General features: G+C 44.5%; 1 protein-coding gene across 8 annotated transcripts; it reads right to left on the reverse strand.

Annotated features, from left to right (window-relative positions):
• Positions 1-23,764: 23,764 nt before the first annotated feature.
• Dmtn (transmembrane and coiled-coil domain 2 protein Dmtn) lies at positions 23,765-118,346 on the reverse strand. Of its 8 annotated transcripts, none has more exons than XM_075690554.1 (12): positions 118,295-118,346; positions 102,109-102,291; positions 79,019-79,244; positions 77,366-77,597; positions 69,986-70,051; positions 69,058-69,382; positions 53,329-53,367; positions 50,816-50,881; positions 46,558-46,623; positions 43,262-43,417; positions 42,722-42,906; positions 23,765-26,045 (listed from the first exon to the last, which is right to left on the reverse strand). In XM_075690554.1, exons 2-12 carry the CDS (start codon positions 102,271-102,273, stop codon positions 25,925-25,927), a joined length of 1,647 nt encoding a protein of 548 aa, XP_075546669.1. In that variant the 5' UTR covers positions 102,274-102,291; positions 118,295-118,346; the 3' UTR covers positions 23,765-25,924. The 8 variants fall into 8 exon arrangements, with proteins under 8 accessions (XP_075546669.1, XP_075546668.1, XP_075546670.1 ...); XM_075690553.1 differs by having other exon boundaries at positions 118,216-118,325; XM_075690555.1 differs by lacking the exon at positions 118,295-118,346 and adding an exon at positions 117,476-117,555.
• Between the last annotated feature and the right edge of the window lie 25,833 nt (positions 118,347-144,179).

The raw sequence follows: 144,179 nt of genomic DNA on the forward strand, positions 1-144,179 counted from the left end.
ATGGGCGTTGTACTGTGCCAACGGGAAAAGGGAGAAGTAGAACTCCCCGTCCTGTATGCTAGTCGTAAGCTGACCAGTCGTGAGCAGGCGTATAGCGCCACCGAGAAAGAGTGTGCATGTCTCGTGTGGGCCGTTCAGAAATTGTCATGCTATCTAGCCGGCTCGAGGTTTATCATTGAGACGGATCACTGCCCTCTCCAATGGCTGCAGACCATCTCTCCCAAAAATGGCCGCCTCCTGCGCTGGAGCCTCGCTTTACAACAATATTCCTTTGAGGTGCGTTACAAAAAGGGGAGTCTCAACGGTAACGCCGATGGCTTAAGTCGAAGCCCCTAACGTAGGAATCAGCCTCAACATTGTTGGTTACTGATGTTTTTCTTCCTGAGGCAGGATTTTTTTTAACATATTGCTTTTGTTTAGTGTTTCAAAGTGATGATATGCTTTCTAGTGCAATTTTCCAATTTGTGGACGCGTTCTGAGTGATGCTAGACTACTGTAAGGAACTAGGCAGTGGTATAAAAAGGGGAAAGAGCCTGGCAGGGCTTAGTGAGGGTTGTGCCGTGCTTGCTGACTGAGCGGTTGAGTTTCAGCGTAGTTCTAACGCTTGCCGGGAACGAGAACAAAAATGTGAACTCTCCCGAAGTCACTTTGCAGTGTCCCGTGCGAACCTGAACGAGAGAACGAGGCCTTCTCTGTGCGCTGCGCTCAAGAAACGTCGAGGGACGCCCGACTTCGGTTATGAGCATCATCGAGCGACATCCCTCCGGACAGCGGATGCAGTCCCCTGTCCATCGGGATCTCCTTCCCCCGGCGGGGCGGTCTGTTGCGTTTCGCCTGCGACACGCGGTTTTGCCGGCGCGACTGCGGCGGGGCGGCAGACATTTTGGCCCGTTCGGCGTCGCCGCAACGCTCCCCGCCAGGCGTTTCCAGGCGTTTCCAGGCATGTTCCGATGCCACGTGTCTTCATGTGCGTGTGTGAGTGTATGTGCCATTGTGCCCGGACCAGGCGATGCGACAGCAGGGGTCACCCTCTCCTTCCAGTCATTGTGCCCGAACCAGGCGGTGCGACAGCAGGGGTCACCCTCTCCTTCTAGTCATTGTGCCCGAACCAGGCGGTGCGACAGCAGGGGTCACCCTCTCCTTCCAGTCTTTGTGCCCGACCGGCGGCAGTGTGCGTCACCTTAGCCCATTGTACAATCACGTGCTCGTCTATTGAGGGGTTCCTTCTTGCCCTCAACTGCGAGAGTATAAAAACAGCTGCCCCCGGACGCCAAAAGGAGGGCTCCGATTTCTTCTGTTGAGTAAAGTGCTCTCCCGTCTCTCTACTTCGGTCAACCTGACCGCCAACTCTTTGCGATGTTAAAATAAACAAGTTGTTGTGTTGTTACCAGTCGACTCATGCTTTGCCGGGACCTTCGGATGCTTCCAGTTGTACCCCAGGCCGCCAGGCCAACGCTACCCTTGGGGCTTGCGACCCAGGTACAACCACGGGCGTCAGCGCCGAGTTCCCAACCGATCGCACCAGCGGTGCGACCACAACAACTCGTACCAGCGGTGCGATCCAACAACCGATGCCATCGGTGGGATCCAAACAGTAGGCAGCCGTGTGCTGACAAATTTTATTGTGCGTGGGTTAATTGCGTCATTGCGGCTTCCGCAATGAATTGCGCAGTGAAGCGCTCCGGAGCGTGTGTTGTACAAGTGGTGCAAAATTTAATCCACTGCCATTATGTAGCTACAACCGACAGAGAGATCAAACTTAACGAAAATACGGAACACACTATCGCAAATCTGTATGCGAAGTTATATACGCGTGAATCAAATACAGCCGTTGCAAAATAATTCTTAAGCAAGTATTCGGAAGTGCCATACGGCCGTTGCCGGATATTCCTCCCAGTTTCTCGGCATAACTCAACGCTACACCACATTTATATTTGCGTGAAATGGGGTTCATGCTAAGTTCAATGTGTGGCGAAATTGTAAGTAACGTTCCTCACCTGATTAGAAGTACTGCAAATAATTGCATAACTTTCGTCTTTTCTCTTAGTGTTGTATACGAGGCTCGTAGCAGGTTTCCCCGGCGTCCTCGGTGAACAAAGCACGTTGTTTATATTGGAGTTCGTAATTAAAGAAATTCATGGCGCAAACTAGACGAGGAAGAACACAACGACAGGACGGGCTATGTTCCTGTTTTTTGGCCTTGTCTAGTTTGCACGGTGAATGTCTTTTAATTATGGACCACCAACTAATTCAGACTAAGGTCTGGGTATCTTGTAACCGCTTCCAAAGAAAAAGAAACCGCCCTATCACGCCTGCCGAGCGTCGTAGCAAGTCAAAAAGGTATCAAAGTGTGGGTCTCAACGATACAAGCAATAATTAGTCATAGTGTAGGCAAAATTAATAGAACGGGCGCAATTAGCCCTAATAAAGTAAAAAAATTACCCACGATGCATTGTACCCCTGTAAAGGGTGCACCGCTGTACATAAAGACATATTGAGGCAAAGTCGCCTTACGGCGTCCTTTTGGGAAATGGAGCGAGTTCGCTTGTACTAAGCAGGGCTCGTGCGAGGCAATGGTGTCTGAAAGCTGGCTTCGACGGTTCCCACAAGATGTGTCAATTGGTCGCAGAGGAGGCAAAATTAACGGCACGTACTTAATCGGCATCAATATAGCAAAAAAAATTCATCGACGATTACGATACCCTCTGATACGAAATTTGAGCGCAGCTTTATACGTATTTTCATTTCGCGATATATTGAGGCATCGCGCCTGTCACCGCACCGACTGGCAGAGCCGCGACGCGCGGCGATATATTGAGCTTTTTCGCGAAGCAGTTTCCTATACAGAAACGAGATGGCGCTCTTGGCGGCACACCGCACGAAACGAAAGCGCATGAATGCGAAACCATTACCTCTTCTGCCTTGCTTCTGTGCGATCAGCTGTCGGAAATGCAACTGGGTTTTCGCTAACGCACTGGGCTCCATTCATGCTGCAAAATATGGAGCGGTGAAGTGAAGACGGCTGCGAAAATTGTGACTGGCATATTAAAGAATGGAACGAATATCTGTGTCCAAGTGCACGCACCGCTGCAGCCTAAGAGGAAGCTTTAGCTCGGGTGTTCCTATCTAAATAGATGTAAAAGGAGAATTCGTTTTTCTCGGCAAGCACTCCTCAAAATTTGACGAGGTTTGTTGCATTTAAAAGAAAAACTAGAATTCTAGTGACTGTAGGTTTCGAATTTTTGAGTTCTCGGTCGTCAATTTTTTATTAAATATTGTCAAAAACTGAAAATTTTCAAAATACTAAGCTATCAAGTTTACAACCCTGTAACTCAACAACAAAAAATGATAATACAATTCTGTCAATTGCATATAGTAGTACATCTAAAGCGGGCAAAATTGATATGTTACACATGAATATAACAAAAAATTTAGTAATATGGAAATACAGTTTTTGCAGAACCCTTGTAGCCAAAGTAACTAATTCACGTAAGATGTAAAATGACATATCGAATTTGTTCGCTTTAAATGATGTAATGGATGACGTTGACAGAACCACGATATCTGTTCTTGATGCAGGGCTGTGAATTTGTAAACTTCGTGCTTCTATTTTTTTCAAACTTTCAAATTTTTGAAAATCTTTTTAACAAAGTTCAAGCTCAAAATCGAAATTCGGCTTCCAATAGTCACTAGAACTTAACTATGTCTCTCAAATGCAACAAATTTCATTAAGATCGGTGCAGGAGTTATCTCAGAATAACGTTCTTGCGTTTTACATGTATTTGAATAGGCCGCGTCGAAGTTGGGCCCGCGCCAAAGCTTCCTCCTAAGGACTGCATGTGTTACCTGCTCTTCGCCATGCAAAGCTTCCCTCGAGGATTAAAAAAAAAAAAACACTCATCCACCAGAGTTGTAGCCCTGGTGAAAGCTAAAGCTTCCTCCTGAGGACTACATGTGTTACCGGCTCTTCGCCATGCAAAGCTTCCCTCGAGGATTAAAAAGAAAAAACACTCATCCACCAGCGTTGTAGCGCTGGTGGAAGCTAGAGCTTCCTCCTAAGGACTGCATGCGTTACCGGCTCTTCGTCATGCAGAGCTTCCCTCGAGGATTAAAAAAACACTCATCCACCAGCGTTGTAGCGCTGGTGGAAGCTAAAGCTTCCTTCTAAGGACTGCATATGTTACCGGCTCTTCGCCATGCAAAGCTTCCCTCGAGGATAAAAAAAACACTCATCACCAGCGTTGTAGCGCTGGTGGAAGCTAGAGCTTCCTCCTAAGGACTGCATGCGTTACCGGCTCTTCGTCATGCAGAGCTTCCCTCGAGGATTAAAAAAACACTCATCCACCAGCGTTGTAGCGCTGGTGGAAGCTAAAGCTTCCTCCTAAGGACTGCATATGTTACCGGCTCTTCGCCATGCAAAGCTTCCCTCGAGGATTTAAAAAAAGCATTCATCCACCAGCGTTGTAGCGCTGGTGGAAGCTAGAGCTTCCTCCTAAGGACTGCATGCGTTACCGGCTCTTCGTCATGCAGAGCTTCCCTCGAGGATTAAAAAAACACTCATCCACCAGCGTTGTAGCGCTGGTGGAAGCTAAAGCTTCCTCCTAAGGACTGCATATGTTACCGGCTCTTCGCCATGCAAAGCTTCCCTCGAGGATTTAAAAAAAACATTCATCCACCAGCGTTGTAGCGCTGGTGGAAGCTAAAGCTTCCTCCTAAGGACTGCATGTGTTACCGGCTCTTCGTCATGCAGAGCTTCCCTCGAGGATTAAAAAAACACTCATCCACCAGCGTTGTAGCGCTGGTGGAAGCTAAAGCTTCCTCCTAAGGACTGCATATGTTACCGGCTCTTCGCCATGCAAAGCTTCCCTCGAGGATTTAAAAAACATTCATCCACCAGCGTTGTAGCGCTGGTGGAAGCTAAAGCTTCCTCCTAAGGACTGCATATGTTACCGGCTCTTCGCCATGCAAAGCTTCCCTCGAGGATTTAAAAAAAGCATTCATCCACCAGCGTTGTAGCGCTGGTGGAAGCTAGAGCTTCCTCCTAAGGACTGCATGCGTTACCGGCTCTTCGTCATGCAGAGCTTCCCTCGAGGATTAAAAAAACACTCATCCACCAGCGTTGTAGCGCTGGTGGAAGCTAAAGCTTCCTCCTAAGGACTGCATATGTTACCGGCTCTTCGCCATGCAAAGCTTCCCTCGAGGATTTAAAAAAAACATTCATCCACCAGCGTTGTAGCGCTGGTGGAAGCTAAAGCTTCCTCCTAAGGACTGCATGTGTTACCGGCTCTTCGTCATGCAGAGCTTCCCTCGAGGATTAAAAAAACACTCATCCACCAGCGTTGTAGCGCTGGTGGAAGCTAAAGCTTCCTCCTAAGGACTGCATATGTTACCGGCTCTTCGCCATGCAAAGCTTCCCTCGAGGATTTAAAAAACATTCATCCACCAGCGTTGTAGCGCTGGTGGAAGCTAAAGCTTCCTCCTAAGGATTGCATGTGTTACCGGCTCTTCGCCATGCAAAGCTTCCCTCGAGGATAAAAAAAACACTCATCACCAGCGTTGTAGCGCTGGTGGAAGCTAGAGCTTCCTCCTAAGGACTGCATGCGTTACCGGCTCTTTGCCATGCCAAGCTTCCCTCGAGGATAAAAAAAACACTCATCCACCAGCGTTGTAGCGCTGGTGGAAGCTAGAGCTTCCTCCTAAGGACTGCATGTGTTACCGGCTCTTCGCCATGTAAAGCTTCCCTCGAGGATTAAAAAAAAAAAAAACACTCGCCACGAGATTAAACATGGCGGCGCCCGCAAGACCGCAGTGGAAAGGTTCAATATAGACCGGCCCCACAGTTGCCGCTTCCCGGCAACTGCAGCGTATGTAACCGTAATCTCTACCGGGAAACGCGTTAGTGCCGCTTCTTGGCATATAGTCAGTTTTTTGCACGTTATCTATGCACATCCACCCCAACTTACACGCAAATTTACGCCCGATCTATCGTCAACGTATCAAGTGAACGGCCGCAAACTTGAATCAATGCGCCAAAGCATGGGTGATGGCGACTACACCGACAGCACACTAATGTTCGAAGCTGAACGTTTCGTAGCGGTCCACACAGTAAGCGAACGACTATGGCGATAATACGCATTTGCTACAAGCTATTACGGCAGGCCTTGTGCCCAGCAAGAGCAAATCTATTGCTGTTGAGCACAGCCACGAGCGATCAGGCAGAAAATAAGTAATCAGATAGTGACCGCCCGGGGAACTTTACTGAGTCAGAAACATGACAAGCCACTGCTCAATATTATTTACTAAATAAAGAACGAATAGCTAAACACACTAATAGTGATCCAATTCATAAACGGAAAGTTAGGATAGCTTGGAATATAATTTTAGCCCCGATATATTACAAGCACCGTATTGCTTTATAGCCGTTTGGACAAAGCGCAACGAGCTCCCAAATCGCTTGCATCTTCTTTGAAGCTGTAGCCAAAGCTTCGCATGTCGTCCACCCAGTCCCAGTGTACGATATCCGCTGAAACAGAGGTTTGCAGAGTCGCACCGGCGTCATTCACATCCATTGTAAACACATATGAGACAAACGCAGCTGAGGCAAGCAATGGACGCGTCGCCACGTGATTAAACATGGCGGCGCCCACAAGACCGCAGTGAAAAGGTTCAATATAGGCCGGCCACACAGTTGCCGCTTCCCGGCTACTGCAGCATATACAACCGTAATCTATACCGGGAAACGCGTGCGGCGAACCTGGCCCTTGCGCCATAAAATCTTATATATTGTTGCAGGAAGAAAGCAGGCCCACGAGTATAAAATAATGTATATTTACAACAGAGGTATATGGCGTTCAGGCAACTGCCAGACTTCGTCTTCCTCTAGTGCAATTCAACTTCTTCCTTCTGTTCACCGTAACATCACCCTCCCGGTGGACTAGCTCCGTCCCGGTGCAAGTTATAGAGCCTCACTTAATGGAGGGACATACGGCTTGAGCCTGACGACGTGGACAACATCGCTAGTGACGTTGGGAGGCACTGAAGGCTGACCGACTGGGGCGATCTCGTATGTCACGTCGGACAGTTGGCGTAAGATCTGGTACGGACCAGAATGATACGAACGTAGTTTTTCCGACAAGCCGACGCGACGTGAAGGCGTCCAGAGAAGGACAAGGGAACCAGGTGAAAAATGGGAGTCTCGGTGCCGAAGGTCGTAGCGTCGCTTTTGAGAAGCTTGCAAGATTGTGAGGCGATGACGGGCGACTTCTCGGGCCTGGGCGGCTAAGTCAATAGCATCGCAAGCGTAACCAGTGCTGGGTGATTGTACTGCGGAAGGTAGCAACCTGTCAAAGGGCAAGGTGGGGTCGCGGCCATAGAACAGGTAAAATGGTGAAAATCCGGCAGTGTGATGACGGGACGAGTTGTATGCGAAAGTTATGTACGGTAAAGCGACGTCCTAGTCGCGGTGATCGTCGGAAACGTACGTGGCCAGCATTTCAGTTCGCTCGGTTACAAGGGACGCCGAGGCACGCCGACGCTCAACGCAGGAACAGGCGCCGAAGCGCTGCGCTCTAAAAAATTAACCACATTACCCATACCCTGCAGTTTTTCTGGAGTTGGCCCATTTGGCTTCTTGGTCAATAATAAAAAAAAAAAGGTCAACCAAGTGTCGACGCCAAAGAAGACAAGGTCGACGTATGCGCGTGAAACACAATACGAAATGAACATGAAAAAATACGAAGAGAAAGAATACCGAGATGTAATCAACGTTTAGGTAATCATCGAATCATTTGAAGCACGATTACCTCGACTTCGTTTTCTTTAATGTCGACACTTGGTTCGCGCTTTCTTTTAAGCTTAAAATTAGAAGCAGGTTATGGGTTATGTTAGGCGAAGTTCAAAGTGTGTGGATTAATTACGGCCTTAGGAGTAAACTAAGTATGCAAGCAAACCGGAGTGCTATAAGTTTTTTTTTTCAAATGCAACATTGAGCCCGCTGCTCTGAGAGCAGTGGACGCCACCGAGATCAAATTTAGCGACAATAGTGTGTGTATGTTGCTTGCATACTTAGTTTACTCCTAAGGCCGTAATTAATTCACACACTTCGAACTTCGTCTAACATAAGCCGTAACCTGCTTCTAATTTTAAGCAAAAAGAAAGCGCCAACCACACACACACGTGTGTGTGTGCTTGCGTGCGTGCGTGCGTGCGTGCGTGTGTGTGTGCGTGCGTGTGTGTGTGTGTTTGTGTGGGCGGGAGCATTGTGGCCAACGTTCTCGCCAAATAAAATGCGGGCAGATGAATTACTGCTTTTGTAAAAAATTCATTAATAAATGTTCGGAAGCGTTGTGTGCAGGGAGGGTTTCAAACGGGCTTGTCATGTATGTAATGTATGTATGTCATGTATGTCATACATTTTCATGTACGTGGTTAAATTATTTACAGAACGCTTAATTTCTTAATTCAACTGCTCGAAATAAACAGGTTCGTTGAAAATTGCGTCGGGATTCCGCAAAGTTGCACAAGCCTTCTGTTTTTTTTATTACTGTCATTGTAATGGTGCACCAGGTAATCGAAATTGATTGTGTCTCATTTAAAAGCTCAGCAGTTGATAGCATGTTCGTTTGCCTACGGCAGTACATGTATGTAAATGTCCTTATGAATGTATTGCATTCCAATATGCCGGTAAATGAGTGATGTAAATAATGCCAGTAGGCCTTTTTTTTCTACAACAGGTAGTTTCCATAAACATTCCCTGTGTTTTGAAATATAAAAAAAAAATCACATTCGCAGGTCGTCGTTCTCGAATATTCGTACTTGATTCGATTTGGAAATTTAACCATTCCTCTAGCAAGTAGATTTCCCCTGTGCTTCTTCATTCTGTAACAAATTCAAACAATTTTCACATCCTGGTATTCACATGTGAGAGTTTGTCATTACAATGCAGATTATAAAACATGCTTTATTAAAATCATGAAGGGAGCACTAGGAATTACTTCGCAGTTTGTTCTGAAACTCTGGGCTCTTCGGAGCATACACAGCCATGCATTATCATATAAAGTTGATAAAGGTAACCCCGTGGGCCAAATAAACATCTTCGTGTACTTTGGCGGCCAAACCACAGAAATGCCTATCTGCGGCGATGGTGGAGTGCAAAAAAAAAGAAAAAACAAGCACTTTTTTCTTTAGTTAGAATAGATGTGGCAGATGGTGCCAGTAATGTACCAAGTAGCTTACAATTAAACCCGTATTCAGATATAATCAGACGAGAGGACACAGGTGCTGCATTTATATACAGTACCAAACAATACCCACTGCAGATTGCCACGTCTAGAGAAAATGTTATTGCAAATGGTTGTGGTTTTGCCAGAAAAGTCTAGCGATGCAGCGGGCTCTACCATGTGACGTCCACAGTGGATGGCGTGAAATTTATCGCCTTGTTTCAATGTCGTGTTTTATCGTGCGTAGTCGACGACGTAAAGTATTCGAAAACTGTTCGCATGATTGAATAGTGACTATTCGATTTGGTCACAATAAACTCGCGAATAACAAACTGAACATATTGTTTTTTTTTATATTTTAAATGTAAAAGCGAAGCGGCACACAAGGAAATTTGTAGCCACGAATGAGGCGGAGTAATGAAAGTTGTGTATCTGATGAACTTTTTATATTGCTCAGACGCCGTAGTAGAAGTCTACATATATTGCGCTTATGGAGTTCTTTAACATTCGCATTGGTTTAACGGTCATATTCGATTCGAGGACTGAATCGATTCTTTACTCTTAAGGTTTCGAAATCCACACGATGTACGGTGCAGATAACGTACACCGCCCGCGGATGCGCAAAGGCGCAAGCTTGCGCGCACCGGCGAGTGTACGTGCTTTCTGGAAAGCACGGCATCTTGTTGTTCGCATCATGCTGTCGTGATGGAGCATGCACGTGGCCTGCGCGCTGGACGTCACCTGATCTGCTTTCGGTGCCAGGGCGAGCAGAGAAGGCAGAGGTAGCTTGATGCGCGCTTCTCTTTCAGTGCGCCCCATATTGGAAGTCAGGTGATCAGCCAAGTTGTATCGCGATGGCATTTATATGGACCCCCCAGGCGCATTTCTGCAATCGGCGTCGCCGTGAGGTTTCGTATAAAGTCCAAGGGCGATAAAATCGTCGCTGCGCGCCGTATGCTGTATGTGCGAGTGAAAACGTGCCAGGATGAGCCAGGGAACGCGGCTCAGTCTCGAGCGAGTCAGGAAGGCGGGCCAGAAGCGCGCCCTCTCCTGTCGCGTGCAAGGGCAACACCTCCTAAGTTCTCTAGAGGGTGTTGGCAAGGCACGGGTGTGATGCGAAGGGGGGAGGGGGGAGAGGGGCATTCTTCTCAGGCGGCTTCTGCGGGCCGTGCGTGTGGTCGCCGTATCTTGAAGGCGACCTTCGACGCGGCCATAGTGCGCGCCCGCGCGGGCCCCTCGTCCTCAAAGCGATCTGCCTTGTTCGCAGAGGGCGCGTAGTGTCGTTAACTTCGTATGCGCAGTGCTTTCAACGTTTCGTTCGCGTTGAAGCGAGAGATGCACGAACAATTAAATGACAGATGCTGCCGCGATTCCTCCCTCCAGCATTTTGACAGCGAGTTTCCGCGCTCATCGAGCGAAATGTGTTCATGTTTACCTGTGCGCGCATGACACCGTGTTCGTTAATTTAGTTAAAACATGTTGACGGGCTAGTTGATTTAAATCCATGATATAATGTGCAACCGCGACCGAACGAGGATGTAAAAAGGAACAAGACACATAGAGACAGCGCTGTCTCTGTGTGTCTGTTACTTTTTACAACTGTGGCTCAATTGAAACCGTGGAGCATATCCTGTTCGAGTCTCGAGCGTATGCCGACGAGCGTGCGTTCTATAAACATTGCATGCGTTCGATTACAAAGAGACCTTTGTCATTTGACGGTGTCTTAAGGCCTTTAGCCTACCTCACACAACAGAGGCGTGGAATGAAGTTTTTATTCAGATACTTAGAAAACATTGGTCAACTCGACAAACTTAGTTCTACTCTGTCACCCTCATGTACCCTTCACGCAGCGAATTCTGTCACCTCATTGTGGGACGGTGGATACAATGAAGGACTCTACCATAGCAAGCAGTTGCCCGTGAGTCAGAAAACTCAGTGCCCCCCCCCCCCATTTTTAACTTATTCATTTTTGCGCCTCTCTCCCCTCCTTCTCTCTCCAATTCCCTTCCCCACGCTGAGTAGCATGTCAGCGATGTCTGTACGCTGGCCAAAATATCTGCCTTTCATTAGAGGGTTCTCTCTCTTACTTTCTACTTACTCGGTCAGTCGCGCTTACACATTATATCATTGTTAATTTAGTTAGTAAGCGAGCGTTTACAAGTTCATACGACCGATAAATCTATCATCCTTACTTCGTACAGCTATCGGTGTTTAGCCTCTCGGGCGGAACTGCGACTTATTTGACGAGCAGAACAGACGAAATCGTGAAGGAAGCGGCTGCACGAAACGTTCGCTTTGGGACAACCACGTGCGCTCTTCGCTGCCAGCGCTTTTTTACACAAGCGTTGTGTCCACGAAGGCTCTGTCATATTAACAGGGACGGAAGCGGCCAAGGAAGTTTTGAAGCAACTCTGGGAGCAGCAAATTTGGCACTTTGGAGCAGGTTTAGAGCATGAATTGTACGCTTTGGAACAGTATGGAGCAGCTTAGCAAATAAAGGTGAAATACAGGCATATGAAGAGAACGTGTTCCTTATTCGACTTTGCAGAACACTACTAGGTTACGGCAGATTAGTTCTGCGGAAGCCAGCAAATTTTATGACAGCACCAAACTCATGTCATCCATCCGACTGTAGCATGAAGCTACAAAGGAAGCCCACACAGGCTTCTCAGAAACCAACGTTAAATTACACATCGAGTGTGCCAACTAAATGTGGCCAAGAAAAAATTACCTACGGCTTTCCGTGAAGAGCGCCCGCTCTATGCTGACAGACTTGTTTGAATGCTAGTCGAGTTTTTCTTTTTTTCATTGTGAACAAGCAATTAATATTTAGTTATAATGAACTAACATTTATTATCTTACTTATTCCATAAGGTGCCAATGCAAAGGTTGCGGAATACCCCGAGAAATGACAGATAACGGCGTATATTGCAACCTAGGCTTCGTGTGATCCTTTCTTCCGACGAAAAAAAATAAATATATAAAAGAGCCTGCGACGTGTTCCCGCACCAGTAATGTTAGTAATCTCAAATGTAAACGTCGCCATCAGTGCACTGTGTATATTACGAACGTGCAAACCTGGGTCACAGTATCGTAACGGTTCGCTTTCCGAACCGTTACAAGATCTCGCTACTTCGCATTCGATAGGGATTCAAGATGCGCGCCAAGAAACTGCTGACGCGGCGAGAAAGAAAGCACGGCCGCTCGTCCCCAGTGCCCCTACTTGACGAGGTTCGCGTAAAGATTGATGTAACCCTCGTTGCGCAGAACCGTAGTCACAGCGTGTGTGTTTTATTTTAAATTTATTTCGCGGACTTTCTTTCTAGACAAAAAAAGTCTTCACGAATCTTAGGTTGTTTTAACGCGATAACATTAAAGGGCCCCTCCCCAGGTCTGGCCATTTTGAGCTGTTGTGTCTGCTTAGTATTACAGCGCTGCGCGCCGCGGAAAGAGCCGAAATTTCAAGCCGAACGCCATTTGCCCTTCTCCCCGCGGGAGCCGCGCTACGATGACGTATACGTACTAGCGCGCCTACGTACATGTGTTTGTGCTGTGACATCACTCATCAGGGTGCCTAACAAGTTTACATTTCCAAATTCCCTGAGTTTTCCATGTTCTCCCTGAGTGCCTTTGCAAAATGACACAGAACATTGTTTAATGTCAAGACGGGCTGACACAATGTTGCCCGATGCTGCCACTTTCTAGTAACCATGATAAAAAAAACTTAATCCAGTTTAAATAATAATAAGTGCTGACTTTATTCAAAGGAAAACAGAAGGGAGGGGTGGGCCGTCCAGCGAGCCGAGGAAGCAGCCAAGGGCCAACAACCCTTGGCTGAAACCTAGGCGGGGTCCAGGCCCACCCCACCAAATCGCAGGGCACCGAATAAAGTTATTTGAATGAATGAATGAATGAATGAATGAATGGAGAGGTTACTATAATACACAACGAATCAAATATCTTAAAAAAAGTATGGTAAAGCCCATTGCAAATCGAGCCGAACATTTTCAAATACGCATAGAAAGAGATGCATGCAGAGCATACACAAGCGAATGTTTTCGAATATGAGCTGTTTCTATCAACTGATAGCAAGCTCACTTGTACGCGGCCGGAACTTTGGCACAAGTAAGATTCTTTCTCAGCAGCTGGAATGTCAACCTCAACTGTCCCGACATACTCTGAGCCCGCGCAAGATGCATGTGTTGCGTTTCATTACTTGAAAGAGCTTATTTTCGTTTGTATTAGTGACAATTGCACCTCGGCGTCAGCCAACACTTTTTGTTTTTTGAGCTCAAGCTCCTTCAAAGAAGCGGCGGCCCGCATCCTTTCCCGTTCATTCCTCAATGCGTCGGCCCTTTCTGTTCTCGTCTTCCTTCCACGGTGCGTTCGCCCCACGGACCATTTTAAGCATCCCCTTGGTCAGTTGTACAGTCAAAGCCCGATTTTTCGGACTCTCTAGGAGTCGCGAAAACGTCCGAAAAGTCTGGCAGTTCGAAAAAATGAATGCATGTCTTTTACTGATCTTAAACGCTCAAATTGACACAGGCACATACGAAAAAGCTCTGAAGGCCTGCCAGTACACTTAGTAGCCCTCATCAGGCATATCGTGCTCGTGCTGGAACAGGAGATGGCGGGTGCACGCGTGTATAAATAAGGAATACACACTGGGTCCCGTGACAATTCCTCCCTCCCACACTTGTTAAGCTTCACCGCAATACTTTGCGTATGCTTCACCGCGTTACAATACTGCACTGAGACGAAGCTTACCTTCGGAAACTGGCATAATTCAACGCGTCGTGCTTTCCAAGCTTCGAAGCCATTGGCGAGGATTCCAAAGGCTGAGCCGGATTCTAACAGCGGCGAATTGCTAACAGTGCCGAACGTCGAAGTTGCTAGGCCTAGCGTTGCCGCGGTGGTGGCTACGGCTGCCAGCGGATCTGCGTGCGAGAGCGCCGGTTCGACGCGGCGAGATAATCAAAACGGCGCCGGTGCTGCATTTGATTATTGCCGTTTGGGAACTGCGGTCACGGCAAAAAGTCGGGAAAATCGAACGGCGAAGGGTTCTTGTGCCCGCAATTTCACACGTTCTTATGCATTGACTCCACGGGGCACATGGTGGTGCCGCGAAGCAGTCAGAAATATCGGGCATGTCCCAAAAATCGGGCGTCCGGAAAATCGGTCGTTGGATGTACACTGGCAATTCCTCCAGACGACGACACGGCGTCAAAGACTATTTTTCGTTACGATTAGTCTCTGTTACTCGAGCCAGCATCAGTGGGACTTTCGTTCACTTTCAATTAAATTACAGCTAATTTTCTCTGGTATAAGCACAAATTCCCTGAGTACTTCCCCGAGTATTTCCAGACTATTCAAAATCCCTGAGAATCACGGTTTTCTCGCTTGGTAGACACCCTGCTCACAGTGACACGTGACTTCGAGAATCATCCAAGGCAACATTTTGTATAATACGTTGGTTCAATAAGCGAAGTAATGTTTAGAGAAGTAATAGAACACACAAACTTGAATGTCTGCGTGTTTTCGTTTTACTTCGCACCGCAGCCAGAGATATACTTCCGTTTCGTCTGCTTGTTCCCATCGCGCAGTCGCGCGCCCGCACACACCGAAACTGTCATTTTCTACCGTGCTCCACCGTGCGATCGTGCTCTGTGATACGCTTGTATCTACCTCAGTATTCGTGCAGCACTGACTTACACCGCTAGTCAGATGTTCTCGTGCACAGCGCGCAAAATCGTGCGCTGCACGAAACGGGACAAACTCAACAGTTCGTGTGCGGCACTGTCAGCGGAAGTGCGCCGCGCAGCAAGAAAGCGAGGAGAAAAAAAAATGAAGGCGGGGCGCATCATGACGTATGCGTCACGCGATCCTCAAGCTCCGGTATGGGAGAACGCAGGGAAGGAATTTCGGAAGGCTAGACGGGGCAAGTGGAGAGAGTCACTCTAGGCAATGGCGCTCGCCTCCTGAAGTTATGGGTTCGCGGCACTGAAGTATTTATATCTCGGCTATTAATGAACGTAATCGAAAAGTTTTGCGGCAGAACGCTCCCTAGAGGACACGTAACAAATTACAGCGCATAGCCGAAATTTGCTATGTAGCCTGATGAGGGGCCTTTTAAGGGCCCCGTGTCGCAGGAAAAACGGCGTCGGCATCCCGCGTCGACCATCGCTTTGGCGAAAATCATTCCGAAACACGCAGGAACTCAGTGTAGCGCAAGGAAATTGCTGAACTGAATTTCTCAAACTAAAATACGCCAGAAAAATCGTAAAGTTCGACTTACACACAACGTACAGACATGTAAGCGTCGGATTATAATTTGAATATACGAGAAAATATAATTATGTTATGCGGAAACTCACAAACCTCTCACAAACTCACAAACCCCACCCAAGAAGATCACGTTCTCGTGACGCCCGCGGCAAAAAGGACGTTCAACGTCCGCCGCCAAGGTCTGTGAGTGGTGGCGCTGGCTAACACTTCCGGGGTTCTACTAGTACACATAAATCCCCGAGAAAGTGGATGGGGAAACGGCGCCGCGATAACTCAAATACGAATGACATAATTTCTCAGTTCGAAATTTAATACACTGTGTTAATGTTTAGTGCCCCTCCGGACGATCACGATGCAAACGTTTTAGAGAGTTTTGTATCTTTGGCTAACACTTCCGGGGTTCTACTAGGACACATAAATACCCAAGAAAGTGGATGGGGAAACGACGCCGCGGTAGCTCAAATACGAATGACATAATTTCTCAGTTCGAAACTTACTACACTGTGTTGTTTAGTGCCCCTTCAGACGATCACGATGCAAAAGTTTTAGACAGTTTTGTATCTCTTGTAAAACCGTTACAGTATGATGACTGTGCAGTCATCAGTGGTAGCCTAGCTTAAGATCCAAGAAATTGAACTAGCTATTGATCAGCTGCCTTTGTCAAAAACACCCGGCCCCGATGGACTTCCAAGTGAATTTTACAAAGTTTTCAAATCAATTATAAGTCCCATATTATTGGACATTTTTATTACAAATTTAGAAGTCGACGCCCTTCCGCAATTTTTTTTTTTTTTTGCAAAACCCACACAATTTTAATTCCCAAAAGTTCAGATACAGAGAAACTGCATTCTGTTGAAAGCTACCGACCAATCACATTGTCAAAGGTGGATTACAAAATTTTCGCAAAAGTTTTATCTAATAGATTGCAATTTGCGATGTCAATTCTAATTGGTTCCCATCAGACGTGTGGAATTAGGGACCGAATTAGGGTTGATAAATTCGAAGACACCTTTGAGTTTGTTGATAAAAATCGGCTTGATTTAATTTTCGGCGGGGACATCAATATTAATATGATGAAAAACGATTCCCAAACTTTACAATTAGATATTTTACTGAAAATGAATGGTTTAGCGAATGTATTAGACTTGCCCACTAGAGTTACTGAACATTCATCATCTTTAATTGGTATTTTTTTCACAAATATCATCCCTGAAAAAGTTAAGGCGGGTGTATTTGCCTATGACCTCAGTGACCACTTGCCTATATTTATTTGCGCCAAAGGGCACATTCGAGAGAAGGTAACGCAGCCAATGCACCAGATGCAAAAAATAACCCCGCGCAATTTGTCTATATTTCGGGAACAAATAGAAAATGCCTGTTGGGATGATGTATATAAATCCAACGAAGCAAATGGGGCCTATGAAAAATTTCTTCACATTGTCAAATCGATATATGAATCTAGCTTTCTCTCAGTGCGCGTTAAGCCAAGCAAAAAAAATTCGGAAACCATGGATTAACTCTGAGCTTCTCAGACGAATCGCGCATAAAAATGTTCTCTATGGCAAGTTTATTTCAACTAAAGATATCGAATTATTCCGCCAATTTAAAGTGTGCCGTAATCGCCTCGATAAAGATATAAAAAAGGCTAGGCGAGAATATTTTGCAAATTTCCTTGCGGCAGCTGCTGGATGCTCTGAGATTATGTGGAAAAGGCTCAGCTCTGTATTAAGGCATCATCCACCTATCAGTAAACTTCTTAAATTAGATATTAATGGTATAGAATTATCTGGGAAGGGGCTTGCAGATACATTTAATACATATTTCGCAAGTGCAGGTAATACGCCTATGCTACCAAATGATCTTAGTAATATTCCGGTTAATAGCAACACTATTTTCCTTAAACCTGTAGATGAAAACGAAGTAAGCCACATAATTAAAAATCTAAACAGCAGCAGTGCGAAAAATATTGACGGGTTACAGATAAAACCTTTAAAATATGTTGTCGATATTCTGGCTCCATGCATTGCATACATTTTCAACCTTTGTCTCAGTCAAGCTATTTTTCCCAGTAAAATGCAAGAAGCACGCATTAGTGTTCTATATAAAAAAGGTGACAAAAATGACATGAGCAACTATCGTACAATATCAATTCTCCCTATGTTCTCGAAGGTACTTGAAAAAATAATTTTAAATCGGCTTATGGATTTTGAGCAAAAACAAACTTCTAAATGAATGCCAATTTGGCTTTAGCAAAGGCCTCAGCACGGAGTGTGTCTTACTTGCTCAGAAAGAGTTAATTTCAAGGGCAATTGATGAGGGAGAACTAGTTCTGGGGTTGTTTGTAGATTTTACAAAAGCATTTCATTGTGTTAATCATTCACTTCTTATTAGGAAACTCCTACGTTATGGTTACCGCGGGAAGGCTGCATCCCTCACCACATGTTATCTAGAACACCGCAAGCAAAGGGTCGGTATTAATGATGAACTCTCTAGTCCACTGCCCGTTTCTTGTGGCGTGCCACAAGGCAGTATTTTGGGCCCTTTCCTCTTTAATTTATATATTAATGATATCATTAGTATCAGTATCAAGGCAAACTATATAATTTACGCCGATGATTCTAGCATATTCCTGATAAGAAAGTCGGCGGATGAATTAGTTGAGGAAGCAAACTTAATTCTTCAAAAATTGCATGAATGGACATGTAAAAATTGTCTTAAAATAAACACAAACAAAACAAAAGGAATAATTTTTCAAAGCAAAAATAAAAGCGTAATAATTATTACGCCTATATTGCTAAATTCAACGCCTATCGATATAGTTCCGTACTTTAAAACTTTAGGTGTAATCTTTAAAGAAAACTTATCTTGGGATATGCACGTAAATTTCTTGGCGACAAAATTATCTCAAATAATCGGGCTTGTTTACCGTAACCGTCATATACTGCCAACAAAAATAATGATGCTGATTTTCAACACACTGTTTCTTTCTAGTATAAACTACTGTCACTTAGTTTGGGCTACTACCACACAGGGAAATTTGGAAAAACTTTATGTACTGCAAAAAAAAAATTCCTCCGAGTCGTAGAAAATGTTCCAAAATATGTTCATACACGTGAATTTTTTATAAAATACAATGTAATGCCAGTTGCCAGTATGTACGATTATCGACTCTGTAGAGCGTACAAACAAGAAATAAAAAATGGAGCCAGCTTTCTAAGAACACTAGCGGATTTAAAAATCAACATTACAGCATATACGACAATGTCCAGAGAGTTTTTGGAAAGTAGAAACCGTCAGAACGACATACGGACAACAAACTATTCGTAACAACCTGCCAAGGTTACTGAATAAATTAAACAACGAAACCACTGGATTGGAAAATACCTCTTTTAAAGCTCTGTATAGTTATTTCTGCCTGCACTAGATTGTTTCCCTGGCGTTCGCAAATTTTTCCTTATCGAAAACAACTAGTCCCATTGTATACCTTATATTCTTGGTTTTTTCATTTGTTAAGTTTGTATGAGAAATGTCATTGTTGCAGCTTGTGTTATGATTATATCTTTCTCACCCTCGTGTTTTTTTTTTTTTTTTTTGAACAGTTGCGATATCGTTGTGCCTATCATTGTTTTTTATCCTTATCGGTTAGAGATGTTTTTTACTATGACCTGTTAGAGCACATGTTTTTTTTTTCTTCATTTGCTTCGCATGGTTCGCGATGCTAAATATTGTGTAAAGGGCATTTGTAAACAATGATGTACTACCTTTGTGCTCGCTAACGCCGCGCAAACGCTAATGCGGGGGCCTGCGGCTTCGTCAAGCTGTCCATGCGGCAGCTTTTTCTGCATGCCCCTCGCACCATGTACTGATGCAAATAAACATCATTGTCATCAATTCAAACCAGCATACATATCGCCCGTACACTTCATTACTGTTACGGTTCCACTGAGCAGCTTGCAATGCTCCAGGTAGACCTTGCTAAAGCTTTGATCGTGTCAGTCACTCCTATTTATTTTCTCTTCTGGAGCATGCCAATGTTGGCTCCATTGTGCTTAAAGGCGTTAGACTTTGCTACACCTGTTGTACTACTCGTTTAGTTATTAATGGCCGACTCTTCAAACCCGTTTCTATTTGCTCATCAGTAAAACAAGGATGCCCGATATCCCCACTACTATTCGCCCTTTACCTGAAACCGCTATGCTTACGCGTAATTCAGTCGAGTTACATCCATGGCTTCAATATACTGGCTAATGAAGTAATAGTCTTAGCTTATGCAGATGATCTAGCATTCTTCTGCACGGATAAGCCCAGTGTTGAAAAGGTAGTATCGACAATAGAAGAATTTGGCAGCGTATCAGGAGCACGAATGAACTCCTCAAAAAGTTTAGACTTATGGATTGGCTCATGGTGCTATACACCAGAACAGTTTGCAGGTGTTGAGTGGACTGACGTCCCGCCAAAGTATCTTGGCGTGCCGCTAGACACATAAATTAAGCGCACACTATTGGAAAGAACGGGTTTCGGCCCTACAAAGTTACGCCCAGACATTCGTCCCACAACAACTTCCTATTTTTGGGAAAGCCGAAGCCTGCAATAAGTACTTGGCAACAAAAATTTACTATGCATTGCAAGTTATTCATTGTACTAGGCTATACATCCAACGCTTTCACCGTATATTTGCAACCTTCGTATGGTCTTCAACTTTCGAGCCCATGAGGCGAGACAATATTTTTAGGCCTGTTAGTGAAGGTGGGCTGGGCTTAGTACATCTTTATGTGCGGCAAATAGCGTCTCGTTTCTTCTTTTTTCGTGATACTTCGCATCCTATAATTCGGTCATACATGCAAGTCGCACTTGTTAATGGGTTACCTGATTTAGTTGTTTCTTCGCGTTTATGCCTGTGGGGGTTCATGCAAAAAGTTTACATGGCGGTTCGTTTCCTGACAGTTCGGTTTTCCACTGAATACTTGCACTCAGTGTCGCGCAAAACTTTGCACAAAGATTTACTGTCCATGCTATTTCCGCCTCCATTTTACCGATCACTATACATTAAATGGCCAGGCCACGATGTGCTAAAGCGAGTTCGCAAAATGTATTTATCCCCTTGCTGCAAAACATTCTTTTATAAACTTCATAGTTAAACCATACCGGTAAAAATATGGCTACAAAAAAAAAAAAAAAAAACGGTATCTTTGTCTCTTCTGTTAACTGTCGCCTTTGTGATGTACCAAAGACAATTGAACATTGTTTCATTAGCTGCACCGACGCCATCCTATTCTGGGATGTCCTCCAACGGACTTCAAAGAAAGACTGAGATTAACGCTCATACTGTGCGATACCTGCTGCCAACCTCTGATAATAATGCACCTTTCGATACGTTTTTTCTCATGGGAATGCACAGTTAGTGGAAAGCGTGAATGATGGACTGAAACGCCGAAACGGTGGTACCTACAAGGGTACATTTTATCCAAATGATCCTACACCTAAAACATGTTTATGATGGACTTGGTATACAACCGGACTGGCACCCTATTTTGGTGAAGTGCTTATCCTTACCACCCTGTAAAGTGAAACTAGCGTTTCTACTCACAGTATGAACGCTGCCTTTTCTGTGTGTGACTTTCATTGTGCTCTCCATTCTCCGACTATGCAGAACTGATGACTGTCGGGTTGACTGCTACTATAATAAATACCACGAAAGAAAGAAAAAAAAAAAAGCCGCGGTGGCTCAATTGGTAGAGCATCGCACGCGAAATGCGAAAGCTGTGGGTTCGGTTCCCACCTGCGACAAGTTGTTCTTTCATCCACTTTAATTTCCATTAATTTATCGTTTCCTTACTTCACTTATTAAGCACAAGTAATTTACCCTTTGTTGTCCTTGGTGTCAGTGTTTGTTGGCTTCTTATGACTAATAAAAATCGGGCCCCTCGGTTAACCCCTTTTCTTCCCGTTTAACCCCTTTTCTAGTGTTTCTACCATTCACGGACAGGCCACAGCATCCGATATTTGCACGCGCGAATCTCAGAGGCTATGGAACGGCGCACTCTGTTCCTTGCAACACCTCAAGATGCAAGATGGCACTTGTCGAGGGAGGTGTTGTACCAGCTCCCACACAAGAGGCCGCGTTTCTACCAGAAAGCTCACTTTCGTGCATAGCGGTCGCCGCCAGTGTTTCCCTGCAAGCCTTACAGTTGCACAAGCTGCAGTTGCCGGGAAGTGTGAGAAGCAGACAGGGATCTTTGAATGTCATTGCGTGCCACTCTTAAAGGCAAAGCTTAGGCATCCTCCAAATCTTTTAAATGTTGTTGACGGTCTTTTGTCTACGTCATCCACAACGTTTTCACTGACATCTCATCAATTAGGTAATATTATAAATTCAGCTAATTAAACGTCTTCATGCACAATGAATGAAAGATAATCGCAGTGGCTATCATAAACAGCACCCATCAAGTTACAGTAAATGCTGTTCGTGTAGTGCTCTCAGGTAATTCTTAATTCTTGGTGACCTTCAGTCAAGATCACAGAATACCACAGAGTAAATGCGAAGTGACGTACTGGTCATTGCACATCTGCAAATATTTCACATCGCCTGCAGAGAAAAAGCTCAAAGGTGTTTTTGAAAACGGTAAAGGAATAAAAATGTTCACTGGCTTTCCAGTCTGTATCCCCAACCAATATTTTTAATAAGCTCGATTATTCAGGCTTATTCACGGTTCTGCCACAGGAACCATGAAACGAATGTAAAATGGCAACCAATGCTTTGTGCACCAAACGATGGTTTATAAAAATTTTTGGACTCGATCTGTGTAAGTTACGCCGTGAACATCGTTGCCAGAAACGCAATTTCGGAGGTTTGTGGTTTCGCCAAGCGTTTAATTACCATCATAATTTAGCGGCTAAGTTTGACTAAATATCAAACCGTACATCCTTGGCTTGTGTTCTACAGTGGCAAGAGCCCGATTTTGTGTGGTGTGGCCTGGGAGAAAATATAGCCTGCGTGCAAATTTGAGTGATGATTGCAGTTGCCATTGGATATTTGTGACCAAGAAGTTTCATGAAAGCAAGCAGGTCATTTGTTGGCATGCTGCAATAGATTCAGAACATCACATGCACGGCGTTTTCCCATTAATCAATGCAGATGTACCAGTAGGGTGCAAAATCGAATGCTAAAATCTTGAAAGAAACTGATGAGCTACACACTGAGCAGAATGTTTAACCTTATTCATTCATCGTGGCTTTCCTTCCCGCCTGCCCCATGAAATGAGTGCCAGTTCAAATCATCTTTAGGTGGTCCGCATATATGCAAATGCGTAACAGCTTTATAAACCATTCATAATGCATTGTATAGCACAAAACGGTTTTCATTTTCTTGTGGCCTAGTCGCAATTATGCCAAAAAATACGCCCACTCCGAAGACGCCAATGCTGAAATGCATGTCTATGGCTGCGTGGCTGCCATTGAACACGCACATCCTGCTAAATTTGGCAACTTCATCCGAAATTAGTGTTTTGGCCCAAGTTGGCGCAGCTCGATAGTTTGGTGCAAGATGGCACAATTGGCCCAGCATTTCCATCCCTGTATTAATGCGTCTATGGGTGCGTGACATCACTCTTGTTTGATTAGTAAGTGAATGTTTATTGGAATATTTATTACTGATTAAATTATGAGCCTTCGTGTAATAGTCTAATACTCTACTGTCACAGTCAATGTTTTGCCTTTTAGGCCAAACAGTGATTTCTTTTTCCCCACATGAGGCATGACATTCGAGCCCGTGCCCAAAAAGAGTTCAACTTGTAACAGCCCTTCACCTTGTAACATTACTCTCGGCTAGGTTATCGACCGTGGAGTGTACACAAACAACTGCATGTAGTACAACCATTTGGCAACAGGTGCCTGTGGTGTAGTTTCCATTTAGTGCCTCAGTCTTCCCTTATGGCAGCGGCAGAATTTCATTACACTGAAATTGTTGATAAACACACTTTGTTAAATTGAGGCTAAATATACACGGTGTTCTATGGACCCCAAGTAACGCCCTTTTATTAATGATTTTAGCCCTTTTATTAATGATTGTAGTAATGACCTGCACTTTTGAAGTGCCTCATATGAGACGTACTTTCTATGTGAAGATGATAACCGTGTGGATGCGTACAGTGCAGAAGCATACGCCCAGAGATGAGATGAGGACTTCTTTGCTTCATAAGACTGTCAGCCACACAACCTAAAGCAAAATTACATGCACTTGTCCGAATACAAGTGAAAAAAAATCAAGTACACTTTCCTTTTTATTCAACCTTTGAAACACCTACTCAAGTGTTTGTGATTCATTAAACAATATTGCCAATGATATAATTTAGACACATCACATACTCAATATCTACATTCCCTGTGACAGCACCAACAAAAAAGACATCCGCCAATAACTTAATTTTCGATTTGACAGCATTTTAAATCATCAAAGACTAAGGTATAATAAACAGCCTAGGTCACTTCAGCATAACAATATCACTGTGACGCTGTTAAAAAGTGTTCACTTCATACAATCTCATTTTCCTCTTTGACAAGAGCGCGATACTTTGGTACTGCAGCAAAGCCAATATAGACATATCTATAAACTGCGAAACCACTTCAAAATGCACAAGCTCTCCACTAGTAGTACATTCTGCTTTGCGCAAGTGACAACTCTGCCGTGTAAAACATGCAGATCTAAGTGGAATTAAAATGCTTTTGTTTTGCTCACATGCAAATGACAAAGTAAAAATGCGGCAGCCATCAGGCCTTGCTTTTCAACTACATCTAAAAAAAAAACCGATGAAATGGATGCTGTCTCAAGACAGCAGCATACAGAATTTCCATGTTTCCAGGCATAAATCAAAGCAAGAGTCATGACAGACACCAACCTACGTGGTACGATCACCAGTCTGATCTGGAATGCATCGAATCCATTTGCCTACAATACAGGCCTCGCTGCAATGAAGACCAAGTGCAAGAAAAAGAACAAACAATGTGATTGCAGAGCAACACAGTCGTCACTATAACATGATGCCCTATAAAGCACGTTAATAATGGGCCAAGCATCCAAATGCGAAACACTTGCCCGGCCTATTGAGGACGAGGGAAAAACAAGAGGAAAGCAGCATCGTGGAAGAACTGCTTACACAATTGTCCCGAGGAAATTAGGCAACAGGCAGTTTGTGTTGAGTTTTCCAACGGGCCTGTTGGCGAGGTAAAATGTCATGCCTCAAACGGCAGGGCTCACGCAGTTGATGCCACAACTCCCAAAATCCCTTTGCTCACTTATCACAGAATATTTAAAAGAATGACTTACACATCGTACACACATGTACACCAGTCTACATGTAGTGTGTATACAACACGCTTACCGCCTTAAAAGCTTGACGTGACCAGCAATCCTACTTTGTCACACAAAGTTCAGGAAGCCGGTGCAGTAGCAGCTGCTATGAAGTCACTCGCATGATATGCTTTGGAATGTTTCGAAGTGCGACAGCTCTCAAAGTGCTTCATTTAGTAAGACATCATTAGGCCCAAGATCCAAGTTCTCGCGATGAAGCTGGCTTGAATGCACGGGCGGTGGCACGGCAGAGTAAAGATTTTTATGCAGTGAAAAGGATGGAAACAAAAGTTCGTCAGCTGCACAAACCTGTCTCAGAGTAGCATTTTCACTGCACAAAACAAAATGTGGGGGAAAGCTGAGAGAGAGAGAGAGAATCGGTACTCTTGCTGCTCCTAACCAAAAAGCAAGCAAAATTACTACTGCACACGCAGATCACTCCCGCTCATAAAAGCAGCTGTTAAACTAAAACAAAACAAAATTATTTCGGGTGTGCAGAGTTGCTAACAACAAACAAATGCTTCTCTCCACGGTGACAACTAGTAAGGCACCAACCAACCTATCTGTTAAATGGTGGGGTGCAGCTGCGCTCACGGAAGGAAGGGGGCTGCTGTGTCGGCACCGCGCAGAAGGCAGCAGCACGAGCACTGTGCAGTGGTAGCCATTCCAAACGATGTCATGCGAGTTGATTCTGCAGCAATGCATGCTTCAAAGGACAGACAACACGCAACAGGGTGAACAGAGAACAGTCCGAAACGACACAACTATGCACGACTCACTCCCGCAGGGAGTTCAGAAAGAAAGGGCACAGCAGTGCCCAGCTTTTGTCCGACAGGCGATGACGTCTGCTCCTCTCCGGTTTGGGCTAGTCTCGGCATGCGGGCCATTTTTGCTTGGTGTCAAATGCAACGCCGACGGCGCGGCTCAGCGTGACTCAAGGTGGGGATTCCGAGCCGGTGCCCGTCGCAAACGTTGCTTCAGCCGGAACTTGAGGCACAAGCGGGCCACGCGGAGGCCGGCCTGGACGCAAGTGCGGCTGGCTGGTCAGCAATGGACAGCGATTCCCTGCGTTTGCTCATTTCCATCGCTCGAGCGCTTCGTTCAGTTGTAGTCGAAACCAGGCCGACAGCTCCTGCCACTGCTTGGCTGCAGAGACGATGGCCAGGATCAGAAGAGCGGTGGTGATAATTCGTAACCTGCATCCAAGAGCAAAAAGATGGAAAGAACATCAAATATGCATCTTGAGGAGATACGGAACAAGCACACACCACACACAACAGAGTGTTGGTAGTTGGAGTACGGTAATGTCATGGGTGCTACGAAAGAGAGCACGAGCACACACAGCAGATGGCATGGTCTAGAAAGCAAATTAAGTTTTAGGAGAATGGCAAACTTGCAAGCTGTTCCCAGCTACTGTTCAACATGACAAGTAAAAGAAGATAAAAGAAAGGCACAAAGAAAGACACAAGCATGGAAAGTTATACACTAGTCTTGCCTTGTCATAAAACATGTAGTATTAGTCCCATTGTCCAGTGCTTTTCTTTCAGTACGTTTTGTACTGTCATAATTCTAAAAAAAAAAAAATACTTTTAAAACATTGAAGCAGTTGATAAGCAAAGCTTATCATCCTGCACTTGCAACTGCAGCTTACACAACACCTTTTAATTACACAATGTGGTGCTCAGGTTAAGAAAAAGATTTGTTTTTATATTGTTTCCATGTACTGGAAACTTCTCCGAGTACCTGTACATTCTGCTACAGGTATATTGGTTGTACAGGGACAACTAGTGGTGCCTTCATAGGAAATGTTGTACATCTTTGGATTACCACTGTGAAACAGTATGCGAAAGAAGGTTTAGTAACAGACTTTTCTATTTGCTGAACAGACCACAGGCTTAAAAAATGGCGGATTGTCATTAATTCACCTAAATCAAGTAGTCAAACGTAATTGTGATCAGCTGCTCCTTCTAGAAGTGACATCCAACTTGCACAATTCAATGCCATTAGCAACATATGTGACGCAAAACTGCCAGGACTATGCAGTTAAAGGCCAACTGCAACAAACTTTCACTGTAGCCAAACTGGTCATAAAGGCGTAATGTAGCATATACCATTATGGAAGCAAACTGATAATGTTGCAGGGCTGGTAGCTGTCAAATCTTGTTTATTAACTGCAGGCAAAGGGGACACTTGATGTTTAGTGGATGTGATGTAGACCTCAGAAGATGGTCTCCGAGATTCTCGGCACGGCACCGGTGCTGCCCAGTCCAGAAGGTTATGCCTAGGCACCACGTTGGTTGACAATTTTCCGAGATTTGAATCATTTCTCTGGAACAGTAATGGTAACAGGGAGTTTCTCTTTTCTTCTTAAAGTGATTGCTTTCTTTTGCTCTTCACCCCACATTGCAGTTTACATGTTTCTGGCCATTTAATGTGACCATGAGGGTTATCTTGACACGTGCCTATACATACATACATACATACATACATACATACATACATACATACATACATACATACATACATACATGCATGCATGCATGCATGCATGCATGCATATGTACACACACACACACACACACACACACACACACACACACACACACACACACACACACACACACACACACACACACACACACACACACACACACACACACACACACACATGCACACACACATACATACATACATACATAGGCAGGAAAGAGACAGCGAACCTTATGGAAGACATATTTACTTAATTTTTTCGGCTGGTGGACCAGCCTTCATCAGAGTACGTCAAAGTTGTACATTGTACTCTGATGAAGGCTGGTCCACCAGCCAAAAACACTAAGTAAATACATCTTGCAAAAGATTCGTCATCTCTTTCCTGCATATGTTATGTTGGGTCCTGCGTGCTGAACTTTGAAGAAACTCCCTGTGTATATATATACCTATATATAGAAAACCAAGAAAGACACCAAGGACAACATAGGGAAAATTACTTGCACTTAATAACTGAATTAAAGAAATGATAAATTAATGGCAACGAAAGTGGATGAAAAAATTTGGAGGACACTTAACTTCGCCTTTAAGAGGGGAACGCCATAGCGTTCAAAGACCCCTCCCTTACTGCTTTTCATGCTTCCCGGAAACTGCAGCTTATGTAACCGTAACATTTACCGGGAAGCGCTGGCTGCGAACGTTATGCACGAAGGCGAGCTTTCTGGTAGAAATGCAGCCTCTTGAGTGGGTCAATCTTTTGTTACTGTTTCGCACTTCTAATATTTAAGTCTGAGACGAGCTAACATAAAGGACAAGCAGTGTTGGTGTCTTTTTCCATTACATTTGTTTGTGGACTGCCTTTCCCAAAATTCCGAGGAATAACTTTGTAAAGAACGAGAGACAAGGTATGAGCAACTTTGGTGGTAGAGAAGTGGTTGGGCATGTATAGTTCGGAATTTGGGTCGAAATTCTTTTTGCCGAAGCGATGTCCAACGGCGACGCGGGACTCCGACACCGGATTTTATGCGACACAGGCTCCTTAACGCTATTGCATTAAAAACAACTTTCCGCAAGTGGGGAACGATGCCACGTCTAAGGAAGTGGGGTCGTTGCAATCACTTAAATATATGTTGATTGTTTCAACAGAGTAAAACTTCATTTGGGCCTAGTTGGTACATAATTCTGAACTTAACGTTACAGCGCAAACACCTAAGAAGAACCACAAAAGGAAGACACGACACACACTGGCGCTGACTAACAACTTCTTTATTTCTTTCTTCGTCGATGCATATATATACCTAGGCCACACAACTGCGCAGGTGCAGAGAATACATTACTGACATCTGCCAATTTATCGCATACGCACATGTAGGAATTCAAATTCTGATTGATGCAGGGACAAAGATGTGCCACTGATGCAATTATTGCCTTATCTTTTTATGTGGTAGGCCTCTAAGGCAAGCCGCGCATGCTCATTCTTGCTTTTGCCAAGAATCGACATCCGATCAAGTCGCGCCTCACAATTGTTGCAAGGGTTTATATGCGCAACAAGGTGCACTCCTCTATCTACATTTTTGTTTACTTTTTGCGCAAGCTCCCCGAGTCGCTCATTGACGCAACGTCCTGTCTTGCCAACGTATGTCTTACCACACGAGAGTGTAATGCCATAAACCACGCCGAATTTGGCATCCTCCTCTGCTCTCGACGCAGGTGCGGGAGCATAGCTTTGAAAGCTTGTTTGGCGCAGAAATTACCAAAGGATCATATTGGGTCATGTGTTGCTCCTGTTCTTGTGGATATTTATTTGTCTAGTGTGGATCATTCTTTAGACCATGCTTTTATTTAGCGGAAGGTTTTAAAAGTTTTTAGATATGTCGATGATTTTTTGGTATTTTTATCGCTTGACTCGTCCTACCAGGATACGATCAATAAGGTTTTAGAGGAATTTAAGGCACATGGACAAGGTCTTCTGTTTACCCACGAGAGTCCACAAAACAATGTATTGCAGTTCTTGGAACTGAAGCTTGAATTCTGTGAACTCCATGTGTGTTGGCCATATCAACCCCGTGCGAAAAAGGAACTTTTGTCCTTTAGGTCTGTGCACTCGAAGATTGTGAAAAGAGGCATTGCGTCGTCATGTATGGAATTGGTTCTTAAGAGTACGTGTGTGCACAAGATGCAAGAAAGTTTTGATAATCAGATCAGCCGACTTTTGGTAGCTGGGTTCCCTATGTCGCTTTTGACTGCCGTGGTTGAAGCTCTGATTCAGAGAAGAAAAACCACAAAAAGGCCTGCCGCTGAACGTGAAACGCGAAGGCCTGTGGTGGTCCCACATGTGCATAAGGTGACCCATCAACTCAAGAAGGTTGCTTGCAGGCATGGTGTTCCTTTCAAGCTTTCAAAGCTATGCTCCCGCACCTGCAGAGAGAGCAGAGGAGGATGCCAAATTCGGCATGGTGCCTCATATTTCGGCATGGTGCCACGCTGTCGGCATGGTTTATGGCATTCCACTCTCGTGTGGTAAGACATACGTTGGCCAGACAGGGAGTTGCGTCAATGAGCAACTCAGGGAACATGCGCAAAAAGTAAACAACAATGTAGATAGAGGAGCGCACCTTGTTGCGCATATAAACCCTTGCAACAATTGTGAGGCGTGACTTGATCAGACGTCGATTCTTGGCAAAAGCAAGAATGAGCATGCGCGGTTTGCCTTAGAGGCCTACCACATAAAAAGATAAGGCAATAATTGCATCAGTGACACATCTTTGTCCCTGCACCCTTCAGAAGTTGAATTCCTACATTTGCGTATGCGATAAGTTGGCATATGTCAGCAATGTATTCTCTGCGCCTGCGCAGTTGTGTGGCCTAGGTATATATATGCATCGACAACGAAGAAATAAAGAAGTTGTTAGTCAGCGCCAGTGTGTGTTGTGTCTTCCTTTTGTGGTTCGTCTTAGGTGTTTGCGCTGTAACGTTAAGTCAAGAGTTTCAACAGAGATTTGGTTGAGAGCGTTCATGCTGTCTTCTAGTCTTCGTCTGTGTCCTTTCATGCTATAAACCAATAATAAAGAACGCTTCCTGAGGAAGGGTGCTAGAGATATGCTAACATATACGTGTATGTATATTATGAAAAAGAAGTCTGACATGGCTGTGGATGACACAAATGACGCTGATTGGAAGACGCAACAGTGTAGGCTTAGCCAGTTGTACCAGAAACTTCTATTTCGAATTCCGAGCCCCACTTGCATAGAGCTGGCAATCCGGCTTCAAAGCTGTACACTGTGCACTTCTTAACTATATACATGTGAGTGTGTGTGTGTGTGCGTGCACGTGCATGTGTGTGTGTTGTTACATTGCAAAAGTGACATACAAGGATGTATTTACAATATTTACAAGAGAGAAAATGATGCATAAAAAAGATGGCTGTCGAGATTGATTCCACCTCTACATGTCAAATTGTAATCTTCTGACTGGCGCTACCTGTTTGCGCTGTAACATAACCCCCACCTGTAAAGGTGCCATCTCAGTGCTAACTATAAGGGAGGTGAATTCGTCCTAAAGTAAGGCTTCAGCCATGACACATGCATAGCGCACGTGGGGACACCCGAGTCTAGTGGAGCAATCTCATAGCTGACATTGCCAAGCTGATGCAACATCATGTAGGGCCCTGTGTAGTGCGGTAGCAGCTTTTCAGACCAGTCGATTTGGTGGCATGGTGTTCACAGGAGGACAACGGAGCCAGGAGGAAATCGAACGCCCCGATGTTGGCTGTCGTACCGAATCTTCTGCGTGGCTTGAGACTCAGTGGGCCGGGAGTCAGTAATCTGGTGTGCCGTGTGAGCCTTGGTGAAGACGTTTTGAGCGTATTCAGTCGGAGTGTTTGTCGAGGAAAGAAGCAGTGTGTCAAAGGGCAAAGAAGGGTGGCGGCTGAACAGAAGGTAAAAGGGTGAAAAGCCAGGGGTCTCATGATGGGATGAATTATAGGTGAAGGTCACGAAGGGCAACATGTCGTCCCAATCACTGTGGTCTTCCGAAATGCACATAGACAGCATTTCTGTCAACGTGCGATTGAGCCACACCATGAGTCCGTCTGTCTGCGGGTTGTAGGTGGTGGAAAGCTTGTTTTCGGCAGAACAGGAGCGAAGTACCTAGGTCTTCAACTTTTCGAGACAAGAAGGTGCGGCCGCAATCAGTGAGGAACTGCCGGGGTGCGCCGTGATGGAGGATGGCGTCATGTAAAAGGGAACCTGCCACCTCAGTTGCATAGCTTGAGCTCAAAGCTCGCATGTGATTGCGTACCGGATCGCGTAATCAGTCACAATGATGACCTACTTATTGCCAGATTTTGAAAGATTATTGCCAGATTTCGACAGATTATTGCCAAATTTTATTGTCAGGCTTCGGTTTGAGCAAGGCCCCATATGAAAGCAACGTCCCTCTTAAGTAAGTCGGTGAGTGGGTGAGTGGTTTCGGCGAAATTCTTGATAAAACGTCGGAAATAAGAGCATAGCCCAACAAAGCTTCCAACGTCTGCGGTGGAAGATGGAGCCGGAAAATTCTGGACAGCGCGAGTCTTGTTCTGGCTGGCATTTCAGAAAGTAGCAAGAATAGCCTATAGAGGCGTTAGGTGACTCGTGAAAGTTGGTGAAAGGACTATGACATCGTCTAGATTGCCTGAAGTCTGATTGCTGTAACAGTGAGCATGGTACAGGGAACGGCCAAGTTTCTTTCAAGCAGTATGTCAGTGGTGGGAGATAGTACATACACACCGTCAAGAACAGATGGGAACGACAGTGTAGCCAGGGGGAGGGGGGGAGCCTATGGGGCTTCGGCACACCTACGCCCCCGCCCCACCCCCCGCGGAATTTTTCGTCCTGTCATGCACCTCCGATCAAAACAACTCCCGTTGCCGGAAATTCTTCTGGATTTTGTCTAGAATGTATTTTTCACACTTGAAAAGACATTTTGGCGTGAAAATTGTGAACTTGGGCTGGATTTCGTGGCAACGCCCATGCACCTGGAGTCATAATGCAAAGAGCCCCATCCGAGCACAAAATTTCAAGGGCGTCTTGATGGTGAGTGGGCTTGTTGCAGCATCTCGCGGAGGCCACAGAATCTATCGAGCGCATGGATTTCAATTCCAAAACATTATAGTTATAAAAATCAGATACCCTTTTGATGCGAAAGCTTCATTGACATTTCCAAAGTCGTGCTTTAGATTTTGAATTCCGGATCTTTGTGGGTTTAATGTTCTTATAAACATTTGACGCCAAAGATGCATTGACTTTTCTAAAGTCATACATCGGACCACACAACGAGACAAGCCAAATCAACACACTATCAGACAAGTTGACAAAGCACGCAACGAGGTCCGGTGAGACGAAGCGTTGTGATGGTTCATTCGTGCTGTCATGTCACCGGCTCCAAAGCAACCATGGCAAGACACTGAAGCCAGCAAAGGTAACTACGTTCTTATTAATTTTTTCTATGACTTTTATTCGCGAGGGCACATTCAGCCTCTTCAATTTTCTTGTTCTCGCTACCGTCAGGCTGGCAGAGCCAGCCAGAGGTGATGCGTTTTTCTTGTGTTGCCTTGACAACCGCGTGGCACACTTCGGTGCGCGTTCGTTTTTCTCTGGCCGAGTGGACTTTGGCCTCAGTGAGCTTTGGACGCTTTCTGGCTAGTAGACGACAAAAAAAAGCAATGGTCGTTCGCCGCCACCCCTGTGGGGACTCGACGGATTGCAAAGAGTTCACTTGAGGGCATCACCTTCATTTCAACGTTATCGCAACCTCTCCGGAAAGTCTTTTATCTCACCAGTGTAGGATAATGAGCAGCATGCATATGGTTCTCTGTGGACCAAGCGCCTCATGTTTTCTTCGATATTCCTTCGGTAGCCACATTAGACATCCAAAGTAGGCATTCAATTGTGGCCAACACACTTTCCTTTGCGTTTTTTTCATTTTGGTGCCCCCACCCCACAAGAGAAAAGAAAAGACATTGTTGCGGGACAGTGAATTGTCGCATGATGAAAGTTCGATTTTGTTACTTCATCTTTTGCAGAAAGTAATGGGCCACGGGTCTCTTCAGTTGCCAGATACTCTTACTATATGATTGCAATAGCAATTATATGAACACTCAAGGCACATTCCTGTCGTCGTCGCCCTCATGTTGCGTGTGAAGTCCAAGGGCGATAACATCCTCACCACGCGCTGCATGCTGCATGTGCGAGTGAAAGTGTAAGTGGGGGGTGCCGACGACGATGGTTCAGTCTTGTGTGTGCAACGGCGAAAGGCGGGGAGGAAGCGCGCCACCTTCAGTCGCGCGGGATGCATCGGGGGGAGATAAAGGAGGGGGGCGGGCCTTAAGATTCCGTGATCTGTGATTGCACAGCATGTTTATTTGCCTTGTTTGACGCATTACACAGGGTGTTTCAGCTAACTTTAGCCAGAGTTTAAAAATATGCCGATGCACTCTAAGACGACGCTACCAAATGCAGGTTGCTCACTTTTGTATGCAGTGTGTCACACTATTTTTTAAATTTTGTTTAATTAGATAATTAGCCAATATTAATTGATCAACTTCTGAAGCAACATAGCTAGGAAAAAATTCCAATTAGGAAGTTACAGAGCGCTTTGCGAAACATCCGAATAAACAGTTTCTGTCTTTCCATCGGTTAAGTATTAGTGTTTTTCAGCTTACTGCGGATACCTGTGAAAAAAAAAAAGTGATGTGCCTGCTTGCACATCGTGATTGCACTGCTCCCAAGCGTTCTGGACACTAGCAGCCATAGGGGCGCTGCCACTCAAAAAGCGACAGGGCATGACACAAGCGTTGGCTGTTCGATTTAAGCTAGCAACCGTTATCACTTGTGCTGCTCAAAGCGACTGATGGACAGTTCTAGACAGGGATAAACAGACTATCCTGCATGGACTGTTGAAACGCGGGCAATTTCGTGATGCCTTTTTCCAACGAGGAAAAAGCAGACACGATCCTTGCCCTAGGAGCTGCAGGCGGATAGAGACTGCAGGCTGCAGGAATACTTTGAAGCTGGCACCCAGGTACGTGACCGAGCCCGATGACAATATTCAACACCTACGAGTCGCTGAAACAAACCGATAGCTTCACAAGAAAGAAGCAGAGAGCTTCAGTCATAAATAATGAGGTTTGCTCCAATATTTTGTCTTTCACGGCGGCTAATCTACACACTAGCTTAGCGCAGCGTGAGCACACAGCTTGGTGTGCCCAACTCAACCGTCTGGAGGATTTTGAAAACAGCTGGACTGCACCCCTATCATCTGCAGTTGCATCAATGCCTGGAGTCAAGCGATCTCCAAAAGAGACTCGACATTGCGAATTGGATTTTGATTTAGGAGGAGCAGGATTCTGACATTCTCACCAAGGTTCTGTGGACTGATGAGGCAAACTTTTCCCGAAATTGCCAAGTAAATATTCACAATGCACACTATTGAAGTGAGCAAAATCCCCACTGGCTAGGAAGATCCTGCTACCAACATCAGTGGTTGTGTAATGTTTGGTGCGGAATATATGGCAGCACAGTCACTGGCCCAGTATTTAACAACACTCTGACAGGCAAGAGGCATGACAGTTCCTCAAAGGCCTGGATGAAGACTTCTGCTGCAACATGCTGCTAGCCTGTCTTGATGCAATGTCGTATCAGCACAACGGGGCCCCAGCCCACAGCTACAGTCAAGCATGAGCATGGCTTGATGTTACCTTCCCAGGGCAATGGAATAGGGAGAAACGGGCCTGTCCTGTGGCCAACAAAGTCGCCCGACCTCTACCCTCTTGACTTTTTCTTGTGGGGCTATATTAAAGGTCACGCATACATTACAGAAACGAAAATGCCAGAAGCCTTACAAGAGAAGATAACTGAAGTCTGCCACAACATTTCACTGACAGTGCTGAAGGCAGTGACAGCAAGCCTTCTCAGAAGATCCCAGCACTGTATTGCTGCAGAAGGTTACCTCTTCGAGCCCTTGCTGCGAAAGCGCATGAAAAATAAACGTAAATTCAGTGAAAGACTGCGTCTGGCCATTTAGAATACTCTTTTTCTACCATTTTCAGCCTTCTGAAAACTGAGTTTTTTTATTTAGGGAAGTTCAATTTGCTTACAGCTATCATGAAATGACCGACCTGTTGCTTCCGGCAACACAAGCGATAACGGCTGTGTCTGCTTATCACTACAATGAACTTTTGCGAGGGGAGCACATCGCTGGCATAAATAACACAGCCAACCCCTTCATCGCTGCCGTCGCCTTTTAAGCGGCAGCGTGCCTATGGCTGTTTGTGCGCAGAACAATTGGGAGCAGTGCAATCATGACGAGCAAGCGGGCATGTCCCCTGGTGTTTTGTATTTCACAGGCATCATCAGTAAGCTGAAATATATGAATACTTAAGAGATAGAAAGACAGAAACTGCTTGTTCGGACGTTTTGCAAACCACTCTGCAACTTTCTAAACGGAATTTTTTTCCTAGCTTGCTTACTTCAGAAGTTGATTACTTAATCTTGACTAAAAATCTAATTAAGCAAAATACAAAAAATAGCATGACACACTACATACAAAAGTGAGCAACATGCATTCGGTCGTGTCATCTTAGAGTGCATCAGGATATTTTTAACCTCTGGCTAAAGTTAGCTGAAACACCCTATATACAGTGACTTTTGGTTAGATACGTAGATTTACTGGAGACTTATACACATATTTAAAGATTTTGTTGCGAGGTTTTGTGGATACATGCAGTAAACTTTGTTTGCAGTGACACTCTTTTGCTCTTTATCAAGCTTTATCTTTGCATTTGTGTATTCCATTGTATCTTAGCATTTCTAATGTATATTTTTCAGAACTCCTGCTTTTAATATGTGATCTCTGTTGAGATTATAATTTAGGTGCCATTACAATACATAACCAGTGACAGCTGCTCCTGCGCAATATATTGGAAAGAAAGACAGCATCATTGAGATTTTTCCCTGGCCGTTGCATATGTACAAAAATGCAGACAAGGTTCTTGAATGACAAGTTTAACTAAGATATTTGTCCCCAACTTGTTCATTTCACGGCCTTTACATTTATCACATTGTCGGCATGCACTGCTTTGCTTGTTTCGAACTGATATAGTTCTAAAGTTGGTGTGATATTTTCTTTGCTTATTAAATAGACAAAAACATGGAAGCATTGATATCACTTATTTCTGGCACAGCTTTTAGGACATATGAATATGTTATTTTATGAAGAAATACATACTTTACTTATCTTGACAGTGTGTAGCGTCCAAGAATTCGTTTGCAGCGTTTGCAGTTATCATTAATGTATTTGATTCCTCGACAAATTCTGTAAGGAGGAGGCCGAGCTTCAATGTCTTGACCAGTCAATAGACCTGGAGCATGAGACAGTTGTGACATGGCAACGGCACATACAGAATGAACTTCAAGTTTAGTGAGTTCTTCACAGACTATTGCCTGCACAAATGGTGCTGTAGGCAAGTTGTTCGGCTCACTGGTGCAGGACCAAAAGGCTGCAGGTGCCATGGCTTCAAGTTCTCGTCGCAGTATCCGCGTGGAGTCACATCTGATGACGATGGTCGCTGCACTCCTAGCCTGCCATCACAAAAGAATGTCGCAGCTGTGTTCGGCAAACATGCGAACGGCACTGCAATGTGGCAGCACTCGGCCTGCTCAAAGCGTTGTCACTATTTTATGATGTCCAGTACTGTTTCACAATTTTTCCAAATGAGCAGGTTGAAAGCCTAGTCAGCGATCCCCTTCAGTAGATGCCAAACTTTGTCCAACTCAGCCATATTGCTCTCTCAGCCTTACGGCATGTAGCCAGCCCTTCCTGGATGCAAGAGACGTATGATTCTGTGGACGTCTGGGTGCGGGTCACTAGTTCTTTCTTAGCAGCACTCTACTCCCCAGCGGGACAACCAAACAAGTCCCTCAGGTTCTGTTTGCACGTGTCCCAGTCGTTAAGCTCCTTGTTGTGTTGTCACACCACACCTTTGCCGTGCCTCACAGGTAGAAGACCAAGTTAGCCAACATAATCGTCGGATCCTATTTGTTGTGGGCACTTACACACTCATATGTGGCAATCCAGTATTCTACGTCGAGGTGGTCAGTGCCGCAGAATGTTCCTGGATCCCATGGCTGTTTGTACCAATGGCTGAGCCAGCACAACCGTCGGGGTTGTAGGCATTGATGCTGGCCGTGCCATGTCAGGTGCTGCTTCGTCTGTCATGTCCAGTCTGAGGTGACAACCACTGTGGAGCTCCATTGTTGTTTCTCGTGGGTACCCCACACCTCTCACCAATTTGTTTCATTGCAGAAGTCCCATATAAGGATGTATTTACAATATTTACAAGAAAGACAACAATGTATAAACAAGATGGCTGTCGAGACTGATTCCACCTCCCCATGTCAAATCATCTTCTGACTGGTGCTACCCCTAGTTGCGCCTAACAATATATATATATATATATATATATATATATATATATATAACAAGGACAGAGCGGCACGTGCCTCAATATCAGATTAAAAGAACATAAACAATCACTTAACAACCCTAATGCTTCACATCTAACGTCACATTGTTTTAACTGCGGTTGTAAACTGTTTGAGGACACAAAAGTACTTTCAAGAAACAAATGCTAAACTACACGTTAAATAATTGAGGCATTTCACATTAAAAGATTAGGAGAGACTTGTGTTAGCCAATTAGTACATGACCGGGGTGCTTGGAGAAGTATGGAAGAGGCCTTTGCCCTGCAGTGGGCGTAACCAGGCTGATGACGATGATGATGTGTTAGCCAGATATCAATATCACTGTTAGAAAGTGAACTTCAATATCTTTTTAGCACGTGCGTCAATCTCAAGTAGTGCCTTTTCTTGTTTGGTTTTTATGGCTTCCCTACTTTCTGATATGATTATCTGTTAACTGATAGTCTTTAGAAGATGTCATGCTTGTTTGCTATGTTTTTTGCAATCACCTATATATGTGTTGATCGTTACAATAAAGATTTAGCCGAGGGTTAGCGCTTGTCCTCTCTTCTTCTATTTTTTGTCTGTTTCCCTTTGTGCTACAAACCAAGCATATGCTACCGTACCAACTCGCCCAACTGTCCATCCTTCCACAGCACTCTTTATGTCGTGCGCTGGTGGGCCTAACTGCAGCCTGGGACTCGCGTAGGAGTTGTCGGCTGGTCTGTGAAGGAAGATGACATGTGTCAATGCTCGTGTGAGTTTGCCTGTGTGACGTAGTCTGCCTGCGTGGCCATGTAACTTATTATTCTTTGATTAAGCCACGCTCTTCTGCTACGACTCATGCCCGAGTCACCTATGGGAAGACAACATAATTCAGAAGTGGGATTACAGTATTCCAGTCGCCACACAAGACTGAATGTGAGGTGGATGCACGAACGATGCTAATGCTAAATGGAACACTTGGCAGAAAGAGTCAACCAGACTGGCAGAGGAGAACCGAACCTTGGCCACGGTGACGTGATTTCAACTCGCGACTTCCTTCAAGCCTTACAAGGACAGAATTTTGGCAACACTTCTGGAATGACTGACTCTTGGTGGTGTGGTGCAGCCTCAACCAGCGTAAACATTGCAAGTTGTGTCATACCTGAGTAAAAATATCACTGCCTTTGATGGCTCCGAGGATGCTCCTTCGGCACGTGACTGGATCGAGAATATGCTCTGAACGTCGACACTTCATGGGCGACCCGTTGCGTATATGCTGGAAACCGCAAAATCCCATTTGGCTGGAGCTGCCAAAGACTGGTATCATTCCAGAAGTTCTCAAAACAAATCATGGGAAGAGTTCGAGGAACATTTTCATCACACGTTCGTGAGTTAGACCTGAGTAGCAGAACGATGGCGGAGGATGAAAACGTGCGTGCAACAGCGAGATGAAAGCCCGGCCGCTTATTTCCACGCTAAGGTGCCAAAGGTGCAGCAGAAAGTGAACCTTGACTTTCACAATATGCAAGAGCAGGTTTTCACGGGTCTGAGATCTCGCAAGGTCTGAACCATGCTCTTGAGAAGGACACATGATGACGACAAAGATTTGCTCCACGACATCCTCTAGTTTGAGTGCAACGAACGAGAACAACAGGAAGAAACCATGCAAGCTTGTGACGTAATCGCAGAGTGACAAGCAGTCAAAGGAATCAAAGTGCACGCACGATGATGATGCAGCAAAAGATATGTCCAAAGCTACGGCTTCTCCTGAACTGGGTGTCAGTGAGAAAGAAATGACACAGGCAACCAAGGAAACCTTGTCGAAAGAAAAAGATGCGGACCAGAATGTGCCAAAAGAGGCAGGGACCAGATGAACTTCACATTCAACAGTTCCCTCCACAAGAGCCAGAAAAGACAGGCAAAATTAAACCAAATGGAGAAACTGTGGTGCCGAAATTTCAGATGCTGTTGCAGAACCAGAGAACAAAGAAAATGAAAGTGAATATGCAGAAGAGCCGTCGAAGGAGCCACCCGGTGACTCCGAAGTGTCTGGCACTCGAGCACTAGTTACTCAGAAAGGAGGCCCCGCTGTAGCTGAGCCACAGGAAAGTGTTCCAGAAGTAACTGAAGACAAAGTGGAAGTGTTCGAGGAAGAAATCGTGAAGGCAGACGAAGTCCCCGTTACTACAGCAGTCAAGGAAGAAGTAGCCCAGCCAGAGCCTAGTGATAAAGCCACACCCGAAAAGGTAGAAAACGAAGTACCTGAGCCTGGTGACAAGGCAAGAGAAAAAGCAACAACAAAGGTTGAACCTGCTCAAAAAGAAGCTGAAGAGACTAATGGTGCCATGCCAGTGGGCGTGGAAGAGACGACGGAACAGGCATCTAAAGACACAAGCTGGTGAAGAAGCAGCCACTGCCACTGAAGCCCAGCCAGAGGCTGCAGACAGAAGCAAGGAAAACTTCCGAGGCTGCCGAAGAAAGTGAAAGGCCGGCGGCTGAAACAGTGTCCAAGGAAAAGACCAAAGACGCCACCAACAGCGCAGCTCCTTCCGAACCTGAATTGATGCCGCCTGCGGAAGCAGTAAAAAAAAGCTGGCTTGCCTATTCGCCGTCCAAGCACGCGACAGTCAAAAGACTGCCAAAAACTCTTGCAAAAAAGAAAAAAAAAAGAAAAAGAAAGAAAGAAAAAGAACCAGGTGGTGACACATCTGAAGAGCCTCCAGAGTAAGAAGAAATCTCAGTATGGCAACGTAAGCAACACAAAATGCACTTTACAGGTGAGACTGTGTGTTATGTTTTCTTTTCTTAATTTTCTCTCTTTGTGTGCAATGAGAATTCCATTGTGCCAAGTTCCTATGTAGCGTGGTACATTTCCCCCCCTCTTTTCGTATTTTGGAATGTCAAGCCAGTCAAGATGGTCGGAACAAATGACTTTTTCAGAGCTGTACATTATGAACTACAGAAGTACTGTGTGCTGTGGTGAACTGTAAGCATCTGTTCTTGGACATAGTGATTGCTGGTTTCTTTTCCCTTAATCTTTCTGCATTAAGCTAGTATTATTATTTTTCTCTCTTCTTATTGTTCGTATTTTAAGTAAACGTAAAATGAAGGATAGCTAAGCATTTGTAAGATAATTCAGAAAACCTTATTTAGGATAACCCTAACGAGGACGTTAAGGAATTCAGGATGGTTGAATGTTAGCACATCGCTAGCGCCCTCCCTCGCGAAGTGTTCTTTATGTAGTGCACTAGTGCGCCTAACTGAAGCCTGGGACCCATGTAGGAGCTGTCAGCTGGTCCGTGAAGGAAGACGTGTGTCAATGCTTGTGCGAGTCTGCCTGTGTGGCCATGTAATTTATCATTCTTCGATTAAATCACCCTCTTCTGCTATTACTTGTGCCTGAGTCACCGATGGGGAGACAACACACACACACCCCCACCCACACCCACCTAACACCCCCCCCGCTCCCCCCCCAACACACAAACACACATACGTATTTACACATACAATACAGTAGACTTTCATTGATTCCACCCTAACAGAACAGACGAAATTGATCAAGTAATTCGACAGGTTGAACTAAACAAGGTGGTCAAAAAAAGAACGGCAGAGCCCACCACCGATTCATTTGGCAATATTGCCCGGTTCTAACATGATTCAGAATCAAATGCACGCCCGTTCTATTCGTCCAAGTGGTAAAATAATGTAGAAATGACATTGGAGCTCCTAAACAAAGTATAAATTTAATGCGCAATTGATTTCTTAGCAAGAAAAATTTTTGCACATTGGCACCGTTTTTTTTAAAAGTCAGATTCACTGCGCACTGTATACCTGTGTTATGCAGCAAAGCATGTGAATATTGCAAAGGCGATTTTTGCTTCGCAACCAATTGCACAACGCAGGCAACTTCTAGACTCAATCTTCTTCTAAACAAATGTGCGTGTTAGAATTGGATAAATACCTTATACATTGTGAGCTACAGTTATCACTTGAAAGTCTGCCTATCGGGACAAAAGTAGGCGTATTTGACGAGAGATTTAAGTGTGCTCAATGCGTTTATAGTTCCCCAGGCTTCAGCTGAGACAGATGCTGCCACTAAAAGGGTCACTATCGGGGTCACCATAGAAGTCAGGCGCAAGCGTGCTGCCTAGTTAAGTTCGAATTATAACAGCGAAGGACAATTTTAAGACAGAAATAAAGAAACTTTGGGCCCACAGAAATTCATTGACCAGCACGGAGCATCGCCGGCCGCAGCCCAGCACGCCCAACTGCAGTGCTTGCAGTTAACTTTTGTAGTGGAATACCTGTTCAATGAAAAATTTTGATTTTTTTTCGGAGATAGTGCCTATTAGATGGCAATACATTTAGCATATCTCAGAATTTTTGTTATGCATTTTTCTTCATGGAAACAAGGGTGTCTTTAAAGCTATGTCGAATTTTATCCCGCAATCTTGATTCTGGTAATTTATATATTTTTTATGACATACATCTTGTTACTAAAACTGTTATGCGTGAAAAGAGCATTCATACTGCTTTTTGTTTATGTATTACATAAAATATTGAGTGCAGTAGTTCGTTTAGGTAAAAAAAGTCTGGCCTAACCTAAAAACAAAAACACCTATTTTCCCCACGATAAGGAAAGAGCTAAGGTTAAATAAATCAAATAATTAAATATCAACCCAAGGTTGGTTGTGCTGAGATATACATATATATATATATTTTTTAAATCTGGAGCTTTAAATTTCTATTTCTGCAAGCTTTTCATGACACATCCACACTTACTTCAGATGTAAAACTTTGCATGGAGGTTACTCCAATTTGCCACGTCTAAAACCAGGCTTTTTTACGCAGTTCCAAAATGTTGCAATTGGCCTCACTAATGCACCCACCCACACACTCACCTGGATTGCAGGAAGGGCATGGCAATGTTGGCTATGGTGGAGACGAGGAGCAGGGCCAGCTGGAGTAGCATGAGCAGGACATTGACCAGCTTGAGGCCCAGGGCCCGCGCCTGCGAGTTGTCCAGGGCGTCCAGGCTCACCAGCTGCTGTAGCTGCTGGTGCTGCTGGTGCTCCATGCGGCTGATCTGCACGTGTGACCAGAGAACTGCGTTTTTCGCCTCATAATGCACACATCATTGTCAGTGGTGGGTAACCAAAGAATTGACAAACTATAAAACATTGTCCTTAAAAATGAAAGAAGCTAAGAGCCATGCAATGAATAACTGAACAGGAAATGACTAGGTGCAATAGTAATAGACAGGAAGATGCCAGTACCACTACGACAAGGACCCCTGTGAGCCCTGCTTGCTACCACACTTGCAGATTGTGGCTCATGCAAAAGTTCAAGCTAGACTAGACAATTTAAAAACTTCCCCTAAGCCTTCAATTCCAAACCCATGCTCTGTGAACAAAGTACTACGCTCTCTCTCTCTCTCTCACCCGTGTCTGACAGCTTTCGAGAAGCTCTTGGACGTCTCGCAGGCGCTCTTCGCTTTGGTATTGAACCTTCTCCTCCATGTCTGCCATGCCCTGCTTCAGGTTCTCCATCTCATTCTGGTGCAGCTCGATCAGATCGTTCATCTGCTCCTCCAGACGCTGCATCATCAATGGTGAATCAGTTGGATGCCTCCCTTGCAGACATTTCACAAAACAGGGACACGTGAGAAGGGAAAAAGTGCTGGAGTGGGCGAGGAGGCAGGTGCTCGGACACTGCATCAGTGCTGAAAGCACACTACGTCTGTGCAAAGCTAATGCTGACCTAGCCACGTCAGCTGGGGCCTTCAACCTTTTCCAAGAGTAAGGACAATGAATTGCCTGTAGCAAATGCGGACATGCCTGTTTAGATTTTTGCAGTAAATTCAACTCAATTTTTAATCTGAACATTTTCAAAAGCACCATGGGGTGCTCATGCACATTAAAGGGACTGACAACCAATTTTCATGCTACCCATTTTTTTTTAGCACAATGGAAAGCTTACCAGTCAGAGTGTTTAATCATGAAGTGCTAACGCAGAAAGCGTCATCGAACATTTTTTATCAAAATTTTTCGATCTGCAGTGAAGGTGTAGTTGTTCACTGGAAGCATGTTGAAAACGGTGATAGGCGAGTGCGATAGTGATTATAAGCTGCCATTAGTGGGAAGCAGACGACAAGTGTTGTCGTAGCTGTAACAAAGTATGATTTTTTTTATCAAGCCGATGTTCCTGCGATTCATGTTTTCCAAATTGTAAAATTATTCCTGCGATAAAAGCTACACGTTTTTACGGTTTCCTGTCCAATGGCTTTGACATTTAACCAGTCAAAATGAATTTAACTAGATTGAAAACAAAACTACACCTTTACATGTTATATGCAGTTCAATATGTTGCCGTAGCTACGCATGCGTTTTCGATTTTCTGAGCATGGAATAATGCGTGAGTGTCTAATAATATATCAACTGCAATTTTAAGTAATAAATGTGCTGTACTTATTAATAACAGCTGACTTACGTACAGTAATCTCATAGAATACATCCAAAGTACCATGATTTCACCGCCAGGTCTCGCTGATTACTGATTTTTGAGACTTTCTTTGCCGATTTGAAATTTTAATTCCTACTTAAACTGCGAACAAGCGTGCTGGATTCTATCACTATAAATCATGCTCATTTCATTTCCGTCAACGTCTCAACACATTCTGGTCAGTTGTCAGTCCCTTTAAACGCCCGCTGCTTTCTTTAACACTGGATAACTTGAACGAATCTTGCATTCACCACTGCAGTCAAATCAATGGGTGATGAAGGATTTCGTAGTGCAGAGGTTGACACACACACAAAAACAGAATGATTCATGAATAAATAACAGAACAGCACCTCACTCACAAATGAAATGTTTGCTGTAGATGCAAGCGTCTACCATAAATAGAGCATAAAAACAAAGAATTCTCAGGATGACATCAGTTTTGAGATATCAATTTCTGAACCTTGAGGAGAAATGCACTGGTGTTCCAGTTACTTTTGCGCTTCAATGCATAAAACAACATTTTGTTAAGAAAGTAAGTAGAACAGTGCACTTCTACCGGAAGTTTGATGGCACATATCTCATAAATGGTGTCATCCAAACAATTCTTTTCAAGTGGATATGATTTGCAGTCTCACTCACTAGAATTTGTAAACTGCAACATGTGCTGTAAGGTACTTAGTGATACTTTGTTGATTAGTCGATTATGCATTTCAATTTCTTGTGCAAGTAAGATCCGCCTCTTCGAGTGGACCAGCTCATAGACTAGAATTGTGCTTTTTGCTACTGGCAATTTTTAGGAATCTTGGAAAGTGTTCACTGAAACACCATGTAGTTTGCTCCCTATGGCTTCTTGTTGTATACAGCACACAAGCAAGATGTTTGCTATTTCTATACATACAATCGTAGCTATGACAGCTTGTGCAGAAACCATCGAAAACAACTATAGAAGTAATGTGAAAGAAGCCCATAAATGCACTCAAAATTGCTGTGCGATTGGCTGCTCAAGGCACATTGTGTGCATTCGTGGGCTTCTTTCACGCTAGGAAAAACACTTATGCAGCACGTATTGAGCAACAGAAAACTGTATCGGGAGTTTTTCATGTTGCTCTACAATTTTCTTATTGACAATTTTCATCTAAATATAATACTTGAGAAGTTGATTAAATAATTAAGCATAATGATCTAATTAGGCAGAATGAAAAAAATAATTTGAGTGTGTCCAAGTTATGGCAAACATTAACTTGGTTAAGCCCAGCTATGTGGCATTCGCATATCTTTAATCTCTGGCTAAAGTTGACGCCCTGCATATTGCCTGTAAGTATTCATCCCCGTAATAGCATGAAAATTTAAAAAAAAATTAAATTACAGGGTTTTATGTGCCAAAACCACGATCTGATTATGAGGCACGCTGTAGTGGGGAACTCAGGGAATTTGGACCACCTGGGGTTCTTTAACGTGCACCTAATTTAAGTACACAGGTGTTTTAGCATTTCACCCCCATCGAAATGTGGCCACCGTGGCCGGGATATGATCGCGCGACCTTGTGCTTAGCAGCCCAACACTATAGCCACTAAGCAACCACGGCGGGTGTATGCAGCTAACAGACAATAACACCAAGGAAAGCATAGGGCAAATTACATGCCTTAATTGAAATGTAGAAATGATGATTAAAGAAAAATGAAAGTGGGCGAAAAAATAACTGGCTATAAGTAGGATACAAACTTAAGTCTTCACATTATAAGTGTGATGCTCTTACCAGTTGAGCTACCGCAGAACCATTTTACCAGCCACTTTATTGAGCATTACGTTTGTGCAAGATTTAGGCCTGGGAGTGCTAGCCCGTGGCACGACTCCTGACCATAGCAGCAGACGTGGAACGTCTTCTGTGCCGCAGGCGTCATTTGGTATGTGTATGTGCTGCCATGGTAGCTCAATTGGTAAAGAGCATCGCACGTCTTGTGCAAAGACGCAGGTTCGTATGCCACCTGCAGCGAGTTGCACTTTCATTGACTGTTATTTGTAATTTCTACACCTGAATAAAAGAACAAATGCCTCTATTTGAGTGTGTGTATCAGCCGCTTCATTCCAAAATCCTTCGCGATTAACATCAGCCAGCTAGCTCAACTTGCCATGCTGCTGTAATGAAAGTTGGCAGCATTTGCAGTGGATGCATTACACCCTTGCTAAAAGCCCTCGGGGCGCAATGCAGCAGACAGCAGGCAAAGCGGAAGCCCACCTCTGTGGCATCATGCCTGCAAGTTGCTTGATCTGCTTGCCAGCACGAAGCTGGGACCAGGGGCATCTGGCAGCATGACAACAGAGAGCATAATGGAAGGATTGGCACAAGCTTTCAACCAACTTTGAATTATTGTTATTAAGGGGGCCCTGCAATGCCCTTTTAAGAAATATGTGTCTAGTGTTAAAGGAACAAATCTGTTCCAACAAAAACACTGATATTTGAGTGTGCCTCATATGAGTGTATTAGTTACTGGCAATCAAAAGCTGCTTCTGCCACATATTTGCAGCTTTACCTTGCTTTCCGCTCTTTCTACTGCACTCAAAGCTGCGCTGATGTGCAGCAATGCTCATACCATCCTATTCACACTTACCACGGCGCTTTGGTATCACCGTCCGAGACAGGCTCACCGGCAATTCTGACCTCAGAGTCGTAATATCTGCACACTGGTACGGCTCTCTAACTACAAGGTGGCGCCGCCATTTTATCCATCGTGATTTTTTTTTTTTTTCTGTGAGACCTACTGGGAGAACCATTTAGCTGTGACACGGGAGAATGAATATCTGTGCATTTGGTGCATCATGACAAGTGGTCGGGATTTCAAGATGCTGGAGGAATGGGCAGGCAGTTTTTTGAATAAAATATTGAGCAACTCCAACTCATACATCAAAGACAGTGAAGCTGTGTGAAGGAGTTCTTACACATTTCAGAAATCCTAGGAGGCTTGCTTTGCTACTGCCTGAAATCTACCCAAGACTTCGCAAACACTTCCCCATATACCTGAGCCTTCTCACATGCTTTGTTATATCTAGGCTTCATGCTGAGACCCGAGTCTTTTCCTTTAAAATATTTTTTTTTTAAAGCAGTACGGCCTGAATGCACTCCTAAGCACAGATAATAAGATCAATCTTAGCCAAAAGGCCCAGGCGCAATACCCACGAAAAGTTTGTTGATCTGCGCTCCTATAAGCCGACCTCCAAAGTGCAGCCAGTAAAATGCAACGTGAGAAACAAAAACAACAAATTGAGGGCATGACACAAAGATGCTCCAAGTCTATTTGAGTGAGGCATATGTAAGATCAGAGTCCTTTAATACTTTTTCTACTGGTCACAAGACATCAGGCTGAGTTTGCTATAGGGACAGCAGCAGCTACCGCTACGGGCGCCACTACTGGCGAGGAGGCTACGATTGCCAGTGTTGTTGGCTTGCTTTGGAGATTTACAATAGCCTAGATGGGTTTAGGCTCCATCACAGTGGGCTGACACGACGTAGATTTCGGTCTGCTGATCTCCTACAACAGCTGTGCTGTGCCAACGGCTCTTTCGGCAGGAGTGCAGTCATTGGCAGACAAGTGAGACGATTTTGTGGCCACACTGCAATGACACAACGGTGCCCCACACCGACGTGGCTGTCATGGAATTTTTGCAACTAATTTCTACACGTGCTGCTCGCTTTTTTAGCAACCGAGTGCTTTAGGGGCCCCTTGGAGCACAGCGACTGGGGACGGGGGGCTGTTACTGATGGCCAGTTTTTGCTTTCTTTCTTTTAAAATTTATAACTCTTCATAATACAAGCAGTGTGCTCAATGCAGTATAGTTAAAGGAAACTCCGCGCATATAGGTGTTGAGTTAGAGAGTGCATAGGCTTCTTTGAAAATGTCAATACTTATTGTGTGCTCACATGGCTCAGTGAAGTGCACTGTAGGGGCTGTCACTCGCTGACCATTTGGTATAAGAGGCAAACAAATGTGTCAGCACATGAATATCATGACCTCCTCTATAGGTTGTGAACAATACATACAGAGATACCACTATATGCAGTCGCAATATGTTGCATGGAAGCACTGGTGAGTGCGAATGGCAGCCTCTGATGGACAACGGTAACATACCGATGCTGGCTCTGCGCCGTGTCGCCACTTTCTGCAACTTGCGTGTGCCCCCCATAACACTTCAAATCGCTATGGCCAGAAGTAAACTACAAAAAAGCAGCTTCCTTCATCCAAATTGCTTATCATTTAGCTCGGGTGCATCAATAGTAGGTGCCAAACTCGTCTGCTGAGCTGGGCTTAACATTCGGTGAATGAGAGCGACACAGCCTCAAACTCGACTTCAGCGGCCAGCAAGGGCTGACAATCGTGCATTTCAACGTTGGAACCACGCGTTTCAACTCAATTTAGGCGCACATAAATATAGGGTGTCCCAGGTAGTGTTCGCCAAGCTGTAAAAAAATTAAAGAGTAATAATAATTAAAAAAGGAAACGGTGCGATGACTGAACACTGCAGGTCTCATAATTGTATTTTGCACCATGTTTTCCTTTCTAAACAGTGTGGCTAACATTAGCTGGGCCACTCTGTACATATACAAGGACAGGTGCTGTGGCGATCCCGCTGTCTGTGCGATGTTTTCTCCCAGCGGTTGACTTCATGAAGGTCGGCAGCTCTTTTTTACTGTCCCTCTGTAGTCGGACCGACTTTGTTCGTCACAACATGTCTTTGGCCTTGTTCTTCAAATTTCTGAGGACCCTTCGAGCTTCTCTGCAGAAGCCACAAAGTAGAAACAGCGCGTAATGCCGCTACAAAAAATCACGCCAACACACTGGCCAGATGCTATGCCGCGTACCGAGTGACCCATCTGGACCAGGGTGCCACCGCTCAGTCACTGTTGGCATCATATGAAACACTCCCCTAGCGTGACGGAGAAGTTTCGGGACCAGTAAGAAAGAATCAAAGGACTCTGGTAAGACTTTTCTTTAGAAACCATCCATAATTATGTTTCAAAGCAAAATCGGGGATCTGACACAGGCTGTACTGCCAGCTGTTCTTTGATAGACGTTTGATAGTGACCGTGCCACCGCACACCAGGCTTCACCAATGTCGGCTTTCGCCATCACCGCACGAAATCCAACGTGAAACTCCCTTTCACAGCTTCGCCATAAAAAGTTGGAGTGCTATGCGCCGCATGCCAAAGAATAATGCTTATTTACTATGCTCAAAAAAGTGTTGCAGGACCCCCTTAAGAAAGGTGCGAAATATGCATGCTGTTAAAAGAGGACAACCTCGCAAACTTTTTCCAACAAAAAGATTTTGAGTGTGCCTTCTATAATAGCATTTAAATGCATTCCCACATTCACAGGATTTACTTCCCTTCTGTCATTTGTTTTATTCAAGGAAATATCCACGTAATTTTGTTCAGTATTGTTCAATTTTGTTCAAGGAAAAAGCAAGCGCTAAGTGTACACTTCCACTTTGGGCAACGTTAGCTAGCCAAACTGATGTAATCAAGTTGAGCCAAGCCAAAGGAAGTGAGCAGCTCTTGTAGCACCTACAGTTAAATACAGTTTGCATGTCATTTATGATCGCCTTGTCTCATTATGTCATCGAGAGTGCATTAGATAGAAAGTGGCTTTTTTTTTTCAACCCATGTTTTTCAAGCAACACACGCTTAAATGAGCATAAAATTCGTAAAATGCGGTGTAGGTAAAAAATGCGGTGTAGATAAAAAAAGTATGAAATCATCTTTAGTGTTGCTTCAACCCTGAAGCTAAATTGGCAGAATACAATTCTGGAAAAGTGAACTGGCCATTGTTACCATTATCAGATGTTGAGTAAGCAGTTGAGTAAGAACTTCAGCATAGTAAGATGTCCTGTATATTGTGTTAAAAAAAATTGACAAAAAATAATAATAAGCAGGTGGCGACACCTAAAGGCTATACCAGTAGGCCCATGATACTTGATTTAGCTTGGTGCTATGTACTAACTGTATATCACTAGTAAATGATTATATTATATTTTAAAGTACGTTAAGGTTTAAAACACAGCGAGTTTTGTACACCTCTTATACAAAAGGCCTCAGATGTACACAAGGCACGTAGCAATATCCATGATGTAAGAGCAATATTATACAGGACATTAAAAAGGCATAAAATTCAATATTTGTTAAAAGTATAGCATTATTTTCCTTACTATTAATTTATGTCTTTAAAAGAATGCTCAACAAGGGTAAAATAATTTCCCGTTTCTCTTCAGTGCCTGCAAACAAGCATTACAGGAATGGGGGAAACTTATCATAAGAAGAGCAATCTGCATCAACCAAAGTGTCCACAGAAACCAAAAACAGTGAGTGTGAAAATGAAGCCTTGGAACCCGTGCTCTGATCATAAGCATGGCAATGCAGCTAATAACTGCTGCCAGTCTGGCACTTTTTGAGGTCCAGAAGACACCAGAAGGAAGCGCGACAAAAGAAAGCAAAGGGAGCTCACCTCATACCTGTACCGCTCCTCTTGCAAGGCTTGGCTGAAGTAGGAACATTCGTGGTGCAGCTGATTCTGCGATGGGACAGTGAAAAAGCACAGTCAGGATTACAGGCATAGCATTGCGGGAACCAGGCACACCATCCACTTGTACCGAACTGATAGTCCCCACCGCAGGGGCAAACTAAAAGGAAAAATTAAGTTGATCTAAGCCAACATATCAGTGTTACGAAAAAAAAAAAAAAGGAAAGCGTCAATCAATGTTGACGCTAAAGAGGACGAGGTCGACGTACAATGTTGTTTACATGATTCAATGATTGAATGTCGATTATATGTCTCTATTCTGTCTCATTTTCATGTTAGTTCGGTGCGTTGAATGTGGCCCACAGCAGCGTGGTGTCTAGCTGTTGCCACAACACACGCACACAAGAGCGTCGCGAGCGAGTGCCTCCCCCACCACCCGATAGGTTTTTTGCAATAACTTCCTTTTATGGCATGTTGCTATGAATTGTAGCTATGATTACTTCACTGCTTTGGTAACCTATGCGTAACTCAAAGCCAGGCAGACAAGAAACTACCACTGTTACTGGTGATGTGGCGCTCTTGCTTTAATAGCCCTTTATAGTACTTTTTAGAGTACAGCTAGTCAATATAACAAAAACGTTGATGATGATAAACAAGTAGCATGAAGCAGTGGGCCTCTTCGATTATGCAGTCCCGGACTGTCCGCAAACCGTACGTGGCTTCCAGTCCGACTAGCTCACAGACGCGTGACCCAGCTGCCTGGGACTGTCCGAGGTGATCCGAGGTTCCACACAAAAGCACCACGAACAGAAGTCAATCTCCTGGCTGCCATGGTCAGCTCGTGCCCGGTCCACCACTCAGCGAATTCATTAGCGTGGCCTCCGACATACGGCAATCTTAGAGGCCACATTGTCGATTCAAGCACAAAGCTTGCATAGTAGAATATTGTGGCCTAAGCGCACAGTACATGTTCGCAAAGAGCAGTTTTAGCACAGTTTATGTTGCAGTCTTTCTTTCTTTTTGTGCCACTTATTGCTGTAAGTTAGCTCGTGTTGGAAATTGAAGCGAAATTTCTACCTGAACGCAAAGAAAATCACAATCATACTGTGTCACCGTTCACGCAAAAAGTGGACACGAATATCATACCCATATGTTGCAAAAGCAACTCATTAAGCTGAGAAAGCACAATTACGTCGTGCATGGTCCTCGAAGCTTGCGATATCCGTCTGCAAAAGGGCCAATCGCGCTACTAAATGTGATGCATGTCTTGGACAGAGCACGTGCGTTTTATCGCAAAATATCACCCTCTACTAATCGTGCATGTCAAAAAGCAAGTGCTCGAACTTGACAACAGATGTCATCAACACGTGAATAACAATTGGTGAAGGTCCGATTGTATGGCGAGAAACGACCACACTCTAATCAGCTTTACTCACCTGAAAAGTGAAATCCTCCTGCTTGCTACACACAGCAGTAAGCATGACAAATTTCGCGAAACGCACGAAGAAAAGCAAGCACAGGCAACTGATTGCTGTGCATCTCTCTTTTAAATAATATGAAGAGTTAAAGCGGCAGCAATTACACAGCTCATGAAAAGCTTGCATGATGGCACAGAAAGCCATCTAACAGACACGCTAGCCGAGTACACAATATTTGTTGCCTGGAACACGCAAAGTGCGCAAAAGCACACGGCACCTTTCCCAGCATCGCAGCAGATGCAATGTGCATCTTTTTCAGACAGCCATCGTCTGCTAGCTGACTGCACTGGTTTAGAATTTGCCAACAGCTCCGAGAGTCCGTGGGTAGTCCATGACTTCCAGTTCATGAAAACCAAACACAATTCTGGTTGTTCTCGGAATAATGGGCGGAGCTGCTGAAGCTGTCCGAGAAAATTGAATGCGACACAGCAGTCCCAAGCAGTCCGGGACTGTCAGGGACTTATAATCGAAGAGGCGCAGTGCGTGCTCATGTGGAGGGACAATGCGCTGGAAACAAGGTATATTGCTGTCTCCTGTACCGAACGCACAATAAATATTTTCCTCTTCAGTGTTGTCACTGCTCCAAATACTTTCTCATTTGAGTTCCAACTTAAAGTGCACATAGTGAAGAGCCATGACAGATGAGACAGAAACCCTGTGCAGGTATTCTGTCTAGCTTAGACAAGGAAGTGAGCTCTCGTGTTCCACACCAAATCGCTGGTTCACTTTTTGTGTACAACAAGAACATGCCTCAACCATGCTTTTTATAAACTGCATGCTGTGTTTTTACACTCTTTAGCGAGTCAATTTTAACAGAGTATTTAAACTTCAAAAATGAACATCCAGTGCATGGTTTAAAAAAAACCATTTCAGGTTGAAAAAGAAGGACAGAAGGCAAGGCATCAGAAACTTAGAAAGTTAGTGCACAAAAAGAAGAAGTGCTTTACTTAGTGTGCAGAAACAAAAGGACAACCACAACACGGAGAAAACAAAGTGAGAGAAACTAGCATGGACAGATACCGCAGTCTCCAGTTTGCAGGCAGAGCCGAAAATGAACACCTGCAGGGCAGAGAGCAAAGGGGGAGAGAAGTGAGGGAGAGAAGGGATCATGAGTGGGAGGAGGAAAGAGAAAAAGCACACTTTGGCAGAGATGGCAATTGGAAAGCAAGTTTGCGCAAATTTGCGCAGGCACAAACAGAAAGCCGCAAGCAATCATTTGAAAACAGCAGATATGTTGCAACCTGGCTGTCACAGAAATCTGCAACATTTACCATATTTAACCAACTCTAACGCACACTTTTCTTTCTAAAAATATTGGTTTGAAAACTGCCTCCACATTACTATTGGATACGAAATCAGAGTGGCATTCAGGATGGTGACAACTGTCCACTTTCAGAGCCTGCACCATCGTAATCATAAGTTGGCCACAGATCAAGTTCTCGCGTATATGATGATGCGCCGCTTTCATTATTATATTCAAAACAAACTATTTCACGTGTTAAGCTAGTGGTAACAGAATTGTCACATGTTTTCAGTGTTCTGCCGACTTGCATGTGTTGCAGGACGTACTGGTGAAGTGTCTAGTTGAGGCGTGGGCAACCATACTGCCAGAGATTGTAGCGGAGTCGTTCGAGAAATACAGAATATCAAACCAGGACATCAAACAAAATGGACTGCATGTAGGGCAATGCACTGTGGTCTACAGACAGCAATAGAGAGCTGTCTGACAGTGACTAAATTTACATTCAAGGAAGGTGCATTCTGCAGCTTTGATCTTTTCCTGTTAGTGAGAAGTGAGTGAAATTTAGTGAAATTTTTTCCACTTGTAGGATGCACGAATTCATCGCCTTGGGAAAAACTGCACCAGTGTGGCTTCACTGGGACTATCACAAAAAGAACTTACGTTATCTTAACGGGGCCGGATTTTGTGAAAGCGGAGCGATATATGTGTAGGTCATCGACATGTCTGCCTTGAGTATCACAAAAATTATTTAGAATTTATTTCTCTATTGCCAATGCACGTGTGCAAGTCTGTCTTGTTGAGTGCACATGCACATTTTATTATGTATATTATGTTACGTCACATTCATGTATGCACATAAACTATTTACCTTCCTACCATTAAGACCAGTTGAAAGTTTGCGCTTGTGTCTGTCATTCCCAGGTCCTCGTTCCAGTGGTGCACAAATAACACTGATTATAAATAAGGTACTTTTGTTGGACGGTGTTTATGGTGGATAGATTGGCAGTATTTGTTCGTTTTAATTTTAATGGCACAAAGGCATCTCTGGCTATGATGCACTTGATTGACAGTGGTTGAACAGCTGAGAGCCAGTGTTTGACAAGAAAAATTGTTCTTGTCTTGACGAGTAGTACAAATTAATTCTGGCATTGGCTTCCCTTGACTGCCCTCGTTTATCAATGCCACTAACCATCTTCTGCTCATCTTTTCATGTTGTTGAGAACAACTTTCTCATGAAACAGTTATGTGAAATCTAGAGGCAGCACAAGTGTGGTACTTAACAATATGGAAATGAATATTCCTGCTGTAAATATACACGTCTGCATTTGACAATTTGACATTCGATTCCATATTTGGTACTTACTATTTGCATTTGATTAAATATTCAATACTTATTATTTGAATTTGATTCAATATTTGATATTTACTATTTGTAACCGATTCGTATTCCAAACAGTTGATATTCACCCACCTCTAGTAATAATTCAGTGCGAGCTGCAGTTATCACTTGAAAATCTTTCTAGGGCAGGCTGAAAAATAGGCATTTTTGACAGATAATGTGTACTCAACGCACTCACTGTCCCCTGAGCACCACCAAACAGATGCTGCTGTTATCAGGGTTACGAGTGTCACAGCCTATTGATTAAAATGCACAAGGAGCGGCTTGTTGCGACGCAGCAATACATGCGGGCAAGAGCATCCCAAAATGTTAGATAATTTTTCTCCTCTTCTCAGTGTATCGCACGTGCATGCATGCAAAATTAGGATACGCTTACTAGACCCCGCCAACGCGGCCTGGAATCGAGGGCTCAAATTGCCACAGCAACATCAGAAACAGCTCTGAATGGCTGCCAGTATGCTTATTAGGAGTCTATGTGCTGGTACTGTGATCCGAGATGGTATGTGCGCACCTTTATAATTAAGAAACATGTATTACGTCCCATGAAGGTGGCCTCTTCATTTTTGCTTTGCTTCACAGCAATAAACTGCCTATGCTGCACCGCATAACACAGTAGCACTGAGGCAAAGCTGACTAGTCAAGTTCGAATTATTTGACGAAGGCCAATTTTGAGATTAAAATAATGGAAGTTTGGGCCCATATAAATTTATGAACACTGGCCGGGACCTTTGGTCAGGATCGAAATAACTGGAAAAATGAAGTAATGGTCGTCTACTATAATGCAGTCTCTTCTGACTTCTGTTTGTCTTCCCACAGAACTCAATGTATCTGCATACCACTTACAGTGCATATGTGCGAGACAAAATACCGATTTTAATGCAGTTGCCGGAAAAGCCTGGAGACAAGCGAGGCAGCGAGAGCGCATCTCAATGAGGTGTGCCGGCTGAGGGGAGAGCGACGAGGGTAAGGCAGAGGAGGAGACGCAAAGCAAACCAGTCAAGCAGGCTGACTCAGCGGGCACACGGGGGTTGCCTAGGCAACAGAGAAGCCTTTCGCTCCAATCACTTGTCAGCAGTGCGCGGTCCACACCAAACATGCGCATTTGTAAGTGCATTTGTTTGTGTGTGCGCTTTCAGTTTATGTGCAGAAAGTAAATCAGTCACCGGCTAATTTTTTCGGACACAGACGGGGTCGCGAAAATGTCTGAATTATTGGGCTGACTGGGAAAACAAATTTCAACAGTAATATCAATTGGTTCTTTTTCACAACTCCAGGACTGCCAATGATGATACTGGCCCACGCCACTTTGGAGCAGCGTTTCGAGCAGCCAAAAATGCATTTCAGAGCAGTAAAATGGAATTTTGAAGCAGATTTACAAAGGCAATTGCGAACTCTCCATACTATAAAGTCCTCAAAAGTTAAAGCACCACTAATTTTGGTAAAACTAATGCCAGCAACACAAATTGCTGCTTGCAAAGGCCATTTGTATGCTTTGACAGACACAGATTTTACGAACAAGTACTGCTGGCAAACAAAAATGAGCCTTTTCATTTGACGACTTATGTTATATATGTTTATATTAAAAACTGGAGTGATCAATTTCAAGACAACTTCATTTTGTTTGATTCTTCAAGACCACTTACATTCCAAAATATTCATCAAATTTGACACTCGGAAAGATCATTTTGCATTCGTAGGTGGGAGTCTATACACAGGCGCCCTACCCCAAATTTACATAGCTTACTGCCTGGGGAATATCACCCAGAGAGGGCAGTAGCACAGCTGTTATAAACTCTGCCAGGCTTCTAGGCTAGCATGCAATATGATCACCTGTGTCACATGACGGCTTTGTCTTTGTGTCCAGACTTTCGCCTCTGAATTTGAAATTAGCATACCGAGTGTCCAACTTGACGGAGAAAACAGTGACCAACCAATTTTTTAACATTTTTCGTAAATGTCCGAATAATCGGGCAGTCCAAAAACATGAACTTCCACAGTAAAATAATTTTGTTGCTTTTTCTAACTCAAACGGTATTAAAAATTTACTTTTCCCTAGTCGTGTGCTTCACTGATATATAACCTACTTAAAATACCACGATGATCAAGCACGCGGAGCCATTTCACTTTCGCTCGGCACGCTGCTGCTCAATGTGCGTTGCGTGCCATGACGAAGTGCAGATATGCTCGCGCAACTTTTGACTGTGCAATGCTGTCAGATCAGTATCTGATGCACAGATTCAGTTTGGAGCTTTCTGCCTACACATAAGATTTCGCCGATCCATCTATTGAGTACAAAAAACCAGCAAAAAACGTTCATGGTAGTTGCCGGCATATAACCTGTGGACCCAATCTCAGCTTCCAGCTAGCTACCAGTCCAGCCCATGATCTGATGCCCAATTTCCAAGGCGGTTAATGGGCTTGAACATATTGACGGCCAACTTGCTGCGACAACTTTTGATGGCAACAAACCAGTGCCACTTTGTCAGTATCCAGCGGTGAAAACTGCTATTTGGCACTGAGTCGACCAAAGGCATAATGGCGTTATGGCTGTGAAATCACGTTGCTAACGAAAGTGGGGGAGAGGCAACAAAGTGAATGGCGGCAACTTTGTTCACAGCCGCCATGGCTGCGACACCGCGCATGACATGTTAAAAAATTGCACGAAATACTGTGTGAGGCGTCCGAAACTTCGTTCACCAATTTACATTGGTCCTACAGAAAGAAGTGCGGGGTCTGGCTTGGCACCATCGCAATAGCTTGCAGTCGCCTCAAAACAGATGCTGTACTGCTGCCGACCCTCATGCGGGGGGAGGTACTGAAAATAGACAACAACCGCGGAAGAAACCATGGTACGATCCAGGCTTAATTGGAGAGGCTTGACTCAGTCCACCTAGGAGTTAACACAGCTGCTGGTCTATGCCATGCCGCTTTTGATGCTGCAGATGAATCTTGAGATGGCTCATTGACTCTGCGATGCTGTCAGTTTCAATTGTGTTCAGCAATCTCATCAGTTTGAAATGTCGTCCACATGTGAGCTTTTACCATACCTACCAGTATGTGCACCTACAAACTTTTCTTATACATGTTCGTTGTAGTTGCCCCCTGATCGCCCATGAACCCCACTTCACCAGCACTGTTGTCAGTTTAAACAGTGCGCGTGATCCTGCGGCAGATCTATTTATCTACGCATACGAATGTATATTAAGGATGAGCTTCCCGTGACGGCATGCCGCCTGGCAACCTCACGGGCTAGGCCCAACCAGCGTCGTCTTCTCAGGAGTGAGCGACCAAAGTTGCAGCTTGGTGCAGGGTCAAGGAAATGCTTCGCTGTGGTTGCATAGCACTTGGAAAGCACAGGAACCCCCTCACCAACAAAAGTGAGGGCATATCCCGCTTGTCCACTGCGATTCCCGGACTAAGTGGCTGCTTGGTCTACATGTTTTGCAAATGCACAGCTTTCGGCAAAAATAGTTCTGGTTATACAGTCAAACCTCGATATAAAAAACTTCAATATAACGAAATTATCTATATAACGAAGTATTTAACTCTTCGTAACCTCTTGTCCATAGAATACCATGTACTTAAAACCTCAATATAACGAAGTGTGTTTGTATGCAATTTCAATATAAGAAAATTTCACTGCCACCGCAAAGAAATGTAGAGACAATAAATGGAAGCTTCTGCGGATGCAGATGTGGTCAAATGATTCAATTACAAGCGGCTGCTTGCAAGTGCACCTCTCAAATCGCGCGCCGCACGACAAGCGTGACCGCCAAAGATGTTTTGTGTAAAGTACAAGTGCAATAAGCTTCTATCGTGCGCCGTGCCCTGTGTGCTTTAGGTGTGAGTGAGCGTGTGCAAGGGTGAGACAAGAAAGATGATGGCTTCACGAGTGCTGCATTCACGCGTGAGCAAACGGAAAGAGAGAGAGGGGAGCGAGCTTACGGTAACGCGATCAAGCACATGAGGGGGGCCGGATTAGGAGGGTAAGTTGGCGTGCATGGTGGTTTCTGGCGTGCATCTCGGCCGTGGCTGCACATGGGTGTAAGCGCGGCTGAGCGCACGCGCAGCCTTGCGCCCTGCTTAAGAGGTAATCTGCCGCGTGTGCAAAGAGTGGGCATTCCAAGACGGCGTGGCATCATGTAAGGTGTCTTCCTGCACATTTAGTATTGAAGGTTTTATAATCTTGAGTTTCAGTGACCTATTGAAGTGAAAGGCGGAAGAAGCATTCACTTCCCGAAGCCGGCACTTTTCCTGATAGTGTCGTCCCAGTGCGGGCAATGCTATCAGCTGCAGGGGCAGAGTGCCTGCAAAAATGTGCCTGGCTTCCCTTAATTCGTACTGCCGAAAAGATATAGTCAACGTATGTGGCATGAAACTGTATCATTCGTCGCCGACTCCCAAATTTATCAAAATAAATTGTTTTCCCATTCATATTTGCTTTCCTCAATTGCCTGATAATTCCGAAAATTCTGCGGCCCTCTTCCGTGTAAGAAAAATTGATCGGCTACTGTACCTATCGGCATAAAATGCTGAATTTCAACACAGCAAAATTGCGATATAAGGAAGAAAATTGCAATTTTATCAACCTCATTATATCAAGGTTTAACTGTAGTACGGTAACGCTCAGAGTGTAGAAATTTTCGACCCCAGCAATTTACCTTATACAGTTGAATCTTGTTAATGCAAACATGCTTAATTGAAACTTTTGGTTTATTCGAACTGACGCCATGGTCCTGTTCAAGTTACGTGTATTCCAACGGGCGAAAACACCCGGTAATTCAAACGCACACGCATTTGTGACGGTTGATGCGAACATACTGCGCTCCGACAATGCTCTCAGCAGCAGGCCAAAATAATGCGGCAATGCCTCCGACCAGCATTCCTCTAACCCCGCCATAGCGAAAAAGCTTAGGAAATGCTCAATAATTCCGACGCCTTCGCAGAACCGCCATGTACCCTATAGAGTCAATGCATAAGAATGTCTGAAATTTCAGACGCAAAAAACTTTCGCTGTCCAAATTTTCGGACTTTCTACCATAACTGCAGGTCCAAAACGGCATTAACCAAAGCCACCACACCCACTATTTTGATTATCTCGCCGCCTCGAGCCCGTGCTCTCGCATGCAGATCCACTGGCGGCCTTAGCCACCATCGTGGCAACGCTAGGCCTAGCTACTTCAACATCCGCTACCAAGTTCCTTGCTGTTTGGTGCCATGTTTTTAATTGAAACAATTTGCCGTTGTGTAGCAATGGTGCCGACTCCACCTTTGTAATCCTTGCCAATGGCTTTGGAGTGCGGAAAGCATGGCGCATTGCATAATGCCTGTTCCCGAAAGCCAGTTTCGCCTCAATATTTTAGTGTTAAACGGAGAAGCATACCAAAAGTTGGAAGGGGCAATTGTTACGGAACATGGCATATATAACCTTCAATACATACACGTGCACCCGCCGTCTCTTATCACAGTACGAGCACCTACATGCCTATTAAGTGTATTAGCAGGCCTTTAGAGCTATTTCGGATGTACCTGTGGCGAGGCAAGCCCTTGGGGGTGGTAAAAGGCAGGCATTCATTTTTTCGGACTGCCCGAGTTTTCGGACGTTTTCGTGGCCCCCAGTGAATACAAAAAATCACACGTTGACTGTAATTTGCAAATACATGTGAATAAATCTTGTGGAACTTTTCTCTCGTGTTAGTGCAGTGCACGTGCACCACTGCAGATATGTCCTCCATTCAATTAACTTTTATTCAAACTGCTTTTAAAGGGAAGCTGAAGAGTTTTCCAGAAAAAATGAGTGAAGAGCTGTACGTGATGGTTTTCAACCCTCCGAATTCGAATATCCCATCGAAATTGAGCGAAAGAAATTATTTTATTTATTTTTTTTTTATTTATACAAGTACCTGCAGCGCCACAAGGGCATTATTGCAGGGGGGGACAAATTGAAGAAAAGTGAACATGTGGCAAAAACTTGATACAGCAGAGCACAGGTGGTAAGAGTAACAAAATACGTAACATAGATGAGTCATCTCGACGGCAAAACGGTCTTGTGAAATGCGGTGCAAATTTGCAAGACAGAAATGGAAAGGGTACACTATCGCATGAAGTGCAATTCCAGCCAAATGATATAAAGAAAACGGGATAATATACTACGACAGACTGCGTGACAATAAAGACAGAAACTCTGAACACGTTTTACATTCACCAATGCTCCTGGGAAGCCTATTCCAGTGTGCGGAAACATGCGGGAAAAATGAATTACGGTAGACATCAGTACGACAGCGCATTTCAAGGACTTTCAGCTCGTGATCACATCGTTTAGAGATGAAGTGGGGAGGGAAAATGTACAAGTTCTTGTTTATTCCTGTGAGATCAAAGTAGATTCAGAAAAAGTTCTAATTTTGCAGTTAATCGGCGGTGTGCTAGTGATTTCCAACCAAGGTCCTCTTTAAGCAATGTAATACTGCTACGGAAATTATAATTACCAGAAACAAATCTTGCAGCGCGGTTTTGGACGCGTTCGAGCTTTTCTATAAGTTTAGAGCTTTGAGGGTCCCATACCTGGCAAGCGTATTCGAGTACCGGACGAACATTTGTTATGTAAAGCTGTTCTTTTACTTTCTGGGGGGCGTTATAAAAATTACGTCTAACAAGGTTTAGTATACGAGATGATTTTAAGGTTAAGTATTCAATATGTCTGTTCCATGTTAAATTTTCTGAAAAATAGACCCCGAGGTATTTGTAGTGTTCGACCTTTTCAAGAAGTAGTCCGTCCAATTTGTACACTGATCTCACAGGAAAGCGTTTACGGGTGAATGACACAAGTTGGCATTTAGCATTGTTCAAAGACATGCCCCACTTAATGCACCAAGCATGAATTTTGTTTAGATCATTCTGCAAACTACTAACATCACAAACATTTTCTACATTCTTGTATATGGCACAATCATCAGCATATAACCTCACTTTGCATTCTAGATTGTGCACAATGTCATTTATAAAGACTAAAAATAACAAAGGCCCCAAAACAGACCCTTGGGGCACGCCAGAGGTTACGGTGACAGGTGTTGATTTGGTTCCGTTTATTAAAACATGCTGTGTTTGTCCAGACAGGTAATTTCCAATTCAATGTACTATTGCAGGGTGTATACCGAGACAAGATAATTTATGTAAAAGCAATGCATGAGAAACTGTGTCGAAAGCTTTCCGGAAATCTAAAAATATACAGTCTACCTGAAATCCAAGGTCAAAAGAGTAAAAGAGATCGTGAGCGAACTCTACCAGTTGAGTCGTACATGACAAGCCAGGCCTAAATCCATGTTGAAAATCCGAAAAAAATTTATTGCTTTGAAGGTGTTTCATCACAGCACTGTATATGATGTGTTCTATTGTTTTGCAACATACACATGTTAGAGAAATAGGCCTGTAGTTTTCTAGTACATTTTTGGGACCGTTTTTATGTATGGGAACGACGTGGGCTACCTTCCACTCTGCAGGTAATGAAATGGTATTTAATGATTTATTAAACAGAGCGACTAAAAAATGCGCAATTTCTTGAGAGCAGGATTTCAATACCTGCGACGGAATACCATCGGGACCGCCAGCTGATTTGTTGTTCAGATTGGAAATAAGTTTCAGAACACCGTTATATGTGACAGTGACCATAGGCATATTCTCATAGACTATTTCTTGTATTTCAGGCGGTTCACCAGTGTATGTCTCAGAAAAAACACTTTTAAAATAGGAATTCAGACAGCAAGCCTTCTGATAATCATCAAGCACTGTTTTCTCGCCGACTGATAAAATGGGGACAGTTGTGTCCACTTTACCATTTATTTTAACAAATTTCCAAAATTCTTTAGGATTATCCCTTAACTTTGCGTCAAGCGATGAAATATAACTTTGTTTATTCACCTTTATTTCTTGCTTAATATTGTAGTTCACATGACGCATTTCATGGAAAACCGATTGATTGTGAGTCTTCAAATACGAAGCATACAGGCGGCGTTTTTTGTTAATAAGCGAGCGAATTTTCTTATCTACCCACGGTTTATCTTTCCGGCGTCTAGTTGTCAAAAGTTTGGAAGGTATGTATTGTTCAATTAAAGCCTTTAATTTATCTCTAAAAAGAATCCAAGCTTCATCTATGTCCACTGTCTGGCTGACCTCATGAAAAATAGGGAAGAAATTTGAAAGCTCTCGTGATAAAGAGACGTAATCCCCTCGGTCGTAGAAAAAAACCTTTCTAGGATATTTATGGGTTGGTCTAACTGAAGCGGCACTAGACGTGGCAACAACGCAATCGTGATCACTGATACCAGGGATGACAGCTACATTTTGGATCAGCGACTCAGAGCTAGCAAAAAACAAATCTAAAGTGCTGGCAGAAAAATGATCTCTTCGCGTGCATTCGGAGACGAATTGGGTTAGGTCATTAGTTATAATGAACTCTGAAAAGGCAAGAGATAGGGCAGTCGAGTCTGAGAACACAGGTTTGCCATCTTCCCAGTCAACAGCAGGCATGTTAAAGTCGCCCCCAAGTATATACTCAGTATTTACGGTAGTTAAAAAGTTTGATAGCTCGGTAAATGATTCCGGATTACAAGAACTAGGAGACCGGTAAAAAGACCCAACAGCAAGGTAATTGCCATTGCTCATTCTAACCCTGCACCATATGGATCCAGAGTGATTGAAAGAAGTAGGGAGTTCAGTACTGTGAAGGCACTCATTAATGAGAAGAAAAACGCCGCCACCATGTGTGTTTCTGTCACACCGGTAGACATCATAACCACACGGAAATACCTCGTTATTGGCGATGGATTCATGAAGCCAGGATTCAGTGCCGATCACTATGTGTGGTTGAACAGCGGAAAGTAAAGCTGCAAACTCATCGGCCTTATTTTTCAAGCTTCGGCAGTTAACTAACAGAAGATTAAGTGTAAGATAACAAGAAGTGTTATGTTCCGCGCCAGTACGCAAGGTTTTAGGTTCTGCACGATGCTTGACCTTTAGCTATCTTATTTCGGTTACCACCTTTTTTCCGCTATCATAGCCAAAGATTTTGTTGCCCATGTGCAGTTTATCGAAACGTAGTTTAAATGAGAGGTTTGTGGCTAAAGCATATTCAACCAGTTTTGATCGTGCATATCTGATAGCAGGACTGAAATCCTCTCGAATTGCGTATTCCTTATCTTTCAGCCTGGATCCGCACGACAAAAGTTGTTCCTTAACTTTAAATCTACAGAAATTAACAACAATTGGCCGGTTCTTTCCCTCGCGAAACTTTCCCAGCCTATGAGCACGTTCAATATCTTCCGTTGTAATAGTCTGTTCGAGCTCAGTTTGAAAAAACGCGATGGCTTTTTTCTCAGAGTCTCTCCAACTTTCATTTTCGCAATCACATAGGCCAAAAACTATCAAGTTATTTCTGCGCGACCTGTTGTTTGTATCCTCAAGGGACGTTTTAATTTCGACCATTTTTCGCAGATTTTCTGAGGAGTCTTCTTTGGCTGAAAGTAGGTCACTTTGAAGAACAGCGACTGTGTTCTGTAGTTCTTGTAGCGAAAGAGCGAGAGCAGACTGTTCCTTCTTGACAACTTCTAGCTCGGTGAAAAAACGAGTTTGCCCTTGCTCAAGCCGGCGGACAATAGCATAAATGCCTTCAATACTAGCACTTCCCTCAGCACCACTAGCATCTGTACCAGGGCCAGGGTTTAGTTCGACATCCCCGGAGAGAAGTAAATGTAATCCAGAGAAAGCACGGTAGGCAAAAGCACGTAAACTGATACATTTTCTCACGTACTCCAGATTTATTTCTCACGATTTCTCCAGATTTTATTTTTTCTCACGTACAGATTTTATTTTGACGAAAAGTGCAGCAGCAGACTCGGGGCAGCTCACGCGCCTCGTTTCCACCTGTGATTGGTCGGGCGCCTCGTGATGTTAACAATGGCGTTCGTCGGGACCGACCGCTGCCGCCACACATGAAGCACGGTGCAAGGTGGTTTGGCGCTATGGTTTGGTGAGACGGTAATGGCAGATTTCGAGAGCTTGCGTTTTTTTTAGGAGTTCGGCGTTGCTCCTTACATGTACGTAGCCGGCCTCTCCAAGAAGCAAAAGATGCTGGTAGCAAGCAGTGCTTTCGATGCGAACAAAAGCGAAGTGTTAGAATCTCCTCGTGTTAGAAATGTTATTTGGTGAGTATGTTTTTTGCAAAGCTGTATACAACGATCCAGTGAGTTCGTTTCCGGGCAAACTACTGTTATGTCCCTGCATGCCTCCTCGTGGAACGTAAGCAGGGATGCGATCGTCGGCATTTGAGCGCTGCCCCAAAGCTGTCGGCAATCTTCACATACGGTTTACTTGCGAGAAAAGTTTCCCGGCTCTTGTAGCACGTGTAGTGACCTTCATCAGCACACCATCCGCACGCTACTCGTAACCGGAGCCGCAAAGGTGGTGAATTGCATCGGCTACAGGGGGCACGGTTTCTCTCTGTGCGCGAAGGGGAGCGCAGCGTCCTGGTGTGCGTCGGCTTTCAAACACATGCAAACTTTACACTTGCACTGCATTATGGTAGCTGCATGTAGGCTGTTTCACAACACACGTGCGAATAGAAAATTAATGGCGGTTTGTGACGAAACCTGCGTCAAGGGTGGGAGATAAACATGTACCTTCCATTCAGTGTGCTAACACGAAGGAGCTAGCAGTAAATCAAAATCCAGGTTTGGACGAGTTCGTGTATTCATAAGGTCTTCCAGGACCAGTTACCATCTGTCCGCCCGAACCTGTCCCGCCTTTGTGCGTTCGTTGCACTGACCTTTTCGCGCTGCGTTTAGAAGGCCTGCTAACAGAAAGTCGTACTCTCACTCCTTCACGCCTTATTGATAAACTCTGGTAGTAATCGTCGTCACGGAAGTGGTTAGAGCACAGCACTGTTGTTCTTGAGCGCTTGAAATTCTTTCGATTCACAGCGGCCTCCTAGTTAGCTACAAGCTTCTTCTCTTGCGGCAGCAACGGAACATCGTCGTGGTCGCTGGTGTTCGTGCAACTGTAGGCTGCACAGAACGCCGGCATGATCAGCCCACCACTTCAATTGATGCTCCGCATGTCAACTACCACTCTACATACACACAAACAAAGGAATGCAGGGTTGAGCGAAGCAGATTATGACACACATGCAGAAACAAGCGCGGTCAGGCAAGGTCGCGGAGACTGTGTAGGAATGGAACACTACTGCTGACGTCACTACGCCGCGGTTTCCCGTCTCTGCTCGCATCGTCAGCGCCGGCAGCAGCCCGCGGTGCTCAACGGGGGGCGGAGCGACAGCACAATTTTAATTGGCGGTTACGTCGCTCCTAAGTGAAAAATCCCGCCCAAAATTTTCCCTGCATGGTTTATAAGTTTGCCGCATCCATATATGAGTGCCTTATTGAATTCGACAGACTCTTCAGCTTCCCTTTAATTTTAACAAATTTTCGGGCCCCTTTGAGTTCAAATTATGGAGATTTGGCTTCAAGTGGTCTATGATGTGTAAAACATATCATCAATTACCACCAACTATAATATAGATTACTAACTGTATTAAAGCCGGCAATCGTCTCTAAGGAATGAATGTGTCGCCGTTTTTGTTTTCTTTTTTTGCTTGTTGAGCCAGAAGCAAGCATATTACTACAGTAATAATGCAAGCACTTGTAGTAGAAAGGGCGGTGTTTTGCCTATAAATTGCATCATTCATCGAGAACCAACCCCAATTCACCAGCCAGCATTCCCTTCATTGTAGGATTATAGCCTGTCCGGACACTGTGTAGACTATATGCGGACATTAATTAATAACGGCAATTGATTTTTTATTAATTTATTTATGCTTTTTTATTAAACAGACAGCTCTTGGCAATGCACCCTTTCCTTTCTCGCATTCATTTGTACAGATGCCGATTGGCGCGCTCTCTTCTATGATGCATCCTAACTAGCCCAGTTGTCCAACATGCCCTAAGGGAAATACGCAAGAAAAACATATATACAAGCTTTGTAGATTACAAATGCAGCAAAGCCTCAATATAACGAACCTCGATTTAACTAAATTTGCAATGTAGAGAGCTATTTACATTTCTTGATCTTAGCTGCAGTGAAAACCCTGTACATTTTAAGGTAATTTCGTGACATGGTTTCGATTTAACAAAGTTTTCAGCCATTTCAAGCCTGTATGGCTAGTAAATCTAGCAAAAAATCAATAAAAATGTTGGCTGAGACAAAAGTTATTTTAAGTGTCCTCTTGCATGAAAAGTTAGTGGCAAAACCGCCAACGAAGTGCGTGTGCCGGGACACGGTGGGCAGAAAACGATGCTGTGCCATTTTTCATGTTGGTAAACAAATAGCAGAGTCCGTAGGATGCATGGCAGCTCATAGCACTCAAAGAAACATGAGCGCTGACAAGTCCTCGTGTTCAAGAGGAATGGGGAGGGAGTGAACACACAGTGACGTCATTAAGCACGCGTTGGAGGTGGGGGACAGGAATGCGTGCCTGCCCTGGATATCCTGGATGGTAACCTCTCCATGGAAAATGCCAAGGGAGAGACAAAATGGTTGATGTCTTCATGCACATTTTGTTGTTCCTGCGTGTCTAGCCTTTGCGGTTGCATAATTTCAAGTTTCCAAGACACGGTGTAAAGCACTCGTTCACGTTGTGACTGCAAGTTTGTGGTCATCGAGTCAGATCTGTTAATGTTTGCTCGAGCACGCGTAACACAGATAAAGCTACGAACTTCATGCAGTTGCCTCTTTGCTATCGCCACCAGAGCGCCTTTCTGGCAAAACTGACTTTTTATTTTCTTTTGCTCAGGACTTCCTTGATTTTTTAATTTGTGGGTGCCGGCTGCAGCCACTAAGTGCAGTCAGCTTTGGCATCAAGATTTAGGGAGTCACATGACCCAACACGTGCAAATTTTGGACTCTGTGAGCCATGTCGCTGCACTGCACGTGCTTACCTGCACCGCACGCACTGGTGCTGATAACCATGATATTATGGCACAACCTTCTTGTCATTTGTTTATAAGTGCTCACTGACAAGATACTATCCAGCAGGAGTCTTCTAGAAATTTGTGAATTTGTTTTTATCGTTGAAACATTAAAGCCTCAAGTTACTGAAATTCACGAATTAACAAAGTTTTTTCGCTGAAATACAACTTCGTTATATCGAGGTTCAACTGCATATATTGAAATGTATTGAAATTCAATGGAAATATATTCAAATGTGTCGAAATTATGGAAATCACTTTCTTTCCAGCACACGAAAGCACTACATCTTGACCACCAAATTTTAATGCAAGAGGAATGAGAAAACATCCTCATAAACTGTGAAATCTCCTTATATGATTCTGCCAGAGGGCTTCTGTGCAATTTTAACAGGAATATTAGGCTCATCTTTTATAAGCCTGCAGACGAGGCAATGTGTTATTATCAGTTATTTCTACACGCAAGCCTGGAAGCTGGTGCAAATAGTGGGTGTCTGTGGCTACTAAATCAAAATTTGAGAGTATAAAAATGGCTGTGATTAGGAAGTACAGATCCAGTTCGAGCGCACCTCTATGCACCGTTGGCTTATGGAACTCATTATATTTCCTATATGCACATTGTATGCTGGCAAAACATCTCTCATATCACAGTTGTGCTGCCGTGGCAGTGCCTGAACTGGGCACCTCTCGCCGATTCCGGCACATGCAACAGGCTGCACCTTGGGTGCTTTGATCAAATGGCTGTGCCACTGTGCGCGCATGCTGAGCAGTCAAGTTTGCATTATCCGGCAAAGACGAATTGCAGGATCGAAAAAAGCAAAAGTTTGGGCCCATATATAGGCATGGTTGCCAGCTAAGACCTTCGGTCGGGATTGACTTAATTGAAAAATTGAATAAACTCCGGTCAAACTAAAAGAAGGCTACTGTATCTCGCCCTCTGAATGTGAATAAAACAGTTGTTAGCTGGAGCATCATCCTCTGTGTGGGATCACCTTTGCGCGTTGTCAGAGCTGTGTGGCACAACTTCACATTTATGGCCCAGAACCAACTACCCTACACGCAACCTTTCGCTCAACATGTAAGCACGGCGAACGTACCTTAAGCGCCTCAATCTCCTCTGCCAGGCGTTGGCATTCTTCCCGCCGCTCGGCAAGCTCGGCAAGCAAGGGCTCAAGCTCTGCTTCAGGAACCAAGCTCTGACCGAGCGTGGAAGCAAGAGGGGGTGGGGCGACGGACGGGCTAGCCACGCCGAGCAGCGGAGGCTGGTCCTGGGGAGGGGCCAGTGGCGGATGCCGGGGGCTGGCTGTGGCTGCTCCCGATCCCATCCCGCCACCGACGGCACCCGGGTGGTGCGACACCGATGCCATCTGGCTCGACTCGGATGTCAGGCTCGAGCTGTCCTCATCTGATGCATACTTGTTGCTGCAGCCAGTGAGCAGGAACCACCGCAAGACGTTAGCCACTCAAGTGAGTGACACTCAACATTAAAATGGTAGGAGTACGAGTAGTGCTTTGTTCCTGTGCATTAATTTTCTTATCCCCAGCAAGTCGGTGAAATTAAGAGGAGAGTAAGAAAACTCACAAGAAAACAACCATTAGCATACTGCTCAGTATAGACAAGAAACAACAGCACACAATACAAGTAACTGTCAGCTTGAGTGATCAAGAACTTCCAACAGGCCCTTGTTAGAATTATTCAACAAACAAATGATTGATCAAGTTTCACATCTCCAAGCAACACAGGGGCTATGAGAGACATAGTAGGAGACTTTGAATTAATTTTAAGAATACTTAGCGCACAACATTTTTGCATTAAACCCCCATAGAAATGTGGCCGCTGTGCGCTGGAATAGAACCTGGAAGTCAACCAATACAAACAAATCAACAAAATGAAAAATTGGTACCTAGTTGAAAAAGGCAGGTAGGTGCCAACAAGTCATGCATCTTAGTGCTGCTTTACTTAGGTGAACATTTCACTAAACGAACTAATAAAATGAGTGACAAAACTGAGACGCCAGGCCTTACTCGGTTGATGAGTGCGCCACGGACGCCAGGCCAGACAGCCCACCCTTGATGTTGCCAACTACTCCACTAGCAAGCCATGCGAGAAAGAAAGAGAGAGAGAGAGAAAAAGAAAATTAGTAGGTCATGCATTAAGGCACATGACAAGCTAAGATCCCACAGGTGGTGACACTGTACATTGTTGCAAGGTGAAAAAAAATATATGCCGTACTAGATACAACAGCAGTCACACAAGAAAACTACCAAGAGAAGGTACTACAGTCAAACCCACTTATAACTATATCCAAGTGCCATGAAAATTCCAGTGTTATAACCGATAACTGTTATAACAGGGTTGCATGAAAAAAAGCAAAACAGGGGGATGGCAGAACTGTCGTGAGAAAACTATAATGGGGGGACGCCCAATGCCCCTCCCCCTCCCACCTTCCTCCATCTGGCTGCTAACTTTGTTGACTCGTTGAACTGTTTCAGTCCGCTTCCTGTGCACTTCGATCGCGTGCAACAAGCCGCGGCTGTTGGTGTTCAAGAATGGCACTGCTATAACAACTGCAAAGAGGGGTCACGGACGGCAAGTGACATGCGAGCTCCGCCCAGGCATCACTTTGGTGGCCCCAAAAGGGGCCTTTTAAATAATGCGAGAAGCTTGCCACAGCAGCTTCTCAGCTTCAGAAATCCAGAAGAAATGCTGGGGTGAGATCGCCACAAGCATCTCACCACGTACTTCTCACTCGCTTGCACAAGAAAACTCCATGTCCGTCAGCCTTGATTGCTTCACGCAAAGCTTGCCAGCATCTTTCTCCAAGGCATCCAGGTGCTCCACGTAGTGTAGTGGAAGGCCCCTCTCAAAAATGAAGGGACTGCATCATCTGCAGGGCCTCCTGCGAGGACAACACTGACGCAGCCTGCCCTACCGTGTTGTCGCTGCCATCGTCGCCATCGATGTCATCGCCGCTATCCGATGCAAGCACGTTCGTGACAATCACCTCGTCGGTTAGAGGTGCTGATGTTTCTCATGCGTCGTTCACATGTAAAAAAGTCTTCTGAGTTCTGAAGCATCCTGAAGGCATGGAGTGGTGGGCACAACAATTATCTAAGATGAATGCCACCTTCCTCTTAGATCACTCAATATGTTGATTGAACTCCAACAACCACTCATGAAAAAGTTGTCGCGTCATCCATGCCTTGTGGCTGTGATGGTAGCGTACCGTATCCTCGAAGCACCGCAGAAGCAGCAGGGATTTTTAAAATTTCCCAATGACAAATGTGGGGCACTTGTCGCTTCCATCCATGTTGGCACACAAAAACACAGGCGCAGCTTGCTGTTTTTGCCGCTCTTACATGTCTCTCCTTTGAGTGCATGCGTCTTGGACAAATACATCTGAAAGAACAGTCATGTTTCGTCGCCATTATATCTGTTGGCATCAACGTAGTTGTTGAGGATGCGGGGCCGTATTTCCTCCACTCATTTGTGCTTCGGCTCAAGATCAAACAAAGCTCCCTTGCCAGTGACGGCTTTGTAAGCAATGCCGTGCCTCTCTTTGAAGTGCTGCACCCAGCCGCCACCTGGCTAGAAGTCCACATTAATAATGAGTAGGGCCAACCGTTCTGCCTTTGTGGCCAGAATTGGCCTGGTGATGGGCAAGTTCATGGCACAGGCGCCGAGAACCCACTCGTAGAGTGCCTCTTCAACCTCGTATTGTGTACCGAGCAGTTTTCTTTGTTGAACTTCTCTGCTGAGCAAAGGATTGTCGATGCTGTCGGTTGCGATAGTACATACTTTTTACACACTTTTTTACCGCCCTTGTATTCCTTCACAATACTGCACTTTGTTTCCAAATCTATAGCAGTACGCTTTCTCTTCACTGGTAACATTGTGCATTGCCGATTAACAGCGGGTGGATCAGCCACCTTCCATTTCGGCGGCGAAACCACGTGGCCAGGAATGACTGATGCAACCAACAAAGACGAGCACGAGCTCAACTGACCTACTTTACTCGAATTTAACACACACTTTTTTTCCGATAAAACGGGTCCAAAAATTGTGTGCGCTTTAGAATAGAGTATGACCCTAAATCTGCGTTACCATATCGCCATCAGCATTTCAATATGGCCGCCTTGCACGCACTTCGAGCCTAGCTGCCGTAACTTTCCCCATGTGCTGCAGTATGTGTGCTTAGGCAATGCTTTCTTTTGCTTAGGTTAGTGCACCCTCCGTCTTCCCGTTTTCTGTGTTTGCTCTATCAGCATGTAAGTGCCAACTGCAAAGACATACCGAGTTCATCACAATGCCACAATTAAAATGGAAGCGATCACATGTGCAGAGACGGACGGAAATCGGGCCCCGGCGCAGGCGTTTGGAGTACCCGAAGCTTGCGTGCGAGACTGGCGCAAACAGGAGAGGTGTTCTACACTGACAGCTGCTACGCATGGCGTGACCACACAGCCCCTATCTTGAAAGCAATCTGCAGTGGAGACAAGAGTCTACGCATCTAGGTGCACCGCGCTGTGTTCTCGCCGCTTAGGTAGTTCGTGTCGAAGTGAGAAGCTGCACAAAGGTTAATTCCCTCGCTCCTGCTACTGCACTTCCTCAGTCCAGCGTTCAAAGAGTTTCCATGGTCATTGAGTGAGACGTGTTCATGCTTGTGTGCACATGACTCCATGTTTGTTAATTTAGTAAGTAAGCGAATGTTTGGAGGTTTATACGGCTGATAAAACTACTATCCTTACTATTCGTATAGCTGTCTACTAATTTGCTATTGTAATCAATGCTTCGCCTTTTGCACAAAACTGCGACTTTTTTAATTTATTGCAACTTTAGTGCATTGGGAGTAAATCTTTTTTCCAAATGAGAGAAAGTTGCATTTCTGTATCAAAACATGAGGTGTGCGGTACTGTAAAAGACCTTTCTTTCTTTAAGTCATGGCAAATGGGTACGTGCTACAATCGAGGGTGCTTTTTTTTCCCTTTTCTTTTTTTGTGATGAAAAATGGATGCGCGTTACAACCAAGGGTGCGTTAAAATCCCTTGGTAGAATTGTGAAGAATGAGGGGCCAACGAGCAATCTGGAAGCACTGCTGTCAGCACGGTTGGCGTGGTTCATTCGTGTTTCGGAGAATGAAGCGGCATACACCTATGGGTGCAGCCCATTCGTGTTCTGAGAAGTGGAAGAGTGACAGGAGAGAGGCGCACGAAGCTGGCGATGCGGAGAAGGATGGAAAACATGTTCTATTGTACAAGCGCACGGCGGCCATTGGGGTGGCAGGGAGGGTATAGTGGCTTGAATTTCTCTCCTTTTTTTCTTTTCAAGGATTTCGCATTCCCTTACCTTTCGACACGGACACCCAGCAGCCAGACTTCATCGTTATAACCGATTATGCAGCGTGGGGGCATTGTAGTAAGTGGGTTATTTCAGCATAGAAAACATACAAAGGTTGACACTGCAGCAGCTTCTCATTGTTATAACCAATATACACTCGAGCCTTGTTATAGCAAAGTTGAAGGGGGAGCCAAAATTACTTCATTAATATTCGTTACTTCGTTACATCCATTATTACCGCTTACTGCAATATGTGCACAATTGTAAACATGGAAATAAGAAGTCGGCTTTGCGGCCCGTGAAACTGCCACGCATGCATTGAAATTTGAATAAAATAAAAGAATCTTCAGCATGTGCAACATGCGACTAAGCACCTGACAACAGCCTTTAGATAGCTGCCTTCTGTTCCATTGTGATGGTCTTTCGTGTTCACTTTCCACTTGGCTCGTCGCAGTCAAGTAGCATGCAGCACACAACACAGAACTGTGCTGTGTGATTGAGGAGGCACGCGAACTTTGCCACAATGGCTTGGCTCGGGTGGCTCGTGGCCTACAAGACTGCACCGATGCCAATGCGATCTCCAAGGCCACGCCCAGCTGCCAGCCTGTGCGGCGCGCTGCAGAGAGAGGGAGAAGTGAATGCACGGCCTGGTTGTGACCCCCGAGATTGCGCCGGGGAAGTCTCCGAGGCCAGGCGCAGCTGCGGCTCCCTGTACGGCATGCCGCATAGAAGTGAATCCGCCAATATTTTGCACTGCCACGCGTTGCGCAGCTCGCGCAGCCATGCACACGCAAGAGAGGGAGAGGTGAGTGGAGAAGTGCCATAGTGAGCTGCTGCCTGTGTGCAGGTTCTCAGCTATGGGTGGCAGTGAAAAAGACCAGCGTTGCTCGACAACATATTTGACGCGGGAGTTTTGAACTGCTGTGGTGAATGAGTGCTGAACTCCGCAGAAAGTGATGTACTCTGCATGCAATGGTCAGATATTTTTTGGTTTCCGAGAAGATTATAGTTCGTTGTTTCCATTGGCAGGACAATTTCACTTCGTTAAAATGAGCTATTAAACACATGGATCTCTACTGGGATTTAAAAGGGATTATCATTTTACTTAGTTGTATCCAGTTTAATTATAAAGAGGCTCGAGTGTATTGTTAAATCCAGTATCGTTGTAAATGGGTTCTAATGTATATTACACCTCGCTGCAGTACACTTGCCGACTGTTAAGGCAATGATAATTCTGACATGCTTGATTATTGGGAAAGCTTCATGGCAACACCCCTAGTCCCATAAATGTAATGTATATCACAACCGAAAAGCCGGACTACTTCATCATTTGATAAAACAGACTCGGCCTGCATGACACACACTATTTGGCCAGTGAGATGATCAGAAGGAGCGATGCTTTTGTTTTGATATGTCGCCAGCTCGTCTTTCAAGTCAAAAATAGCAAAGCCTGGTTGATGCAGTAGCCAGCGATCGCACTGATGCTACGGGACAAACCAAGCCAAGCAAGCTGCTAAGTTCTCAGGACTGCGTTTGGAAGTTTGTAGCAGGTGTCCCACTATCGCACGTCGAGCATTTGTTCCTTTGCATGTTAAATTTGCATTTTCCTTTGCATGTTAAACTTTGCTGTCTACGGTTAAGTATTTTAATGCGATTAGAATTCTTTGCCTACTACAGGTGCACTGAAACCATATATTTATCCTATCTATCTAGCTTCTTAGGCTGACCCAGAGGCCCAAGTTGTCTACCAGCTTGGGCGACTAAGTATGTGCTCATGTTCTTGATGCCCTCATGGTCATTCCGCTGCTGTCATTTCAGCTTTGCAATTTGACTCCTGTCATGCTGTCATCACGCCTTCTACACAGGCTCAGTGGGTCAAGTTGTCTAACAGCTTGGGCCACTAGGTATGTGCGATGTATGGTGGTATGGTGCTGTGCTAGGTATGGTAGTGATGCTGTCGTGGTAGTTACATCATCATCCTTCCAGCTTTGTCAATCACCTCTCATCATCCCATGGTCATAAGACCATCGTCGTCATACACTCGTCTTCATTCGATTGCCTTCATACGGTGTCATGCCATCATTGCCATTGTGTCATTGTCATGCGTTTGTTGTCATACCATGGTCATAATGCCATCACAGTCATTCAGCTGTCGCTATGCTACCTGCATCATCTAAGTCTCGTCATGCGGTCGCCGTCAACACACTGTCATTTCACCACTGTCATCACTTCAGTAACGTCATCCAGCTGTCCTCATACTGCCTTCGTCGTTTCATCGAAGTCAACCCTTCTTTGTTATTCTGACGTAACTGTGCTGTCGTCATTCAATCGTGATTATGCTGCTGTTGTCCTGCCATCAATGTCAGACAGTCACTATCATGCATTCATTGTTATATCAGCATCACCATGCCGTCCTTGTCATGCCGTCCTTATTTCAGCTTTATCATTCAGTTGTCGTCATATCGCCATCACCGTCATCCCATTGCCCTCATGACAACAGCGTCACATCGTCATAGTTATACCAACATCATCATTTAAGAATGGTCATCTCATTGTCATCATGCTGTTGTCGTCATTCCTTCTTTGTCATTTCATAGTGGTTGGTGAATCAGCTTCATACAGTTGTCGTCATGCTGCCACGCTCAATCATTACTATGGCAAGCCAGTGTCACAGAAACATGGGAGGATATTGGATTATGCCACATATAACAAAGCAACGAAATTCTCAGAATGACAACTACAGACGTTTAAAAATCTTGACTTCAGAATAGCAGTGTGTAGTTACATTGCTGGTATGCTAATGGCATTGCCATCAACAGTCATTGGGGATGAGTTCTGCCATAATATTTTTATCTCTCAAAGTCATGAAGTGGCTTCAAATTGCACCAATTCCGCCCTCAATGTCAGCACTGATGAGGGCGGCGATAAAGCAAGGGAAGTGCCAGACATAGACTGCTACAAAGGAACCTGCGATCATTTGGTTGTTGAAGCATGGTCGACTACTATTTGAGTTGCCAGGGAAAGAAGGAGTGTTGTAATTGTTGCATTCACGTTGCTTTCGTCTACTGTAGCAGCAGTATGATGATAGTCACAGCACAGACCGTCTAGGTCCTATGCCAAGTGTGTAGCAACGTGTTTACAAGCTTTTCCAGCCACTTGTGGAATAAAGGCACTTGTTTTCTCGAGAATATATTACTTTAGACTCCTGATTTTTTAGTCTTTTAGGCAGTCCTTGCCAATTCTAAGTTATCGATCATTGACTATCAGTTTAGAAGCACAGTTCAACATAACATCTAAAAGTGCCATTGCGAATTGATCAAAATGGCAATTGGTAAGGCAATAAGTATTTAGAATGTTTACTGGTATCAGTGGTATGTTACTAAATGACTCAAACATAATAACATGCACTAACATACATCATGCAAGAATGAATAAGCAATGACAATCTTCTAGTGGACTTATGCTTGACTAATGACTGGACTAGATTTTGCACACCTAAATGGCTTTGATACCCAAAGGGTCCTTTGCACATCCAAAGTGCAATGTTATGCTTGTATTCTTTTGTACTCCTTTTACATTCTTCTGTATACATTCCCAAACCTTGGGTATGCAGAATCTAAAGTTCGCTTTTGTGCGCAACTTCTTGTGCCAGAATTCTGACGGCACTGTGATTCCTTAAGCAGCCTGGGTATGCGTAACTCATTTGTACCAAAATGTGGAAGATGCTGATGCTGTTCCTGTGATTGCATAAAATGCGGCAATCAAATACAAAACAGCACACTCAGCGCTTCATCCTCATTATTATGACAGTCAGTGCCTTGTTAGCTGAAAGCCTACTGTGAATATGTAACATAGGCATAAGACGGAGTCCACAGGGGCAACACAGTGGGAGGACTTCATCCTGCAGTGAACACAAATTACGCTGATGATGGTTATATCATAGCAGTTCTACTGCATCTTGATCTTTACACCTAAGCAGAAGTGCTGACCCGAGAACGTTACAAAATATAACTACTAGCACAATTGCTAACAAAGTCCCACGGCAGCTGCGGTCTGACCTATCTCACCTGATGCCTTGCCCTACATTCTGCAGGACGTCTCGCGGCTGCCAGGAGGAAGACGTGGTGGCTCCATGGGTCTCCAGTTCGCGTTTGCGCCGAATGTACCCCTCCAGCTTCCGCTGCAGTTGGGCAATGGACTGGGCACACTTCTGGTTCTTCTTCTCAAAAACGCTTTTGATGCGCTGCATCTGCTGACGGTCCGCATTTGCCGCCAGCTTCAGGTACTCGTTCACATTGTCTGTGTGAACAAACAACTAACTTCAGGCTGCAGCTGAATGATCAATCTACTGATCAATTAACTGGTTATTGTGTCGCAAAGCAACACATCTGCCCTGCAGGATATCAGAACAAAGAGCTTCAGGTTAGCATTGATCACCTGGTTTCCTCTAATGTCTACTAATATTTCAGCACACAGGCTTTTCTGCATTCCGTCCTCATTGGAATGTCGTTTTTGGTAATGAAACTTGCATTGTTGTGCTCTGAAGCTGGATTACGCAGTTGATGAACCACCACGACAAGCCTGGTTAGGGTTTAGGTTAATCACACTACACAGACACTAATTGAGGACACTCCTACAATGTGGCTGAAGTCCGCCATGTTGCATCAATAAGGCTTGTAATAAATGGTGAAGGTTCATACAGTCAAACCTTTCCAAAGGGCCTCTGCAGCCCAGCGAATAAACTAGCACAACCAGAGTATGTGTGAAGGAGTGAAGGTAGTGGGCACCACAGCCAATATGCAAAGAAAACGATCAAGGTGCTTTGGAAAGAAAAGGGGCCAAAATGTCAATGAGGAGGCAAGCAAGACAGAAATTGGGAATGACTATACAAGACATGATGCGATGCAGAGCTCTGCTTTGGCATTATGAAGTAGGACCTGTTTTACTATTGCAAGCAAGCCATAGCACAATGCCGAGTCATTCTTACATTTACTCGTCCACATTGTTTTTTTTTTTTTGGTGCTGCATCCTTTTATTTTCCTTTACACTGAGCCAGTAATCTCTGGGAGAGGTAACCCCTCACACTACCCATAAAGTTTTTCATGTAATTCACAGGACTGCTAACACTCAATGTTTTAGGAACTTAACACTACTATTCCTGTAAGCCTATCAAATACCATTTGAATGCAGTATGTGGTGTAAATAACTTGTTTATGGCACTGCTGCGCGAGTGAGATGACACTCACTCAGAGGTGACACAGATGCCATATTGCAAGAATGTAAATTGAAACCCCCCATACCAGGAAGCTATAGTATTTCCTTAATAAAAACCCGTGCATATACTACATAAAACTAGCAACTTCTGACAGCGCTGACAAGTGTCACATCTCACATCATCACCATAACTTGCACCGGCCTCCATCTGCCAATACCTATGATTTTCACAACCTCACCCTTCCGCACACTTCTCTTTCCCCCACAAACACACTTTCCTTCCCTCTGCTGCTCTAAAATAACAGTTGCTGTCTGCTCGACCAAATCCACATTCTAAGACTAATTGGTTTTTTGGAAAGATGTTATTGACCTGCACTGATACATGCAATTATGATGCACTTAAAGAACAAGCAAAACACATAATCCTACATGCAGCGCTAAGCCACTGGCATTCAGCAACGAGTCACGTGCAAATCCAAACCATCCAAGCCACTACGTAACCTCACCGTCGCGAGTCGTCTGCTCAGCCTTGATGAGCTCCCTAGTCCGAGCGATCTTGTGGCTGACGTGTTCCAGGGCTGCCCTGGTTCGGTGCAGGTCAGGTGTGTGAGCCAGTAGCGTGTCTGTTTCGTCTGCGCCAGGTGCAGCTGCACCACCTCCAGCTTCTGCCGCTGCTGCGCCCCCATTGGCCAGCAGTGAAGAGCTGGCCACTAGTGCAGGCCCCACACCCTCCTGATGGGAGAACAGAATGACAGTAGAATGTATGCTTGAGCCAACGTCAATCAGAATTACCAGAAATGTTTTGATATATGGTATGAAAGGGTAGGCAAACAAAACATGAACACAAAAGGAACAAAAAGAACACAAATCCTGACCATTCACTTTCACTTTTGCTTCTCCTTATTATTTCTGTATTTCAATGTACGCTTCCCTGGCTTCATTGTCTGTTTGGCTTCATGCGGATTTAACAAACAAGAAATCGAGCCACTCAGTTCCTCTTACCCTTCCCATTGATTGCGTAGCGAGGCCCTCAACTTTGACAGCCTTGGTGCCATGAGGTTGATGGGAGGAGCCATCCTCCCATCAAGAAAGTTGATGGGAGGATGGCTTCCACAGTGGCTTAGTGGTAGAGAACTGCACGTGTAATGCACAAGACGTGTGTGCGTAGATTTGGCCTCCATATGTGGCAACTACCTGTAGATGCTCTTTTTTTTTTTCCACTACCGTGCGTCCACTCAATTGATAGTCCCTGTTTGCGTGTCCTTTTCGTTCCCCTTGCGCCTGGAATCTTGTACGCCTACTTTTCCATACCATTATTTCCTACATCCTTGCACAGTCACAGTCTTTCTAAGTTTTCCTTTCATACACTCACAGAGCAAACTTTAGATTGTCACTGTGCGCAGCGATTCGGAATTTTCTGGCAGTAAGCATGTGAGTACATACACTGTGGATTAAAGACACACTCTGGTGCCTGCAGAAGCCACTGGAATATGTTTGCTTATGAGGAACATTTTCAATGAGTTTAGGTGGTAGGAAGTAGCCAACGATGTATTATATAGAAACAGAAATCTGCAGATACAGCTCAATGAAATTGCTTGATTGCTTAATCAGATTTGATGTCCTTTCAAGACACTTTCGGACATCAAATCTAAACATGGACTAGCACTAGTCCGTGTATCTACCCTCTCGCCCTTGCATGTTTAGTACAGTATCCCTTCGCTAGCATTACGAACCAACTAGCCACACAACAAGTTTTACTGTGCTACCAACATGCAGTTAATCATAGCTCCATGATAGTGCGACAGAGAGTATTTACGTATATTTGTATAAATGAGCACATGACAAAGCAGCTTAGTGCCTCTAGCCCATAGGATATCCTTAGATTGAGTGTCTATGAACAATGTCAGCTTTTTCACTCCTGTGAATCAAAACGCCACCACGAGTTGGCTGATTTTAGCACATCGTTTGGCATCATGGTTTGGCCCATTATACATCTGCTACCGCAGTGGTCCGATGTTTTAGCGTCATTCAGACTGCAGAGTTCCACATTAAACCTGTTAAAGAAAAAACTGGGGCAAAACTTGTTCATCAGCTATAGACTTCGATAGGTTTAACAATATTCATGTAAGCCTATCAAATACTATTTCAATTTGCTAGGTGGTTGATTTTTCAACTATTTGGCATGGCTTTATTAAAAAGCCCCTACTGGCTTCTCATGTCAACCTCCGTGGTCCAATCCTATTTACTGCTAGCGTCTAAACAAGTTGGGATTCATCAAAGTCAACTTGCTCTGTGGATAGTTCTGGTTCCTATCCAAACGGTCCACTTACATGTGTAAAGGACCTGTTGCTATTTTGCTTACAGCAACATTTTATAACTGACAGCTGTTCAAACCAATAAACAAATCTAGACGAGGCTTAATGGTTTTAGTCAAAGCACAGCCCACAGAAGAGAGAAAGAAAAAAGAAGCTGGCTTGACATGGCAACTCATACATGTCAGCCTTGATGGACGTGATGGGCCTATGAGCAAAATGTCAGCCTGAATGCAGGACAGGCTAATTAAGGATACTAAAGCTATCTGAAGCATGAGGCACATTCTCAGGCCTGGCCCAAAAATAAGACACATTTTTGTGTGATTGGGAGTATAACAATATGGTAAAAGTTAAATACACTCCCCCATGCACATGGGGGTCTAATCAGGATAACTCTGATGCCCACCTGCTGCTCAAAATGGTTCAAGCCTGTAATGGATACATTAAACCAATTGAGACTTGCTGAGGAGATATTGGTGGGCTAATTGGTTGGTCATTGTTCTAACGGCACTACACCTGTGCACACATGCCTGGCCACTAAGCGCTCATGTTAATCTACATCAGTGTTCATTAATGAGTCTGTAAGTGTGCTGCGTTTTTTACAACAATTGAGACGGCTGAAGAACACATACATAATTTCTTTGGCAGAAAAAGCTGGACAAATAATTTTTTTTTTTTTTTTGCATCGCATCCACGATGTCAGGGTATAAATTTCAAGCTATCTCCTTTATTTGGGCCGATTTTTGTCTATGGAAATTTCGCGATAGATGCTAGGCTAAGTGGTAGCTTACTTTTGAAAATCAACATAGTCCTCCTCAACAGATAAACGATGAACTGGCCCCCAAATCACACAATGTGTTGGGGAGGTGGTGCTGGAACTTCCCTGTGGCACTCTGACCCTGGCCCATTCTGGTTGACCAAGTGTCCAATGCCTGACAGAGTTACCGATTCGATTTTTTCATAAATGCGTTCTATCAATCCAGCTTAACACGCTCTCTGTAGGAGAAATTTTCTCACATCCTGATTTTATGTGTCATGACCCATGGGTAGGTCACAGGTCTCAGGTGCACTGTGACCTTTTCATTTGTACTGCTCACTTTTCGCAAAGACGTTGCTTCCACATTTTAGACGACACTTCATTTTCATTCTCAGACCTGCGCATGGGGCATAACTGTCGTGAATCACCAGTGGACAATACTGCAGTGAATGCATTAACACTTTGATCTAGCGTCTACTGAATACCCATGCTGTACAGGCAAAGTTAATGCAAGAATGTGTTGTCGGGCCAGTTCGTGCATGATGGTAAATTACTAGATTTTAACACTAAACAGATGATTAATAACGTAAAGGTCCCGTTTATATGTCTTTAATTAAGCTTTGTGGTAGCCTGTCTGGTGCTGACATCTATTACTATATTAATTTATTTACCATATCAATATACGATTTCTAATGGCACGCCATTTGCAACAAAGGAGGTGGAGGGCAACGAGATAGTCACCGAGCCTGCCTGATCTAATCAAGTTTTACTACATCTGCTGCCGTCTAGCATTCTGCCTATCACATCAAAGCAAACCACTGCATTGGCGATTCCTGGTGTGTGAATAGGTAATTCTTTAAAAAAAGGAAGTCAATAATGCAGTTCTGAAAAAAATAATAATGAGCAAGTAGTTTAAAAAAGATTAGCAGGTGCTTTTTTCTTAGTTATCCAGTCATCTTTCTCATAGCTGATCAAAGTGGCTACCAAAATTTTTGGCCTTCAGCTGTGGTGGCCATAACATTTTATGTATTTATGTCACTTTACGAATAAGTAAATGCAAGCAAGTTGGCACTACAGGCAACTTTATTTTTGAATAACAGATAGGGTCTGGTGCAGTGTTACTTCCACCTCTCACTTTGAGGATCCATTGCTCTGAATGTGCATCTAAGCCATCATTTTTTGTGTTATCGGTATCACACTTATCAATCCAATCCAATCAATCAATCAATCAATCAATCAATCAATATATTTAATATTTTTCTACACTTAGATACACTGCATCCATCCTTGGCTTTGCCTGCACTATGAAGAAGAGTGGATCCTGGAGAAATGCAGTTGTGCATTTCTCCAGGATCCACATGACTTGAAAGTGACAAGACACAATAAAGGGCTAAAAGAAGTTTTCAGGGCTCAGTAAACTGCCGAAAGCATCAAAGGGATGCTTAACAAACAGCTGCCTTTGACAAAATGTGATCGATCACCCCTGCAGAATAATAAGCAAACAGTTCTCGCTGAGGTCTGTGACAGAGTAAAATATGTAAAAGAATTGTTGTCAGCAAATTTGATGATGGCAACATTACTGTCAAATTTCCTCCCTTCTTTCACTCTCTCCTCCGCCGAAACACCATAGCTACCCTAACACAACCTAATTAAAAACAATCTGACCTACTGATGCTGAACAAATGGAAGTCAAAGGTTACTGAAGCTTCCACACTTCTCACAGTGAAAGTATGTTACATGTTGAAGACAACAAGTTTCAGTTTACAAACCGTCCATAGGTCAGACATTTTCCCAACATTTCAACAGCACCTTGTAGCATGCAAATACACTGCTTCCAACACTGTTTTTCATTTGGCCAACCACTCTTCTTCATAGTGCAGGCATAGCCAAGGATGTATGCAGCGTATCTAAGTATAGAAAAATATTAAATGTATTGATTGATTGATTGGATTGATAAGTGTGATACTGACAACACAAAAAATGATGGCTTAGATGCACATTCAGAGCAATGGATCCTCAAAGTGAGAGATGGAAGTAACACTGCACCAGACCCTATCTGTTATTCAAAAATAAAGTTGCCTGTAGTGCCAACTTGCTTGCATTTACTACTTATTCGTAAAGTGACGTAAATACATAAAATGTTATGGCCACCACAGCTGAAGGCCAAAAATTTTGGTAGCCACTTTGATCAGCTATGAGAAAGATGACTGGATAACTAAGAAAAAAGCACATGCTAATCTTTCTTAAACTACTTGCTCATTATTATTTTTTTTTTTCAGAACATGAGAACAGAGCACGATTAGTGGAGATAGATAATATACTTGGGTGAAAACAGGGCTGCACCCAAAAAATTTCAACCCTAACCTTCTCCCTGCCTCGAGATTGCCTGTTGCCTCAGAGCAAATTTTAAAATATTACTCAAGCTTACCAAATAAGTTTGCCGCGAAGTCATGGTGCCGGTAAGAGCAACGAGGGAATCCAAGCCAACACACTTCTCGCAGCCACTAAAACTAGAAAAAGCCTCACATTTTTGTTGCTCATTTTAGCAGCAGCCAGCTACGAGGTATTCCCAGCTGTTCCGTCAATCATTCCATGAATGCCTGGCTACATGAGAACCTAGCGACTTTGATGTCTTTTTGCAAGCTTGTCATATCAGAACATTTTTGAAAGCAAGCTCAAAACATCTAGATAGCTTATGGTTTACCAAGCAGTTCTCTACGAGCAGCACGCATCAGTGATGTGAAAACCTTCAGCCTAACATTTTCATTAAAGGAATCCTGAACCACCCCTTGGGCTTGGTGAAAAAGACACAGTCCACAGATGGCATATGCTGCGGTCAACACGTCAGCCAAATTTTACAGTCATGTGCTGCGCGTAGAGTTTGCAAGTGGAGTGGGAAATGACTATTTTCTCTAATGCTCTCTTTTCAACAGTAGCCTGTACCTCACTTTCTTTCTGGACACCTTATTTCATAATATAGCAGATTAGCATATGTGGCTGCTTTTGGCCAACAGCTGACATCAATCAAGAAGAGTGTTTGGATCAGTTTACTCCTTCCTACTGTTACTGTGTATGTTTATTAATGCAGCTTAATAAACAGGCTGAAGTAAGCGAAAATCTGCTTCTTCAAATTTCAATAATAATTATGTACTTCCCGAAGAAGCCAACTATCGTCTGCACACGCTTGGTCGCGGCCACCCGCATGAAAATTGAGCTTTGGGCACTCTGCTTATCAATGTCATAGCCATTGGGTCTCTCTAATTGTGACTAGTTTTGAACACTCAACTAGCCTACAAACGTGAAAAACTTAAGGTCAGACCACAAGCACGCCTGCCGCCATGAGCTCACGCCTGGCAGTTTCTGGTCAGATGCCTTGGTAGACTTCGCTTCGTACTGAGCTATTCATAGTGCTTCGAAATGTGCAAGTTGGATATGGCTACTACCCGCTGGTCAAGCTGGTGCAGAACAGAGCCGGTCCACACCACGTAGCACAGCGAGACTGGAGCACATGAGCGCGAGAGGGCACTCAAGCCCTGTCGTGCACAATGCAAACGCCGCACATATGCACTGCAGTTGCATCTAGCTGCGATCTGCTACGTAGCATAGACACCGTGGCCGCCGAGGGATGCCGCGATGAGTCCGCTGGCTGAGTGCACTGCAGCTTGCGAAGGACAAGCATGTTTCGCATGTCGTAGGCGTCGAAATTGAAAGTACCGATGTCTACGTGAACATCCAAAATCAACTTTGAACTGCGGGTGATGTGGAGTGTTGTGGGCGCGCCCCCTTCTCCCATAGCCCTCGAAGTGCAAGTCATAAAAGAAGCAGAAGCACGGCGAACAAAATGTTTGATTGCCCATAACTCCGGGTCTGCTAAACACATTGAAGCACTTTGTGCGGCAAAGTATTTCTGAAATAATAATTTAACCTAATATGCATTCCTTAACTTCGATAGAAAAAGGTTCAGGGCCCCTTTTAAAGCATGTTTATGTTGCAATTGATGTCCATTTATTGTCATATTCTTGCAGGTACAATTCATCCCTGCTTTTCTATCTGTGCCAACTCACATTTATAATTACAAGCATGAGAAATTAAAAAAGAAAACAATTGTGCATATGTAACTGTATACAAATGTTCAACAAATCTTTACAAATACAATCCAGCAGAGCTTTCAGCCTTATGCAAAGCTCCAGAAAGGTTTATGCTTTGTATGCAGAGTCATCACCGCTTTCAATGAGATTCTCTATGAAAGAGCAGTGCGGCTTCATGGCAACATCTGTGCACACTGATCTTCCCTTTTCATGCAGCTTCATGCTTCACCCCCATATTGCTTCGAAGCTGCATGACGAAAAACTGGCCTGTAATTTCCTAACTCACTATTAATAAACTTCTTTATTTTTCTGCACCGGTCTAAACATGCCAAAAATGCAGTATACTATGAGTTAAGGATGAATACAAAGGCAAGCTGTGTTTTTGGTGTAATAAAGACTGCACTGCAGTAGTCTTCAAGGAGCCCATACATAACAGATGGACATTCACTGTAGCCAACTTCAAAGAAAGTGCTAATATATGTCAGTAGTAATGGCTCCAAAGCTTCAATAATAATATGCACCACGGAATACGTCACACTGATCAATACGTGAACATTTACATATCCATGAATTTTCCATAAAAGATGCTAAAGTAGCTGCTTTCAGTGATTTAGGGTCCTTTCAATAAATCTTTATAAATCTACATTAATATATATAGCCCGCTGCTAATACTCTGCCAAGCAACCTACACGAATGCAAGAGCAATGAGTGAGCATTATCATATTTTATTCACGCAAACCATTCTTAAAGACCTAGCTACATGGATGACCGTAGGCTTTAGTTAATATAATTTTGCTCGAGATACACAAAAAATTCTTTTTTAGAAATTTATATGTTGTTCTGCTCAAATCAAGAGGCCAGGTGCCTAATAAACAAAAGTCAGCTGTCTCATGAACAAGTGGAATGTGAATGTTACACTAAAAAAATGGAAAAGAAGCAAAATATTTCACTAGATAGAAGTACAACAGCAGTGCTATTGCTTTTAACTTACAAAAATAACCATGTATTGCAAATTGAGTTCAAGGTAGCTGCACAAGTGCTTCCACTTATCCCAACCACAGTCTTCCAACTCTTCTGTTCGCATTACATTTACCCCATCAACATTACATTTCCTTTGTCTGCAACGGTAGATTAACAAGTATATTTTGTAAATGGGCATGGCCGCAGCGCACACAACCTACAGAGAGCTGCAGTGCACTGCCAAGCTCTTGTTGATCTTTGACACAATGTGCTCCCAAGATCTTTGTGCAGAGAGAGAGAGAGAGAAACAGGGTAGGAAAAGCAGGGAGGTTAGCCTGACAAGATTCTGGTTTGCTACCATGCACTGGGGGAATGGCAAGGGGAAATGAAGGACAGAAAGAACAGCAGAGAGAAAAAGCAAAGGGGGCAAGAAAAAAAGAATAAAGGAGGTTGGGAACGTCCGTGAGAACTATACTCTCTAATAGGCAACTTGAACACAAAGATTCGTGCAGAGCAACATCAAACTAGCTAGCCACAAAACTAAGCTGCTCGTCACAGCTGCAGGCACTCTCTGAACCGCCCTACAGTCTCAATTTTAACCCTCTGACTGCCACTCCCTAGGCAACTAGGGCAGCCCCACTCTCACACAGCCTCGGCCACCACAAAGTATACTGGTTTTGTGGTTTCGGCACACTTCCTGCCTCTCCAGAACGAACTTGTGCAAAAGAAGAAAAAAAAAGCGTAGTAGTTGTGGTATCTATGGAGAGGACATCTAACACACAAATACAGCAGAACCTCATTCATATGTTTTTCAAAAAAAAAAAATGCAAATAAACATACTAACCGGGAAAACATACGATGCAAAGTAAATAAAGAACTTTGAGAGACTCAACTATTGTAGACACCGACGCACGTCGAGCTGGTGGTGCCCCAGGGGCCCGAGACATATCTTGTTGTTTTCTTATTGTGTGGTGTTTTAAAAGGGCGACGGGAAACCGGCACTAATTTGAGCTGAGGGACGACGCCGGATGCCACTGAAGTAAAACGTGATGCCCCCATCGTGCTGCCTGCAGCAGGGTATGCAAGCACGTTCGGATTATCGCTGACTAAAAGCATGCAGTATGCTACCAATGGCACCACGCACTATGCGCTGTAAAACAGACAGGTCAGTGTGCTTATCACAAATAAGTGTGGCGGCGACAGCTGTGAATGTGGCGTGCGATGACCCGGGCGGAGATTTGCTGTACCGGAATAAGAAACTGCGCGCTGACGTTTTCACGTGAGGTGGGCAGGTGAGTATTACGCTGAAGCTGCCACAACTGGCAGCTTTATACTGTTTTCAATCACGCGTACCTTACGCCTTTGCTTGTCTTTACATGGGATCTAGCAGCTGGAAACCGTATCATACTGTTACGAGGAGAAAATATATGTGTTTACAGCTACAAGGTTGCAGCTCAATAGTCAGGGTAATGCCATCTACCAATCATCGAGACACTTCAACCTTCTCCTTATCACCCAACGTCCTTTTGTCCACAGCGGCACAAACTCGTACGCGACATAAACCCCGGCAGCAGAAGCATAATCTTAATGCTTCCTAGGGTGTCCATTCAGTGTGCGAATTATAGGGCTTTAGTCACGAAACATGTTTGATATCAGTTCTTGATGGGGTAGAAGACGTCGAAGTCACAGGTGATATCTCATATGTGAGGCTGGTGACTTGGCAAAGAATTCAGTATGGTCCGACATTTTTCGCAAAGGCCAACGCGACGGGAGGACGGGAAACCGGCACTAATTTGAGCTGAGGGACGACGCCGGATGCCACTGAAGTAAAACGTGATGCCCCCATCGTGCTGCCTGCAGCAGGGTATGCAAGCACGTTCGGATTATCGCTGACTAAAAGCATGCAGTATGCTACCAATGGCACCACGCACTATGCGCTGTAAAACAGACAGGTCAGTGTGCTTATCACAAATAAGTGTGGCGGCGACAGCCACACTTATTTATTCACGATCCATCAACGTTTGTTGATGGATCGTGAATATGGGTCACGACGTTGCTTGTTGGTGATGCGCGAGAAGTCGGAGATGGACAAAACGCAGGTATCTGTATCGGTTTCGGTGCCATCAGGAGTATCGACAGGATAGTGGGAGAGGTAGCCGGCGTCTTTGTGTAGCCGCCCAGATTTGTAGGACAAGGAAAAGGTGTACTTTTGCAGGCGCAAAGCCAAGTGGCCAAGATGGCCTGTCAGGTCTCTGAGTGAGGATAGCCAACATAAGGCATGATGATCTGTCACAACGGTGAAATGCCGACCGAACCGGTAAGGGCGGAACTTAGCAATGGACCAAACAAGGGCCAAGCATTCATGTTCTGTTATGGAGTAGTTGCGCTCTGGTGGTGAAAGAAGACGGTTAGCATATGCGATCACGTGATTGCTGTCCCGCTGTCGTTGGGACAAGATAGCGTCAATGCCATGGCTGCTGGCATCAGTGCAAACTTCTGTGTAGGCATGCGGATCAAAATGACCCAACACAGGTGGATTGATAAGGCGACTTGATAAGCGTTGAAAATGCTGCAGCCTGGTCGAGTCCCCAACGTAAAGTGGTGTCCTTTTTTAGGAGGTCTGTGAGAGGACAAGCGATTTCGGCAAAGTTCTGGATAAATTGCCAAAAATAGGGACACAGCCCCAGGAAACTTCGGACATAGGTAGAAGAACGTGGAAGTGGAAACTCATCAACAGCACGAACTTTATCAGGATCAGGCTGGACGCCAGCAGCATCAACCAAATGACCAAGTACTCGTATTTGGCGGTGGCCGAAATGGCATTTTGCGGAATTTAGTTGTAGGCCAGCTCGTCGAAAAACAACAAGAATAGCTGAGAGTAAGTGGAGGTGGCTCTCAAACGTTGGTGAAAAAACAATGACATCAAGATTGCAGAGGCTTGTGGTCTATTTGAATCCATGCAGAAGAGTCACTCATGCGCTCGAAGGTAGCAGGGGCATTGCACAGTCCGAAAGGCATCACTTTAAATTGGTAGAGACCATCTGGGATGACAAAGGCAGTCTTTTTGTGATCTCGTTTATCCACTGATTTGCCAGTAGCCAGAACGCTAGTCAATCGATGAAAAATAGCTGGCACTGTGTAAGCAGTCCAGCGCATCATCAATACGCGGAAGCGGATACACGTCCTCTTTGGTAATCTTATTGAGGGGATGGTAATCGATAAAAAATCTCCAGGTATTGTCCTTGTTTTTAACCAAAACGACAGGTGACGCCCACGGACTGCAGGAAGGCTAGATAATATCTTTGGAGAGCATTCTGTCCCCCTCCGTTTGGATCACCTGGCGTTCAGCCGCAGACACACAGTAGGGCCGCCGGTGTATAGGAGGAGCGTCACCAGTGTGGATTGGATGGGTGACGACACGGGTTCAACCTAGTGGGTGATTGCCAAAACCAAAGATGTATTCATAGGACATCAGAACGCGGCGAAAGGTGTCGGCATAAGCAGGTCATAAATCAGTAACGATCATAGGTGTAAACTTCTCGTTGCATGAAGCAGGCAAGGCAGAAGCTGCAGTAGTGTCGAATCGTGGTTCAGGCGTAAGAGCAACTACTCCACAGTCTTCCAAAGGGGACAGCACAGCGAGAGATACACCCTCAGGAAGTACTTGCAGACACGAACCAAAGTTCAGAAGAGGAAGCCACGCTTGGTTGTTTACAAGAGTTACAATTGAGCTTGGTAGTGCTATTTGACAGGCCAGGAGGATGTCGCAAAGTGGGGACACAATGTAAGGATCATCTCGAAGTGGTGGAGAAGGTGACATGAGGATGTAAGTCGCAGCATCAGGTTGCAGTCGAACAAATTCAGTAGAACAAAGTCAGGACTTGGGGTCGTTGGTTGGGTCAGCAAAGTAATGGGGCAGTTCAAGGCAAAGGGTGCCAGTTGCACAGTCAATAAGTGCTGAATGGGCAGTCAGAAAGTCGATTCCAAGAATTACTTCTGGGGGGCACTCGGCCAGTACAGTGAACAGGACTCACACTGGACAGCTGGCAATGGTAACACGGGCATGTTCCCATCACGACTGTTGTACTGTCATTAGCTACTCGGATGGCAGGCGACTCGGCAGCTGTCAGGACTTTACAAAGACGGCTACGAAGATCTGATCACATAATCGACACCTGAGCGCCAGTATCGATGAGGGCCTGAATGGGTACATCATCAAAAAAACTTCAACAAGGTTCGGTCGAGCAGCAGGGGTCAGCAGAGGTTTTGTAGTCCCGAGTCGTCAATGCAGCCTCACCTCCGGGAGCTGCATTGCTTAGTTTCCCGAGAAGCGACCAGTGTAGGACAGGGACGAGGGACATCGAGGTGTAGGAGAACAGGACTGATGGCGTTGTGGCGAGGGCGGGTGGCTAGTGGTGTTTCCCCGAGAGGGAAGGCCGGCATGGTATGGTTCAGAAAGAGGTGACAGAGCCCGAGGGTCTCGGTCGATGCGGCAATCAGCATATGGTTGAGGCGTACCAGCGGCTACTAGTGCAGTGGCAGAAGATGTGACCTATCTGGGAGCAAGCAAAGCAAAGTGGCTTGTCATCCGGTGTTTGCCACTCAGACGGGTTCCGATATTGATACGGGAACGATTGTCGAGCTGCAGCAGAGGCAATGACAGGAGCGGTAGGGGCGGGACGTGGGTGGACGGCTGACTGGATGTCCATGTTTGCAATTTCTTGGTGGACAACAGCTTGAATGAGCGAGATGGCCATATTGTCATGCGTATGGGGGCAGTGACAACTTGGAGCCATAGCCTCAAGTTCCCGACGGATGATCTGTGTCAAGCTTGGTGTTGTAGGCGGATGTGAAGCTGGAGGGCTGTTATATGATGCTGCAGGATCATTGCAGAAGGAAGTGGAAGTCGTATTCGGAAGTCGGTGGAAGCCTTGTACAATGTGTTTGCTCTTCGCTTGCTCAAAATTTCGGCATTCCTTAATGATGGACTCAACCGTTGAGCAGTTCCTGCAAAGCAGGAGGTTGAATGCACTGTCCGCAATGCTCTTCAAGATGTGTCCAACCTTATCGGCCTACAGCATGTCCGTGTCTGCTTTACAGCAGAGAGCCAGGATGTCTTGAATATACGCAACGTACGATTCGGTTGATGCCTGGGCACGAGACGCTAGCTCTTGCTTGGCTTCCATTTGACGTCACACAGGTCTTCCAAAAAGATTGCATAGCTTTTCCTTGCAGGAGTCCCAGCTTCTAATGTTGGCTTCATGTGTCTCGAACCATACTTTCGCGGTTCCTCCCAAGTAAAAGATCACGTTGGCCAGCAAAAGTGTGGCTTCTACTCGTTCGGCTTACCGACACGTTCATACGATGTCAGCCAGTCTTCGACGTCGACCTTGCCAGTGCCGATGAAGATTCCCGGGTGACGTAGCTGGGTTAGCACTACTTCCGCTGGTGTCTGAGCGGCGGAGGCAGCATCGGTAGCCATAACAGCAGAACTGATGTGATGGCCGCTGCGAAGATCCAGGGCCGGCTTGTGGTGAGAGTACCCCGCACGTCCACCAAAATGTTATACGAGGAGAAAATATATGTATTTACAATATATACAGTTACAAGGTTGTAGCTGAGTGGTCAGGGTTAACACTACCGATCGGCGAGACACTTCAACCTTCTCTTCACCTCCCAATGTCCTTTTTGTCCACAGCAACACAAAACTTGTATGTGACAATACGATAGCTGTTCGGTGACATACTGAATGTTGTTGCTAAAAAAATGGTGTTTTGCGAGAACTTATTAACCGGTAAAAAATTAGCGTAGCTCTATTGGGTCATTTTTTTTGTGTTCTCAATTGCGAACGTTGGCGCCGGGAAAACGTACTTAACGGGAACTTATCAACGAGGTTCTACTGTACCTTGCAAGTCAAATTACTGACTGCAGGTGCAGCAAATTACTCAGTGCTCTGTCGCTCTTTCACGGCAGCACAGCCATGACGAACTAACGTGGCAGGTCTGTCTACACTTTGACAAGCGAAGATATTTATGAATACTGGATGCATTATGAATTGAAAGAAACCAACGAGAGAGAACCAGTTTGCGCGTTCAGTGGTAAATAGGTTCAGATCTGAATGCCTTCCATGTAATAGATATTCATATTTTGCGACATAAAAGTATGAAAGAGTATGAGATATAAAAGTGTTTGACCTTATTGCTTTGCCTACAGTACAGCAAGAGTTGTGAGATTTTCAAGTTAAAACTTGAGAAAGTGTTGTTCTTGTGTAATTAATGGAATGTTGAAAATCTGCCAGAGATTGCATCATTAAGAGCATTGGCTTCTGCAAGTTGGTGCGATCGAGATAAGCTTCTTACTGTTCCTGACATGATTTCGTTTAGAATTTGCAGCTTCTGCTGCGACAATAAAAGTACACACCAAAGTCATATTGACACAAAAGAATGAAAGCTGGTTCATATAGCCTGCATTTATCAAATAAATTCAGAAATACAATTAGTTATGTGCTTAGACTGCTACATGACTACTATGTGTTCATTGAATCATACAGTTTTACAAACACTACTGCTGCTTGTTATCTACAATGTGGGGATTGAGACGCACCCTGTCACCTTTGAACAGGCGTTTGCCTATTCTGCCATCCTTGCACCTCTCCCTTTTTGCTTGCAAGTGTTTCCAGGGGTGGGCTTTTCCATAGACCGGTTTTTGGTGGTGGCATTTCACACTGTTGGCCGCATTGGTGCAACCGGTGGGGCCGGGAGTGCGAGTGCAGGAGATGCCTCTTCAGGATAGCACAGGCTATGTACACATTTTTCCACTTGTCCACCGACCCCTTTGCTTGGGCATCACTCAGACTTTAGCTTGTCTACGATGCCTTGCACCAATGGCGATCATGTACCTTGTGTTCATCCTTTTTGAGCGCTAAGCCCAAGAGTGGTGCCTAGTTCCCGTGCATGGTTGTACTATGCCATGTTGCACTTATTGAATGCTCAAGCTGACGGATATGGTCCCAGCTCTTGTGAGAGCTGGGACAATTTTCATTGGTCATTTCCATTGGTCATTGCAAGGGTGCACAACATAGCTGTGGGGACACTTTTCCCTTGGTGGCATGTCGTGGGGAGCTATCCTCCCATGGAGTATGTTAGTGGTGTTAGTGTTAGTGGTGTTAGTGGTACCCTTTTTGCATTTTCATCCTTAGCCTGTTTGCTTCCCATGCCACACTGGAAGTGGGTGCTTGTGCAGTAAAACACAAAAGCCATCAAACAGCAAGCAGTCTGTTTCCACTTGAAGCATTGTAATTGTGTTGGTACATCTGCCACAAGCATATCTGATGCTGTGTTGCTTTAAAGAGACCCAGCAACAATAGTTTTTGGATATCGTAAGCTTGCACAGTAACTAGGCAATGGTGCCATGAACATCTGAGCCAACAATTATTCCTGTTCATGCAACTCGGAGACCACAATTTCACTCAAGAGGTTGTCTGCTTTTTTCCTTCATATTTTCGAAACCCCAGCAATATTTTTTTCTTCTTGCTCTTCTGCCAGAGCAAACATGGTGGCTACAGGACAGATGTCTTAAATGTCCCAATTAAAGGTCAACTGCAAAGTAATTTCTCCTTGGCTAAATCGGTAATAAATTAATAGTATATACCACTGAAGCAATCTTGGCAAAGCTACAGGGCTGGTAAATGTCTAACTTTCTTATACGCAGCCTTTAAATAGTACCAAAGTAGAATCGTGCCCTTGATGGATAGCAGATATGACGCAAGTCCCAGCAGTTGCCTCCGAGATATTCCTCTGCACTACGGGCAGCTGAGGGCAGCCCAAGCTTGGAGGTCATGTTGAGAAGCTGCTCATCCTCAGTTACACATCACTGCTGGTGAGTAATAACGACATTTTTTTTTTTCAGTTTCAGTATTAAAAAAGCCTACCTTTGGAAGCCTTTCACCACTCTCACTTGTATTTCAAATAAAACATTCAGCAAAGAGGCTGCTCTATATCTCCAACATCTGAAATTAGACTTTTTTACACAGCAAAATTTCATTGAAGTTGGCCTATAAGTAGTGCCTTCGGTAAAAGCTGAGAAATCTTCTCACAGCCAAGGTGGTGGGGTCATATGGTGGCAAGGAACAGCATCTATATTATGGCCTATATTGTGACCTATATTGTGGCCTATATATTATGAAAGTGACACAAGAGATGAGCGCAATGATTGCCGGGGCACTGTGGGCGTTGTTCCGTGTGAGCACAGCATGCAGCTTTGGACGCAGTAAGAATTACAAGGAAGGAACGAAGGAAGGAACGAAGGGAAGACTGAATGCATGGCAGGGACAGCCTTTCACTGCTGATAACTCCATCAATACGAGGTGTGCAAAACGATTAACGAGAAGATTACCTTTAAACTAGATGCATGCTGCACGTTTCATCAGCAGTGTTGCAAGATATCTTTAATGGGCCCAAATCTTAATGGGCCCTTTTTGTAGTTTTTCTTGAAGCGCAAAGAACACGAGGACGCAGAAGAGAAAAAAGAAAACAGACACGCACAGTGACCTCGTGTTTTTTTGTGCTACAAGAAAAACTTCAAAATGTTACATAACAAGCTCAAATATCTACATTGATGAATTAATGGGCCCATGTAGCTGCGCCTAGAGTAGGGCTCATTGCCTTTCAGTGCATCTGGCAGAGGGTGCAGTGCTATTATAACATGCAAGCCTGTCATCACAGTACAGGTTGCTCCGCCCCTTTTCAACATGAGAAAAAAAAAAAAAAAAACCGGTACATCTCTGGTAGCACGGTTCATTGTAGGTTCTGGTCTTCCTAACAACCTACAACGTTTATCTATCCATGAGAGCCCCTATAAATTCATATTTAGAAGGTCTGTTTAGTTTAAGAAACCTGGTCATTCAGATTGCAGAAAAGCACATCAAAACTGTGCAAGGTCACTGCAAATCACACTGCACAAATTCTGATGAATCGGGCAGCACTGTTTTGTCTTTATTTATTTATTTATTTATTTATTTATTTATTTATTTATTTATTTTTCAGGCTAGGCACTAGCAGTTAGAGAAAGGAGGGCAGGGGTGACAGCTGTTTCGTAGCATTTAAATTGAAAGTTTATAAAACTTGCCATAGCATTTCTCAGCTTGGTTTGGGTGGTCATAACACCAGGCGAAATGCTCTAAATCAGCGCCAAGTTTTTAGAAGGACAATAAAACGAAACACCAAGTCCCTTTGCACTGGCGAAGTGTTCTTTCCAAGATTTCATTTTTTCCACTTGTTTAATGCAAAATTCCCATTACTAGGGAAGAAAACGCACGAAAAGGCAACCTTATCTTTTTTTTTTAATTTCTCGCTCAAATTGCAACGTCCATAAATTTGTGTATTTGTGAAGTATTTTCTCGTATTAGGCCTTTTTAGTTCACAAGAGGTTCTCCAAACTTTCTTGGCTGCATTGCTTGGTTTCATGTTTACATTGCAATCCCATGTATGCTTCCTTTTCAATAAATAATTAACTAATTAGGAGCAGATTACTGTCAAAATTCACATCACAATGAGCTGGTGTAGGGACTTTAGGGTGCCGTTGCTGCCAAGTCTTTTGCTTTCGCATCTTTTATGGCTTACCAAGCCTGCTCCTCAAGGTAACTGTGGCCACCTTGATATTGGTAAAGCGCAATTTACTGATCTGGCTTAACCTTATTAATTATTCATTTTTTTCAAAGGCCCCTCGCCCTGACTTGGCATTGCAAGCAGACTTGTGAAGTGCGTAGATCGTGCAGTGGCAATCCTGTCTGCAGGGTATCAAACGGCTGCACCACTGCACGGCACGGGACAAGTTGAAATTTGAAACAGAAGCCCACGTGCCCTTTCTCTCAAGGAAACCCTGCACCCAGTCAGAAAGTCATGATCACACCCACAAATGTTTCCACTTAAGACACACTATCGGCAGCATCACTGATTGTGGCACATGACCTCAGTAAATCATCCAGCACACAATGGGCAATACCTGCCACTGAGATTGTACCGTGCAGCAGGAAGAGGAAGAACAAAAAAAAAAAAAGGGAAGTGGAGTTTGGGACATAAATATGATGTGGCCCTCCAGCTACGGTAAGGGAGACGCCAGGGGAAAGAAAGGCGCTTGTGGACGCCGGTCGAGGAAGAGGGGGAGAGTGTCTAAACTGGCAGTGAAGCTGGCCTCCTGGCAGCATGGCAACGTGACATTTCGATTTCTCCCATTTCCTCTAATACTGAACATATTTGAAAAATTACTGCCGTAAGACATGCGTAGATGGTGCTTTACAACTTCCTGCGTATAACCAAAATTCACGATTGTGCCTGGTGAGGGGCCGCTTACCTGCGGCCTACTGCCGAAGGGCCTACAACATATTTAGTATTTCACACGGAAAGGTTTGAAGGTTCTTAATAGAGAGTTTTAGAATAGGGGCCCCAAACGTTTTGGGGCCCCAAAGAAATAGCATCGAAGCCACTGCGCATGCGTGAGACGCAAACTGCGTTTGGGTTTTGCGTTGGGAACGCTATTTCACCGATTTAGCAGGAGCCCAAATAGCAGCCCCAAAAGCTTTGCGTCAGCAAACATTGCGGCACCCATCGAAGCGGCGGCTCTAACCTAGCACTAAACTGGGTTCGATTCGTGGTAACGCGTGAAGTTCGCAAGCTAGGAGAAGTGACAGCGGTTATCACTTTATCTCAACTAGCATGTGTTATGATGACTGATTCATTAGACGCTGCTGATTCCGAATTTGATTGTGGATTTTATGGCTTGTAGGCCTAACACGGCTAAGCTTGGCTGGTGAAGGCACGTAAAGTTGGTTTGCTCAAAACTAAGTGCAACTAGTTTGCTGCTTACAGAATAACCTCTAAATTGTAATTGAACATGAATACACGCAAGTGAAAATGGCTATTCCTATCATAAAATGGTACATTTTATTTAATTATTTCTAATAGCTTTTCTCTCTGACCCCATAGTGGCGCTGCCAGTGCAAGACGCTATCCGCCAACGTAAAACCCTATTCTAAAACTGTGCACTCCTGTGTGCCCCAACACTAACACCCGCAGAGCTCTTTGGGGCCCCAAACTATTGGGGCGCCCATTCTAAAACTCTCTAATGGTAAAAACAAGTTACACATTTAAGAAGGCGCAGACATTAGCCTGCATAAAAAAGTCTGCAGGAACAATCTAATGCTATAACCATTGGCAGAGATGGCTTTGACAGCTACGAAACTATGCTGAATGCACAGCGCTATTCTCAACACTCCTTGTTTTTCCTTTCCTCCCCATCTTACAACAAAGTTCAAGAAGTAAAAGTTAACTGCAAGTTGAGAAAATAAAACAAATGCACTAAGCTCAAAACGGGCATTCCTATAAAGCCACAATATTGGAAACACCCTCTTTCATGCACTAATTGTGTTTGTACTGGAGCTGTGCAGAGAAAATGCGTGAAACGAAAGCTATAAACGGACAGAAATTGTGTGCTCGTTCTAGAAGCAAATAAACAAAGGCGAAACGAAAGAAAGTGGCATGCCTCAAGTGCCTGCTGCTGCTACGTGTTCATAAGTACTGAAAGAAAAAAGAAAAAAGAAAAGAAACATTGCTCACTACCCATTCACACGCACAGCCTACCATCTGTCCAATGCCAAGAACGACTCGGCCGGCTTCAGCTTGCCCTCAAAGCTCTCGACGGAGGTGGCGAGAGCAGCCCACTCGCTAGAAGAGAGACAAGGTGCGCCAGACAACAGTTTGCGGTGACGCATACTGGCACCAAAAATGAAAGCGCTGGACGTTACCACCTTCTTGAGACATGGACGGAATGAAATAATGAAACAACCCGAGTGCTTAGCTAACAACAAGACTTGGCTGAGTGACAACATGGCGCCAAGCCCATGCTTCTTTAATTCATTTAACGTTCGCACTTATCGTGCTAAACCAAACTGATCTAAAACATGCACATTACAGAACGTAAGTTGATTAATCTAGAACTTGCACTTATCGTGCTAAATTAGATTAATACAAATGTTGCCCTTACTGCGCTATACTAAAACAGCCTAGACTTCCCCCTAATGCATCAAACTGAATCCTGCACTTATTTATTGAAGGACGAAATGAACTCATCCGTTAGTTAAGCACTTACACTGTCTCACTCTCTCACTCTGTCCTTGTCTTTGTCTGCGCTGCTCCCCCACTTCTGCAACAGCACTACATGACGGCTAGTCTAACGTTACACCCTATGGCGTCCCTTCTACAAGACGCCTGGACATTGTGTTTAACAGGTGGCTGCAATAACATTGACAATTAAAAGGCGACTAGTATGTATTCTGCATTGACACATTACAAGAACCCTGCAAAGAGCATGTTCTAGCCTGCCAAGCATGTATAAAAACAACAAAAAGAAACACGAAAAAACTTTAAAGTCTAAATAGTCAATAAGTTATGACACTGGGAAGATCTGAAGCATTATTAATGAGTATCAACATTACATTTCCTGCTCTTTATCATTTTGCTTTAAATGAAAGTCCTCGACATCGAACCGTATAAAAAATGCAGTCAAGCCTCAGAGTGCCTTAAATAACTAAATGTAATAGCTTTGCTACAACCAGCTGTAGTTTTGTTTCCTAAGAGGTGCATGCGTTGTGACGTGACGACACAATTGATGGCCTTGCGTGAGCCGAACGTCGGGGCGTTTTTGGCACTCGTTTCCACTCGCTCATTCATCTGGTATGCTGCAACATCAGCAAGTGCAACGAGTACCAGAATACCAGAATACCAGACAACCTAGTGAGCACCAAAACGTCGCAATGTCCTGCTCTCACATAACCCCGTTTCATGTCATGACGTCCCGACGCATATGCAGACCTGCCGACCTTAGAATGAAAGAAACACTACAGTGGAAGCCAAAAAAATACCGAAAATTATTTGATTACTGATTATGTTTACTGTTTATTACACACTCGCAGACTGTTTTGTAGCAGTGCTTTGAACCGGCACGATACTCTACATAGCCTCAGCAATAATGAGCTGTAACAATAATCTCTGTCACCCACAAGCAGAAAGGTATAGTACTAAGTTTATTACTGCAATATTCACATAATGGCTGTGGAAGATTTGGTTGTTGTTATACATTGGTTTTATCAGTTGACGTCGCTGCTGCATTGGTCAGCGTGTATAATCACGTGATTGGATGACAAAAATTACTCAGCGACTGTATTTGTCATCGTTCTGAAGTTTTGCCCTAAATTATATGTCAATGAAAAATCATAACTAAAGATTAGATATTATAATCATAAATCAGTTCTAATAACTGGGCATTTTAGGATAAAATCGTAAAAGTAGGCAGTTATGCATACACTTACCGAGAAGCTAAACTGAAACTGCTTGTAGTAAAACTAGTATAGTAAATTATTTAGGGTGCTCCCAGGCTTGCCAGTATTTTTTCTAGAGCTTTGAGGTGGAGGACTTTCATTTAAAGCACCCACAAAAAAGGAAATTGAAGATGTCATGTCAGTAACACTGCATAAGCATTCTGCAGGGATCGTGTTTTGCGCTAAAAAATTGGCCATAAAAGGAATCCATGTCAAGAATCTCTAGAGAATGAGAATAGTTGATAAATATTGCAATAACGGAGATATGGTAAACTTTAATACAACTGAAGAGCTCACACTATCCTTTATTCATGTACCACAGACTCCTTGGACTAAAGGTTAAACCCAGCCATCAACGTAAACCTCTGTGCACTACTTAAATAATAAATGAAGTTCTTAGGCAAAACATGTTGCATGAGAGAAACTATTTCCTCTAATTTTCTTTTTCTTAGCTAGCACATTTCTAGATCTTTCTTAATTAAAAAAAAAAATTCATCATAGTTTTTACTTGTTGCTGCGCAAGCCAGTTCTCACTCTAGGATCAGCTCATTACTCTCTATATTTACCACTAAGAACATGAAAGGAGGCACACCGGAGTGGTATCTAGCAGCACCCATGACTTGTGCCTTCTTTATGATACAGCCAGTTTCCATAGTTATATTGCCACCACTATAAATAGCTTTTACCAGCAGCAAATATAACTATTTTAATGCTGACCTGGTGCCTGCTTCTTGGTATTTCTCACTAAGGCTTTCATAAGGCTCAACAAACAGCATTTTGTTATGAAAGTCAACGGCTTCCTCAGCAGCACACTCCTTTCATTTATGCTCTATGTCATACATAAATCAACATGTGAAGTACTTCTCTGCCTAGGACTGAATAAGTAATTTCTTCTTTCAAGCATAATAAAGCACCACTCATGCGAAGTAAATGAAAGAAACTGAGGATTCACCATGTTTGTTAAAGGGGCTCTGAACCACATTTTATCGAAGTCGAGAAATGCATTTGAAGTTAAGTTAGACTATTCCAGAAATACTTCACTGCAAAAAGTTCTTCAATGCATTCAGCAGAAGCGGAGTTATTGGCAATGACACAACCCTACGTGGTTCTACCCATCCTCCTTCTTCAATGACTAGCACTGCGAAGGCTACGGCGGAGCGGGACATGCCCACAATGCTCCTCCTGTTGAACGTCACCTTGGTGTGCAATTCAAATTTGATTTTGGATGTTTACATAGATGCCACTACTTCCGATTTCGGCACCTACAAAGCGGTGGTTCAGGACCCCTCTAAATGAGAGAATGGAACATTGGCCGCAGAACTTCACAGCAAGCATATAAAGAGGCTCTGAGAAGTGCGTCAACGCCAATGTAAGTTTTGCTGGGGTTTCACACTAACAAGCAAAAAGGCCAAGCACACAAACAAGCACAATTTATAATGTGGTTCTTTTGCTGGCATTGTTGCTGGGAAAAAATCTTGCCACACATGCATGTATTTGACTTGTCCAAGTCATGAGCACAAATCTGCCTGCAAAGGATAGCTGGGTTACATCCCAAATAAACTGCCGGACGATGAGAGGTGCTTTAGTGGAAGGCCTTGGATTAAATTCGGTCAACTCTTTTTGATACACCCTGAGATCGAGATGTGAATGCGCAGGCATTTCGTGTATTTTTGCTCCCATTAGAATGCAGATGCTGCAGCCCGAATTTGAAACTGCAAACATTGTGCTCAGTTGCACAGAACTGCAACCACTCAGCTGCTTCGGTGGGTCCCTGCCCAAGAGTACGAGCCTCAGAAAACAAGCAGATAAACATTTTTCATCATTTTAAACCTAACTTTCCTGTGAGGCAGTCAGTCAAACTAAAGGCAGTGGCATTACTTTTGCAAACAGCACGTACAAGCCCCGTTTGCTTGTATTATGGAAGGGAAAATGTAGACATGGCTCTCGTGATGAAAGCATGCACAAAAGACAAGCCCCACCGTGCAGCTAGCTCTTCCTATTCACTTGAATTATGACCAATGACGCCATTAGTTGGGCAAACGTGCAATGCAGAAAAGTGCATGTGCGAACTGCCAAATGTTATACTGGGCGCAGGCCCACTACGCACCAGCGTTGTGTTGTCGGCTACCATGTCGTCGTCAAGGGAGCCCGCAGAGGAGCCCCGTGCACGCATCGGTGGCGGGCCGTGCTGCAGGGGCGACAAGGGCCCGGGGCTGTCGGCAGGTGGCACCAGCACCCGGTGGCCCGGCTGCGGGCTCTTCTTGCGTTTCATGCCGGGTGGCTCAGGGGCCTGTAAAAAGAAGTTTAAACGTTTAAAAGGGGGGGGGGGGGGCACAATATAAAATGCCAATCCCGTGACCCTTCGCAGCGTCTCAGAGGCTCGTTCTAGCTTTGTTTCAAGCAGATTGGATCACTGTTCACGATCATATCAGGGGCAATTGGAAATTGCTAGGAGACTTTTGTCCTGCAGTAGACTTCAAATAGGATGACTATGATGAAACAAAGGCCACTCCACAGCAAAGGATTCTCCCGGCACTTTAATCAGGCTCTGTTATGTGCCAACCTCACCCACTCCCACCAACATACCAGTATGAGCAAGCTGGTGCTCTGCAATTTGTGACGCACAGTAGCACATAATCAACTGCATGCCAAGTGCAAACTTTCAATTAATACTTCTATTAGGTGGAAGGAGTGTTAATAGGCACCACATATTCTGAAAGCAGCCACGATCGTTTGCCCTGCAGAGGGTGGTGGTGCTATGGGCCCAGCAACGTTGGTTTTATGGTGCTTAAATCTCCTGCATTGTTGTTGGCCACCCCCCTCTTTGGTTGGCTACATTTCGTCTTTCCAGTTAGGTCAATCATGAATGCTTCCCTTTTTCATTCATTCATTACTTGTATAGCTCTCCCCTGTTCTCACTCTCTCATTCCATGCCCAACCATATCAGTCTTCCCAAATACAATATCTATGCACTTGTCCTGACTGCAACGCAGCAGCCACACTTTACCATGCCACATTGGCATGCCTGCAAACAAACTCAACAATGCGCAGCCCACACCCCAATGCACAACCGTGGGAAGCTTTTCCATCCAGTGTAGGCTCCCAGGACCAGAACAATCTGGTCAAGAGAGCATACCAGGCAGCTACGACTCATGAGGTCCTGGAATGATGACTACACTGACTGAGGCATCCCAGCAGGGAGTGCCCTGGTGCTATTTCATACGTTATTGGAGTCTCTCTCCCATCTAGAGCCTTTGCTTAGATGCCTTTGGCTACACCTTGGATGCAGTCATTTCCCCTGTTATTCACTGACACTTCCCACATTCAACTTGGCACGCTTACTTCAGCCACTTGAGTCCTTTGGATGTCAGACTTCATGAAAAGCCATGCGCTTTCTAACAATACCGCTCTGGCCAACACAAATCACAAACTTGTTCCTTCCTTACACTGGCATTATCTTGCAACACAGAACAAAATGAAGACATCAAACAGCTTCAAACCAGTCAGATGACCAACGATACTATACAAGTGAGCAGCCCAATTTTTACCAAAAAAAAAGAAAGCCACTGAGGCTTGGCCAGGTTTATTTATTTATTATTTACGCAATAATGCATAACCTTGACAAATGACCAAGCAGGAGGGGGCATAGCACAGGACACAAGATCGAGACATATCTCTAGCATAAAAAAAATAAGTATATACATCTTTGAGAACAAGAAAAATAACAAGGTGTTATCAGTAAATGCTAACATGTTTTCAATGTCAAGGGAGAGAAGAAAAAGAGTTCTGAGGGAATTCACTGCACTTGACGTTATCAGGAAAGAATGTTTATGGTCAACGAGCGTTACAGTTTGTGGACATAAAGATGTGGAATGCGGTCAGTTTAGAATGAAAACACTCTCACAATTTCATCCAGTCACTCTTGGGCTACTTCCTGAAAGAAGATGAGCATGTTAACTAGTTTTACTGTGGTTGAATTTGTTGCGGTATTCAAATGTTCAATTCAATTCAAATGAATGGTGATGTTTACGTGTTCAAAATGACTTGCACTATCATTGCGAGTGCCAATGCTTACCCAATGTTCTCCAGCAAACCTGAAACTAGCATTTGGCCGAGTCCAAACACCTCTGTGCAAACTTTCTAATTATATTACCTGAAGTAAATTTGAAACTAAAGACACGAGTGCTTGCACAAGTTTTTACAGGTGCAAGCAGGTATGATAATGTTACAGGTCTGTTTGCGATGGGATGTCCTTGCGGTGTTTCTGACAATGTGGTTGTCACCTTAAAATCCCAGCTTATGAAAATAAATGGAATGAGAGAATAGGTGCTGTATCGCTGAGCATAAAAAAGGACAAGAAGAAACGAAGTGGATAGAACAGATGCTCAACATACAGCATGCTGCACCAGCTTACCCAACAGTCAACTATTATGGAAGAATTAACTTTGTGGTCTCGCTATTCCTTCTGTCTCTTAAGGATTCAAAGACTACCATTTCCAATACATGACCGACAATGGCCATGTCAGATAATATCAGTAAAGCATGAATCTAGTAGTCAAATGTATTTTCTCCATTCACTGTATGTTCTCCGACACACCGTGAAAAAAATACCCAAGACGGGACAACAAAAATAACTGAAAAGAGGCATACGACACCAAGATAAAGTGTTTGCTCCTTGTTTCTTGTCTATTTCTCTGTTGCTTTCACCATTTAAAGTCATCAGCCTATCCAACAGTTAATTTTATAATAGGTTCACTGACCTTGAACAATACTTTCCGGGGTGAAATGAAAACACTGCCACCTGTGTGCACGTGAGAGGCAGCATCGTAAGAGGTGATGATAATACTTCAGGGCGACGCGAACCTGCTCTTTTACTCTGACAAGAGAAGCGTGTCCCGTCAATCTAATCAGTGCTTCCGCCAACGTGTCATCCACACATTGCTCACTGAGGTAAACAAACAAACAAAAAAGTGTTGCGCTCAAGTGCTCGAATGACGTCAGTGGACTGTACGAGCTATACTATCAGTTCAGTGCATGCGTACCTCCGTACAGCAGCTGCTGTTGATGGGAAAGAGTTCGCCAACAAAACAGCATTCGTGAGAGGTTACAAAGGGAACAAAGAAATATTACTTTCATTCATTACATAATGTTTGCCAGTTGTCCAACTATACTCATATAATTCATTGGCTATCACTTAAATATTCTCCCCACATTTGCCCCTACTACTCCAGCCTAGAAGACATGAATGAATGAGCAAATACTGGGGCTGAACGGCTAAAAAAGTATATGTGCATTGTAAAAATATGACTGACCTTAGATTTGGATTTCTCACGGTTCCAAAGAAAGATACACAAGCTACGCATTTTCTATAATATGACTAATCTAGACTCGGGTATCTCGCAGTTCTGAAAATAATGTAACCCAAACCTCTTCTGAGAGCACGAGAAAGCTGTCCAAGTGAAGACAAAACATTTAGTAGACCAGCACATATTCAAAAAAGATACAGCAGGTATGATAGTTATTATGATATATCATAATGTATATACTCATAAAAACGGGTGCATCACTTGTCTAAGAAAAGCATCTCTGCTTTGCACACAAATAGTAAAACCAAGGTGAAACAGCAGACAGAGCTCGCTGAAATTGCTTCGTTAAAGCCTGAAGTATGGAGCACGATGACAATGAAAACTCATTTTTTATTAAACTAAATATGGCCGAACATTGGCGAAACATTGGCTAATTAACATAGCTTTAATATAAATGTGACAAAAATTCTACGAAACAAACTAATATTCAAACACTCCTTAAAAAGACAAAAGAAAAAAAAGAGACACCATCACTCATTTGGACTTGAACACGTGTGCACCTTAAATTGTTCTACTTAAAGGGTTCTACTTAAATTGAAGACGACGCAACGAGCTTTGGAAACAAGAATGATGGGTGTAAAGTTAAGGGATAAGAAAAGAGCAGATTGGGTGAGGGAACAAACGCGAGTTAATGACACTTTAGTTGAAATCAAGAAAAAGAAATGGGCATGAGCAGGACACGTAATGAGGAGGAAAGATAACCGATGGTCATTAAGGGTTACGGACTGGATTCCAAGGGAAGGGAAACGTAGCCGGGGGCGGCAGCAAGTTAGGTGGGCGGATGAGATTAAGATGTTTGCAGGGACAACATGGCCACAATTAGTACATGACCGGGGTAGTTGGAGAAGTATGGGAGAGGCCTTTGCCCTGCAGTGGGCGTAACCAGGCTGATGATGATGACGTGTGCACCATGTTTAATGTTCAATGTCCAGCAAAGACCAAGTGCTCATCCATTTTGCAGTTAGTCTAACGCAAACCTCATTAAAATGATGCATTTCTTTTTTTCTGCATGGGCTCACAGCTGCTACTGCAGCTACCTGATGAAATAAAAGACAGTTAATTAATTAATTATGGGGTTTAACATGACAAAACCACTTTCTGATTATGAGGCATGCCGTAGCGGAGGCCTCCAGAAATTTTGACCACCTGGGGTTCTTTAATGTGCACCTAAATCTAAGTACCACGGGTGTTTTCGCATTTCGCCCCCACCGAAATGCGGCCGCCGTGGCTGGGATTCGATCCCGCGACCTCGTGCTCAGCAGCCCAACACCACAGCCACTGAGCAACCACGGCGGGTTAAAAGACAGTTCTGAGAACTGCTGTGCATTACACTGCTATGTCATACACCTGTGCAATAACAGGTTTAGTTGCAGACTGATTTACAATATGTTGGTATATTAAAAAATGAATTTTGCATTCCATGGTAAACATTCCTCTTGCTACTGTTACTGGCAGTCCAAAATTTAAGAACACCACCTCAGGCTCATTAATGCCATAACTATGGCTGAAGAGGGAAAGGGAAAAAACTTGGTGCCTATATAAACGAATAAGTTGACAAGTAAATAGATATAGCAGAACCTTGTTACACTGAACACACAGGCTATAGCAATGTGTAGTACCAGCCTTAATGAAACTCCTACAGATATATTTGCATTTTTTTCCTATATAGTGAACACAGTGCTTCACAATCAGATTGTGGTTTTGGCAAGTAAAACCTCAGAAATTAATTAAATGAATTATTTTGATGAAATTGATATGTTGAAAAATATATTTATACGCATATTCATAACAATGATAATGATTTCTGCTAGCAAAACATAAAAAGAAACAAGAAGAAACAGAGGGCACTAAAATATAGTGAGATAATTAAAGAGGGAAAAAATATCTGCAGTCAATATGGTTTCAGTTTGATGTTTCAGTATTTATACAACTGCATGGTAGATTAGGGAGGATCAATATAAAGTGTTTGCACAGTTTAAGACGTTTCTGACGAGGACCCAAAGGAAATATTAGACGCACATTACTCCAGACCTTCGGAGCCAATAATGTCAGATTACAAGCTTGAACAAGGAGCAAATCTGAGCTCTTTTTCATTAGAACCGATCAAACATATTAATACAAATTTATTGAATTTAGGAAGGCACAGAATACTGAACTATAGTTATAGTGAAAATAGTAACACAGTGAAGTTATTTTCCAGTCCTGGAAACTTCCCTCTAATTAGGTTCTACAGTATATCACACAGCAGCACCATCAACATCAGTCTGCAGCTGCCCACAGCTTCGTTTAGAGGCGCAAACATTTTTGAAGTTGTACAGGCTCTATCAAACGCTTCTCACATGTGAAAAGAATGCACTTAGCAAACCTGAAGGTTGAAAAACACTTGGAAGATATTTTAATTTGATATTAAAGTTGGTCTCAAAAGGCTGTACATAGCATCATCGAGGTCAAAACACAGAACAAGATTTGCTGTTGTCATGTAGCAATAAGGTTAGGTTGATTACGCCACTCATAAAACAAAAATAAGCAAGAGTGCTTTATGCACTTCTGGCTGTACTCATGAAAGGCTGTAGCAGTAATCGTAAGAACAGAGCATGCAAATAGATTGACGTCATGGCACACCTACCCATTGGATACAAAAACTGGTACTTGAAAACAAATATTACAGTAAATTGTTTAGGATGCTCCGACACTTGTTTTTCTTTCTTTCTTTTTTCATGTCTAGAGGGCTCGGACATTCATTTAGCACACGAAACAAACAAGAAAGTCGAATATGTCATGTCTTTCTCGATCTAAATCAATACTGTGCTCTAACCCCTACAATAGCTCAGAGTTTACGGTGTTCTTCTTTTGACTGTGTGATCGGAAGTTTGATTCAAGTGATGGTTGCTGTAAAATAAATATTGCGGGCCTTAGCGATTTGTAATTTCAAAGCAGTGCAGTAAAAGAGAAAGGTCAGCTATGAAAGAAAGCACACACACAAGTGCCGAGCGTTTGAAACAGTACAACAAGCACATGAATAGAAACAATGCTTGTGCTTGTCTTTTTGTTAATTATTTTTTTGTTGCAATGTTTCCGAATCGCAAATGTCAACCAGCTCACTTAATCTAACTACTCCAATATTTATTTGGGTTCAAGAGCAAAAAATGCAGGCCCTAGCTAATACATTGTACACAGCACACAAAACAACTCAAGAAAAGAAGTGGACAGGTTAGAGTAATATAACGCATTAGCTAAGGCAGCCCACTGAACAGTCGAACCTCTTACTTAAAAATGCACTTTCTATGATACTGGTGCCTTTCTTCTTGTCTAGCCCTCTGCCCCCGTCTACTTCTGTCTCCTGAAGTTCTTTTCTTTTTTTTGCTAGGTAGAATGTATCAGCTAAAAAAAGCACAGAAACCTGCCTAACTTCTTTAGAAATCCATGCAAGAGTAAATGCAATCAGCGATAACAATGGGGTACTCACACACATGAGTGCTAGCCTAGCCATTAGACTGTATCTCAGTACATCCATGGAGAAAGTGGCTGCTCCCGCCGTCACGGACATGAGAACAGAGAGCCAAGCCCGGCAACCACCCAGTCTGGCATTGTCGAGATAAAGCTACTCTTGCATCGGTGATAAGGGCAGCGGCGTTCGGGTTGCTTGCTGGCGTTATAAAACGCCTGTCAATTACTCATCGGCATGCATCCCTTCTATTTTGTTCTTTTTATCTCTTCGTTTCCGTGTGTAGATGGCCTTGGCAATGGCTCCTTCCTGCTACGCCCCACAGTCTGTCAAGCTCGGCTTCAAACTCTCAGGGAGACGTGTTTCTATGCACAAGTCCTGTACGAGCTTAGCTACGGTGCTGTCATATTTGGCACGGTGTCAGCACAAGAAATGGAGGGAAGCCGTAGTTTCTGCCGAGCTTCAAGAATATTTTCAGCAAGCACATCAGGCCAACAGACAATGAAGCCAAGGAAACCACATGGGGAAAGTAACTTGTTTTAATTGAACTATGCAGCAGAATTAAGCAAAAGACAAATGAAAGTGGATGAAAAGGCAACTTGCCACCAGTGGGTGTCGAATCCACATCTGCACTATGCATGCAGTGACAATTGAGCTACAACAATGGCTGCCTCTCCATCCACTTTCTTGTGCATTTGTATAAGTGCATTAGATGTAGCTCTGGGAGCATTAGCGGGTGCCACTCGCAGTGAAGGCAGCGAATGTGAAGCATTTTAGAACATGAAATTTAGCAGCAGGCCACTGGCCAATCAACCCTCATATGCTACCTCATGGCATCAAGGATGCCAGAGTCAAGACTCTTGTTATTCTTATCACTAAAAGATTTTGCAAGACACATATGACTGTCAAGATATTTTTCATGACAGTGGAATCACTAAGGCTTTAAGCTTCTCATAACAAGACACTATATACCTTGATGATTTTTAGCTGCACTTGAGTAACGAAAAAATTTTTCTCGTGGCCTATCAGGAGGCAACGTGAAGACTTTACAAGAATTATAGCATGTTAATTCAGGAATTGGCGGTATTACACATTATGCTACGACATACATACGGGATCAATATGAGCAGTCACCATCAGCATTGTGACTACCATATATGTATCTTGCCCCTTAGTAGCAAGCTTTTAGCCCATCTTTCACCCAAAGTTATCTCAAACAAATACATGGACTCACAAGTCAACAGCAACATTAGCTTGAATGAAGTTTATTTCATTTCAAAATAGAAGGTACTAATGACAGAGCAGCAGATATTTTTTTTGGGGGGCCAGCAAATCTTTCAAAAAATGTTTTTAAAAATTTGAAAATAATATAAGCAAAGGTATCAAGTTTTAAGCCATGAAAGCAGACATCACAATATTAAACTTCTGTAAACTGCACATGGTGATGCATTTAAAGCGTATATAATTCAGTTTTGCCAATATATATAGCTTCTGTGAAATTGTGATTTCGGTTGCTGTGGCTTTGTAAATGTTCTGGGCACAAAACAGCAGGATAGTCTTCTATCATTTTGTAGTATGCAGCAGTTTTACCCACTCAAGACACTTTAGCTGATGAAGCTTGCTGAACTGTGATAGTTACTTTAGTTGCCAAGTAAGGGCTGTAAATGCAAATGGGCAACATTATGAACATCTTGGATTTACATCAACATTTGTCCGAAAGTTGAAGGCCTACATAAAAAGAAAATAACTGCACAATCCTAACAGAAATTACAGCTTTTTATTTTAAGTGCAACTATTACATTCAAATCAAATTCGTCCATTCAATGTGCCTTATTTGTACCCGAACATGGAAGGCCTCAGCTAAACCTTCTCATACTCGGTGATAACTTCAAGGAGCACTGAAACACTTTTCTTAAAACCTGAGACACACACTTGAACGACTGTGATGGCTTTCAATAAACACGTTTCCAAAGAACCCTTTGAAAAGGATCTAACTGGAATGGAAAAATATTAAGCCCAATTTTTATTTCCCTATTCACTCTAAATTGATCTGTTCTTCTAAGCAGGGACAGCGCTATGGCAGTGTGCTGCCTACCACTTGTTTCTTTCTTTTCATAGTGCACCTATGGTAGCCTTTTGAGGTTGGCATGTTGGAAAATGTGCCAGAGACATATCGATATTCAAAGTCGTTTACCCCCCCCTGTAATGTCATGAAAATGAGTAAATGTGATTGACCAGTGTACTCATACAAATTTTTTTTCAATGTGGAAAGTGGTGTATCTTTCAATGTATTTTTATGTCGTCACCAACTCTGTGGTGGTTTAAGATTTGAAGCAATTTTCGGAGCAGGAAAAATGTCGTTCTGGAGCAGTTTAGGAGCAACCACGTCAGCATTTTGGAGCAGTTTCAGAACAGAAAATTAGTCTTTTTGGAACCCTTGGAGTAGTAAGCAGTAATCTGTAGCCATGTGGTGAAGCTTGTTATTACTGCGCAATCAGTAAGTGCTGCTCAACATTTAAACCAGACATGAAGCCAACAGAGACCAATTAAGCTTGCCTTCTCACGGACAGTATGCCAAGCACGGTATGTTGCAAACATTTTCATTTGGGCAGGCAAGGAACATAATTTTGTAAACAATTAAACAAAATTTTAGGCTAACGAAAACAAAGATGTGTACTTAGGCACAAGGCAGACATAAAAGTACAAATGAGCTTAGACAAAGTGCATCATCAGGCACAAGACAAAAATTGATTGCAAATGTCTCATGTGCATTCTAAATAACAGATGTGCTTTGATATGCTTTACTGCACTAGACAAAACGTATATCACGCCGAAAAACAACGCTAGAAGCTCAACAAGCAACTATGTGTCTATGAACAGCGCCAAGAGGAGATGCCTCTGTACATTGTGTCGTAAAGATGGTGATAGTGGTGGACAAAAACGTTCGTACCATCCCGTGCACTCATTTTCATTGTGAGGCGGTTTGTCGGCTTCGCATGTGTCGTGTGGCCTCTGTGAATTGATACAAGTCAATTCAGTGTAAAACTAACTTTTGTCGCCAATACCTAACTGACCTTTTGAAGCACTACCAATTAGGCCTAATGGCCAAGGCAGTTGCCATGGCAAAAATTGGCAGTTGGCCGTTGTGACCAGCAAGTTTTCCACAAGCCGTCGCAGAAAGCTTACCACTAATATGTTTGTATGAGTGGTTCCTTGGGGATCGGTTCTGAGATCATGCATACATGTTTTTGACAACCGTCGTAGCTGGCAACTGCTGCAATCCCACACAGAAATTCACAGGTTGACAGAAAGTTCCGAACTGCATGTGCAAGCATATGAATCTGCATGCATGCAGACGCCTATGCAATACGACCTGCATGCCTTCCAGTGGCTAATTGGTCCTACATCTTTGCACATAGCTGCTGCTTTCATAGCTGTTCCCTTTGTCGGCATTGGGTATAGCAATTGTTTCAATTCGAGTTGACTCAGACGACGCTTGTACCAAGACAAGCATACCTCATAATCAGATTGTGGTTTTGACATTTAAAAACTCCAGAATTGAATTTTCTTTTGTCCAGAAACCAATTAAGCCCTGTTGTAAGGCTGCATGCAATGCGTTGACCTCAGACAAGTATTTTACCAAATTTTGCCAAATATATGAAAAATATAGTAATACATAACCAAGTGGCGAGCTGAATTATTTGTATGTTCACAAATTGATTCGTATAGTTCAGTCAACGCCCCCAACTCCGTCCAAAAATTCAGGCAGTCAGGAAAAAAGAAAAGGAATGCAAGCCCTTTACTGCCCCCGAGGGCTCAAACGACCTAAATAGCTCTGGAGGCCTGCCAGTACATTTATTGGGCGTATTGGTGCCCGTACTGCGACAGTAGACGGCGGGTACACGCGTGTATAACTAAGGAATACACACTGTGTCCCGTGACAATTGCCTCTTCCCACTCTTGATATGCTTCACCGCACTACTTCACGCACGCTTCACCGCGTAACAATAATATATTGAGGCGAAGCTGACTTTCAGGACCCGGCATTATGCAACGCGTCATGCTTTCCGAGCTTAGAAGCCACTGGAGAAGATTACAAAGCCGGACTCGATGACATTGCTAACAGCGGCGAATTGTTTTAATGAAAAACACGGCACCGAACAGCAAGAAACTTAGTGTCGAATGTCGGAGTAGCTAGGCCTAGCGCTGCCGCGGTGGTGGCCACGGCTGCCAGTGAATCTGCGTGCGAGAACACCTTTAAGAGGCGGCAAAATAATCAAAATGGCGGGGGTAGTGGCTTCGTTCAATACCGTTTCGGACCTGCAGTCATGGCAAGAAATCCGGAAAATCGTACGGCGAAGGGTTTTTTGCGTCCGAAATTTCAGACGTTTTACAATACATTATTGACTCTATGGGGTACCGTGGCGGTGCCGCGAAGGCGTCCGAATTATGGGGCATGGCCGAAAAATCGGGCGTCCGGAAAATCCATCCTTGACTGTAGTTGCATAACCCTACTGAAAACGTTGCACTGCCGTGAAAACGCGAAAATACCGCACTTTAACGCAAATGGCACTGCGCAAGTGGGCGCAGCCAGGAGCAGGCAAGTCGAACCAATGGTCGAACTGTAGCAAAATGGCGCAAATGGCGCAGTTGTACCTACACTGCCAACCATAGAACTGGCATTGTGGGCCTATGCAGCAGAACTGGAAGTAGTATTGCAGATGCAGGTTCATCTGAAGTTTCTAATATCTCTGAGATTGTTCATGGGTTCCCCCCCCCCCCTTTTTCTAATTCAAACGTTTTCTTGCCCTGCAGCATAAAACGTGTGAAGCACACGTGTTATAAGCACACATATAATTCGTTGCGACTGATGAGATTCAACAGGGATCTATGCTCTTCACTGGCGATAATTCTGCAATACCCAGAGCCGGCAGGTGAAAGGAAGCTTTAGCTTGGGGCCAGCTCCGATTTCCATATTCAGATATACATGAAATGCGGAAATGCTCCCATGAGACTGCCATTAAACTGATTTGAATTTGTTGCAATTGAGAAAGTGACATTCTAGCAACTGTAGGCAGCAGAATTTTAATTTCAGGCCTCATACACGTTAAAAAAATTGTTGAATACTGATAGAGAAAAAAAAAAGTTTGCAAATGTGTAACTGTACACTAAGCACAGGTATAGCAATACCGTAAACTGTAACTGTTAGAGCACCTCAAGTGGACAAATATGATGTACGCTTACATATAATTGCTACAGTGTTGATGAGGATTTTGCAGTGAAGCTGCCGAGGGTTAGTTCCCCCAGGATCGTTTCCGTGTGTGGACACAAAACTCGAGCCTTCTCCTCCTGCGTCAGACGGCACCTGCGTTCGTGGCGTCGAGTACGCGCTGCGATTGACGCGGCCCTACTAGAATAAAACGTCACTACGTGGGCCGATCCCGAAGATAGTGTAATGCCGGGCCGACCCGCGGCGGAAGTGAGGCAGGCGTTAAGCACTCCCCACACGTGGGCCGATCCCGAAGATAGTACAATAACGGGCCGACCTGCGGCGGAGGTGCAGTTCGCCATTAAGGGGCCCACATGCGCATCTTCACTGGTCATCCTTCTTCACAGAGTAGAAGGGCATTTGAGCTTTCTTTTTTTTTCTTTTGCGAAGGTTCTACTCGCAAACCATCAACATACTTCAGAGTGGCATATAACGCATGAATTTTGTACACGTTAGATGTATTATCAAGTGAAGTTTACAGAACTGTGATGACGCTTTTTATAGCTGAGTTCGAGTTGTATAACTTGTACTTAAGCTTTTTGAAATTTCGCATCTTTCAAGAATTTTTCTTCAAGAACTGATAGCATAAATTAAAAAAGACACTTCCTACAGTTACTAGAGTTTACCTTCCTCTTTAAAATGCACCCAACCTCATCAAAACTCTTGCAGTGGTTGCCGAGCGAAATTATTCCTATTCCCATGTATTTAGGAGCTCCTGAGATAAAGCTTTCTCTTAAGGGTCTAACATGTGCTTTAGAAACCAGCTTAATTATAAGTAAACCTTGAGGCCTCTTGGAGATATTGCTTTTCCAATAAAATACAGATATTACAGAAAAAGATAAAATTACACCCAAGGCACTATGGATGAAAATCTTTTTTTTTTTTTTTGTAATACTGCGATTTTCAGTGACCAAAAAGACCATGCACAAGGTGTGATAACGAGGTTGATCTTTTCTGTCACACAATGATGTCAATGAAGGTAATGTACATTAGACAGACTTTTTCTAGCTCCCACTATTTGTAATGGTGGCTAGTGCCCAAGTGTGGTGGCATAGCGAGATCGTCTAGCACCCGGGACCCATAAGTCTTCTGTCACCCCCCCCTCCTCCCGGGTGTAGCCGGAAGAAATAGGGGTATCTTCAGACGTATATCACCCCCCCCCCCCCCTGCTACGCCACTGCCCAATTCTCAAAAGTTTGCATGCTCTGGGGCATAAAACGTGTGAATCACGTTCGATGATCAGTGGCACAGCCAGAATTTTTTTGGGTGGGTCACCCACTTGGCAGGGGATGGGGAGCTGGGTAGGCCACATACTAACAGATAACTTTTTTGGGGGGGGGGCACGAGCCCCAAAAGACCCAAAAGTGGCACGAGCCAGGGAGTGGCTCGTGCTACTCCCTGGCTTATGCCCCTGGTGAGTACCCCATCACAAGTAAACTTTCAGCTTTTCAAGCCCCAATGGCTAAAAAATTGCATTTTTCACTGTCTCCCAATTCACATACTGTTCAATTCTACATATATTCAAGTATAAAAAACAAAATCATGAGTCCTTTTTTTTTTTAATGTGCATTTTTCATTTCAGAAGCTTGCTTGACATGGAGCCAATGTCATCACCAATACAATGAAAGAACCCACTTTCCTGATAATTCTACTACCAGTAATAAGACAGACGTGTGCCTAGCAGCTTTCTTTTTTTCTGAAACAGCTGTTATGTAATGACCAATGTTGAGGCACAGGTCCAGGCTAGGAGTGCCTTAAGATGTATTTGACATATTTTAAGGCTGATTATTTTCATTAGCCTAGACGTCTGTTTTTTTTTTATCTCATTGTACAGTATTGCACACACAGTGCCTAAAGAGATATGAAAGGCATGGCATACAGTTGATGATTACCTACCTGTTCAATGCTGAATAAAAAGAAAATGCATTCACATTTTGAAACTCTTAATTCTTATGAACATTGCGAAACAAATGGTACAGAGCATTTTTCCCTAAAGGTCACTAGTGCTGCCAATTGCAGCTTTAAATTATGCATTGCTTGCCATCGACTATGGACAGATCAGTTGCACTGATTGGCTGAGATGAGGCTCGAACTATGATATGAACTAGAGAAGATTTCAAAACTTCAGCTGAGGTTACCTTTCATTTGCTTCTTAGAAGAGAAATGTCTGCCATGAACAGTTCTGATTTGTGTTCAGCAACCACTAATCTTTTTTTTTTTGCATTCATTTCCTTGGAAACATATCTAGAGCAACATCTGGAGTGCTAATATTTACTGTATAGACCCTTCAAGGTACACCGGTAATAAATGGCATTATCAGTTAAAAAGGTAAACGACTGCACAAAATTAATCGCTTTTTTTTTTCAATCATACCTACAAGTTATGAAAGTACTTTGGCAGCACTTGTCTTGTATAAAGCACTGTGAAAAGAATTCAGGACATTCAACAAGAAACATAATACACATCTGGCAGGAACATGAGTGGCAGGGCAGTTAAACAATGCTGAAGGATTAGCACAGATTTGAAAGCACAGATTCACAGGTTTAATAGCAAGCATTACATCCTGTGAGAAGCAACCACAGTTAGTACACAATTCCTGCATGAAGGTGTTTTTTCAAGGCACTGGTATGATTTTCACTAAATGGAAGTAAACATACAATCACAAGCATTTCAGTGACAGTGCGCTTTGGGTCACTGCAAAGTATGGCTAGAGCGTGTGACTCAACTGTGTACACACCACTGTAGGATCGTATAGTTGTGTACTTATGCACCCTTTATGACTTCAGCCAAAGCAGTAGCTGTATTGTGTCATTTCTAAGGCCGAGAACACAGATATGCTATTACACTATAAAGGGCATACTTTTTTATGCAGCCTGTTATTTTATAGATCAACTGGCTCACACAAGACATCCAGAATCCTTTCTTATTTCTCATGAGCCTACAAACTATTTGGGGCACGCGTTCTCAATATTTCAAAGCATTTTGCCGCCGCTTCTTGGCAAGCATTGCAGATCGAACATTCAATAGTATTCTGCTGGAATGCTGTCAGTTGATGGGCCAGAAAAGCAAGAACTATTACCACTCTTGCCATTTTGGTGGCTCTATGATTGAGCTTTTACATTACCGAAGCCATAGTTCGGTGACAAACAACGGCAGGTGCGTGCGGATCGTTTCCGCAAAGTTGCCGTCGATGCGGCCGTTCCCGAAAGCAGCCCATTAAGAAACATTTACAGCCTTCGCGAGCGTCGCAAAACACAAGAGGTGTGGTGCTTTTTCAATAGAGCTCGGAACGACGCTAAGCCGTCGTTAGCTCGCGAGGTTCCTAAACAACGAAACTTCCTGCGCTCCATTCGGTCACAGCCGCAACGGCAGTGAAAAACGAAAACAGACGAACCGTATTCCCGACTTGACGAGCAGCCCACAAGTTCTCCAGTATCGGCTGTGACTCAATGACTCACGCGAGCGCGTCGCTAAAAACAAACAAAAATAAGATGGCCCAAGCGAGGGAGAGAGAGAGAGAGAGAGAGAGAGACACACACACACACACTTGAGGAACTGCGCCAAAACGTCGCGCGCAGGACCCTTCAGATCGACACGCCTCGGAAAAAGCTTTGGAGGACGCGCTCCCGACACACACGGGCGATGCCTGTGCAAAGGGCGTTGCAGTGAATGCGTGAGTAGGGGTGGACGGATGAAAATCCGACACACTGCGACCCCGAAGACGCGTCCACTCCTTCTTTTCCTATTTTTCTTTGCTCTCAAAAACAGGGGGCTAGCTCACTCCGCAGGCCATCCGAAAAGGAGTTGCGCGCGGTACGGCTGAATGAAAAGGTCAGTGCCGGAGCGCCGAGCTTTGCTTGTGCGCCCAGAAAAAAAACAGGGCGCCAGGTTCACACAAATAAAAACCGCAAAGAGCCCGATATGCCTGATGCACAGACTTTCAGTCTGTTTGTTCAATTCTTTTTTAAAGAAGAAGACGCCTAGGATATTTGCGATACATATGAAAGAGACGGACTGCCGCAGTCAGACCGACCACCCTCCCGGCAACGTACTCTGATCGGCGGATGCGTCCATAGAAACTGAAAGCTACGGACGGTGAAAGCGCAGCGGTGTCCACGGAACCCGGTAGCTTACCTCGTAAAGAAAAGCGACAAAACATCGGTAGTCTAGATGGGAGTACACCTAGCACAATAGTTTTTGTTGACACACTCACAAGGCAGCGACGTTACTCGGCCATCATAATGCGACCGTTGTATCACCTAGCGGTCATCACGGGAGAGACAAGTTAGGAATAATCAATCCACTTCGTTGCGCCGCAAGCAGCGCAACTTCACACTTTTAGGCTTTTAATTAACGAACTCTACACATACAAACCTTTGCGTTCCTCCACGCCCACAGCCTCATATACACTACAACGGTTGTTTCATTTCACGCTACCTTGCAAAGCTTGCACTATGCGCATTTACGTTTCACGGAGAATGAGATATTTCCCCATTTTTTTGCAGAATATGCGTTCGCAGCGTTGCGCGAGCCGCACACGTTGCAAAAGTAATTCATTGGTACAAACACCAACGCCAGTTAAAAAAAAGTCATGCAACACGAACATAAGGATGCGTTGTTTGTTCGGACACGTCTCAAGCTGTTCTCCGTCACCCACTTTCTTGCATATGCTTGGTGTACATTTGTTTTGATCGCGGTTAGTAGCAAATGAACGTATCTATACGTTACATATAAAGTATCGTGGCACGGAGTTCCAAAACAAATGCTAGGTTAAATATTGCTGACAATAAACGTGTCGGTCAAATATCAAGTTGCTCGTAAAGGTACGTACTACGGGTATGTGTTCATAACAGCAAAGTCCCTTGAATACGGTATAAAAATACAGACAGGATTTCTAAGTGATGCATGCGTTATTTTCTTACAAGCGAAAACCTCCCATTCTGCTGTTTACGCGGCTTGGTGGACCCTTTAACCCTTTAAGTGAAGACATGAAACAAAAAGAACCGGCATACTTGGCATCGACGTAAACATCAACACAACCGCGCGCTTTTTGAAATTGCATAATGCACGCTGTGAGCTATTCTTTACACCCAGAGTGAGACAGGTTATTGAAAATTAAGAGCAGAAAAGCTGGCCTGCTATACGACCCCTTAACCAGTCGATGAGGGATGCCGGTTTTTATGTCCTTGCACAGAACTTCTTTTAAAGAGTGTTGCTAAGTGAAGACATTCCGACGCTAACTTTATTAAATTGCACAGCAAAGCTTTTAAGAGATGATACCACTCTTCAAACTCGAGCTATCTCCAAAAATTGTATTTTTTATAACATCATGCCACTTTTGCCACGTAATAGTGGCATTGGGCTGCTAGTAACACTGCTCTGTCAATCGCAAAAAGAATTACGTTTCTGCATTGTGCCATTGAAAAGTTACAGGATAATTTGTAGCCTTCGCCATTCTGTATCAAAACGATAGCTGGGGGTCTCGGTTTCTCGTTTTAATGAATTTTATTGTTTCACAATAGTGAAATCTCAGTTTGCTATTATGTTTTTGCTTACGTACATCAATAATATATTTTCAAAAACAAATTATTCTTGTATAAGTTAGCTCTAAATTATCACTACGGGCACCACAACAACCCCTTGCGTCTCTTAACACATATTGCACCTGGTACCTACACTAGTTTAGCAACGCCTTGCTTTTTCGGCATGTATTGTGCATCAGCTTCGCAACTAAAATCACTTGTGTCACTAGCAGCCCAATGGCACAGGTACGTTGCAAAAGTGGCTGAAGCAATGATTTACAAACCACGGATGCAAGACAAATGATGACAGAAGTATATATGTGGACGCAGAGGTATCAGCTAGTGTCTCAATGCCTGCAAATATATGCAAGTACCAAAATACAAGAAAATTTAATAGCTGAAAGAAGGCCCTCCTTCAAGTCTACAGCATTCAATCCGTCAAAAATCTTGTTTTCTTGCATCTTAATTCACATTTCTCTCAATATCCAAATTGTTAATTCATTTTGCTGTTATGCGAACATTAAAAATGTTCCACGCATGCAAGATTTACTCCTGAGACTTTCCAGGCTGATTTCTTACCTTTTAAGACGCGCTATGAACTAGAAATATTCGGATCCCCTGATAGATATTTATGAGAGATCGGCACATCCCACTCATATGGGTGAATCGGTGATAAGCTATAGGCTTCCTTTAATGTTTGCTAAAATGAATTCACTTCTAGGTAGAGGCCCTATTTTGTTCACTTCTTTCTTTACACTCCTCTACCTCTGTTGCCGGTTCCATTTCTGGCCTCCTGTTCTGCTTGTTTGTCTAGTGGCCCATCCCCATATCGGGGGGTTGACCAAGAAAGTTCACATACCCAGTAACACATGCCCAGTTGTACATACCCAGAGTCCCAAGTGGTCTATTCGGGCAGTGGAACAAGTTGTTGCCTGTTCGGGTATGCAGGGCGTTTCAGCGAACACTTTCACTTAAAAAAAAATGCCAGTGGTAGATAGCACAATTCTAGTCCATCATGAGCTGGTCTGCTCGAAGAGGCGGACATCACTAGACCCAAAAAATAGAAATGCATAATCTACTAAATACCAAAACAACCAATTAAGTATTTAACTAATATTATATATATATATATATATATATATATATATATATATATATATATATATATATATTAATAATCTGCGACAAGTACCTCCCGCAACGACCGACGGTCGAGCACGGCCGGTACACTGGCAGTCCTAGTCCCAAGTTAGATGAAGAATTTAGTAAGGCGGAAATCAGAGCGGCACTCCAAGGACTCAACGGCAAGTCAACCCCAGGACCGGACAGGGTTAACAACAAAACGCTAAAAAACCTGAACGACAAATCTGTCACCAAACTCACGGGCTATATAAACAAGTTCTGGAGAGAAGGCCGCATCCCGGAGCAGTGGAAGAGGTCCAAGGCTATCCTCATACCCAAGCCCGGAAAGTCGTTGAGTTTGGAGAACCTACGCCCAATCTCTCTCACGTCGTGCGTGGGTAAGGTCTTGGAACACGCCTTCCTGAACCGTGTCAACAGCCATCTAGAAGAGACGGAAGCTTACCCTCACACCATGATAGGCTTCCGATCCCGTCTGTCAACGCAGGACGTCATGTTGCAACTGAAGAACCAGATCCTTGACGACAAGAAAAAACACACCAGAGCCCTCCTAGGACTAGACCTGGAGAAAGCATTCGACAACGTCGCTCACGAGTCGATCCTGAAACAACTGTCTGATCTGAACCTGGGGGAAAGGGCCTAAAACTACGTCAGGGACTTTCTGAACGATCGCAAAGCCACCCTGATGGTTGGAGACCTCGAGTCCGGAGAACGAACCCAGGGAAGTGCAGGTAACCCTCCCCCCCCCCCCCCCCCCAGGGCTCAGTTATATCTCCGCTCCTTTTCAACTTAGTCATGCTGGGTCTCTCCAGCAAACTACGGGAAATCGAAGGAATACACCACGCTATATACGCAGACGATATAACGATTTGGGCGGACTGCGTCAGTGACGGCCAAGTTGAGAACGCACCACAAACGGCCATTCACAAAGTCGAAGGGTACCTCCAAGGAACGGGCCTCAAATTCTCCCCGAGCAAGTCCGAACTGCCCCTTTACCGGCCCAAGCGCAGAGGCATGCCAACAAAGAGCTACACGGGACCCCGGGAGTACGAGGAAATAGGCCTGTACACCCAAGACGGAAACGCAATGCCCAAAGTAAACAAGATCAAAATTCTCGGAATTATCATTGAGGCCAACGGAGCTAACGGCGAAACCGTGAGGAAGATCGAAGGCAAAGTCACCAGCGCCACGAGACTCATAAAGAGAATAACCAATAGACACGAGGGCATGAAGGAAGGAAACGTCATTCGACCGATCCACTCCTTCGTTGTCAGCCACATCGCCTACATAGCCGCCTACCACCACTGGTACGTCGCGGAAAAGAACAAGATCAACACGCTTATAAGGAAAATGTACAAGATAGCCCTGGGCCTCCCGGAATCGACGAGCACCGAGCTCCTGGCTTAGCACCCTGGAAGAAATAGCCTATAAGCACAACGCATCTCGCAGCTAGAACGGCTGTCTACCACCACGACTGGAAGGTACATTATGAACACGCTCGGCATAACGTACCACAACCAGCTCGGCCAGAAAATGCAAATCCCCAACAAAATCAGAGACACCTTTACAGTGGTAAACATCCCAAGAAACGTGCACCCCTATTACAACCGAGGTAGAAGAAAGGCAAGAGCCGAGGCTATGCTCCGTTCATTCGGCAGAGAGAGAAACGCGCGCTTTGTCGACGCAGCCGAATATCCGAACGGCCAAAAATACACCGCCGTAGTCAAAGACACAAACTCCAAAATCAGAACCACGTGCAGTGTATACACCAAACACTCGGAAATAGCGGAGGAAGTAGCGATCGCGCTGGCCCTCACAGAACAGGAATGCGAAGTCGTACTAAGCGACTCGCAAACGGCAATAAAGAATTACACCAAAGGTAGAATTTCCAAGGAAGCCCTGTCCATTCTGACCAAAGCGGGCAGATCCAAAACCGCGAGCTCGATGATCACATGGTTCCCCGCGCACGACACCACGGAATACTACGCGCTCCCGAACCTAAACGAGACGGCGCACCGGACGGCGCGAGAAATGACCTGCCGCGCCGAACAGGGCAACGCCTCACGCACGATAGGGAACACTCCTCGCCCAGAACGGGACAGGCTCACCATATACAACGACATAACCAGTGCACATCTAAACGCCAGAAGGATATACCCACCGCCGAGTCCCAAATTGTACAGGAAGCAGGCCGTCGCCTGGAGACTACTCCAGACGAACACCTTCCCTAATCCATTCCGCCTGAAACGTATCTTCCCAGATAAGCATCAGGACGACACGTGCAAATTGTGCCAGGAAGGACCAGCAACACTCAAACACATGCTGTGGGAGTGCAATGTAGTTATAGGAAGGGTGGCAGTTGCTCCGGAGACGCTGTCGTCGAGGTGGGCCGCCGCTCTGCGCAGCTCAGACCTCGGAATCCAGACGTGGGCAGTCCTGCAAGCCCGTGAGGCGGCGTTGAGGCAGGGCCTCGAAGTCCCCTCGTGGGAGAGCTGAGCCCGGGTCGTCAAATTTGCAGGATTCAAAATAAAGTTGTTTCCATCCATCCATATACACAATTCCACGATCGGATTGTTTACTTTAATCTTTTGTTGTAACACTGAGGACTACATAGAACTTTATTTTGTATATGTGAGAGAAGTATGTGGATATCACGGGCTTAAGCCAATGTGCGATACACAGACAAAGCAGCTGCTACAACATGAACTGCATTGAAGGCCACACAACACATACGTAATTAAAGGTGCAAAATATAGGGGGAAGCTTCAAAATACGCTCTGTAGCACTGCGAAGTATAACATATATTGTATGTGTACAATAAATGTTCAAAAACAATGCATCAATGTCCCATTTGCCTTCAAGTTTATTATCAAGTTCAAGTTTACTGAAGTTTATTATGAGCATATGTACAACAGGAATCTACTGACACACCCGCAGTCAAGATGGCTGTTCGAGGTGTGCTGGCTGCCTAAACGAAAGAAAAAGAAAGAAATTAGATGAATGTCGATACCATTGCTATTGCTTCTTGCCTCTTACCTGCATTTGCCTCCACAGCCTCTTGGCTTGCGGAGTCTGCATGAGGGAGCTACTGTGGCTAGGCGTAGGCATTGTCTAAGCAAAAAGAAAAGGCCATTCAAATGTGGAATTATGGAAATAAATGCAGTTATGTCTGCTTCTTGCACTCTTCTTGCCTAAAGGTTTTCAAACATAGTGTCCAGTACACACCAGTACTTTGACAGCTTCTGCTTTTTACCTGCAGGTGTTGCTGCGAGATCCTTAGTATGGCTGCGTGCAGCATTACAACACTTGGTGGAGGCATTTGAAGTGGTAGCCAAAAATATAAAGAATCATCCTTGTCTGCATGAATGCTTTCAATTTCTAAATGCAGTGGTAACTATCACTATGACTGTAAGGCCCCCCACATCTATGCGGCAAATGCCATAGCTCGAAACTGAATTTTTCCTTTAGTGTTTCACAAGGCGTCTGATATGCCCACATGAGATGTGATGTGTTTGTTTTTATTTATCCCAGTGTGGAGAGAGCATCATTAAATTGTTTTTTTATTTTTGCGTGTCTTGTTTTTTGTTTATTTCTGAATTTATCAAGCAGCAGTCTCATGATGTTAAAGTGACTTATGTAATGGCAATCAGCTTTTGTTTTGCAGAAAAACAACGCATTTCCTGACCCATTGTTTGTCAGCCCCTCACTCGCATAATTTTGCAGAGTATTCTACCTATATTGACTTGCTTGACCTCCACTAAAGAGTCTTGCATTTTCAAATACGGCTCTTTCCTTAAAATCAATCGACACATCTCATAATTTCTGTACCTTGGGTTTCTGATACTCTGCATTCACCCTTTTTGCTTGTTTCTGACTATAAATGTCTTCTTTAATTTAGAGCTTAAATTTTACCTTTGGAACACACGGAAGGGCCTGCCATTGCATATCTGCATCAAAGGGAAGCATGTTTCATTAAACATTTGCAAAATCCAATTGAAGATTGATGAATGCAGCTTGCAGTGTGATATGACTGAATGAGCCATAAAAGTAACTCATCTCACTTGGTAAATTAAAGCACATATTAGTGTGATGTACAAGATACGTTACACTAACGTGGTGGGTTCTCTTGCTTATACAGCAAAATAATCGGTGCGCGAGAAAAAAATTATTTTTGCATACCCCTTGTATACACTGATTTAAGGAAAATGAGCTGGAGCTGTCCACATGATCTACTTAATTTACCTGCGAGTATGGTCAACAAGAATGTGTCCCAGCTGCTTAGTGGTATTTGAGATTATGTCAATATTGCATATGGTGCCTGTTGTCTAAAATAATTGAATTTTGAAAATGCTCGCAGGGATCTGATGTGCATATCTGCACTTTATGGATACGTGTAAAAGACTCAGCATCAAGTGCAAGTGAACGGTCCCACAGGCCCGGAGTCGATCATGCAAATAGATACGCTGCACAAATTTGTGACTAGAAAAGATATTCCACATGAAATGGCATGCAAGGAAGTGTTGAAAATATTGCACAGTTAATAAAACGCCTACGCTATTAATATGTGGGTTGATGCACTCGTTATGCAAAACGGAGGTGAGGCGTGCAGACAGGACACTAGAGTAGAGTATTTACAAGCAAACAACACGAGCGCCACCCACTTCTCTACTCTTATGTCCTGTCTGCACGCCTCACCTCTGTTTTGCATAATGAATCCTTACCAACTAGCTCAGCTTTCTGTCGTTCTAAGTCTTGATGCACTCGATTTCGTCCGCATTAGGCACTCGCCTCTTGATTACTTCGTGGCACAGAAATACTCGGCATCAGGCTGTTTTTCTGCTGTGGCCTTTGTAGAAGCATGATTGTTCAAAGTGCGACAATTAAACAGATTCTTTGAATTGCTTGTCGCTTCGCCAGTACAATTGCGGTGCGCTGGTCCGCCTGTCCAGCAATTTCCTACTGAAGGGAAACCTGCCAATAAAAACACCACTCCGAATGTGAAAAATGCTCTACTGTGACGCTTCCCAAACGATTGTGATGCCCCACAAGAGCTGCCTACTCGCGTGATATTCTCAACAAGGAGATACACTCGTTTACTTACATGTGAAGGTATATGCCAGAGCACTTCGGGGCTTCGGTGGCACATAAGGCACGAGTGTGCTATAGCGTCCGATGTCGACGCGCGATCGCATGTCAAACCTAAACTGTACGAAACTACTGCGCATCCAAAAAACAGATTCGAAACCGAAATTCGCGTTATCCGTTATTGCATGAATGCGTACATCGTGATTTACATAAGTCACGGACTTAGCGACTGCTTTCTGTAAACTTAATATTAACGCACCACCTTCATAAAGCCATCAGGTATGCGTTTTTAGATGACAAAGCATAAGGTGACCTGTACTTGTTTTCAGCCCTTTCAATAGTAATTGCGCTGGCCACATTGACCAGTAGCAACAGGGCGGCGCCCTAGAGGTTCTCACTTTTCCGGCCCAGCTTTTCCTCCAGAGTTGTTCTACCAACTCTATGTCTCCTGGCCTCTCCACTGCGGTACCACGTGACTATGCTTCGCCTGCGCTTGGTCGTTCAGTGGGCTGTCTCAGTCTCGTCATAGATGGCACGCCGGCTGGGCCGCCTGTGCGTGCGCTTCAGCGCAAGCTACAGGCTGAATCCTATCATCCAGTCGATACATCTAGACGGCAGGGTGCAAAATCTCAAGCAAAGGCAAAGTTACCTGCTGAAGCACCTGAGAAAAGAGAGGCCATATGAGCACGTTATAGAGAAGATTACCAAGCGCGGAAGCGTGCCAAGATCGAAGCTACTGCAACCGCCGCCGTCGTTCAGCAACACGGACAACAAGAAGACGAAGCCGTGGATACAAGCAACAGCACCCAAAACGAACGTTGGACGAACCACACACTTCCGCTGGCGGCAAGCTCGACCTCGACGGCCAGGTTTCACCGCGACTTCGCGGACAACCCGTTGGACAGCTTGTGTAACGCGTGTGAAAAACTGTGGCCTAACTTTAACGAAACATCGTGCGCATAGTCCTTGCAAAACCAAGCCAAACAAACCCTTCACTCGTGTTGACTATAGGTTCATGAGAGTTTAACCTCAGCCAATATTTTTTTGTTGTTTGAAAGTGTTCGCTGAGACACCTGGTATATACCCAGCGGCACATATCGAGTGGCACGTACCCAGTTGTCCAAGTTGCTTACTCAGCAAGACAGCGGCCAACAGCCAGAAGCGAGTCCCGCAACGCGGAGGAAAGAAGCGAATCACATATATGTAAAAAGTTGGAAGGTGATTCAACGTCCAGTTGAAATCGATCAAAGAAAATGTCTTCCTGAGCGAGTTGAGGATGAGAATGGTGCGGAATCACTGCATACAGCACTCTCGCGTAGCCCCTTGCGTGATATGGGAGTATAGGAGGAGCGCCGGACTGCTTCATTTTTTTACTGCACTTTCTTCAGGATCGGCCCACATTTTTAGACTGCACATATACCCACGGGAACGACTCGCATTTTTAGACTGCACATTGTTAGGAATGGCCTGCCGAGTTGCGGACCTGCAGGTTTTGTCAGCCAGGTGCAGCTGCGAGCGTTGCGATCATCCCCGAAGAGAATCAGCGAGGACAGCGCTAACCGACCATGCGTCTCGTTTGGAGGATCGGTGACGACAACAGGGTGGCCACGTTTGGCGCCCCGTGCATTGTTGATTAATTTGCCGGTTCGTCATGGTCTCTCTGCGGCAGGGGGAGCCTCCCTGGCAAAAGGGTGCTTTGCGATACGGGGGCCCCAGGATTCATCACAGTCTGCCGACACACGTGGCGACTACAGGAAAAAGACAGCTCTGGAATTTAGAGGCGCCGGCTGGGGCCGGGCGTGACCACCTGACTACGGGGATGCAAGACAATGGATACCACGACGACTGCGCTACAAAGGTCGTCGGCCCTCGAAGAGAGCACCTAAACCTGTGCGGCATGTGTGTGTGTAAAACTCCTACCCCCTTCTCACGAAGGTGACCACGAGGACTTTCTACGAATTGACTGGTCGAACGTTTTCCTCACCTAGGGAACTGGGGACAAATAGAGTGCTTATAAGCAGCGGTTGTCGGCTGCTAGAGTGTGCTCGTCGTCGTGCTCTGTGCTCGTCAATGTACTCGTGAGCTGTGTGCTCGTTTGATGTATGCTTCGTCTTGCGGGCTCCATTTGGGAGTCACGCTAGACTGTAAATGTATCCCATGTTCAAATGTAAATAAATCCTGCTCGCCTAAGTCCTGTCCCCCCCCCCCCCCCAAGTTCCTTCGATCGTCCTACAAGCCCGACCCGAAATCTTACAACTGGTTGACAGCGGTGGAATCGGCCTACGGCTCCTAGGTCGGCCTACGGCTCGTAGGTCGGCCTACGGCTCGTAGATCGGCCTACGACTCATAGACAGCAATGGCACCTTACGGACGTTGGCACATGGTGACCGACCGGTATCCTGATCAAGTTGGAGGCGACTTGGGATTGACCACCTCTTGCAACTGACTGGATACGGCGGAGAAGGACTGGTGATATGGTGCTGCTTCAGTGGGTAAGCGTTTGGTTTTGGCTGTAAGATTTACCAGGCTTCAATTTCTCTGTGTGTGTAGATTTGATTCACTGGGGATCTATTTTGATTTGCGTGGGTATCGCAGCAAGTATTGTGTGACAGCAGAGCCAAAGCTTAAAGTAGCGACCATGGTCCTAACGTGTTTGACGGGGGCTGACCTGTTGTGGTTGTGTGAACAGCTCGAGGTAGACGTATAGAAGGACTTGGCGGAATCAGAGATTCGCAAGACCATTCTGCAAAGTGGCAATGATTTGAAACTAACCGAAAAACTAGGCAACCGAATTCTAAAAAAAAGACAGGAGCAGGAATCAATTAAGCAAGAAAGCCAAGAGCGCGAGCGAAAATGCCAAGAACGCGAGCGAAAACGCAAAGTGCGTGAGCAAAAATGGCAAGAGCTTGAAAAAGAAATGGCAGCAGTGAACAAAGAGATACAAGATTTGCAGCAGTTAAACGCACAAAGTCCACAGCGGCTTGAGAAATCTGTAGGCTGGACGCAGCGAAAGGAGGAAGTAGATAACATATTTTGCTCAAAAGTCGAGAGAAGGAGTAACACCTGCGAGATTAGCAGCACGTTCATAAGTAAACTCAATGGGCTAGAAGCTAATGATGCCTTAGTGACAGCAGAGGCCGTTAGGGCCGATTTACGCTCGAGCCGCCCATCGCCACAAGCCGCACCGCACGCATGCGGTCGCGCGATAGATTGCACGTATCAAACACTTGTGCACAAATTTCGGTTTACAATGTGTAAGGTATACACTGTGCACACAGTGTAAATGGTAATTTGTGCACAAATGCTGGATACGTGCAATTTTTCGCGCGACCGCAAGCGTGCGGTGCGGCTTGCGGCGATGGGCGGTTCGAGCGTAAATCGGCCCTTAACGGCCAGAGTGAGAGCGACGAGATGCTGTGCCAACAGAGGACTGTAGAGACAGCTAGGCCAGCTACGAACAAATTGGCACAGTTACCGCGCGTGTGCGTCGCTTGTAATGTAAATAAATCCTGCCTCATAATCAGAAAGTGGTTTTGGCACGTAAAACCCCAAATATTATTATTATATTATGCGCTGAGCGATAACATTTCTTAGACGTTAAAAGCGCTCACCCGTAAAAGATAAACGAGTTCACGTGTCAATATGTATAAGTCCGTGTAAGTGCCTGTCTGGAGCATACACCGGGCAGCGGTAACGTCTGCCTTTATATTTCGATGGGGTGGTTGATATCGCAAGCACTCCCTCTGTGGTAGTTTCACGATGGTTGAACACTCGAGGTCGACAGCGTCCGGGTCTCCTGCAGCCAGCGTGATGAGTGCTCAGTTATGCCCGAATGCTCGAGCTGCTCTGTTGGCCTGCAGGTTACCCGTGATGCCAGTGTGGCCCGCTATCTAGATGATGCTTTGGGTGGTGATGTCCTCAGTGCCCTCCTTGATTTTTTTGGTCTAGGACTTTTGCAGCAGGTCTTCCGATTCTTCCCTGTAGGAAGGTGCGGCACGCCTTCTGGGAATCCGTTAGGATCGTCAGTGGTTTATTTGCGTGTTGGCCTTCACGGATGGCTATCGCGACGGCCAGCTCTTCGGCTTCCGTGATCGTGCAGGGGTGGGTTGATGCAACGGAGGTAACGTGGCCTAGGCGGTCGCATACCATTGCCACTGCGCCCTTGTTCTTCGTCCCATACATGGCGGCGTCCGTAAAACAGGCCGTGGTATAGAACCTGGATGTTTTCTCCGTGTACTGGGCCCTTGATCTCGTCCTGCCGGAGTGTAGATTAGCGTCCATGTTGCTTGGTATCGGGGCAGCGTTATACCTGTCCTCGACGTGACGAGGTATTGAACAGGTTTCTTGAGCTCGTGTTGTTATAGCTTGGAAGCCCAAGGTTTGTAGGACCTGACGGCCCGTGCGAGTCCACGCAAGTCTCTGTTGTTGCGAGACGTAAAGGGCTTCTGTAAGTTCGCTGAGGGTGTTGTGTAACCCTAGCATTAATAATTTTTCAGTCGATGTACTCATCGGCAGTCGGAGGGCGGTCTTGAAAGCCCTCCTCAAGAGCGTGTCGGCCTGTTTCTCCTCGGACTGTGTGAGGTGGTAGTAGGGCAGGCTGTGAGGTGGCTTGATGCGGCGGTGTTTTCTCGTGCGCGCAAAGCCCACTTGCGGCCCGAGACATGCTCGAATACCAACGTTGCACAAGAGACCTTTGATGGGAGAAAACAAGTAATAGTAAGTAACAACACATTACAATTAAAATGTCAAGTAATATAATGAATACCTCGTGAGCGGGCAGGCTTTCGGCTTTATCCTCTTCAGTGTCTGCTAAAGCGACTGTCAACTTTTTCCCTTTTATCCTCTATTGATTAATCAATAACGTTTTTCCATCCATCCATTCATCCAAGGGAGGAAAGCGGGAAGCGTGTGCGCCGTCATGTCACGCACGCAAGCGGAGGGGGAGGGGGTGCGCACATGGGAGATGTGCACACGCTAGGAGGGTTGGGGGAAGGGGGACGGGGGTAGGTTAGTGTCGTATCTCCTCTTCCACTCCAGCTGAGCGGGGTCGCGCGCGTCCGATCGTGGAGGCAATCTGCGCTGGGTTCGAAGGTTAGCAGCCAGTGGCTTCGTGTGCGCTGTGTTCTCGGGCGCATAGTTCGCGTTAAAACGAGAGGCGGCACGAAAGGGAATTCTGTCGCCTCTGCTGCCGCTATTTGTGACGCCAGCGTTCTGACAGAAAGTGTCCGCGGTCATCGAGTGAGGTGTGTTCGCGTTGACCTGGGCGCGCGTGACAATGCGCTTGTTGGTTTAGTTAGCGAATCTTTAAAGCTGTTTATGCTGCTGTTATAATGACTAACATGGTGCTCCCAGATATCCGACTCCATATTTTAATTGTCGTTCGCATGATTACGCATGCAAGAGAGTGAGGATCGTCGTAACAGCAGGGTGCGACTCAGGCATGAACAGCTTGTACCGTATTGCTGACGACGATATACATACTTTCACGCTGACCAGTGAACTTCCCACGCGAGGTGGTAACGTGGTATCAACTACACGAATCCCCTGATCAGGTGACGTGAAGACACAGCTAGCGGAACGGGATCTTCACTAACGCACCGCCTGCTACCTGGAAGATAGCCTGGCTGACTCAATTATAGGAAGGACTGCGACTACGTTTCTTCAACACAGAAGCGTGCGACTCAGGCACGAGCAGCTTGTACCGTATTGCTGACGTCGACTATATATACTTTCAGGTGCTTTAAACCCAATTTACTTTCACCTAAGTGATCTGAGTCCCGCGCTGCTGTTCCAGTTTTGGAGATGGGTGACAAACAGCCCTCATTTATTGAAGAGCTTGTCAGGATTTTGCAGTATTTATCAGCAAAGGAGGAAAGGATGGAAGCAAATCTGAAAGAATTGAAAGGATCAGTGCAATTTGTTGGCAACAATTTTGGATGGTGTTCGAGAGAGTCTCGCAAGTATTTGCACAAATTTGCGAAAGGTGCGAACGGAACATGACCAACTAAAAGAAGAAAATGTGCAGTTAAAGAAGTAACTTACGGCAATTAAGGCCGACATAATGGAATTGAAACAATACAGGAGACAAAACAACATTGAAATTAAAGGATTGCCATTTGCATAAAATGAAAACCTTGACCAAACAGTGCGAATGCGAGAAAGAAGACTTGATGTTCAGTTGGATGACTCTGCGGTTGATGTTGTGCATAGAGGGCCATGCAAAGGTAAATCTAAACCAAACGTGATAGTGCGATTCACATATCGGTCGGCTCATAACAGGATCCTCCAGGCCGCAAAAAAGAAAAGGTTGACAACTGCCTACTTCGCTTCGAAGAGAGCAGTGCTGTCTACGTGAATGAGCACCTTTGTGCTGAAAATAAAGGGCAACTAAGCAAGACAATTCAAAAGAAAAGAAGAAAAGAAATGGAAGTACTGCTGGGTGTCGCAAGGCAAGATCCTAGCACGGAAGACTGACAACTCCCGTATTATCCACACGGTGAAAGAAGATGATATAACACAGATAATCTGATCGAGAGCAAATTGAAGTGCTGAAACATGGACCTAAACACAATTGAGCAAATCAACAACTCTTATAAATGTGATAAATTTCCACTCTTGCACTGCAACATTTGTATGTAGCGCTAGCAAAAATATTGACCAACCTACAGTTATTTCTAGCTGAACACAAATTTCAATACGACGTAATTGCTCTGACAGGTTTGGCTTAAACCCGACGAATATGTACACCTCCCGGGTTACAACGTAGGCACCAATTCACGACAAAGCAAAAGAAGGTGAGGACGGGTTTTACTGTTTACCAAAGCCAACCATGAGTTTAAAGTATGTTCTAACCTGACTACACAGGCATCACTGGAATATGAGGTGTTATTTCTTGAACTTTCTTTCGGAATCACAATCGGCGTGGTTTATCGGTCGCCAAGATCTAATGTGCCTCGTTTCCTTCAGGCATTGGAAAATATGTTAGACGAGATATGCAACAAAAATAAGGAGACGATTGTATGTGGCGACTTTAACTTAAACGTACTCGATAACAATAATGTTTTATATCGGACGCTATATGAATCGTACGTTTTTTGTGAATCTCATCACAGCGCCTACACGGCTAACAAACACTTATGAAACGCTTATTGATCATATTTTATGCAATCTTAAGTCTACAGATATTACCTACGGTGTAGTAGATACGGACTTATCGGATCATTTTCCAGTGTTTTTACTTGTAACTACAAATCGTCAACAGCCTAAACCGTGTCGTCAAACAGCTGCACGTGTGGACACAACTTTGCTTCGAGAAAAGTTACCTGCGATACGCGAACACGTCATGGAAGGCATAGACTCAAACCAAATGCATGAATTCTTGAATAATACGATATCGCAATGCATAGTGCTAAATCAAGACCCGATGAAAATATACTACAAACAACTGATAACCCAATGGATGACGCGAAGTGCCTTAGAGCTATACCGTATCACGGATTATTGGTATAGAACGCAAAAAGGAAATAAAGAAAACGTTTAATTACTACAGAACTAAATACAAGTACTTCAGGAACAAATTACTAGCACACTTACGACATTGTAGGAAGAATTATTACAATCGTGCTATCATAGCAAATCAAACGTGTCATAGGAAACCATGGGAAATAATTAATTCGGTCATTAAAGGGACCACTCAGCAATCCAGGCTTCCTGACATTAATCTATACGGTGACTCCAAACAGCAATTAGCAAATGAATTTAATGATTTATTTTACGAACATTGGTCATAACCTATCATTGCTATATACCCGATCTCGCACCTGCCCCCTGCCTTCGAGTACAGCAAACTCGTTCGTAGTTTTCGATATTACTGCTGAAGAGGTAACGTCTGCAATTCTTTCCATGCCGACCTACAAAGCCTCAGGATGTGACAGTATATCATTAAGCATAATAAAATCTAATCTAGATTTGTTGGGTCCTTACCTTGCGCACATTTTTAATTGTGCTTTGTACACTGGAACGTATCCCGATCTACTGAGGAGAGCTAGGGTCTCTCCCATTTTTAAGAGCGGTGACCACAACCTGTTATGAAACTACCGTCCCATTTCAATACTTTCTACCATTTACACAGTGCTCGAGAAGCTTATAGTCAAACGAATAACTAAGTTCTTGGTAAAATACAATATACTAATACCGCACCACACGGTTTTCGTCCAAACAAGTCGTCCAGCGCCGCAGCTACTTATGTTAAAAATTATATTAACACTCGTCTGAATAACAACGAAGTAGTAATTGGCATATTCCTAGACATTAAAAAACCGCTCTACACCATCGATCATCAGATCGTGTTAAAAAAACCGCAATGTTATGGAATTCGAGGGGACAGTTGATATTTCTTTCATCATCATCATCATGTTTTATGTCCACTGTAGGATGAAGGCCTCTCCCTGCAATCTCCAATTACCCCTCTCCTGCGCCAACCGATTCCAACTAGCACCCGCGAATTTCCTAATTTGATCGCTCCACCTCGTCTTCTGCCGTCTTCGACTGCGTTTCCCTTCTCGGTACCCATTCCGTAACCCTAATGGTCCAAAGATTATCTAACCGGCGGATTAAATGACCTGCCCAGCTCCATTTTTTTCTCTTAATGTTAATTAATATATCGGCTATACCCGTTTGCTCTCAGATCCAAACCGCTCTCTTTGTGTCTCTTAACGTTATGCCTAGCAATCTTCGTTCCATCGCTTTTCGCGCGGTCCATAACTTGTTCTCAAGCTTCTTTGTCAGTCTCCAAGTCTCTGCCCCACATGTCAGCACTGGTAAAATGCACTGAGTGTACACTTTCCTTTTCAATGATGATGGTAAACTTCCATTCAGGAGCTGACCTTGTCTGCCGTATGCGATCCAACTCATTTTTATTCTTCTATGAAATTCCTTCTCATGGTAAGGTTTCCTGTGATTGACCAAGGCAAAGGTACTCCTTCACAGACTATAGGGGCTGACTGCCGATCTTGAACTCTTGTTCACTTGTCCGACTGTTCATCATTATCTTTATCTTCTGCATACTAATCTTCAACCCCACTCTCACACTCTCTCTGTTACGATCCTCAATCATTTGTTGTAATTCGTCTGCATTGTTGTTCAATAGTACAATGACATCGGCAAACCTAAGGTTGCTGAGATAGTCGCCGTTGATCCTTACTCCTAAGCCTTCCCAGTTTAACAGCTTGAATACTTCTTCCAAGCACACAGTGTATAACGTTGGAGAGATTGGGTCTCCACCCGCCGTGGTTGCTCAATGGCTGTGGTGTTGTGCTGCTGAGCACGAGGTCGCGGGATCGAATCCCGGTCACGGAGGACGCATTTCGATGGGGGCGAAATGCGAAAACACCCATGTACTTAGGTTTAGGTGCACGTTAAAGAACCCCAGGTGGTCGAAATTTCCGGAGTCCTCCACTACGGCGTGCCTCATAATCAGAAAGTGGTTTTGGCACGCAAAACCCCATAATTTAAATTTAGATTGTGTCTCTCTGTCTGACCCCTATCTTTATAATTATCTTCCTGCTTTTCTCGTGTAGAATTAAGGTAGCTGTGGAACCTCTGTAGATATTTTCCAAGGTATTTACGTAAGCGGTCTGTACTCCTTGATTACGTAATGCCTCTATGGCTGCTGGTATCTCTACTGAATCAATTGCCTTTTCGTAATCTATGAAAGCCATAGCGAGAGGCTTATTGTACTCTGCGAATTTCTCGATAACTTGATTAATGACGTGGATGTGATCCATGGTAGATAACCTTTCCTGAAGCCAGCCTGCTCCCTTGGTTGACTAAAGTCCAGTGTTGCCCTTACTCTATTCGAGATAACTTTGGTAAATATTTTATATAATACTGGGAGCAAGCTAATGGGCCTATAATTTTTCAATTCTTTAACGTCTCCCTTTTAGTGTATTAGTATATTGTTTGCACTCTTCCAGTTTTCTGGGACCCTTGCAGTTGATAAACACTTCGTATAAAGAGCTGCCAGTTTTCGAAGCATTATGTCTTCTCCATCGTTGATTAAATCGACTGTTATTCCATCTTCTCCTGTCGCTCTTCCTCGTTTCATGTCTTGCAAGACCCTTCTGACCTCATCGCTAGTCATAGGAGTTTCTGTATCCTGCTCATTACTGTTTCTAACTGATGTATCCTGACTCCTCTGGGTACTGTACAGGTACAGTATAGAATTCTTCCGCTGCTTTTACTATATCTTCGAGATTGCTCATATTACCCTGCTTGTCTTTACATATTAGTTAGTCCTATGCCAAGTTTCCTTCTCGCTGATTTCAGGCTGCGCCCATTTTTTACGGCTTCTTCAGTCTTTTTTACGTAATGGTTTCGAATATCACTTATTTTCGCCTTGTTGATCAGTTTTGACTGTTCCGCGAATTCTATCTTATCTCTTGAGTTGGACACTTTCATTCTTTGTCGTTCCTTTATTAGGTCCTTAGTTACTTCGGAAAGCTTGCCTACTGGTTGCCTTGGTGCCTGGCCACTTCAACTGCTGCCTCCGAAGCCAGCCTAGTTATGTTTTCATTCATTACCTCTATGTCATCTTCATCTCTCTGTTCTAAGGCTGCATATTTACTTGCAAGTACCAGCCTAAATATGTCTGCTTTTGTCCTTGCTGCCTCTAGGTTGACCTGTTTCTTCTTGACCAATTTTACCCTTTCTCTCTTCAAATTGAGGTGAATCCTAGCCCTCACTAACCTATGATCACTGCACTTTACCCTATTTCACATTTCTAAATCCTGCACAATGCTGGGATCAGCAGAAAGTATGAAACCAATTTCATTTCTTGTTTCACCATTAAAGCTTTTCCAGTTCCACTTTCTTTTGCTACGCTTCCTGAAAAAGGCCTTCATTATTCGAAGCTTATTCCTCTCTGCAAATTCTACCAGCATCTCTCCTCTAACTTTTCTAGAACCAACGCCGCAGTTGCCAATTGCTTGTTCACCAGCCTGCTTTCCCTCCACTTTTGCGTTGAAGTCGCCCATTGCTACAGTATACTGAGTTTGCACTTTTCTCTTCGCTAATTCAGCATCTTCATAAAACTGATCTACTTCATCATCATCGTGACTGGATGTAGGAGCGTAGGCTTGTACTACCTTTAATCTATACCTCTTATTAAGTTTGATTACGACTCCAGCTACCTTCTCATTAATGCTGTAGAATTCGTCAATGTTGCCCGCTATGTCCTTGTGGATTAGGAATCCTACCCCATATTGCTTCTTATCTGGGAGACCTCTGTGGCAGAGGACATGTCAGTTATTCAGCAATGTATAAGCCTCACCAGTTCTTCTAATCTCACTAAGGCCTATGATATCCGAAACAATGTCTAATAGTTCCTCAAAGAGTCCTGCTAAGCTAGCCTCACTCGATAGTGTTCGGCAATTGAAGGTTGACAGGTTCAATTTCCATTGGCGGCCTGTCCGGACCCGGAGATCCTTGGCATCCTCTGCTGCGTTACAGGTCTGACCGCCGCCTTGGTCAGGTGCTCCGCGGCTGCTGGGGACTGAGGGCCATGGGTTAATTGTAGGAAGCATTAACCCATGGCCCTAGACGAAAGATACCAGAGCGTACGCTTGGGCCGTGTTTCGTCTGACTTCCTGCCCATTACACACGGCGTTTCGCAGGAGTCCAATTTTGGGTCCGACACTATATTCCTTGTACTGAACGACCTACCCCAGAGGCTTGATAGCGGTGAGGCAATTATGTATGCTTGAGATATCATAGTTTTAATTTCAGGAGAGGATATCAATCACTTATAAACACTGCTAATAGAGATCTAGAAAAACTAAGAAACTGGTTTAAGGGCAACAAATTAACACGAAGTACATCTAAAACAAAGTTAATTATATTTTAATCCAATAGAGTTAAAATACCACCAATAACTTTAAAAATTACGATGACAGCAATTACAGATTACTGCTCTCCACCTTGCGAGTTTCCGCAGAACTATTACGTCAAACTCTCGCGTTTGCTTCGAGTTGTCGACAAATTCGACTTCGCCCTGCCATCTCCTAGCCGCCTGGTTAGCTCAGATGGTAGAGTGGCTGCCCCGGAAAGGCGGTTATCCCGGGTTCGAGTCCCCGACCAGGACGAATTTTTCTTCAACTGCGAGGCTTTTCTTTCGAGGAACCCGTATGGGTTTCCTTCGTAGCAACTGCTACGATCGGGTGGATGTCTGGTCTTCCCTTTACTGAATATAAATATATTGATATAACGTTAGATTCATCCCTTCATTACAAGGCATGCACACATAGCAAATGTTTGCAGTCGGCACAGCCATGCCTGCTTTACTTTATATCTGGCACGTCAGCATTTTCCCGCATATACGCTACGAATGATTTAGTTTTGTATTTTTCATAGTCATTTAACCTATCGTATTGAGATATGGGGGCATACATATTCACCTTACCAAGATCCAGTAATCAAACTGCAGAAAAGAGCGCTTCAAATTATGTCCTTCTCTGGTTATACAAAAAACACAGAACCGCTATTTTAAAAAAAACTAACATTACGCCATTCTTCATTGTTAGGGACTTCTCAGTTCATGCCATACTTTCGGACGATAACCCTCCTCCAAGTACCATTTTCATCGCACCACACAGACACACGAGGACATAATTGAACAGGAATTTCAACGTGCCACCTGTTAGCAAATTGTACGGTAGGTGCAGATTAGCCTACATTGGAACAAAATATGCAATAATCTTCTGAATAGGATAAGAGATTCCAATATTTTCGTATGTTCTTAAGCAATTTATAATTCATAATGAATACGTTTCTATAGTGTAATAGTAACGGATTTCGCTATTGTTGCTTTTTCTCTTCTGCTATAGCAAATTTATTAACATCATGTTAGCAAGAATGTAAGCGGAATCTGTACTTACAAATCACATTACCTGTTAACGTGAGTTGCAATGGTGTTTTGTATTCATTTGCATGGGCCCAGAACTAGCAGTATTGCTAAGGGCCCAGGTGATCTTGAGCAACGTTTGCAATCATAAACACAAATAAACTGAAACTGAAAAAAAAAGATCCTCCCTGACGTGACGCGGCTGTTGCGTGCGGCGTTTAGTCTGACCAGTTTAGTCTGGGCGGAGGCACAGCCAAATATTATAACTGTTCCCCTTCCCTTCTCGGCTGGCGAAATCAAGATATAACAGCGCGGTGCGCCGTGCAGTTGTTGCTCTTGATTTCAATAAAACTTACAGTACTTGGAAATCATCAGTCACTTCATTTGCATAGCCCAGGCAAGACCATGCCCTCTCGTCCAGCCACCATTACGTACGCGCACTGCTCTCCGGCTTCTCCGCTCGCGCCATTATCTCGACATGGCAGCTGCCGCCATCGTTACAGGCTGCGCGGTCGCGTGTTACGACAGCGGTTCCGGGTTCTTTGATATTTTATTTCGCCAGCCGAGAGGCGAAGGGGGACAGTTATCACCTTTGCCAATGCCTCCGCCCGTTGTCAGACTAAACGCCGCACGCAACCAGCCGCGTCCTATCAAGGAGTAGCTTTGCGCCGATCCAAACTCTCTTGCATGCGTAATCACGCGAACGACAATTAGAATTTGGAGTCGGACATCTCGCAGCACAGACACACTAGAAGAATTCTTCCAACTGATGCTCTGTAGAAACACGACTGCCTCTAACTTTTCAACACAGACATACCCACTCACTGCAGTCAATAAAAAGTTAATCATTCAATTTTAGTGAATTGGGCTGCTGACAGCGACAATTGTCACCTCACTTTGTGTCCCCCTGGCCACGCAACATATTTCCAGAGGAGGTCTTCGCGTGCCTCCCAGTGCGTAATCTGAAGAAAAACCATATTAATTTTGAACGCCCTGCATATTCAAACTGCGCCAGGCGAGGACTGTGAGGCGGCGGCGCTAGGTGACGCAACCTGTCCAGAGGGAAGTGCGAGAGAGCAGACCCGCTGCATACACACCTCATGCATTCATACGCGTCTCGGATGTGTACCAATGGGCACCCTGCGATGAAGTTTGCCTGTACATGTCACGCCACCTAGCAGCGGCGGTGAGCGCCCGTGTGTAGGCCCCCGCCGTCATTTCTCCATTGTCCGTGGTGCGCTCAGGCCCGCCTGAAAGCCTGCTTTTCCAATTTTCCAATGGATTCATCGTGGCCTCTCGGCGGCTCCTCCGTGAGAAGTGTGAACAAAAAGAACAAGCGCAGATACTGCTGCGTTAAAGATTGTCACAACCGCGAAGGGGATGTCGGCATCATATTCTTCCGCTTCCCTTCGAAACCGGTGGAATCAACAAGGCGGCTGAAGTGGAACGTCGCGGTTCCTGTTGGTCTTGCGAACTTCTGTTAGACGAACTAAGACGTAAATGCAAACACAAGAAAAAAAAAAGAACCAGCAGCGGTATCCGTAAGAACACACAATAAAGCGTCAACTGCATAAAAATGCGTGAACTGATTCCCGCTGTTGTAAACCAGTTTATATAGTTGTTTAGCTCGTCTTGCTCCAAAACGAATGCGCGTGGTTCTTACGTGTCAAATCTAGCTTCGTAAGCGCTCCATGCTGTAGCTTTGTACGCAATGTGCTTCTTCCTGCGCCAAGATCAAGATGCGAATGCTGGAACCGAACTCATTTGTGCCGATGTTTTCGAGCGCTTAGAACAACAGAACTAAGGTTGGATAACACTGCAGCACACGTCGAGTATTCGAAAATTAGCATTTCTCTCGCGCACGCTAGCACATATTTGTTCACTCTTCGCGTTGTTTAGTCTCAGCTGATTGCCCTCTCACATTCGAGCCCGAGCGACAAAACCAGAATATGCTCGAGGCACTTTGTCAACGGAGAAAAAAGCACTTACCTGCCAATTCGCCAAAACCTCTACAATTGTGAGGTGCAAGGCACGCTTTAAGTGATGAAGCGACAATTCACAGTTGAAAGATGTCCATGGCCGTATTTGCTCACTTAAGTGGCATAAAATAAGGATTTGTTAACTCACTTTGAGTTCGACGTCGTAAACATGCTTGCTTTGTTGTGAAAAATACTTCGTGACATGCTGTGGTTGCTTAGTGGCTATGGTGTTAGGCTGCTATAGGCACGAGGTTGCGGGATCAAATACCGGCCACGGCGGCCGAATTTCGATGGGGTCGAAACACCAAAACACCCGTGTAATTAGATTTAGGTCCACGTTAAAGAACGACAGGTGGTCCAAATTATTCCGAAGTCCCCCACCACGGCGTGCCTCCTAATGAGATCGTGGTTTTGGCACCTGAAACACCATAATTTAATTTAAGCACTTCGCTGTGATGTCACTATGCTGCTTACTTCTTTGACACGCTATACATGGTTGTAGTCGTAAATTTGACGTCCTTTCTCAAGCGTTGGTGGTCCAAAATGGGCCTCGATATTTTCTATTGCCTTAAAACCATAATTTAGAACGACCGACAGGTTTCAAATGAGCGCCGCAAAAGCATGCCTCCGTATAGCAGTGGCCGCATCGGTGTTTCGCTCAACTGACGCAGGGGCGCTGACGGCTGAGCCGATCGCTGCGCCGCCTGACCATTGATGGGAGCCCATACAGTGTGTCGCTATACGTTGGTTCATTGCTAAACGAACTAATATCGACATTCATCGGGAGATGGGTTCCACCATAATTTTTTTAAAATTTTAAATGAAGGAAAATGGGAAGGTATGCCTCGATATAGCCGGCTATCTCAACATACCAAATATGTTACTCAGGCAAAGATAAATAAGGAAAAATAAAGCGAGGTGAAAAAAAATATAGAAAACGAAAACACCAACAATTTCTGCACTACACACACGACGCAAGTCGCATGTACAAGAATATTGTCACTGCGGGCACGATCATTGGACCAATACATGCGGACAGTAAGCTATGACACGTAATTACAATTATCACAGAATTAAACAACTAGAGAATAAAGCGCAACTTTATTGCCCCCTCCCCGCTACCCGTGTTTTCTTTTTCACTTTCTTCAATTTTGTGAACTATTCTTCTTTTTTTGCGCTCGTGGTTTTGTTATGCTGCACTGTTGCTTTTTCTCTCCTTTTTTGGGGTTGCCCTTTTAGAATTAAGCAGTAAATTTCTCTTTGCGCCCTTGACAGATACCTCGTTTTCAGTGCACCAGCGAATTATATTGTGAGGGTACAACGCGGACAGAAGACAGGGAGACGTTCTTCAAGAACAACAGGACAACCTGTTCAAAAACGAACGGAACGTCTTCTTCGTCCTCACCGAATCTCAGCCACCCACGAGACGAAGTCCGTTAATGCCCTCATCGTCGTTGTCTACTGCGTAGAATACACGCGTCAATATATTCTCCTATGTTCTCCCCTAGGAGAATATAGGAGAATAGGTTGCAGAGCATGCCCTGCTCAACCGGCTCAAGGTGCACATCGAGGCCAATGACATGTACACCCACAATATGATTGGTTTCAGAGCCGGCCTCTCGACACAGGACGCCATGAAGCTGATAAAGCATCAGATCATCGACCGGAGCACGGGAGATACCAGAGCCATCCTTGGACTAGACCTGCAGAAGGCATTCGACAATATTTCACACGAGTTCATTCTCCAGTCTATTGCCGGCCTCGGGCTCGGGAAGAGGGTCTACGACTTCGTCCGATCCTTCCTTAGCCAGAGAACTGCCAAGCTCAAGATCGAAGGATACCTTTCGCAAGAGATCACCCTCGGTTCACGCGGCACGCCTCAGGGCTCAGTCATCTCGCCAACATTATTTAACATCGCAATGGTCGGGCTTTCTAAGGAGCTCGCGAAGATTCAAGGAATCAACCATACTATCTACGCAGATGACATCACCATCTGGTGCGTCGGCGGGAGCGACGGCCAAGTTGAAGCCGCCATGCAGAGCGCCATCGATGCGACCGAGCGCTTCCTCCGCCCCACTGGGCTCAGATGTTCTCCATCAAAATCTGAGCTACTTCTCTACAAGAAAAGACCCAGAGGTGGCGGCCATCGTGATTGGAAACCGGCGTCCGAAAGCGAAATACGGCTTTTCACTGGTGACGGGTCTCCGGTGCCTAGAGTGGACTCACTCCGAATATTGGGGATGTATATCGAGTCTAACGGTTCCAATGGAACCGCACTCAGAAAAATCACTGCCAAGACGGAGAGTGCTCTCGGCCTCATTCGGAGGATCGCCAACAGGCACTGGGGAATCAAGGAAGAAAATCTCATCCGCATTATACATGCTTTTGTTCTCTGCCACCTTTCATACTCGGCGGCCATGCATAATTGGCATGTGGCTGAGAGGAACAAGCTCAATTCACTCATCAGAAAGGTTTTTAAGCTTGCCCTCGGCTTGCCTGCAAGCACCCAAACCGAAAACCTGTTGAAGCTCGGAGTCCACAACACGCTCGAAGAGATTATCGAGGCACAAGAGCACTCACAGCTGCTCAGGCTATCCGGCACCCCGACGGGCCGCAAGATACTCGACGAGATGGGCCTCAATCCTGTCGACCAGTGCCCTGACGCCATGCGGATTCCCAGCGACATCAGGTCTCAACTGCACATCGCGCCCCTGCCCCGCAATATGCACCCCGCAAACAACGTCGGCAGACGTCGGGCCAGGGGTAGAGCTCTACTCGAGCATGTCCGCAATAACCACATTGAGGCAAGCTTCGTGGATGCCGCGGCATATGTCCAACAAGAGGCATTCGCCGTCTCCATCGTAGACTCCAATTCAAGGCTCACTTGCTGCGCTACGGTACGCACTTCAAGGCCCGTGGTAGCCGAAAAGGTTGCAATCGCGCTGGCTGTGCTCGATGGTCGCAGAGAGGCAATATATAGTGATTCCAAGGCAGCCATTAAGGCCTACCAAACCGGCATGGTCTCCCCCCAGGCCCTCCGCATTCTCCAAAGCGCCAAAAGTATCTCTCCGCATTCTTTATTTTGGTTTCCCGCTCACTTGGGGTCGATTGAGGGTTCTCCCTCTAACCCTAACGAGGGTGCACACGAGGCCGCGCGAGGACTCACTGACCGCGCCGCCTCAGCAGTCCCTCAGCCCCGCGGGGAACCCTTGCTTACGTTTAATGAGATCACTACGCACTACTATCTGTCAAGACGGGTCTTCCCCCTCCCGCACCCCGCCTTATGTAGGGCGCGGGCGGTTACCCTTCGACCTTTACAAGCCCGTGCGTACCCTAACCTCGCGGTTTTTCATGCCATATACCTCGAAAGATATCCCAGTGCGGACTGCCCTGCCTGTGGACTAAGGGCAACATTGGACCATGTGTTGTGGGAGTGTGAAGCCATCGGCTCCTCCTTCAGCGAGGATAGGTGGG

The sequence above is a fragment of the Dermacentor variabilis genome, chromosome 4, assembly GCF_050947875.1.
Source record: "Dermacentor variabilis isolate Ectoservices chromosome 4, ASM5094787v1, whole genome shotgun sequence".
Classification (NCBI taxonomy): domain Eukaryota; kingdom Metazoa; phylum Arthropoda; class Arachnida; order Ixodida; family Ixodidae; genus Dermacentor; species Dermacentor variabilis.

Bases quoted from the DNA above. Each gene is read 5' to 3' on its own strand.
- Dmtn (XM_075690550.1), bottom strand. From the start codon at position 108,857: ATGGCTAGGCTAGCACTCATGTGT. The intron at 69,383-69,985 runs GTAAGGCCTGGC...CACTGGCTGCAG, and splicing joins GTGGCGCACTCATCAACCGA to CAACAAGTATGCATCAGATG. The intron at 46,624-50,815 runs GTGAGCTCCCTT...TCATGCTGCCAG, and splicing joins AGGAGCGGTACAGGTATGAG to ATGCCCCTGGTCCCAGCTTC.